The 144,179-nt window shown below is 44.0% G+C and overlaps 1 protein-coding gene and 1 pseudogene across 4 annotated transcripts; both read right to left on the bottom strand.

The window, feature by feature from the left end:
* Positions 1–35,693: 35,693 nt before the first annotated feature.
* Positions 35,694–128,285, bottom strand: Cemip2 (cell migration inducing hyaluronidase 2). 4 transcript variants are annotated; one of them, XM_075973674.1, is made up of 24 exons: positions 127,020–127,470; positions 105,948–106,290; positions 101,782–101,922; positions 100,831–101,392; positions 91,937–92,106; positions 88,519–88,707; positions 86,602–86,771; positions 84,029–84,238; positions 83,565–83,770; positions 83,362–83,431; positions 80,291–80,419; positions 77,479–77,567; positions 71,379–71,510; positions 69,393–69,428; positions 68,340–68,495; positions 64,892–65,069; positions 62,119–62,334; positions 57,623–57,831; positions 51,659–51,841; positions 48,920–49,139; positions 45,445–45,543; positions 40,998–41,152; positions 38,112–38,215; positions 35,694–37,756 (listed from the first exon to the last, which is right to left on the bottom strand). In XM_075973674.1, the coding sequence occupies exons 2-24, from the start codon at positions 106,276–106,278 to the stop codon at positions 37,560–37,562; spliced, it is 4,152 nt and encodes a 1,383-aa protein (XP_075829789.1). In that variant the 5' UTR covers positions 106,279–106,290; positions 127,020–127,470; the 3' UTR covers positions 35,694–37,559. The 4 variants fall into 4 exon arrangements, with proteins under 4 accessions (XP_075829789.1, XP_075829791.1, XP_075829793.1 ...); XM_075973676.1 differs by lacking the exon at positions 127,020–127,470 and adding an exon at positions 128,177–128,285 and having other exon boundaries at positions 37,441–37,756; XM_075973678.1 differs by having other exon boundaries at positions 37,441–37,756; positions 48,920–49,118; positions 127,020–127,153.
* LOC142851150 (eukaryotic initiation factor 4A-I-like) lies at positions 52,549–57,494 on the bottom strand (annotated as a pseudogene).
* Positions 128,286–144,179: the final 15,894 nt, after the last annotated feature.

Here is a 144,179-nt window from a genome sequence, read left to right as displayed (position 1 = left end):
CACTTGTGTGTTCCATTAAATGTGTGGATTTATCAATTTCTTAAACTCTGCAAAGTTTTGGCTGCTATATTTTGTGAACATTGCTTTCATCTGCTTTGTTCCCTTTTTTTTTTTTGAGCATCCTGATGAACGCATCCTGGGAGTCCGTCTGCACCTCGTCTTCTCTGCCTTCTACTCTCCATGTTTGCTCCTTTTAGCATTTGCCTCTGCTGTTGCCTTCTTCTCTGTTTTTGCTAAATTCTAACTTAATAGTTCCGAGCACTATTTTGTTTTTGTTTTTTGTTTTTCAAGATAGGGTTTTTCTGTGGCTTTGGAGCCTGTCCTGGAACTAGCTCTTGTAGACCAGGCTGGACTCAAACTCACAGAGATATGCCTGCCTCTGCCTCCCGAGTGCTGGGATTAAAGGCGTGCACCACCACCGCCTGGCACCAAGCACTATTTCTGTCTTTGACTCTGAGTTTGTCCAGAGCATTGTATAGTTTAAACAGTAGTTTAAGATATGAGGAGGCAAATTTCTATGTGTTGGGTATAAAACATGGGACCAGAAGAATCTAGAGACGGTTATATGTTGGTACACTGGGGGAGATGTGGGGAGCCACAGGGCGGTGTGAGAACTTCACAGCTTCACTAGCCTTTACACTGTGTTTGGAAGACGTGCCCTTAGTCTCCAGAAGAAGGAACAGTGATCTGGGGTGCTTGAGAAGAAACAGGAGAAGGTTTGAGGAATGAATACAGAGCTGAGGAACCTGACTTTATTCCAGTTCTTACTTTAGGCTTATGGAGTCTTGTATATAATTCCATAAAGCCTTGGCCATGTCCTCACCAAAGGGCCAGCTGTCAAATTAGATGGCAAGGGAGTCTGGCCTCATAGGTCATGCCCTCTCAATTATAAAGGAGTCAGCAACAAATTATTGTATCCTTTGCAAACCTATAAATAAATAAACCTATATAGCCATCTTAAAGGCATGAAGAGAATTGCCCACCAAAAGAAAAACAAACAAAAAATAACTTTGTCACTGAAATTCATCAGATCCCAAAAGAATTGTGCCCATACCTTGTGGCCCAACTCTTGCAAGCAGCCCTGGGGTGTGTATATTACATGGGGAGGGTTGTATTGAGTTATATAGTTGATTTGTTTGCTATTGTTTTGTTTGTTTGTTTGTTTCAGCTTTTGAACAGGATGACCTACATAGCTCAGGCCAGGGGCCATGGTGTTTCTTTCTTTCTCTCCTCAGTCAGGTTCCAAAGACAATGCAGAAGGACCACTGGACTAGAAGTCAAGATGTATCAGGAACACTTAAGAAATCAGAAAAGGAAAGACAGAGAGAGCAAGATAAAGTCCTGAGTAGATGTGTATTATTGACCATTTGCACAGCCATCTCAAAGAGCCCAATGCCTTAGACTTGTGGGCAAGTCTCCACATCAAACTCAAAAGAAAGGCAAAGCCTTCCTCTGGTCCAAGTATGGATGTTTTGAATGACTGACCTTTAATTTAAGCCAGTGAATGCAAAAACAGTCAATCACAGCTCCCTCCTCTTCCATGACTGCAATTTGAAACTACCCAACAATAGAGACCTCCTACTCAGATTAGCTAACCAATCTCTTTTTCATTCAGCTAATCACACACACACACACACACACACACACACACACACACACACACACACACACCATCCCACCTCTTTGCTCTCCAATATATAGCAAATGAATTGACTATTGAGTTTGGGGGCTGCTGGTGCATCTCCGTCAGCATGAACAGTTGACTCAGTCCCAGATTTTCAGTACATGTGTCTGTGTGTCTGTCCTTTTTTTATTCTTTTGAAGCCCCAGTAAGGTCAAGTCGCAGACTATGTGCTGCTAGAAATCAAACCCAAAGGCTTATGTGTACCAGGCAAAACCCTCAAGCACCAGCTCCATCCCTAGGTCCCAAAAAAACAGATTTATAGTGCTTCTTCGCACAAACACAATCTGGCAAGAGCCTTTGATTTGTTCTCAAAGCCCCTGAAGGATAAAGAATGATGTTGAATTATAGTTTCTAGTTACATGTATAAGATGGGCAGTTATTATCCGATTTTAGTAAGCAAAAGACTAAGCAAAATGAAAATGAACAAATCCTCTTAAATCCACCAGAGAAACGAGGTCACAGAGTGAACCGCAGCCTCTGACATGGAAGATACAGATGGCGGATTGCAGAGAATAACACTTTACAAGAAGGTAAATCTGTCAACAGCAGCTTCCAAGGGAAAGAATAGGAAACCCTAAAATGTAGTTGGCAGGCTGCTTTGATGTAGACATGTCCGGGAGTTAAGATTTCTACAGGGACCCATCCATGTGGCAACATGGTTGTGCTTTTGTGAGTTTTCCCTCCAGGAACAATTTCTCTGCAAAGGAACTATTTTGAAACATGCAAGAGTTTTCTGGTCTGCTCAAGTATTGCCTATAAGATATGATGTGGACTGGGGATGTGGCTCAACAGGTAAATGACTTGCCGCACAGTGGGAAGGCCCAAGTTCAACTCTCCAGAGCCAACATAAAAGCAAAGTTTAAAGATTTCACAAATCTTCACCTTGTAAAATGACACAAACAACAAAAAAAGGATAGTGAGAAATGCATAGGAGACAGTGACATTGTAGAATAGTGGGAAATGCACAGGAGACGGTGACATTGTAGAATAGTGGGAAATGCACAGGAGATGGTGACATTATAGAATAGTGGGAAATGCACAGGAGATGGTGACATTGTAGAATAGTGGGAAATGCACAGGAGACGGTGACATTGTAGAATAGTGGGAAATGCACAGGAGGCAGTGACATTGTAGAATAGTGGGAAATGCACAGGAGACAGTGACATTGTAGAATAGTGGGAAATGCACAGGAGATGGTGACATTGTAGAATAGTGGGAAATGCACAGGAGACGGTGACATTGTAGAATAGTGAGAAATGCACAGGAGACGGTGACATTGTAGAATAGTGGGAAATGCACAGGAGACAGTGACATTGTAGAATAGTGGGAAATGCACAGGAGACGGTGACATTATAGAATAGTGGGAAATGCACAGGAGGCGGTGACATTGTAGAATAGTGGGAAATGCACAGGAGACAGTGACATTGTAGAATAATGGGAAATGCACAGGAGACAGTGACATTGTAGAATAGTGGGAAATGCACAGGAGGCAGTGACATTGTAGAATAGTGGGAAATGCACAGGAGGCGGTGACATTGTAGAATAGTGGGAAATGCACAGGAGACGGTGACATTGTAGAATAGTGGGAAATGCACAGGAGACAGTGACATTGTAGAATAGTGGGAAATGCATAGGAGACAGTGACATTGTAGAATAGTGGGAAATGCACAGGAGATGGTGACATTGTAGAATAGTGGGAAATGCACAGGAGACGGTGACATTGTTGAATAGTGGGAAATGCACAGGAGATGGTGACATTGTAGAATAGTGGGAAATGCATAGGAGATGGTGACATTGTAGAATAGTGGGAAATGCACAGGAGATGGTGACATTATAGAATAGTGGGAAATGCACAGGAGATGGTGACATTGTAGAATAGTGGGAAATGCACAGGAGACGGTGACATTGTAGAATAGTGGGAAATGCACAGGAGGCAGTGACATTGTAGAACCCTCACACAAAGGGAAAAATCCTCACAAAGGGAAAACTTCTCAAAGCCACATAGAGGAAGACGAATTTCTGTTAGCAAGCGCTCATTAGACAAACAACAGACTTCACATCTGCCCCAGATGCCAGAGCACAGCAAAGTCATCTCTCCAAGCTGCTGACAGAAAGTCACTGCAAACCCTGAGCTCTGAACCCAGATAACAATACAAACGTCAAGACTATAGGAAGACTGTTTCAAAGGAGCATAAGCAAAACTCATTCCTTTTAATGAGAGAACCAGCAACAGATAACCAAGGATTGGGAAGCCAAACAACAAATCAAGAGACTAATGGTCCCAAATGTGGTTATGTTTAATTCACCATTGACACATTCCTTTCCCTTTCTCCTTATAGACAATAAAATATTCTCACTGAGTACATCAAAGAAGGTAGAGTTCTGTCAGGCCAGAAACTGGGATCTAGGCTCATAGCTAAAGTAGGGCTGTGTGGTGAGGTACAAGCCTTGCTCTCCCATTAGCCCATGTCCCGCCAGGGATTTGGAATCAGGAGGACAGTCCCTTGTTGCCTGTTGTGCCTGGACAGGGCATAGGCAACATTCAGCATTCCTGCCACAGCTGGCAAATTTAGCTCAGGTTCTCAGGTGCCTTCTAGGACTGCCATGTGTGACCACAAGCTTAGGCAGGTATAGCCACATCTATTTCTTTATTACCTCTGGTTTTTTTTATTATTTTAAACCTTGTAATCACAAAATTAGGAGAATTTCTGTACCCTCTCCTCTGTTAAAGCCATTTATCCATATAGGCTCCTTGGCTCAAGGGCCAATTAGCCTGTAGACGTTTTGGCTAAGGGTGCTGATTGTGGGAGGTATAGCCCCTCAAACTTTCCTGTCTCCTGCCTCTCCTGGCTCCACTGCACAGCATGGATCAGATTCAGCTGCCCACAATCTCAGCAGTAACCTAGGCCATCTCTGGACTGTGCTCTGAGCTCTCTTCTCTCTTCCCACCCACTCAGCAGTGGCAGAGACTGTGGCTAGGTGACCACTGCTTGTCTGAGCAAAGGAGAGGGCATACTTTGGCTCCTCTGAGTCCCAGAGCAGCCAGAAGGTGTGGGGGGGGGAGGGTATAATACTTACAAACTCTAAAATCTCTGCATCTGTTTCTGTTTCACCCCAACTCCTTTGGTTATCAAAATGCATCCAAGCAACTGTACAGATAGAGGAATACTGTTTCCTTGTCTCATATTCACAAATATTATTTTCAAGTTTTACACCTGATTTTTTGCCCCACCTTTCTCTCTCCTTTTTTATTATCTGTTATTATTTATTTCTGAGCACTCATTATTCATGTACTCCTCTCTACGCTGGCTACACTTCTGTGCATTTTGGGAGTCACTTGTTGTCCCCACATGGGGCGCCATTTGTTGGAGATCAGCTTTGACAAAAATATCACTTACCAGTGTGGGGGTATGGGGATCAGAAAAATAGTAAACAAGATGAAGATGCGATTGAAAATAATAAAACCGAAACATAGGAGGGAGTTCCAGTGAATACTGAAATCGCCTGCATTTAATTTTCCATACACTTTTATATGCCAATTATAAAAAGGGGAAGAAGGCAACAAAAGACTTCTTTAACATGATACAAAGGACAGCTCAAATAGCTAATTGCTTCAACACTTTGAGACATCACATCATTAGCATTCTGTTGTTTAGGCAATGAAGCCACCCTAGACCAAGTATCCTGAAGGCAGCCACTCCCCAGGTTAAACCTCCAATTATAAAAGAAAAAGCAGAGTATGCTTGCATATCCTGATCATCTGTCAAAATGGAGTGGATCTAAATATGCAGGCCATCATAATGTCAAAAGAACCAAGTAATCACATCCTGGGTTAGGATGTGTGGCTTTGGTTGTTGTCAACAATTTTGAGCAAGCTAAAACTCTCTGACCTTCAGACAAGGTGGAAATGGGCTCACATTTTTAGGCCTCCACACTCATGTGGGGTCTGTTCATTGGCTAGGAAAGAGGGCTTTGTTTAGGTAGGTAGACACTGAGTAATTCTACAAGAATGCTGCTCAAACTCTAGCATGCTTCAGAGTCTCTGAGGATACAAAAGTATAACCAATGACTAATATGTAAAGGTCTTTCACACACAAAAAAAGTTTTATAGCATGCAAGCATAGATGGGTAATGTAAACAGAGAGACATAAAGTCTGAGAATCAAAGGGAAAAAAAAACAGAAGTTAAGAGCTCTGTAACAGAAACAGAGAATTCTTTTTCTGGACATAGTCTGGGTTTTCGGGACACATCAAGAGTGCTTTTGGATGAGCAGAGAAAAGAGCCTGGAAGAGGTGTGGGAGAGTAGCCAAGGAGTGTGAGATGACCGCAAAGGGTGTAAGATATATAATGAGATTGTAGAAGAATGTTTTCTATTTTAGAGGGATTTCAGTCAACCACAGCAGGGTACTCAGCAACAGCAGCATCTCTGCTCATAATAGTAGGAACCTGAGGCCATGGCAGCCCATATAGCACAGACCTAGAGTCAGAATAAGCAGACCAGAACCTGAAGCAGAGAAAACCTTCAAAGGCCCAGCTCTAGAGACCTAGTTTTAACAAACAGGCCAAACATTCCCAAACAGCCCAATCAGCAGGTGAAATTACCTGGCGCGAGTGAGAAAAAAACACGGAACACGGAATTTATTAGAGGGCGTGCGTACAGGCCTGAGGATGGGTGTGCAGAGAGAGAGAGGGAGATGGCGTGTCCAGCTTTTAAAAGCTGCCTAGTGTAGGTGCACAGGGAGTTGGCATGACTACGCCACACGCTGATGATGCAGATGACTGGCAACTCATGTATGCTGTGCCAAGGGTTTAGCTGAGTCATACATGGATGTAATCATGCATGCACACACATGGGTCATGCAGGGCCCTTTAACATTCAGGCATCTCTGCGCCAGAGGGCCCATCTGCACGTGCTCACCTTTAGAACACAGAAGTGCAGCCTTATCTATGGCTGGATATTTACATTAGGGAAACAAGTATTCAAACACATGAGCCCGTGAGGGGCATTGTAGACTCAAAACCTAACAGATACATAGTAACCATGGAAGATTAACTAGAATACTGTCATTTCCTGTGCAATCTCTTCATGACCAACACTAAGCAGTGTCCTGAAAGTTCCAGCTTTTATGAGCAATATTGACATCCTACACACTATCACTATAAAGTACTTTGAATGAAAGGTAAAGAACTGTTAGAGAACTCACAGCACATATGCCATGGTTCATTGAGGTCAGCACCTGATAGATACTTTTCCCCTGTTTCGTGTGTGGGCCTAATGACCCATCTCAATATAATACGTTTGGCATTTACTTCTAATTTTTTGGAAATAGTGAATGAATAGTGGAAAAAAACTGAATTCTGCTTAGCAACTTTTCTAAAGGTGTTTGTAACTTCCTTCTGTTGAAAACATTAATTCATGAAAGAAAAATGTTAAATTAAATAAATACCCAAAGCATATCAATCCTTGATCCAGACATGATGGCACACATCTATAATCCTTGCACTTGGGAAGGCAAAACAGGAGAATTATGAGTTCAAAGCCAGCCTGGACTACCTAATAAGTCTGAAGCTGGCCAGTGCAAACCAGTGAGGCCCTGTAGATAGTTGATTCCATCTTAGATTCATGTCTGTCTTTCCCCCCACCTTGAAGATGGGTGGGGCAGACAAAGGGGCAACCTGGGCAACTTTCACTGGCCAGGAGGAAAGAGTTAAAACCCAGGAGTAGAACACTGAATGGGAAAGTGGAAGGGAATGTCAACCAGACAGGGGAGGTTGCCTGCTGTGCTGCAACCCTCGGTTCTCAGCAGGCTGCAGGCGCCCAGCTGAGAGAGCTGCCAGTAAATGGTACAGGATGCCCATTACGAACAGTCCTGCACAGAGCAAGTCTGCAGAAAGCAGGTCGCACACAAGTAGCAGGAGCAACACATCTCCCATCTCTGGCAGATGAGGAAGAGCTCCCTGCTTGCAGCTGAAGCAACAGATCTCAAAGGCAAGAACAGAACGGAAGCTCTCAAATGGAGATGAGAGGCCTCTCAAGGCGGGAACAAACACCTTGTCTGGGAAGTAGGAGCGGAGGGACTCTAGGTGAGTTTGCCTGTGTGTGTTGGGTTTGTCTTAAGAAATGACTTGCTTCTCCAAGAACACATAGGAGCTGACTCTGGCCAGACCTAACTGAGGACCCGACTCTGGTTAGACACCTGACTGTGAGATCTTGGCTTCAGGCTTTCCTTCCTGAAGAGGACAGAAAGGCCTGGGGACCAGGCCCTGACCAGACCTGGGAGCTGGCCTAGTGAAATTCCTGCCTGCTTCTTCTTTATACAAAACCAGATGGACCCTGACTGGCTATGTGCGTATTCAAATGAGATATAGAATGGGACCAATCAGGAGGGAGCTGTCAAGCCTCAAGAAGGGAAAGGGAAAAGCCTGCCAACCCTATGCCACCCCACCCCACCCAACCCATCCATCCACCCACCACCTCCAAGTGTGAGAGCAAGTGTTAGAAGGGCAGAAAGAGAAAGGCAAGAAGAACACTGTTTACCCACCCATTCTGGCTCTGCTTGCCACCTGACAGAAATAGCCAGGGTCTCTGCTTGGATCAACATTAGAGTTACCCACCACAGCCTTTAAGGTAGCCAGGAAAAGTTCAGGGATGGGGAGAATGGCAGGGGTGGGGGTGTCTGTACTCTGTCATTGGCTTAAAAATCAAAATTAAATAATATAAATTAACTGATGAAATAATCACAATCAATCTGTATTTTCTATATTTCTTAACATAAGACAAGGCAACTCAAAGAAAAAAAAACACCCTTGAGAAATGTTCTAGATATATGTGAAGAACCAGCATGCCTCCATATTAGATTTTTTTGTTTGTTTGTTTTTCAAGACAGGATTTCTCTGTATAACAGCCCCGGCTGGCCTGGAACTTGCTCTATAGACCAGGCAGGCCTCGAGTTCATAGAGACATGCCTGCCTCACTGGGATTAAAGATATGTGCCACCACCCCTGGTCCTACTTAGGTTTAAAACCCATCTTATAGTAAAGACAAACTAGGTTCATCCTTGTTTATGATTAAACTACTGTTTTTCAAGGATTGGGCTATGCCCCACCTGTAACCCTAACTACAAATGGTTCTGTACTACCTGTATCAGCAATAGCAACCATGTCTGTTTCAAAAAGCTGTTTTATAACCATCTTACAATCTTACCTTTGTTTCAGAAGGTTATATGACCATCTATGACTACCTTGTTATGACTGCCTGTCCTTATGACTGTTTTACACTGGCCTGCCTTTGGGGTCCAAGCAATAGCAGGACATGTCATATGCAGCAGCCAAGATGCCACACTGGCTACTCCCACCTCTAGTCATGAACTCTTCCTATGTGCATGTGCTATTTCCCCTTATAAAAAAGCAAATGCCTTCTCTCCCCACTCTCGCTCTCTCCCTCTCTTCCTTTTGCTAACTCAGAGGCTGCCTCTGAACCCCTCTCTTCCCCCTCCCCAAATGTGAGTGCTGTTGCATGGTGTGACTCTGTGGCACAGGTTGGCTCCAACTTCCCAAGGTACCTTTCACCATTAAATCATTACAATGGCTACCTCATTATGCCCACCTTGTTGCCAAGTCTTTGTTTCAGGAGGTCATTAGGACTCAAGTGTATGCTGAGGCTCTGCTCCTGTAACCCCACTTACTCTGACTGCCAAATTCAACACTGAGAAACCTGCCGTGGGATATTATTACGCGGTGTGAAGGTGGATTGCTGTGATTGGTGTAATAAAAAGCTGCATGGCCAATAGCCAGGCAGGAGAGATAGGCAGAACTTCCGGGGGAGAGAAAGGAAGAGGAGATGAATCAAAGGGCGCAGGAGAGCCATGGAGACACAGGAAGTCGGGCATACACAATGAAAGGTAAAAAGTCACATGGTAAACATAGATTAATAAGAGCAGGTTAACTCAATTTATAAGAGCTGGTGGGACAAGTCTAAGCTAAGGCAGAGCTTTCATAATGAATAATAAGTCTCTGTGTTATGTGTGAGCTGGTGGCCTAAAGAAAAATCTGACTACAGGAACCTCCTACCCCTGAGCTATAAAAGCCTTCTTCATATCCAATGCTGACCTCTTGAACCCTGTCTTAGCAGGAGGAGCCCCACACTCACATATTCAATAGCTTGCTTTAATTAATTGCTTGCTTTGGGTTTGGCCAGGATGATTTGTGTCAGTGATGGTTCTCCTCCTGTCTTTGGGGTTAACAGACGCAAGGCTGCACTGTTCCCCAGAAGGCCAAGGGTCTGGGAGAGTGTGCCTAATGAAGCAATCTTTAGTCCAAGCAACCCTTCTCTGTTGATGTGATTCAAGATGGGATGCATCCTGTTACTTAGAGACTGAGCACATCTCCATATTCAGCTCACCAATCCTCTCGCTGAACTTAAAACCTGGCCAGCCAAAAGGAAAGAGAGATGCTGTTTGTTTGAGAATTGTTTTTTTCTTCTTCAGAGTTTTGTTTTGAAGCCCTGCTGGAAAAGCTTGGTTGAGACCTAGCCAGCCTTTATCCTGCAAAACTTTCCAAACAAAGACTTCAGGGCTTGGGGTTTTTCCCAGGTTCTCTGGATTCCTGTAAACTGCTCGAGCTTTGCTCCCGTTGCCTCAGCTTCCATACCCATGCCTGCTTCCTATGCCAGCACCAACTTTTTAGACCACAGCTTCCTATATCCGCCTCCCAGATACGCGCCCCTCCATACCTAAAAAGAGAGCACAAGAAGCCATCGCTGGATAACGGCTGACAAGCTTAGAAGTAGAAAGGGGGAGCGATTGTCAGGAAAGGGGCACCTAGTCATGTTTACCTTCTCACGCCGAGTTCCACCATGCTCCCTTCTGTAACCCTCATGACTAGGTCTTAGGAGTTTGCTTGTGTCTAACAAAAGAAGCCAGTGAAGGTCCCTAACAGCAAATACCAAGGTCCCCTTATGAAACAGTTAGCATTGTGGCCAGACAGGGTCAAAGACTGTCAACATTCCTCGGGCTTGGCTGTCCTGCTAGCCACAGAATCAGCCTCTGGAACAACCAATAGCGCAAATGTTGCTCATTGCCACAGCCATTTGTTCCTCTTCTGAGAATTCCTATGAAAAGTTTCCTATGAAATAGATCAGAAAAGATAAACAAAGACCTCCCTTTGAGCAAATATCTTCCACTCCCTACCAGATCAGACCAAAAAAAAAAAGCAAAAAAAAAAATGTCCTCAGATTGCACAAACAAAATTTGGTTCTAAGGTTTGCAAGAGCAGAGAGAAGTGGGCAAGCGTTCTTCAATTGGCTCAACTGTCTGATCTTAATGAAAGCAAATTCCTAGGATTCCCCTTCAGCTAGCCTCACAGAGCAAAGCCAGCCCTCACACAAAAGCGCTGGCACAACCGGCCAACAGAGATTGTCACCACGAATAAACATCTGTAGACTTAACTCACCCCAGAGCTCTGGAAAGCAGGAAATCCGGGCATTTGTTATTTCCACAGAACAAACCAACCTTGACACAACAAGAGACAAAAACAAAGCAGAGCAAACTGGAAGGAAGAGAGTGGGTGTGACTGATGGAAGACAGAGGAGAAACAGGACAGGGGGTTGTGTTCAAGAATGTGCAGTGTCAGGAACACACGATTGGCATTTACACCCGCGTCTTCCAAGCAGGAGGTTTTACTTACCAGCAATACGACTGTGCTTGCTTGACCAGGGTCTGATTTTTCCCTTCACACCAGAGAATAATTCCGTGAAGGATAGCTTGTGTGTCACAATACAAATTACACACAGGAGCTGTCCAATCTGGAAGCATGCTATTCTAGAACTAGGTGATTGCCGATCCTCTAGTGTTATTGATCTGTGACCAGGATTTCAGGCATTTCTTTCCCTTCCCTAAAAATTAAGAAGAAGCAGAAACTAGATAACTCAAAGACCTAGAGTAAAGCCAAACATCACTGGTATTAAAACAAAAACAACACCACCAAAAAAAATAATAATAAAATGATTCCTAATGGTATTCTGCTATACTCATAGGTCTCTGCCTTATTCAGGCATTATCAGAGAGGTGTCCTCCAGCAGCAGTTGGGAACAGATGCAGAGACCCACAGCAAGACATTGTACAGAAAGAGAGTCTAAGTTAGAGGCTCCATCTGGTCCCTCCCCTTAGAGCTCAGGGAATCTCATGAAGAGGAGACAAAAAGACTGTGAGTGTCAGGGACTTGGGGGATACCAGGAGACCAAGGCCCTCTGAATCAACTAAGCAAGGCTTATATGAGCTCACAGAGACTGAAGCAGCAAACACAGGGCCTGCATGGGTCTGTACCAGGTCCTCCACGTATATATTATAGCTATTGGTTTAGTATTTTTATGTGACCCCTGACTTTGAGAACAAGTGGGTCTCTGACTCCTTTGCCTGCTCTTGGGACCCTTTCCTCCTGTTGGGTTACCACGTTTAACTTCAACATGAAAGTTTTCGCTTCATTTTATTGTATTATATTTTGCCATATTTGGTTGTTATCTTGTAGAAGCCAGTTCAGTTCTTTTCTAATGAAAGACAGAAAGGGAGTGGACCCGGATGGGAGGGAAGATGAGGAAGAACTGGCAGGAATGGAAGGAGGGGAAACTATAATCGGGATATATTGTATAAAAAAAAGAATCTATTTTGAATTCAAAATAAATATTTTAATAAAAAAATTAAGAAGTTAAACTTGCAGAAATTAAATCAGAAACACACACAACACCCAATAGACAGGAACAGACAGAGAAACTCCCCATGGCACATTGTAGTTAAACACCTACTATCATAACAAAGAACATGTATTGGAGGGAGGCGGTGGTGACGTGGTATGCATTAATCCCAGCAGAGGCAGAAGCAAGTCGATCTCTGTGAGTTCAAGGCCAGGCTAGTCTACAGAGAGAGTTCTAGGACAGTCAAGACCACACAGAGAATCCCTATCTCAAAATAAATAAATAAACAAATAATAAAAAAAACAAATTAAAAAAGTATTGAAAGCTTCAAGAGAAAAACAAAACAAACAAACAAACAAAAAACAAGTGAGATATAAAGGAAAACCCATCAGAGAAACAACTGATTTCTCACTAGAAACTTTAAAAGCCAGAAGGGCCTGTGGCAACGTACTTCATATTCTAAAAGATCATGGGTGCAGCCTAGACTACAATACCCAGAACTCTGTCACAGCAGGTGGAGATAGAAAAATCCCCAGGATATGAAAAGAATTTATGTTCAACAAGCCTTAAAGCAAATGCTGGAAGTAACACTATGGAGTGAAGGGAAGACTAAATATAGTCAACATTGCCACCTGCTCCCTGCCTCGGTCCCAAATTCTCTCCTCTGGGCAAACCCATGCTGTAGGAAGTCCTCCAGCCAGTAGCTTTTAAGTTACCCGCCCACTTGGTCATAGCCTCTTATACTATTTATGCCGATGTAAAGCGTGCATCCTGCCTCTTTTCCGGCTGTGGAATTCGGTTGCTGTTCTCTGTTCCAGCAGAGGATTCTGACTTGTGAGTCTACCCCTCAATAAATAACCCTCTATTATTCTCAACCCTGAGCTAGTGTGGGATTTCTTTTAAGCATTCTTCTTCAAACCCACTCTTACTTCCCCCACAGAACCTGACCAATTGCATTCATACTCCAAGATCCCCTGGTGTCAAAAAGCTTAATTTCCTCTCTAGGAAGCCGGGAAGAACTTCTAGAAGACAGACTTTAAATCCTGCTCCTGTCCTCACTACATACTCAAAACTTTCTTTTCTGTGAAGAAATCACTGTGGGGAGTCTGTATTGGAATCTTCTGACTTCTGTTGGATTTTTGTTCTGTTGACCATCTCGGCAGCATCAGATGTCACTGATGACTCTTCCAGAAGCCCTCTCCCTTCGGACAGCTAAATGTTGGTTTTATTTGGTTTGCTTCTGATAACTCAAGGAAGCTTTTACTTACCTTCCTACTCTTTGCCTTGATTGAGCCATAAGTTTAAAAATGGTCCTCTCCGTGCCCACCTATTTTCTGTTGATTTTGTTTTGCTGTTCATTGTAACCGACACAGACTTACATGTATTTATGAAGGATAATGTGATGTTGTTACATGTACACCGCAGGCAATAATTGAAACATGATATTTAACACACCCATCACATTAGATGTTTATCACTTAGGTTAGAACAAGCCATATCCTCTAGTTTCTTCGAAGTAAACAGCACACTGTTATTAAGTGTGGTATGTACCCTGTTGGGCTACAGAACATTCATGCCTATGCCTTTTATCTGGCTATAATTTTATTTCCATTGACTTACCCTTCATAATCATCCCTGTCCTGCCTTCCCAGACTATGGGGAGTAACCACTAGTCTATCCTACACTTCTCTGAACCCAGCTGTACGATTTGACACAGAAGTGAGATCAGGCAGTCTCAGTTTCTAGTACCTGGTTTATATCATTTTATGTAATGTCTTTCAGACTCATCCATGTCGGTACAAAAGACAGAATGTCATTGCTTTGTGGCTGAGCAATTGTCTTTGACTCATGAATACATGCAGCAAAGTAGTATCCTTATCCACTCATATACTGGTGGCGGATACCTATCTTCATTCCTATCTTGGTGGCAGTAATGAATAGTGCTACAATAAACATAGACATTCAGATACCTTGACATCTGATTTGATTTCCTTTGGATAGATGCTCATAGCGAGACTGCTCGACCACATGCAAGGTCTACTTCTATTGTTTGAGGAAGCTCCTAATGGCCACTGTGAAGTTTAATTCTGGCTAATGGAAATCCACCTCTGCTGATGTAATAAGCCAATCAAGCTGAATCAATCCAGGTTTATTCTGAGCACAGCATTCTTGGGTGGCCCCAGGGGTAGTTGAGGAGACCATGTGTTTTGTTCTTTGGGGGTGCAGGTTAAATACCCTGTGGGAGTGGTCTTGATTATCTCTGGGGAGGGGTCATCATTTGGCAGGCTTTCTCACGGGTGAAGTCTGGACCAAGGCTACTGGGCAAGGAGTGTGGGGGAGGGAGGGCTTGGGGTACAGTCTCCACCCAAACATTCCAGACTCTTTGGATATATGGATGACAGGGACTGGAGTGAAGCCTTTATCCAAACAGCCATACCAATTTACAGTCCCAGCAATGGCATATAAATAAACCTATTTCTCCATACCCATGCCAGAACTTAATATTTTGGGTCTTCCTTTTGTGCTTGCCATCCTAATTGAGGTGAAATGTGTGGTTTTAATTTCTATATATGATATCCTTTTTACATGTACTTGTTGGCTTGTGTATTCATTTGACATCTACTCAAGCCCTTTGCCTGTGTTTTAATTAAATTATTTGTAGTTTTGTTACTAAATTCCATATATTCTAGACACTAATTACTTGCCAGAGACTTAGTTTGCAAATATTTTTCTCCCATTCTACAAGTTTATTCTACTTTACTCTGTTAATTATTTTCTCCATTATGCAGAAACTTTTTATTTAACATAATCCAATATGTGCGATTTTTTTTCCTGTTGCTGCCTGAGCTTTTGAGTGTTTTCCAGAAGAAGAAGAAGAAGAAGAAGAGGAAGAAGAAGAAGAAGAAGAAGAAGAAGAAGAAGAAGAAGAAGAAGAAGAAGAAGAAGAAGAAGAAATCATGAAGTTTTCCATTTTCTACTGTTTTCAATGTTGTAAATCTTACATTCAAATTATCAATCTACTTATTTCCCTGTATTGTGAGAGATAGAAATTATCAATACAAAATGGAGTTATTGCTTCAAAGAGAATAATGGTAAGTTGTTCTTGAGCCATATGTGAAGGACAACGGCTTCGGAACTGGATTCAGACTGCACCAGAAGAATGTTCCACTATGGAACATGAGATGGTTGCGTAGAGCTTCTTAGTCATATTTCTCCTCCACCTTCTAGCAAAAATCTACTAGAGATTCTATTCATTCCACACAAAAAAATAAGTCATCAATCACGGCCCTGGTGGGGACTGGAAGTAGGTGGGTTACTGAAACTGGGGGAACCGCAGAGGTCTCAGGCACTGTCTGATCACATTCTTAGTTTTTCGCTTGGAGGAAAGCTAGTGGTCTGCAAAGAACTGCTTTTAAAAGCTTTCGTAGCCACAGGATGTTAGTTCAGAAAGGGGTGTGAAATGACAAGCTCATCAGGGGACTAAATATAGCCCAAGATCATTTGGTTCTGTTCTGCAACATAGTAACTTTCCACAAAGAGTTCCTTTGGCCTCGTAAAAGCTCTAACAGGCATGGCTTTTGTTTTTTTCTGGGAAGTGCAGTTTCTAGGACCTACTTTACTTTTGTTTTACAAGTACAGATCCAATTTCCCCTGAAACATTTGTTGAAGAAAATGTCCTTTCTTCAGATTTGATTCTTGGTGCCTCTGTTGAAAACTGATCACATATCAATGGATGAACTGGTTCCTATTTGTTATGCTCAACTCTTTGAGTCTACCTGTAAAGGTCAGAACCACATTGGGTTGGACCTCCATAGCTGTATGATACATTTTCACATCAGGGAGAGTAATTCCCCCAGGTTTAGTTTTGTTCAATACTGCTACTGGGGGAGGGTCCTCTTGTTGCACTTGAATTTTATCATTGCTTTTTTTGTTTGTTTCTATACAGAATGTTATTGGTATTTGGTAAAGATTACATAAAACCTGTAGATCATTTTGGACAGTGTGAACGTTTTAATAATATTTATCCTTCTAATCTATGAGCATAGAAAGAAATCTTTTCATTTAGTCATATCTTCTTTTTTTTTTCTAAGTGTTTCTGTAGGTTTGGTTTGGTTTTTGTACAGGGACACAGAGCCTTGTGCATGCTGGAGTTCTACCAGTGAATTACACCTTGAGCCCTATTTTATGGTTTTCATTGCATTCCAGGAACCAGCCAGAGTAGGGGCATAGGGATTTAGAAATATTAATAAAGAATATGAAGATGCATGAAAAATAATGAAACAGAAAAACATAGAATAGTATCAGGAGGGAGTTCCAGTAAATACTGAAATCGCCCACATTTAATTTCCAATTGCTTAAAACACCCTGATCCCAAGAGATAGGGGTAAAATAAAAAAAAAAAAAATACATGAACGTGATACAAGGAAAATTGAAGGTCACGGGCTACATCCATAGTTAAACATTCTGTTTCTAGAACAAAACAAGTCACACTCACATCCTAGACCAAAACATTCTGTAGGCAAACCACTCCCTGGGCGGAATCCAATGATACCTCCTTAAAGGAACCGGACCCTTAGTCAGATCCTTAGACTTTTGCTAAGACATCTACTTCTTTATTCTTGAAATATAAGGTCTGGCTATTAGCCACACCTGTTAACAATAACCTTGAGAGAAAGCAGAACTCTCTGCTCCGAATCTAGGTGGGACTTTTGTTTGAGGTGGAAACACAATAACCTTGAAGGAATAGACGGAAGTTCCAACTCTCTGACCTTGGGTCAAGGTGGAAATAGGATCACATTTTTGGGCCTCCACAACTGCGGTGATCTTTTACGTTGTTGGTTACATTATTCTCAATTAAAATTTTTGTACCTATTTTAAGTAGGATTGATTTCCTGATTTATTTTCAGATAGCTTTTCTATATACAACAACAACCTGTTTCTAATTCTGTCTATTTCTATGAACATGTAGCATCTGTGTGAGTGCAGATACCCCAGATCCCAAAAGAGAGGTTGGATCCTCTGGAATTAGAGTCACAGGCAATTGTGAGCTGCCTGATGCTGGTACTGGGAACTGATTGAACTCCCATCCTCTAAAAGAGGCACAAGTGTTTCTAATTGCTGAGCTGTCTCTCCAACCCTCAAGAAACAATTGTTATGTATTGACTTTTTATCCCTTACCTTTGAACAACCCATTGAATCCATTTATTAATTTTACCAGGTTTTGGAGTAATCTAAGTTTCTCTGTATCCGTGATCATGTTAGCTATGAATAGGGACAATTTGATACCCTTTTTCATATCTGATGACCTTTATCTTGTCTAAAGGCTCTAGCTGGAACTCTCGGTCCATGCAACATGAAAGTGGCAGCCTTGTTATGTTCCATATCACAGAGGAAAGCTTCAGTGATGTGAAGTACGGGTCTGGCATATGTTGCCTTTATATGTTGAAGTATTTTTTCTTCTATACACAACAAATTGAATTTTTAACGTGAAGGGATGTTACATTTTGTCAAATACTTTTCCTTAGCATATTAAATAAGCATTTAATCATGTTAATAAAATGTATCACATGTTGAAAATCTTTGTATCTTGCATCAATCTCAGATCGCATGGCAAAAGGTTTTTCCAATGTGCTACCAAGCTCAGTTCCCTCACACTTTTTCAATTTTTTGTTCCATTTATTTTGGGAGGGAGGCTTGTGTGTGTGTGTGTCATGGAGTGCCTGTAGAGGTCAGAGGCCAGATTGAAGGAGTTGGTTCTTTCCTACAAATCCATGGCTTCTGGAGATCAAACTCAGTCATCAGGCATGGCAATGAAACCCTACCTGCTGAGTCTTCTTGCTGGCCTAGTGTGCACATATTTGGTTAACGACTTTTCTTGCATCCATGTTAATCAATTATGTAGCCTGTGGCTTTCCCCCTTCCCTTTCTTTCTTTTACTATGTTTTTATCTGGTTTTATAGTCAGGAATAATGCTGGCTTTGTGAAAAATTTTGGAAGGATTTTCTCCTTTTCAGCTTTTGGGTCTAGTTTGAAAAGGTTTATTTCTTTATTTATATTTAAAAGAATTTAGCAGTGATTCTACCAGACTCCAAGCTCTTCTTTATTTGAAGACTTTTTTATTGCTTATTTAATCACTTATCTGTTTATTGGTTGGCAAAGATTTTCTAATTCTTCTCCCTCAGCTTCGACATATTGTATCTATCCATTCCTTCTAGGATTACCAATTAGTTGGCATATATGATAAACCTTAATAATCATTTGTAATTCCTATGGTTTCCATTGTAATTATTTTTCATTTCTGATTTTGGTTCAGTTTTAGTTTACTTTGCTAGAGATTTGGTTCTGCTCATTTTTTGTTTTATTGCCTGTGCTTTTGATCCAACATTTTATATAATCCAGGATGGCCATGAACTCATTACATATTACATTACATACATTACCTAGGATGACCTTGAGCGTCTGAGTCCTATGTCTCTACTTGCAGGGGTTTTGGGAGAGCATGATCATGTCACCATGCCTTATTTCTGTGGTGTCGGGAATCAAACCTAAGGCCTTCTTTACCTTAATTTCCTATGGGCCACATCTGTCTCCTCTCTGTATAGAGGCAGTCCTTTGTTCCTTCAGGACAAACACCCTCTCCTCTTCTCCCTTGTTTGCTTCCCCTTCTCTCTGTCTTCTAGCTCCTGCCTTTGTCTCTTATTCCCTGCCCATCATCCTTCTGGGGCAAATAAATCTCCTTTGTGCTGAGAACTTGGTCTTGGGGTCCTGAGCCGATACTTTCCCTCTCATGTTCTGTCATTATTTTATGATGATAAATGTTAAATCTGTGTTCTCTGTTTTACTTCTCCTTCTGTTCATCATTGTTTCACTTCATTATTTGCTCTGCAATCATTTTCATTCCTACTCAAGAGTGGTCACCATGGCGACACAGCGTGGCATTCAGGGCCTCGGCATCATCTAGAATCTGATGTATGACCCAGCACCTACATGATAATCTTTGCCAGCCACATATCCTCTATCTGTGATATGAACAACCAGCCCCAGGCCCTTGCACACGCTAGGCATGAGCTCTGGGTCATATTCCCCAGCACGTTATAGGATCTAAGCCCAATACCTGCTCTCAGGAATCAAGAAATCTGGGACCCCCAGAAGACCAACCAGCCGCAGATGGACTTTTTCCTTACTATATTCCCGAGATCTAGGACTCTGGGAGCTTCCTCACCAGATGGCAAACGCTGTGGAAAGCCTTTTGGTAAACTTTTCTGGTTCCCATGGAGTTTTTCTCCTCATTATTACTTGGTAGTGGTTCTGTCATATTCTCTAATATGTGCAGATTTTCCTTTGCTCATTCTGAAGTCAGCTCTGGAAAATGTGGGAATATATATTAATGTGAAAAATGTAATAGCTAATAAATCTAAGTCCTAGCCTAAATAAAAGGGTTGTTGAAAAGGGAATGTGATATTTGAGTTCACTGTCTTAATTGACATGTAAATTAATGTAAAAATAAATGAAATAAAAATATTTGAATCACGCTGATTTTCAAATTATGTTAAGATTGAAATTATCTAATTATGCATGAAGTAACTCTTCTATGGGCCAAACCATACCTTGGACTCTGATTAACTCTGACCTGAGACAAATCACTACTGTTTTACAATAAAATTCCTCCTTTATAAAATAGATTGATATGGGTTACACACCGTGATTTCCTTCCAAAGACTTTAGAATGGGAGAGGAAGGAGCGTTGCCAATACAGTGGTGTTGCCAGTGAGACCTCACAGAGTGTCCTCCACTAGCTGGTCAAAGGTGGCAGCAACAGGGTGTCTAGTTAACAATAGGTACACTTTGCCATGTGACGGGACTGGCACTTTACAGTTACGTATTTCCTCCTCAAACCCACTGTAAACACAGGATGTTTACAGTCAGATGCCAATAAGGAACATTCTACTGAATAATAAGCCACCAAAGTCATAAAGAAACAAAATAAACAAGAAATAACCCTAAGAAAATCCAGGCAGATTCTTACCCTTGAGAGGCTCCTAAAAGACAGGAGGAAAGAGTTAGATGTGATATCCTAGATGAAATCTAAGGCTTAGAAGTAAAAGCCATTAAACACAAACAATGGGGCAGCAGCAGGTCTGTCTCAGTAGGCAGAGCGTTTGTCTAGCATGTGTGAGACTCTGTACCTCTAAAACTACCCCAAAATTAATGTCCATTAAAAAAATCATTTAGCAGAGGGGCCAGAGAGATGGCTCAGCAGGAAAAGTGCTTGTCTTGCAAACCTAAGGACCTGAGTTTGATCCCCAGAACCCATGTAAACGTGGAGGGAGAGAACTGACTTCCCAAACTTGTTCTGACCTCCACACAGGTGCTTGTCAGGTGTGCCCACACATGCGTAGTAATAGTGAAATTTAAAAAAAAATTATAGAGGAAATTGTATGAGGTAGCCCCTAATAGAGGTTTTAGCCTCTGAATTGTGAGACATAAAATAATGAATCTCCAAATTAACAAGAATAGAAAGAAATTCTCTCATTAATGATATAAAATTAGGTCATGAGTTCTCAACAGTAAGTATACAATCATAAGTACCTATTATCATTTCACATATATCCATTTCTCACTTTTCAATGCTATGTTTTCTAAATGCACCCACAAGGATGGCACAGGCACAATTTACTCATAGTTACTACAGCATGGCAGTCCATTGTATGAGTACAGCACATTGTGTTTGTGCCGCCCCACATGATGGTTAATTTACAGATGGAAGTTTCTGTCCTACCCAGTCCCAAAGAAACACACAGAGGATTATATTAATTATAAACTGTTTGACCTATTGCTCCAGCTTATTACTAACTAGCTCTTACAACTTAAATTAATCCATAGTTCTTATCTATGTTTAGCAAATATGGCTTGATACCTTTTCTCAGTAAGGCATTCTCATCTTGCTTCCTCTGCATCTGGCTAGTGACTGCATCTCTGCCTTTCCCCTTTCTACAATTCTCCTTGTCTGGTTGCCCCACCTATACCTCCTGCCTGGCTACTAGCCAATCAGTGTTTTATTAAACTAATATGAGTGAAAAATCTTTACAGTATACAAGAGCACTATCCCACAGCAGTGACCATATTCAAATTTTAGAGTTTTTGATGCAGTAATGAATATATCTTCATGTTTGCTTGTTCCCATGAACAAGAACTTCCCACATACAAACATTATTATCATAACACTTAAAAAGTGTATGCATGCATGTATGTTCAATCTCCAGCTTGATGTAAAATAAATAAATAGCTGAGAGATCATGATGATACATGCCTTTAGTTCCAGCAGTCAGATAAATAAATAGCCAGGTGGTGGTGGTGCACACCTTTAATTCCAACAGTCAGGAAGCAGAGGCTGGCAGATCTCTGTATGTTTGAGCCAAGCCTAGTCTACAAAGTGAGTTCCAGGACAACCAGGGCTGTTATACAGATAAACCCTATCTAAAAAGCAGTAGATAGATAGGAAGGAAGGTAGGTAGATAGATAGATGATAGATAGATAGATAGATAGATAGATAGATAGATAGATAGATAGATGATAGATAGATAGATAGATAGATAGATAGATAGATAGATAGATAGATAGATAGATAAAAGATTTTAGCTACCAATTAGACTTTGTTCTCAAAGTATACCAACTCATTTTTAGCTGACACTGTATCCCAGAGTTTCATCTTATATAATCTTTTGAATGCCATCTCATTATATCTATGACTACTAAAATAGTTAAACATTTTATGTGTGTATCCCATTCAGATTTCCTGTATTTTGTGTTATAATGAATATCCCTCCCCCATTTTTTGGTTTTTTTTCTTAATAATCTACCTAACATTTTGTTGTCATTTCTTTTTCAAGACAGAGTTTCTCTGTGTAGCTTTGGCTGTCCTAGAACTCAGTCTGTAGACTAGGCTGGCCTCGAACTCACAGAGATCCATCTGCCTTACCTCCCAAATGCAAGGATTAAAGGCATGTGCTACCAGGACCCAGCTTCTATCTAATTTTTTAAAAAATATTCCTTATATTAATCACTTCCTGGTTGCATTCATAAATGCTTTGCCCAGTTGTGTGGTCTATTGGCTTTCTTTATGAGCTCCTCTGTCAAACAGGTGTATTAAATTTTGCTGTGATTCGAATGCTTGTCCCCTTAAATCTCACTTATTGAAACCTAATCCCAAAAGTGATGATGGTAGGAAGTCCCAGGAGGTGACTAGGACATGAGGGTGGAAGCCTCATGATGAGAGCAGTGTTGTTATCAAAGGAGTCCGAGAGCTGCCCCAGGCCTTCCGTCATGAGAGGATGCAGTTAGAAGCTGCTGTCTATGTATTATAATGTGGACCCTCTCCAGATACTAAATCTATCCATACCTTGAACTCAGACTTCCCAGTCCCAGAACTGTAAAAGACATAAACTTCTCTTCCTCTTATGTCACCCAGCGTATTTTATGTTACAGGAACACGAATGAACTGAAACAGGCTATACTGTCGTAGAACTACCATGCATATACTTGCTTATTTTATCTAAAATTTATTTTTATTTTTTGTATGTTTGTGTGTGTGTCTGTGTGTGGGTATGTTTATGTGAATGCAGTGTCCGTGGAGGGCAAACAGGGCACTGGATCCCTCAAGGCTCCCAATGGTACTGGGAATTGAACTCAGGCCTCCTGCCAGAGCTGTATACTCTCTCAATCTCTGGATCATGTCTTCAGCCCCTCTGATGTGTTTTTGAGGCATTGAGAATATCCTTCTCTGTTTCAATGCCCAATGATATTCTCCTACATTTTCTCCTAAAAGGTTTATAGTTCTACATTTGATCTCTATGAAGGTTATTTTACTTTGTGATTGGAGGTAAGGATTCATTTGTAAGAATCCAATTGTTCTTACATCATTTAATGAATCATTTGTCCTACAGCCATTCATTTGTACCGTCGGCCTTGTTACATCTGACAGGTCCTATGGAGGCTTAAGTTGCTTGTATAAATGCAGATCTATGAGCTTTAATCCAAGATGCTAACACAATCCATCTAGAATAGAGACCATGAATCTATAATATCAGCTATAAACCTGTGGTTCAGGTGGAAATGGTCCATAAAACTTACTTTGAAAAATATAATCCTGGGTCTGTGAGATTGCTCAACAAAATAAACATTTACCATGCAAACATGAAGACCAGAATTCAGATGTGCAGGATTCATGTAAATGCCAGGCAGGCATAGCAGCCTTGACCTCAGCACTCAGGAGGCAGAGATTAGAGACCTGTAGCAAATTAAGGCTGGGTATACAAACTCAAGTGAGGGACCCTGCCTCAGTACATAAGGTGAAGAGTGAGCTATCAACCTCTGGCCTCCATACACATGAGCACACACATGCGCAAGCACACATGCACATGTTCATACCACATACATGGAAGATGCATGGTCCCAGACATTGGTAAATGTGCTGTGTTAAACGTCCAGAGGAAAGTATCCTAGAACACAGAGACTCCTCCCCTTGTCTGGTCTAGCCCATGTGGCCCCTGGCAATTTATCACCCCCTGGGCAACAGCTCATTTCAAGACAATTGGACTCACAAAAATCTAATCAGAGAGGCTAAGCCATCCTTCACTCTAAACTTAGAAGCTTCCACTAAGCAGGTGGGTATATCTGAACAGCTAACTTCAGCACAGTAATTAATTCGCAGGAGACTTGACTCTGCCCTTGAGCAGAACTGTCTCCCACACACAATGTAACACTGCCTCTGTGCTCCTCAACAAGCTAATGACATTGGCACAAGAAACAAATCATCAGACATATGAACAGCACACATACACATGCGCCCATGCACGCACACTCACACACACACACAGACAAGGCGATAATTACAATGGGCAGAATTTGCTTTTGAAAGTCTCCTATCACACTCAGAACAAACTCAGAAATTGGGCCATTAGTCCGTGGGCTCCCACTTTCAAGTTTAAGAGTAAAAATAACAACTACTTAGAAACTGCTTTTGCTAAAAGGCACTGACTCATTTGGACCCACAGGTGACTAAAAGCAAGGTATAATCTTGCCATCCCTGTCTTCATTTTGTATCCCTCTCCTTTGTCTTAAAACTGGGTCAGATTCCTGCTCAGCTCTGAACATAGGTACACTAATCACTCCAGAAGGGCTGGAGTGATGGTTCAGAGGTTAAGAACGCCAGCTGCTTTACAAAAGCTTCTCAGTCTCAGGAGGTCCCATTTATTCAATGATGCCCTTAATGTCTGTGCTGCTGGGGTTATATGTAGGAAGTGGTCTCCTGTGCCCATGTGTTGTAGAGTACTTCCCACTTTCTCTTCTATCAGGTTCAGTGTCTTCGGACTGATATTGAGGCCTTTATTCTGTAAAGCAAAGGACACTGTCACTAAGACAAAAAGGCAACCCACTGACTGGGGGAAGATCTTCACCAACCCCGCAACTGACAAAGGTCTGATCTCCAAAATATATAAAGAACTCAAGAAACTAGACCGTAAAAGGCTAATCAACCCAATTTTAAAATGGGGCACTGAGCTGAACAGAGAATTCTCAACAGAAGAAGTTCAAATGGCCAAACTTAAGACACTTAAGATCATGCTCAACTTCCTTAGCGATCAGGGAAATGCAAACCAAGACAACTTTAAGATACCATCTTACACCTGTCAGAAGGGCTAAAATCAAAAACACCAATGATAGCCTTTGCTGGAGAGGTTGTGGAGAAAGGGGTACACTCATCCATTGCTGGTGGGAATGCAAACTTGTGCAACCACTTTGGAAAGCAGTGTGGCGGTTTCTCAGGAAATTCGGGATCAACCTACCCCTGGACCCAGAAATACCACTCTTGGGAATATACCCAAGAGATGCCCTATCATACAACAAAAGTATATGCTCAACTATGTTCATAGCAGCATTGTTTGTAATAGTCACAACCTGGAAACAACCTAGATGTCCTTCAATGGAAGAATGGATCAAGAAAGTATGGAATATATACATATTAGAGTACTACTCAGCAGTAAAAAACAAGGACTTTGTGAATTTTGCATGCAAATGGATGGAAATAGAAAACACTATCCTGAGTGAGGTAAGCCAGACCCAAAAAGAGGAACATGGGATGTACTCACTCATATTTGGTTTCTAGCCATAAATAAAGGACATTGAGCCTATAATTAGTGATCCTAGAGAAGCTAAATAAGAAGGTGAACCCAAAGAAAAACATATAGGCATCCTCCTGAATATTAACCTTCATCAAGCGATGAAAGGAGACAGAGACAGAGACCTACATTGGAGCACCGGACTGAAATCTCAAGGTCCAAATCAGGAGCAGAAGGAGACGGAGCACGAGCAAGGAACTCAGGACCGCGAGGGGTGCACCCACACACTGAGACAATGGGGATGTTCTATCGGTAACTCACCAAGGCCAGCTGGCCTGGGTCTGAAAAAGCATGGGATAAAACCGGACTCTCTGAACATAGCGGACAATGAGGACTACTGAGAACTCAAGAACAATGGCAATGGGTTTTTGATCCTACTGCACGTACTGGCTTTGTGGGAGCCTAGGCAGTTTGGATGCTCACCTTACTAGACCTGGATGGAGGTGGGTGGTCCTTGGACTTCCCACAGGTCAGGGCACCCTGATTGCTCTTTGGGCTGATGAAGGAGGGGGACTTGGCTGGGGGATGGGGAGGGAAATGGGAGGTGGTGGCGGGGAGGAGGCAGAAATCTTTAATAAATAAACAAATAAATTTCAAAAAAGAAGAAAGAAAAACAAGAGTGGGCTTGGCAGAGGGAATGCTATTAAAATAAATTGGTTACAAATAAAAAAGAAAAAAAAAGAACACCAGCTGCTCTTACAGAGGTCCTATGTCCAATTCCCAGCAACCACAGGGTGGCTCACAACCATCTATTATGAGGTCTGGTGTCCTCTTCTGGTGTGTACATGTTAGCAGAACATTGTATGCATAATAAGTAAATACATTTTTTTTAAAAAAATCACTCCAGGAGCCTTTGTCTGAACTGCTGTTATCTTACTATTTCATGCCTCTTCCAGGCTAAAGGCACGAAGATAAGATTAACTGAGGTATGTTACTGTTACCTGTAGACAGTGTCCTGTCCTAGATATCCAAATGGTACCCACCTTGAATTTCAGGAAGAGCAAATTGTGGCAGACTGGTCACCCTTGTGCTGCAGCAAAGGCCTCCTGCAAACCAGCTTGTTTCTACAAAGCCACCATTTTTTCCAATTACCTTTCAAAACCAGAACTGAGATAATGCTCAACCATGCCACAGCTGGATCAAGCTGGCTTAATTATGCCCCAGCCCCAGCCCAGCTCTATTTTCCTCTATCTAAAACCTAAAGCTCAGGTCAATGAAAAAACTGGCTGAGCCCTGAGTCCTGTGTTGGCTTAAATCCATGCTATTTGTCATTACTTTCAGCTGCCTTTAAGAGTTATTTTTATGTTTAATTATGTGTATGAATGTGTGCCTGTGTAGAGGTGAGTGCCCTTGAGTACAGGTGGCCAGAAGAGGATGTTGGAAGGCCTGCATTCAAAGGCCATATAGGTTCTGGAAACTGAACTTGGGTCCTCTGCAAAAGCAGCAAGTGACTTTAACCTTTTAGCCTTGTGTCTAGCCCCTCTGTTTGCTTTCTTTGAGGGCAAGTGGGACCCAGCATGTTGGAAGAACCTCCCTCTCTCCCAGCGAAAGCCAGAGTCATCCATTGCTCTTTCATGTCCCTCTTTACTCCAATTTTATTCTTGGACTGGGGAGATGTCTCTGGGAAAAGCCCTTGCTGTACAATCATGCCACAGATCAGCGTTTTGATCCCTGGAAGCCATGTCAAACAGGGCGGAGTGAAGCCTACAATTTCAGTGCTTCTGGAATGAGATGGGAGAGAGTTGGGGAATATTATTTTCAGGGGTGTTACTTCTGTTTATGCTGCATTTGATTAACTGTGAAACTGATTCTTTGCCTGTCTAAAACACATGATGGTCCTAATAAAGAGCTGAATGGCCAATAGCAAAGCAGGAGCAAGGATAGGCAGGCAGAGAGTAAAAATAGGAGAACCAAGGAAGAGGGGGAGCAAGAGAACAAGGAGAGGAGAACATCAAGGGCCAGCCAGCCAGCTACACAGCAAGCCTTGGAGAAAGAAGTAAAGGAAGGTATACAGTAACAGAGAAAGATAAAAGCCCAAAGGCAAAAGCCAGGATAACTTAAAAAAAAGCTGGCAAGAAACAAGCCAAGCTAAGGCCGGGCAATCATAACTAAGAATAAGCCTCCATGTGTGATTTGTTTGGGAACAGGTGGCGGAACCCCCAAAAAGCAAAAAGAGCAAAAACAATACACAATAGGAGAGGGTATGGAAGAGATGGGGTAATCCCTGGAATCTTGTAGGCCAACTAGCCTGATATGTATCACAATTTCAAACAACAAAGAGATCCTTTCTCAAACATGATGAAAGAAGACCAATTGAAAGCTGTCTTCTGACCTCTACCCCAGTTCCCTCTCTCCCTCCCTCCCCCCCCCCCCACACACACACAGAGAGAGAGAGAGAGAGAGAGAGAGAGAGAGAGAGAGAGAGAGAGATATGGGGGGGGGGGAGAAAGAGAGAGAGAGAGAATGTGAAAGTCCCAATGTTATTATCCATTAATCAGATCTCCAACTGACTAACTTTTGTGTTTCCCAATAATCATGTGTCTTCTACAAAGAGTTAGTGGACCAAATAAGAGTAAATAATCTTGTGTCATTTTCATCAAATAAGACACAACCTATGTATTGAAAAGATGACTTAGAAAATGACTACCTAATATAGCCAATAAATTATCCAGAGATGTGGGATTCAACACATTTTTAATCGAGATAAAACCAACTCGTTTTAAGGGGTTTACAAGAGCTAGAAATTAGAGATTAGTTAAACAACCCCTCCTCTGAAATCATTCAGATCCTCTCCGTATGGGTAAACTCCCCAATACCCTGAGTCCCATCTTGTTTGTGTGACATCTCCCCACTTGGATCCTTACCCCTCCATGTGTTTCCAACATGGAACTGCAACACAAAAAAGTTATCATTACCAAATCTCTTCCTTTTAGCTATTGAAAAAAAGGTGACTTACAGAAATACAAGGCACTGCAAACCAAGAGCATTTCCAGAAACAGGTCAGGGTGAGTATGCTTTCTTGTGGCTAAATCCCTGGGCTCAAATCCAAAAGGACTGTATGCTGCAGAGCCTGACAGTGGCTTTTATCTGTTCTGTGTTCTTGGACAGTTACCTAAACCGGGAAAATCGGCTATCATCTACACCATGCCTGCTCAACTCATGGACCCCTTTCAAACCCAAGTGCTCACATCCTGTTGCTGGTCTTGACTGAATTACTCAGTGACTCATTTTCCAGGCTGTGGCCCTTCCAGGTTTATAATTCTCCCCACACTTAGATGGCTGCACTTTTGCATTTAGGTCAATCTGTGGGCGGGCAAATTGCCTTACAAATCAACCAGATTAGATAATTAAAGCGTTCAGGTACGCGTTCCTTTTAGCACTGTAGGTATTGTGGGCAGATATTTAAGTGGAATTACTGCTCAAATGAGAATGTATTGGGACATAGCACCCGTTTCTGAATTAGTTGAGCAAGGACTAAAAATCCCCAAGTGGTAACCAGGGAACTCATAAACATGATGGGGAGTTAGAAAAGAGGTCTGGGAATTCAGTCTTGCCAATAACACACACATACACATGAACATACACATACACACACATATACACACACACACACACACACACACACACACACACACAACCACCACCACTTCTTGAAACCTTGAGGAGAGAGCAAGAAGTGTTGATATGAAGTGACCATGAAGAAATGGACAGGAACACAGGCAGGTCTGTTACCAACAGCATTCCTTCCCGAGTCTGCAATCTAGTTTCAGCTTAGTACATAAAGCGTAACTCAAAACCATTATGCTGAATGCTAGCGATTCCTCTTCTTGTGTAGGAAGTGACAAAAAGCTGAGATGGTTAGCCAAGAGGTGTTTTCATCCCATTTCTTTATGGCAAAGGAGATTGGAAGAGACAAACTATGTAGCCAGACTCAAGTTGCCCCTCCCGAGACTGGCAAGAGCAGAACGCTCTGCTGCCCAGCCGTAGAACGGGTGCAGTCACATAGTCTCATTGTAGGAGAGTCGTTTCCACATTTCGTAGCTTGGGTTCGTAACATCTGGGTTAGTGAGTTGTGGGGCCCTCAGAACCACCAGCATAAACGTAATCCTCCTGTGGGTGCTGAAACCAGTTCCCCGAACAAGACACTGCCTGCTTCCAGGTGCTGCTGTCCAGACACAAGTAACACCAACGTGGAGGTTCAGCACAGGGCTGCCTCAATGTGGCCCCACTTGTTTTAAAATTGAGGTCCTAATTCCTAGTTGCTATAAAATACTAAAGAATTTACAAGTATCAGTAACTCTGGCATAGATTTTTAAACGACCCAGCAGGTGTTTCAGATTGCCAGCTGCTTGTGGGCCAAGGCCATTCTCACCTAGTGCCTCCTGTGATGACACAAAGTGTTTATAATCCCTGTGATAGTTGAGAAAGCCGAGGGTCAGAAGTAGGATGCTGCTCTCAGCAGCACCACTAAATGCCTTCGCTGGCATCAGATCTTAGTTGCTTCCAAAACATTCATCATAGCTATAGCAAACAGCTACCCAGCATTTCACTGCCTCCATCCCTTAACTTCTAAGGGCTGTCTTCCTTAAACTGACTTCAGAAATGTGTGTGTGTGTGTGTGTACACACATATATTTTTGAAGGATCCAACAAGTTTCTTAAAAGCCTTCTTTACCATCAGAACTTATTTCTCTTTCCAATGCTGGGAGTTACTCATGTTCTTTACCTTCTGAGACACGTTCTCCTTCAGAAGTCATCTTGACCTATGTGCCTCCCTGAGAAAGTAAGCGCTGATGAACTGATGGGAGAAGAGAAGAAGCTGGGTGTGCCCACCCAAGATCCCACCCTTTCCCCCAGTCAAGGATCAATTTCCTTATCCCCAAGTCCATCCAACCACCTCTTGCCAACGTCCTTAAAGCTCATATGTTAAAAGGCATTTGCTTACAAAGCAAATGCTTGTGTTTGGTCGTTCATCTCCCTTAAGACAACACATTTGTATTAACAGAGCTTTGATACATACAAGAGAAATCTCTCTATATCCAGAAACCAAGACACCTGTGCCTGTTATTCTGCATTCTAATCATAGCTAGCTACATATTTTTCTTTTAACTCCTTACAAAACCTAAAAAGAATTGCGAAATCCAAAAGATGCCCGAGATTTCAAAGCAAAGATAACCACAGCCAAAGGAATAATTTTAACGGTGAGAATTTCAGACATCATCAAGGGGCAAGCTGATCATGGGCTTCGTATAAAAGCTTGTCTCAGTCACTGCCACCTACCCTCATGTGCAACAAATCTGGGTGGCAGTAATCAGTCAAAGCAAATTCTGGGGGAGACATGTTTGAAAGAAGAAACCAGAGAACTAGGAATGTCCAGGACTCTCAATGTAGGCGGATGTGTTTCCACTGTACAAAGTGTGGGGAAGAAACGGGAGGCTTACTAGGTGCTATAGGGTTTTCAAATTGCAGCCTTCTTAAGCAGCACCTGGAGAGCCTATGATGCAATTTCATGGCCTGCTCCACCTGCTGGGGACACCAGTGGAGTGAGGGAAGGGCAGATCCTGAGCTTTCAAGTGCCTCCTGAGACTGTTGTAGGTCTTTTTTTTTTTTCCTTACTACTTTTTAAGTTCTCTAAATGTTGACAAAGAACAAAACAAGGAAACTGGCCAGTGGGCTCTGCTCCAAGATCAAGGCTCAGCAAATTTTCCAGGAAAGAGTTTAATAGTAGGAATCTAGGGGCCCTGTGGGCGAAAACCTCCTTCAACATTACCAAGTCACCACACAATGAGCCGGAGCCGGAGCCGGAGCCGGAGCTGATATGACAACGAATGAGCTCGGCGGACGGGGTTCCTCCAGGTCTACCTTATTTACAGACACGGAAATACCATTTGCATGTAATTTTCACACAGTAAAAGGCCTTCCTTTTCATAACATACCTAAAACCAAAAGCCATTCTTAGCTCTCAGCAGAGCCACAGAACACCAGAACTCATTCCTTTATCAACAATGTATTAAATATTTCACAGTGAAGAGTTTGAATACATTCACTGGAATAAATGATGAACTTCAAGTGATCCACCCACCCAACAAACTGTGAGTAACATCTTGCCTCTTGTAAGCAAGGATCCAGGATGGGCGCTCGAGGACGTTTTCCATGGTTGAAAAGGGTTCGGGTCTAGATCGGCAGTTAGAGCATTTGCCTAGTATGTATAAGGCCCTGTATTCAACCCCCAGTACTAGGGGGACGGGGAGGATAAGATATGGTAAGAGGGAAACAGAAGGGAGAGGGAGAGAAAGCAGGAAAAGGGAGAGACAGGGAGGAAAAGAAAGGTGGGAAGCGGCAAAGAGAACACAGACTAGCTCCGCCCCAGAGAGTCTACTCCCGTTTGTAGGCTAGGTCATCAGCATGTCAGAGGAACAGAAATGATACAATAATCTGTTACCCTATTAAAGCTCTTCACTCTGGAATTCTTTGGGTTATTAAACATAACTAAATAAGTACCTGAAACCTCGGTAAGAATTCCAGAGGCCTGGCTTGTACAAGGCCCTAAACAAAGCTGGGTGTTGGAACTTCCAGTATCTCCAGCACTCAAAAGGCTGAGGAGCAAAGATCTCCTTGAGCAAGAGGCTAAGCTGAGCTACATAGGCAGGTTTAACTTAAAACAGTAAATAAAAGAACTGCGGGGGATGAACTCCAGTTCTGCAGAACTGAGCTAATAAGTATTCTCCAGTGGGATCCGAACACTTGTCTGTCGGAAGGGAATGTGCCCTGGGGTTAAGTGCATACCTCCCTGAGGAAGGCCTTTCACTGGGCTGAATGAAAACTCAATTAGCAGGAGCACTCAACCCTTCCCCATCTCGTGCATGCCCTCCCCTCCTCCACACCAAGTAACCTGCTCTACGCTAATGGCGTAAAGCTATAAGAAGGGCGTGGTGAAGCTGGAAAACAGAGGAGTCCTGAGCCTGTCTCCACCCCAGCAGCTTGGGAGTTATCACCCAAGAGGCCGTGCACCGGCCTTTCATCTTTTCAGACAGTCTTCACCTTTCAAAATAATCTTTGCAGCACGGGCTCAGGTGGACCCTCTGTCAAAGGCATAAAACAACCACCGGTTGACATCTGGAAGCCGCCGGGCTTCTCCTCAGTCAGCTGGTTTGTGGAGAGCCTCATTTCTGGAACTCAGGAAAGGCCCTCGCTTGATCGAAAATCTCCACCAAATTGTCAACCACCTTAGAACACAATTTCTCTGCACAAGAAGAGCACAGGGAAGCCTCAGCGGCGGTTTGCGTGACTAATAAGCAAAGGCTATCGCTACAGACTGAAAAGGACTTCTAAAAACGTCTTTCACATCCGCACCCCACCTGCGGCAATTCCGTTCAGACGAGGACTAGCCAGCCTGGGTCCTTAAGACTCTGGCTGGCAAGTAGACAGCAGTGGGCCCACCCGGCCCTTTGAGGCGCTGGGCAGATGAACCTCATTATGATAAACAAATACGTGGTGGAGAAATGAGAGGGAAAGAGAAGCGGAATAGTAGCAGAATGGTTCGTGCACCGTGGGAAGACACGGGAAGAAATGAAGGCGGCGAGGGGTGGGCAGATTTTGGAAGCCTGCTTGCCACCCATGTTGCTGTCTGGGCCAACCTGTTGCCAGGGGTCATGTCTGGGTCCCTGATTCTACAGTAACCAGGGTCCATGTTGATGTCCATGGCTCCTGTCACCACTGAGGGCCATGAGGATGCCCAGGGTCAGGTTAGCCACCTGAGTCCAGGTTGGCGTTCGAGGGACAGGATGCATGCAGATCTGAGTGACCGGCACTGCTACTCAATGTCATGGTGACGTCGGGGCCAGAGTTGCAGCTGAGGGCCACATCAGGGTCCATGGCTTTACTGCAGCCAGGGTCTGGGCTGATGTTTGAGGTTCATTACTGTACCGCCCGCCTGTACTCCGTGACAGCACTACTCCTGTATCACGGCTTCTGCACTACAGGACCATTCACAAGCCGGGCAAGGGCCTGGAGATTTAAACACACAAAGACACACAGACAGAGACACGGGTCATCCTTGAAACAGGAATGCCCCCTTTATTGTGTCCAGGGGCAGCTTATATAGGGATCCTTAACTGACAGTCAAGCCCCAGCCAAACCCACCAGAAATCACTCCCCTGCCATCAGGAACTCCTGAGGGTCTCGTGCTCCGAGCAGCTGCAAGCGTAACACGTTGTTTACAAGAAATTCCAAATCTGGGGGTTCACAGCTCCCAACACAATACCATGAAGGCTATGTTGGTGTCTGAGGGCTATACTGCTGCTGGGGCCCGTGCCGACCCGAGTGGCCTGCACTGTTACCTGGGGCAGTTATGACATCTAGACCCAGCTGCTCCTGAAAACCATATCTGGCCCTACTGTGGCTGGGGTCTGCTGAAGCCTCAGTCCATATTGCCACCAAAGGTCACACAGAAGCCCCAGGGGTGAGGCTACGACCTGAGGCCTTGGTATTCGGCAGCCTTGTGGTCACCAGAAACAACCTTACCTGAGTGGCCATTGCCCAGGGCCAGGATGTCTTCCGGCCCAAACCGCTACTGAGGGCCATGTCTGAGTCTGTGGTCCACATGCAGCTGGGGTCTGTGCCCCATGTCACCACAGAAGGCCTTAGGAACCATACAATATGAAATCAGAGGGCCATGTTGAGCCAGTCCTGTCTTTTGCTGGCCCTGTATCTCACTGAACACTTCAGCAAGAGAGCTGGCCCCTGCACTCTGGAGAGATGGCCCCACCCCTCACCACGCAGTGCAGATGAATCCAGCTGACTCTGACCCCATGCCTGAGGCAGGTGGCCCCAGTGGCTTAGACTGACCAGCTCAGCTAGCACCCAGGCCCACACCTGGGCAGTGGGTTGTTCCACCCTAGCATCTACCCCACCGAGGACTTGCTGGAGCTTGAAGGTACTCTAGGGAACAATACTCACAGGATCTCCATGACTTGGGGCGACAATAGGGTATTCCTGAGTTCTGGTGAGAATCCAGTGATGATGGCACCAGGAACCCGACAAGGGATTCAATGCAATGAACATTGCTAGTAAGGTGATAGGACCAAGGGGTATATACTACATGACACACTGAGGCCCCCAGTGCCACCAGGATGAATGAAGAGGTGATGGAGAGTCAGGAAAGAAGCAAAGAGGTTGTTGTTATTTTTATTATTGTTTTGGTTGGGGGGGGGAGTTGTTCTTATTTTTGTTTGCTTGCTTACCTTGTTTTGTTTTCTTTGGAGGAGCTTCAGGTGTGAGGGGAGGATATGGGAGGACCGGGAAGTGAGCATAATTGGGGTACATGATGTGAAACTCCCAAAGAATCAATAATTAAAAAAACAAAACAACTTTTAAGCTGGGTGTGGTAATGCACGTCTTCAGTGCCAGCCCTTAGGAGGCAGAAGCAGGTGGACCTCTGAGTTCAAGGCCAGCCTGGCGTACAAGAGAGAGTTCAGGACAGCCAGGGCCATTACACAGAGAAAGCCTGTCTGGAGGAGAAAAAGTCTTTCAAAAAGTACTAACAGTAAAATACTTAGGATTGAGAATCCTGTGACACGGGTATCTCAAAATAACATACAGATACATGCAATTTTTAAAATTATTTATTTAGCTTTATTTTCTGTGCATTGGTGTGAAGGTGTCAAATCCCCTGGAAGCAGTTGTAAGCTGCCATGTAGGTGCTGGGAATCGAACTCAGGTCCTCTGGAAGAGCAGCTCTTAACTGCTGAGCCATCTCTCCAGCCCCGTGTAATTGTTTTTTTAATCACAATGGTTTTACAGATGGAATCTGGGTCATAAGTGTTTCCAATGTGGTTGCAGGGAGCTTAGAAACACCAAAACAAAAACACCTCATGTGCCTCAGCTTGTACCCAAAATCAATGAACTCATTAACTCCAATCTGGGAGGAAGACAGACAGTGGGGCCCAGGCCTGTGAACTTTTTAAGGCTCTCCAGGTGACTCCAACACACAGCTAAGTCCGGGCTCCTCTCATGGAGAAACTTGTTCCCTGACCTTTTAATGCAGTCTTGCAAACCTGTGTGGGCGGTCATCCTTTATTTCCGCCAACACCTTCTTGAAATCTGAGATCTCAACAACTACAGAGATTCACAAATACACACACACAAAATACATGCACATGTATTTTTGTTTATTTAACTTAGGCCCTAATTATTAGTACATAAATCAGAAAAACTGAGTGTCTTGAAACTTGCAACCCTTTCTAAATATTTTTTTTAAAAACCTGAACTCTAAAAAAAAAAGCACACATCAAATATATTTAAGTCATGATATAACACACACATTCCCACACACAATTCAATCACCTGCAGGAACCATTACCCGGTAATATAGCTAATAGGTAAGATCTCGCTGTACAAAAAAAGAAAGAAAAACAAACAAAAACCCACATCTGAAAAAACCCAAACAAACAAATAACCAGACTTTGATTAAGACACGTGCCCTTCCTGTGAGCACTACAGTCGGCATGGTTTGTCACAGCACTTTGAGGTAGCATGTTCTGTCAAGGAACACAAGTCACAGAGACACACAGTACAGGCATCAGCCTCGGCCCTTCACACAGGAAGATGAGCTTGTCTGTATGCATTGCTAGTGGCAGCCCTAAGATGCCTCGCTATTCACCCATGCAACTCCCCGCTGCACTGCAGCATTCCGACGCATCTTCCTTGTCTGCCAGGCCAGCCTCCTTTGCCACATGTGTCCCCCACTGGCTGGAGAAAAGCCCAGTAGGAGGGGCACTGGACATCATGGCGTCCTTTCTTCTTGTGTTTGACAACTACATTCACGAAGAGAGACTCCCGCTTTTAAGGCTATGAAGAGGTTCAATGTTGTCTCCATGATTCTGACCTAAAAAAGCTGTCTCCTTCCTCACTTGGAAACAATGTCTATGGAGAAGCAGTGAGTTCTCTGGGATTTCCTGGTAGAATGATGAGCAGGAAAGCTTTTTAAAAAAAAAAAAAATCCACACACCAAAACACAGGTACAAGACCAAAACCAAGGACAAATTTCTTTTCGCAAGTTAATTTTTGGGGGGAAGAGGGGTTGTTTTAGACAAGTTTCTCTACATAGCCCTGGCTATCCTGGAACTCACTATGTGGACCAGGCTGGCCTCCAACTCCAGAGATCCATTTGCCTCTGGAAAGCTGGGAACAAAGGCATGTGTCACCATACCCAGCTCCCTTTGACAAGTTAAAATGACAGGGGTTTACAGTTTGGGAAGTGGCTTGCTTCTTTTAAGGAAAAGTCAGCTTAGCTCTTCATTTGAAATACAGATATACAGTCAAGACAGGCTAAGGATTAAAGCTGCGAAAAGGTCCACCAACTTCAGACCTGGGTGCAAGTAACCATTTTGTTGTTGTTGTTGTTGTTGTTTGTTTGTTTGTTTTTTTTTTGCTCAATGGTCACAGATCAAAAAGATTTCAAAAGCCCTTTTGTCCCAATATGGTTCACCTTTCAAAGAGTTCAAAGGTGAACCCTCCAAAGCAATTAATAGACAAATGAGTTAAAGAGTACATGTCCAGGCAGGAGGAGCATGTGCTGGGCCTGAGTAGCCACTTAAAGCCCTCTCCGGCTGACCAGAAATGAGCCCCCGGCATCACTGAAGGCCAGCCACTGGAGTCAACTGCACAATGAGCATTAGACTTCAAGTATCAAGGTGCTACAGCAGCCGCTGGGAAGCCCTCCCGCACCCCACTATACAAAAAGGGAAGCGCTGCTGAGCAGCTTATTGGTGCGAGGGGCGAGAGAACTGTTCTCCGAACTCAGCAGCCTCAGGAAGACAAAGGGTTCTTTACCATCTGCGCAATGCCAAGGTGCACGAGCTGGCACTCGAGTTCTTTCTCTCTCTCACTTTTTTTTTTTTCTCAAACAGGAAAATGGTTCTGTTGGGTTAACAGTGTCACCTTAAAATGTCATAAATTAAATAAGTTAGTTCACATTTTTTTTTCTTTCCCAGCACTTAAATTACAGTAAGTTTCTAAAGCACTTTCGAAACCCGCTGTAACAGTTCGAGGTCTCTTCTGTGGACACTGCCGGCCCTGGGACACTCATAGTCCTCCATCTGCAAAGGGACGTACTGCTCGAGCACTCCCAGGCCCTGCTCAGCAGGACTCGTGAACAGCTTAGTCCATGAGGGTTTAAAGTTTCCGCTGAATCCCAAAAATACAATACCGCCTATAAAGAAAGAGAGAGAGAAAAGTTGAAGTATATAGCTACCAGTTCCAGCAAGATAATGAGGGAGGTGGGTCAGAGTTGAGCAACACAAAGATACACACACACACATATGTATTAAATACACAAACACACACACACACGAACACCTCCACTTCCTTACGTCAGCAAGGAATTCTTGCCACCCAAATGACAGGCCATATCCCAACACAGGTCCTCTGACACGGTCCTTTATGAAGAAATTATTTCAACGACACTCAAGGAGAGCTCATGAAATCAGTCTAGCAGACAAGCAGCACCATAAAAATATTTTCACTGCCGCAGCCTAAGGACGTTGTAGGATACTACAAATACAAACCTTTACTATGGAGGTGTGCTGGTTTGACCAATCCCAGAAGTACTAATGAATCAGAGATATTCATCTGCTTGATTTCTCCTCTTGTGCTCAACAGAACGATTGACCTGTGGGTCAAAGTTAGAACGTCAGAACCAATGCCAATCATTCAGCACGGATTTCCTGAGAATCTTTCTGGACTGAAAGCAATGGAAGAACAGTAGACAAAACAAATTTAGAAAGGAAAACAGGCCAGATGCTTTTCATCCCCGGTGACACAAGTCTCAAGTCCCTGCTGCAAAGGGAACCTCTCATGTTCTTAGGAGGAGCAGCAACACAGGGAAACCCAGAGGAATGGTCACCAAGAGTCACGTAGGTGCGAGGGCACACTGGAACCAAGCCTTTCAAGGACTGGTCTATTCTCTAGAGTACTCTATTATTGTATGTGCCATTACCGCTTTATTATAAATGGGTAAACACAAACTTAAAATGTAAACATAAGGGTTGGAGTGCAGATTATTGGTGAGTATTTGTCGGTCTAGGATAGAGAGGCCCTAGACTCACTCTCCAGTATGCTACAATAACAGTGCTACAAATAAAAACATATGTAAGCCATTCTCTATGGTTTAAAAAAAATTTTTTTTTAAATTGTTTGTTTTAGTTGCCGTCTTTAGGGCTGCTGACGTGGCTCGGCAGTTGAGAGCAGTTGCTGTTCCACCAGAGGACTGGAGTTTGATTCCCTACATGATACCTACATGATACGTACATGAAAGCTCACAACCACCTGGGACTCCTGTTCTAATGTACCTGATGCCCTCTTCTGGTCTCTGCAGGCACCAGGCCCAAACATAGACACACAATAGTAAAAATGTACAGTACATCAACACGATGCTCAGAGCAGTTTGTGGATTCCTGCTTTTCTTCCTGGTATAGTTGCTATGGCTCTATGGTTTATTTTAGTATCTAACCAACACGCTGTTTGTATTGGTATAATTTCGTCAAAAAGAGCTCTTCAAAGTAGATTGCAATACCAGCTGCCAAGTACTACAGGAAAGTAAACTGTGAGTTCCCATATATAGAAAGCGTGCTACTTGCATAATCTAATTTAGTTAGGGATATCTTGTAATATTAATTTCCATCCAGAAAAAGAATTCCTCCTTTAACTCTGGCTGCGACCCCTTTAGCGGTGCAGATACTGTCTTCATTCGGGCTTTGACAAGTGCTTACATACTGCACTTGGTTGCAGTCTTCCTAAAGCAGTGGTGATGGGATTCCGAGTTCCTGGAGAGGACTGGCCACAGAAGTCCTGCAGTTCTCAACTTCAACAGGATGAAATTTACCAGGCCAGTCTGGAGAGATCCTTACCAGATGCACTCAGGCATGCATGTCTGACGCATGCATGAACACACGGGTGCATGCATGCATGCAGTCTACCCACAAGCTCTCAAAAGAGACACTGTCAGTTGCACTAGAACTTCATTCTGAAGTTCTGGCTGTCTCACTTTTGCTAAGCAGACCAGGTTGGTCTCAACCTTATATCTTCCTGTCTCTGCTTCCAGGATGCTGAGATTACCATTGCTTCTGACCCCTGCCCTGTAACTTCTCGACCCTGTATTAAATGCAGTATATACTCCTAGCAATCTTAGGGTCCAATGCATACACTTCTGCAAACTAAACACAGTAATATAACCAGCAGACAGCTGGCAAAATAGCTCACTCTAAAAAGTCTCTCTAAGATAGCCCTATTGCTGACCCCCTTAGTCACAGGCTCTGCATACATAAATTCAACAAGTCATTCATCCAATTTATTTGGGAAAAAGCATCAACCAGTGGGTGAAGACGGTACTTGCCATGCAAGCCCGATAACCCAAGTTCAATTCCCAGAACCCACATGGTAAAAAGAAAAGAACTGTAAGATACTCTCTGACCTCTACATGTGCACCCTGGCATGCATGGATCCACATTCCTGTCACATACAAAGGAAACAGTGAAAGACTAGGGGGAACATCTGCATGTATACTGGATACAAACACATGCCTTCCCTTAACACTGTTTCCTAAACAATACAGTGTAACAAGTATTTACAAGGCATTTCCATGGATCTTGCCATTATTCAAAGAGAGAATTTAAAGTATAAAGAAGAACTATGAAGGTTATATGCAAATATTACACCATCTGAAATAAGGTACACAGGCATCTGCAAATTCTGGTATCTGCAGGGGGAACTCAAACCAAACTTCTCTAGATACTGAGGGAAGACTACAGAGAAATGACCTCCTACACACACACACACACACACACACACACACACACACACACACACACACACACACCATGCCCCCCATTCACACACAAACAACATGTAAATGTTACTCCAAAATATTCTAAAGACTTTATGGGACTTATCGGGAGCAGTTCTGCAGGCTACGAGAACATACATCATCAGATCAATGTGAACAGCTAGAAAGTCAGGCCAGCCTCACTCAACAGGAAACTTGGGCTCTTTTCAAAAACAGCTGCACAGAGCAGCAGGATCTTGAGTTCATCACCTGTCCTCAGTCACAGTCCGGTCAATCCCGAAAAAGAAACATTCTCCGGGGCCTCTTTTTTTCCGAGATGAATGAACAATAAAAACCAGACCCTGCTCTTAAAAGAGAGCTGGGACACACAACCACTTAAACAGTTACTCTTTTCCAGATACCAAGTGACCTGAGCGATGACCTCCTGAATCCCGATCACTGTACAATGCTGTGTGAGAGTCCATCAGTGAGACCAGTGGCCACTGAAGAAAAAAACTACCACACAGAGCCTGAAAGGCTCATGGAGTGAATAGAGCTCAGAAGGAAACCTGGCAATGAGGAGTCACATCATAAGGTAGCTTTTCTCTGGTGCAGGGCAAGCTTGACCTACCTTGGAGGGATGCTAGTCTTTAAATACTCTTCCATCTGACTGACATCCGCAGGAAGGAACATCTTTTTTTCCGTCAGCCGGAAGGGAACGCTGCAGGCATCCACAACCAGGAGGAGCACACCCGCACTCCGGAAGGTGAAGTCCGTACCATTCACCTGAGAATACAAAAGTACCTCCAAGTTGCCACCTCCATTTCAGAAACATCCCTAGGATGCTTGAGTTTGGTTAGTTCCTTCTAAGCCCAGGCTTCAGAATGTATCATGTTTGGTTTACTGTCTCCCTGCAATGCCTAAAATGGTACCCATAATCCTGCAGATTTCAGCTTCTTCAACTGTAGGTCATGACTAAAAGGCTTCTTGGATGCACAAACCCAAAAATCCATTAAAAAATAAAACACATAATGCATCTTGGGTATTTCTGGCTGTACTCCGTCGTGTTGCATCTTGTGACTTTACTGGAACCTTGACTCTGCACATCCGACATGTGGGCTTTACACTGTGCACGCTATCAGTCACATAGTCCCAGCAAACGCTGCTTCAGGCATCTCTGCTGAATCAAGGATCCTTTTGTCATTTTGTATTACGTATTTATGTAAGGTGGCATTCTCAGCACTGATGACTACAACATCGAAGTATGGATAAACTCCAAAAAAACACTGAAGATATTCTGCATCTTAAAGTATCAGAGATGCCGTCAAAATTTAATTCCTTTTGTGAAAATGAGCAAACCCAGCCATCTCACTATTCAAATTCGCTTTAATCTTTGACAACAATTAGTAAAATTATGTGCAGACCAAGAATTGTTTTGAAATACATTTCTTTTAGTGTTTGATTTGTGTAGTTATTTTACATATTTATATAGTCGAGGTTTTACAAAAATTCCTCTGTAAAAAGAAGGCTATGAATGGGAAAACGTTAAGAGGTCTTGCTAGAGTCTGCCCCAGGAATTGTTGCCGGCCACATAACATCTAAGGGAGATAGGGCAGCCTCCGGCTAGCTGAACAAGTGACATTGACATGTTCAGACCTCAGCCATGAACACTTGGGGCATCACTGAGACTAGGGCTCTGGAGTCAGCGCTCAGGTGCTGGCACCCATCACATATAACCCGTCAGCATCTAGGTCCGGAATACCAAAGACAATGAATGTCTCCTTCCTCCTCCAGACACAGCTCTCCTCTGACATCGAAATGGCAACGTGGGTCTTTTACTGACACTTAAGTTATGAGGTCCTGAAGCAAGACAGAATGAGGGAAGAGAGGAAATATGGGAAGGGAAAGGAGCCCTCACCCTGGAACCTGGCTGAGAGTCAAGACACGGCAAGGAAACAGCTAAATGAAAACTGCCCACTAAGACAGCACATGTCTTCCTAAGATATCTTAAAGAAGTTAAAGAAAACACGCCACATAGGGTCAGAATGTGTGTGACTGTGAGTTTTACCATGTTAGCACCCTAACAACCCTGAGCCCTAAAAGCGCATCTCACAAAACCACCTTACAGCTTCACTTACAAAGTAAGAAAGCCAACTCGTATGTTTCCTTCCATGCTTACGTTTAATCTTTGAACTCCCCCCGCCCAGTCCCCTTTTGGTTGCTGTCTCTCAGCTCACAATGTGACCTCTCAGGGATCTCTCCAGTACCATACCTCCTACCTGCTGCCATGACGGTCATATTGAAACTGTAAGTGCCAATCAACTCTTCCATCAGTGGCTTTTGTCATGATCTCTTCACAGCAACAGAAAGTAACTACAACGCTCTACTTATTAATAAATCATTAATATTGGCTTCTTGCCCTAAAATTCTTTCTATGGCAGTCAAGGACCCAGCTTTGCTGAGAGGAGGCCCTTGAGGCCTCTGGCAGCCACACTGTCCTACCTCTCCCTACCACTGACTGCATCACTACACTGTTTCACAAAACCTTCCCTAAGTCGCAATCTGTGATCTTGTCAAGAAAAGGAAATGCCAAAGGGTGGTGGGGGGAGGGGGGCAGGAAGGCACATGCTGTAATCTCAGCACCCAGGATTTCTGAGGCAAAGGACCATGACTGCCAGGCTAGCCTGGGCTACTTATGAAAATCTTGGCCAAAAAAAAAAAAAAAAAGAAAAAGAAAAGAAAAGAAAAGAAAAGAAAAGAAAAAGAAAAAGAAAGGAAAGGAAAAAGAAGAGAGATAATGAAATAAAATAACAAAAGGGGAAAGCCAGAATTACCAAATATTAATTTCTCATCAATAAAAAAGAAGACAAAGCAAAAATAACTTCATATTGACCAGACACTGCTGTCTATTAAGAGTAAATCCTATTACACTGACAGTTAACAAGGGCTCGACAGGTTCTCTCTGCTGTGCCAGTCCTTCCTGAAATATTACTTCTAACCCACGGCTTAGCTCATGAGAACTCAAGATGATTTGTTTAGCTATGGTTAAGTTGCTCTAATTGAGGAAATAGTTCTGCAAATTCCTGATGTATTTTTTTCTCTTTTTTAATTGTATGCTATTTATGTGTGTGGGGTGTGTGTGTGTATCTTTCTGTCTGTCTGTCTGTCTGTCTGTCTGTCTCTCTCTCTCTCTCTCTGTGTGTGTGTGTGTGTGTGTGTGTGTGTGTGTGTGTGTGTGTGTGTGTGTATGGGGAGATGTGTGTACTATGGGGTGAGTGTGGAGGTCAGAGAACAATTTACAGGAGTCAGTTTCTTCCTTATACTGGGTCCAAGGGACTGAACTCACGTAGTTAGGCTTTGTGGCAATCACATTTAGCCACTGAGCCACTGTGACTCTCATGTGAAGAAAGAAAGAAAAAGAAAGAAAGAAAGAAAGAAAGAAAGAAAGAAAGAAAGAAAGAAAGAAGAAAGGTAGATATAATCCTCTATTTACAAATGTAAGAATATTTAAATTTCATGAAAGACAAGAAATTCCATGATTCTCAGAAATTCAAACTATGCTTGCAAAAAGCACCTTTCCCTCCCCCTGCCAAAACAAACAAAAAACCATAAGGAAGAGGAAGAAGCTTTCAGAAAGGGCATCATGCCAAGGCCTCAGAAGTGAGTTATGATGTGAAAGTTCTGGAGAAAAGTGTGCCAAAGGAGCCTGCAACCGTTGGTAGAAACCCTGGAAATCAGGGCTCAGTGGTGGCGACAGCAGCCCATGGTGCATACACATCACATGACTGGGCATAAGACTGGGTAAGAAGGCAAATTTCATGGTATGTGTATCTTTCTACCTTAAAACATTGGGGACAGGTGTAAACCTAACTTTGTCCCACATACTTAGATTTGGGATCATCTTACTCATTGCTTTAACACACTGAGTTCCTGCAGAGACCCCAGAAGGCTAGAGGGATGCTGGACATCTGCTAGCAAAGACCTCCTTACACAGAGACCCCCAGACCATCCCGACTTTGGACAGACCACAGTTGAGTTCTAGTTTCTAACTGGGCTAGTAGGCCAAAGTCTAGTGCTGATGCTATGACTTGCATTGTTCCACTGCTTTCTTCACAACCTTCCTTTAAAGAGATGGGGAGCCTTCAAAGAAAAGGCCAAAGGTACTTAGAGGCCATCATTTCCCGTATCTTAAACAGCCTGGGAGTTTATTTTAATTCATAAAACAAGATTAGACATGGTTTTCCATATTTAATAAACATGAGAATTATTCTTTAACTAAAGATACCTTTCCTGCATAATGGTGACTGAAAAGTAATTTAAACAATTTTTTAATATTAGCCTAATATAGCAGTTCTCCACCTTCCTAATACTGTGCCCCTTTAATACAGTTCTTCATGGTGTGGTGATCCTCCATCATAAAATTATTTTGCTGCTTCTTCATAACTCTAATTTTGCACTGTTATGAATTGTAATATAAATATCTGATATGTGACTCCAAAAGGGACACAACCCCCAAGTTGAGAATCACTGGTCTAAGAGTAATAAATAAATAATCCTCTTGAAAAAAATAACCCTAAAACACGGCCATTTAAGGGGCCTTTACACCTTAGCTGTATTCCTGACACAAGTAAATCAAATGGGATAACAAACCCGTGAATGGTCCCAAAAGTAATGCATATCACTAGGACTGACAATCAAAGCAAGAAGCCACAGCAGTGCACAGATATGCAGTGCTCTGCGCTTCGCAAAGACCAAGAAGTGATGCTGTGGTTTGAAATCTGTGCTCCTACAAATTCATAGTCTGAGATTCTAATCCCCAAAGTGATGGTATTAGGAGATAGAACCTTTGAGAAATGAGGGGAAGCCCTGGTAAATGAGACTTTGAAGGTAAACCCGAGACATTACAGGGCACAGAGAGGAGGGGCAGCCTAGGAGCCCCACAGTACTTTACCACAGCCTCCATCTCAGACTTCCTAGCTCTAAAACTGTGAGCAGTAAATTCTGCTTCTATGTTACTTAGTCTATGGCATTCTGTTGCAGCAGCCCCGAAGACTGAGGCAAGGCCAAACTGTACTTACAGAAATAACAGATGGCTCTCCTCGCTGAGTTTCTGCTTTCCCGGGTGACTGGAACCGTACAGGGAGGTAGCTCTTGTGAGGGTCACTGGTAAACACCATCTAGACAAGAACACATTGCATCTTTGAAGACAACTGTATCCATGTCCCATGGGTTTCTCAAAACATATTCAATCATCCCAAGTGGCTATTTCTTTATCTGAACTTTATACACCCACTTCATGACCTGAAATTCTAGATCATGCATGTAATCCACAAAGTGTATGCTTCTTGATTTCTGGAACAATCATGGTTTCAAAGAAGAATCTTGTTAATGAAATCAAAGTGGCTGAGGGTCTGGCTCTTTGGTCCATCACACGCTTACCACACATTCCCACACAATCAAGTCAATAAAACTAACTCAGTAATATGTGCTAAGTGTAAATCTTTGCAAATATGTCATGGAAAAACGGGCACACATCTCTTTAAAGATGATTTCTTTATTGTTTATGTATTTATGCAGTGTGTGTGTTTATATGAGTATGAGCACGTGTTCAGGTGTCCATGGGGGCTCAGAGGGGGATCAGATCCTCTGGAGGAGCTACGGATTATTGTAAACCAAACCACCCTCTATCAGTACTAGGAACCAAACTCCTATCTTCTGCAAAAACAGCGAGCCATCTCTTCGGTCCTGGAACACATTTTTTTTCCCCCCAAGACAGGGTTTCTCTGTAGCTTTGGTGCCTGTCCAGGAACTAGCTCTTGTAGACCAGGCTGGCTTCGAACTCACAGAGATCCGCCTGCCTCTGCCTCCCGAGTGCTGGGATTAAAGACGTGCGCCACCACCGCCCGGCTGGAACACATCTTTTTAAAATATCTTTTTCAGATCCACTATCTTGAACTGAGATTCATCAATCTAGGACCAAGGATTATGGAGGGCTATACTGTTCACTAGCTTCTAGTGTCCTGAACAGGGCCAGGTCTCAGCCCCTCTCCAGTGTCTATCAAGTGCTGCATCAACACAGCCAGTCAATACATACAGGCCCCCATTTCCCTCTGTCCTATCACCCCCAAGAGCCAGGGCAGCCCTCCACTTCCCACAGGTACTCCTGTTCCTTCCTGCCTCTCTGCTTTCTCTGATGCTGCCCTTCCCATCTTCACCTTTCCCTTTCACTGCTCCAGTTTACTCTTGGTCCCTAAAGTCCACCTCTCCGACCAATGTGTCTCAGTCACAATTCAGGCAGATGAACAGCATACAGTCCTTACAAATCACCATCAACAATTCCGTGGAAGAATAATCATCATCATACCAAGCAACATTTGGACGCTGAGTATGTCTTTTGAGTCTTAGTTTGGGGCAGAACTATGTGAATCTTTCTAATTATTCCCAATACACATGTGTTTGGCTCTAAGATATAACAAAAACACTCCTCTCAAGTTTCCAAGTAAACATGACGCTCCCCAAACGCTTCAAATGCTTCGCAGCTGCACAGCCAATCAACTGCACTGTTCCTTCCTTTTTTCTTTGTGAGGTGGGTTTTCTCTACTGTAAACCAGGCTGGCCTCAAACTTGGAAATCCTCTCGCCTCAGCCTCAAGTACTTGAGATTATAGGCACATATCACCACACCTGGCATCAACACTTTTTAAAAATGAATTCTTCTAGATGTTTGAGGGTATAACAACTAAGAATGCTAAAGGTAGGAGAAGAAGCCAAGGACACCAGCGATGATCAAGTTATTTTGAAAAGTTATTGATGTGGGATGTCCTTCTGTATATGTGTTGCTTTTATTGGTTGATGAATAAAGCTGTTTTAGTCAATGACTCCTCAGAGTAAAGGTAGATGGGAAATTTGAACAGAGATATATATAGAGAGAGAGAGTAGGCAGAGTCAAGCAGACACCAGCCAGCTGCAGAGGAAAGAAGACATGTAGAAAATGAGGTAACGCTATGGCCACATGGCAATACATACACTAATAGACGTGGGTTAATTTAAGATCTAAGAGCTAACTAGAAATACACCTGAGCCACTTGCCAAACAGTATTGTAATTAATATAGTTTCTGTGTGATTATTTGGGTCTGGGTGGCCAGGAAATGAAAGTGCAGTCTGTTTATAAGTTAACAAGTTTATTCAGTATTGAAGGACATTATGAACACTGCACTATACCATTCAATGTCTTCCCCAATATTACCTAAAAGTGAAAATATTATATGGGACTGGGAATCTCCGTGGTAGAGTATGCATTGTGGTAGAGTATGTATTTAGAATGTTCAAGGCCCTTCATTCTGGACAAAGCAAGGAAAAGAAAAGAATTTACATGAGCCAGGCAAGAACCCCTATCTAAAAGCATATACCCACATGCAAGCACTCTTCTTGCTCATGGAGTCTGGAGCTTGTTGGTGGCTTTCTGTTTTACTTGAATGGGAAGGCAAAGATCATTAACAAATATGAGAGTGGGGTGGTGACAGTGAATGACACTGCAGAACTGCCAGCAAGGTGTGGTGGCTGAGGCAGGAGGACCTAAACTTCAAAGTGACCTTGAGCTACAGAGACTCAGGTTCAAAACACAATATAAAATAAAATAACAAGGGAAGGGGCTACAAAGTAAATACTTGGAGGGGAAGACAAAGGAAGGGGGTGCAGAGTGGATGCTGGCCCAGGAACACACTGTCAGAACCATCTTTTCCTCCACTTATTTGTTTCTTGGAAGATTAAGCATGTCGCGTGGCCATTCGTTCTGTACTTCTTTTTCACTTGGAACTGGTCTGACTGTCCTTGGAACCCCATTTGTGTGCAGTTCTAGCGGGTTACTTCCACTGCCATGTCTCTTCAAGATAACTGGGATATATTCTGAGCAGGCGCACTTTTACCTCTAACCAAAGTCAGTCTGCATTTTCAATTACAAGAACATATAATAGCATATGCTTCAAAATAGTGACCATACACCTTTAAAATGGGAAATAAGTTTTGACATGAGCTGAAATTTCACACTACTAATAAAACAAAAATTATGGGGCATGGTGGCATATGCCTATAATCCCAGCACCCAAAAGATAGTCAGAATGATCAGGAATAAGGTCAGCCTAAGCTACATAGTAAGTTCATGAAGCTATCCTTCAATTGATGAGACCATGTCTCAAAAAACATTAAGCACATACATACATAAATAAAACACTTTTAGAGCATGTTTAGATATATGAACCCAACGGTAATATTGGAGCAGAATCTTAAACCTAGGAAACAATTTTAACCACACAATAACCTTCCATTTTAAACCATAAAACTCATACTCAAGGTAAATCAACCTAGCCAGCCAATAGACACTTTTGATATAAATGGGGACTGTGTTGCTTCTTATGTGCAACACACTCTAGACAAAATCCAAGAGGGGTCAGCAAGTATTTGTAAAGCTGCATGGTAGGTTCCAAAGCCAAGTACTCCTACTGCCAAGACGAGAAACTGTGGCTTCCCTCCTCAGGTCCCCTCCTCCCTGCTTACCTGGTGGGTGCCACAGCCCTGACAGAGTCCTGTAAGCATGCTCGGCATGCGCTTGACCGCCGAGGGCTTTCTGTAATACTGCGGGTACGCTTTGGCCATGCAGTTGCTGATGTCTTTGGAGTCTGTTGCTGCCTGAATCTTGACTCTTTCGCATCCCTGAGCTGAACAGTAACTGTGACCATCTCTGTGGCTATGGGCTCTGAGATACAGAAACAATAACCTGTAAAGTAGAAACCAAGTCAATTGATGTTCATTCCTCTCAGAAGCATAAAATTTTCCAACTTGATTCATGGCCAAGGGGATAGTTCTCCAATAAACAAACTTTTAAACCTTAAAAGAAAAATAAATTGCAAAGCTAATAAAATGTTTCACTTTCCTCCCTATCCCCACAGTGTCTCAGATCCCTGCCTTAGGGAGCGCTGTGATACTTTGATTCAATCGCCCTGAAAGACATCCAAGTTGATTTCTGGTTTAAATTAGTTCAAGGGGTCATCTGAGAGGAAGGAATTTAGCTTGCCTCAAGAACTTGAAAACTATATTTATATTGAGCTTAGAAATGGAAAATTAATATCAACTATTCCTTTTGTGGTTGCTGCTCATAAATCATTGTGGAGAGAAGGATAATAAAGTAGCAACTGTGGCTTGTTTAACTAAGGTCAAGACAATCAAAGCCTTGGGACACTTTCCAAGAGCACATGGGCCTGGGGTCCATCCTTCTCCATGGGGCCAAAGCCAGTTCTGAACTAAAGTCTCCCTACCAAGATGAAAGGGAAATGTGTGTTCTAAGAAAAGCTGCAGCACTGTCTGCAAACCTAGTGTTTCCAAACCGGAGGAGTCAGGATGCAAAGGGCTTGATTAAAACGTGACTGATTAATTAAGAGTTCACTTTTTTTTTTTTTTTTGGTGTTTTGAGACAGGGTTTCTCTGTGGTTTTGGAGCCTGTCCTGGAACTAGCTCTGTAGACCAGGCTGGTCTCGAACTCACAGAGATCCGCCTGCCTCTGCCTCCCGAGTGCTGGGATTAAAGGTGTGCGCCACCATCACCTGGCTAAGAGTTCACATTTTAAGATGACATCGATGCAAAGTTACAACTGAAAGGTAGCATACAATCTAAGCTGATGATACAAAATTCCCAAAGATAAACAAAAACGTTATAATAAATTGGTTTTACAAAGTAAGAGCCAAGCGAGGTGGTGCATGCCTTTAACTATAGCACATGGGAGACAGGACAGGTAGATGGATCTCTGTGAGCTCAAAGCCTGCCAGGTCTACACAGAGAGACCCCGTCTCCCCCCGCCCCCACAAAAAAAGGTAAGAAAATTGGTGACTGTCCAAAAATCTAGTCATTTTAGTGCAAATACTTAAAAAATAATAGGGGCCTAAATGGGCAAGAGCCTTTTAGTATATAATTTAAATGGTCAAAATGAATAGAATTAAAAAGAAAAAGATCTTCAGAAGCTGGATGTTTTTTAATAACCGAACCGGAAAACAAAGTCCCATCTTTGTACGTGCACAATCACTAATTTGTGACCACTGGAATGTCCTTACAAATTTGGTCGTTCCTTTTATTTTTGTGAAAATTCAACTAAGCGTGTGGAAATTCTGTCGTCATTAAAATAAATGTCCCGTTAGACTGCTTATATTTAATTAGAGGTCGAAACTCGGAGACTCTTAAGCTTACCACACTGGCTGCTGGGTACCGGAGGGCAAGCGAGCTGCTTCGTAAACAGAGGCTAACCAGATAGTTACCAAAGAGCCCCAACTTTCGTCCCCCAAGCAACTCTGCTCCCACTTCTTCCCACTCTGAACCGTTTGTCTTCCCCAAACATGCCATGCCCATGTTAGTCCATGCTTCCATGCATCTGTGCACCGTTTCTTCTCCTGCGCCTCCTCACCCAGCTGTTTCCACCTCCCCGATTGCTCAAGATTAGCTAACGTGCAGCCTCTGCAGGATGTCACCGTCCTCTCAGCTCACCTGTGAGTTACCCACTAAGGCACGCTAACTACACTGCTGTAGACTTACAGCATTTAAGCCTTCCCCTCTCTGATAACTTCAGTGACTGCGAATTTCCTGCCAATATGGAGTCTATCTACGTCTGTATCTTTACGCCCAGACAGCAGCTGGTAAGTTTACGGATAAAGTTGGAGGGAGCATGCTACTTGCTGGAGAGAAGAGGAGAGCAAGCCTACCATAGCCCACAGGCTCAGAGACTGTAACTGGACAAAAGCAGACAAAGCCACCAGGACCCCAGGAGAGCAGGATAAGAATTAAAAAGTGGAAAGACGCAGCCTAGAGAAAGTTGGAAGCAAACACACCACGGTTACACAGTGATGTTCAGAAACTCACGGTCAGCTTGAGAACTAACCTTAAGTTCGAAAGGGGAAATGGACTTCCAATGAAATATAAATAGTATCTCATGTAATTATTACAGAGTTGTTGCCGAAGAACAAACTAATTTCCAATTGGGCCTACTGATGGCTCTTGACAATGATAATCTCTTCCCCTAAATTGCCTTAATAAGTAAATAGCAAATATCTTCACTTGAGTCCTCCTTCCAACAATAATTATTAGTCATCTGAGCTGTGCTCCTAACCTCTAATAGCAACATGCTCAAGTGCCCACACCAACTGCTCTGCTAAAGAGCTGTCACACCCCGTCCGTTCTTAGCTATGCGGAGGAACAGAATTTCATCGTTAAAGCAAAACAGCATTAGTTCTCATCACTGCTTCCGTGAATTACCCTGTGCCAGAGTCAAAATAGAATTTCCTCTCGGACGGCTTCCTCTGCAGCTCCTCCATCGACTGTGCCGGCTCATAGTCTTCCATTCTGGACAGAGAGCCATTCTGCCGCTGCAGGAAGCCGAAGGTGACCTGAAAGCTTGTGTTGGAGGGGTAGCAGAGGCCAACTCGGATCCAGTTGTCCCTTTAGGGAGAGACAGCAGAGAAAGTTCATACCTGAGTTAGCATCTTTAGAATGCTGCAGCACATGGACCTTTTAAGCATGACCTCTCTGTCTTTTGAGACCTGAGCCTGAAACACTTAACTGGTTCCCAAATAGCTTGTATTAATGTATCTAGAACAGAAATATGATCGACCAAAAAAAGAGAATATTTAAATAAATTTAATATTTAAATAGTATATAATTTAAATATTTATATAAATATAAACTTATATATAATATAAACTTATATTTATATAAATATAAAGAGAAAATATAGAAAATTTCAAGAGAAGTTGGAATTTATTTGTGAATTAAAGTTAGACAACATATTCTTCAAACAGATACAGTTCAAGGTGCACAATTAGTTACACTAACGTGAAACAACCAACATCCTGACATCCTGCTTTTCCATCCACCGCACAACTGAGAGGAATGAAGGCACGTGCCATTTATCCATACCACCAGACTACTGTAATGGTCTTCCCGAACATTCTTAGATATGAAATTATTTCTTTAAAAAAAAATATTTTCTTTCTTTTGGCATTTTCTCATGTGACATTTTTATGGTGATGAGATAAAATATAACCTAAACTTTTATCACTTTAATCATTTCCAATTGTAGAATTCAGTGCATTAATTATATCCACAGGGCTCCACTACCACCGTCCTTGCCGAAACCTTTCTCTATCATTCTAAAGAGCCTTAACACACAGCCAGAATTTAAGCCCGGAGGTGGTGGTGGCGCACACCTTTAATCCCAGCACTTGGGAGGCAGAGGCAGGCGGATCTCTGTGAGTTTGAGGCCAGCCTGGTCTACAAGAACTAGTCTCGAAAAATCCAAAAAAAAAAATAGAATTTAATACTACTCATACATTTTACCAAGTAATCTCACTAAGGAAGAAACATGAATGCAGACAAAAAGCTGTAAAAGCAAGGATGCCCTATGAGGTATCGTTTATAACAGCAGAGCACGGTAGAAATCCTCAATGGTCATGACTGTTTGAACAGCTACGGTCCATCCACAGGTCAGAAAGTCTGAGGGTGAAGGGAAAGTGGACTCTAATGTTTATCTGCCTTGCGTTAGTTAGGATTAAGGATTACTCAACTTTCTTTTTGGTTTGTCTGTATTTTCCTTATTATGTTTAATAAGTACAGCATTTAAAGTTTTAAAGTGTTAGCTTCAGAAGTAGTGTGTGACCTCTCTGTAATTACACTAAATTCAGAAAAATTATTCATCTCTTCCTCTGGCCTCTGCCCGTCATGAAATTTTTATGAACTTTTAGCTAATTGGGCAAGGAAAAAATGACTTTATTCCAAGCTTGTGTTGATTTTTGAAACTTCTAGGCTCACTTCTTTTACCCTTCAAAAGTCTCACTTGTCCAGAGCTGAATGAAAGTTTGCGTTGCACTTTACAGCACCTGTGCATCATGTCACTGGAGCATCCCACCTCGAACCCATGATCCAACTCAACAGAACTGGCAGAGCACAGACTCTCTTTGGCATCTCTCCCCACCCTTCCCACTGTTCTTTCCTCAGTGGCTTCTTTGCAACTAACTCCCAGGCTGGGCCTGAAGAAATCATACTAGGAACCAGGACTGAACGTGGGGAGACTGAGTAGGGGGCTGCTGCAGGCATCTGGGCAAAGGTGTTAGGGGCCTAAATCCAGCCATAAACTATGGAGACTGAACTGGAAATATCCGAGTGACATTAAGGAGAGTCTGCTAGCAATGGGATGGAAAGGGAAGGATTAGCATAAGGGATGAGGTGGACATTGGGGCTTGGCGGTATCAGTAGGACACTTGTAAGCTGTAATGTTAGAGAAGAAAATGATGGTTTATTTGCAGAACCCACCAATCTCACATCAAGAATGTCCACCATCGTGAGCACCCAGCCTTGGAAGTGAGCTACTCATCCCCAAACTCCCAGTCCGTTTCAACTGCTTATTAAGCAAAGGCAACAACTCAAAGCTTCATAGCCAATAAGATAAACAAGCTAATCAATATCCAAGTATAGGCTTGAGGAGCTGCAGGGAATCCCAAGAGCTTGACCACAACAAAATCCTAGATTACTTTACCCTGCAGCTTCTACATAATCAACGAACCAACTGCAAATTGAAACTATTCAGAAAAACAAAACAAACTACTATAATTGTTCTGGAAATATAAACTTTCCCCCACCATTGTTCCTTAACAATTTAGTGCAACAACTGCTTACAATGCTTTAACACTGAGAGCAATCTACAGATGATCCAAAAATACAGGAGCATGCATACTTGTGGATCACATGCAAACATCATGTGATGTGGCCATCTATGAAGTTTAATATTTGCAAGGTTTCCTAAAATAAAGCTACCCAAAGACACCAGGCAATGACTCTTGCTCCCCTCCATTCTCGTTTACATTTCTATGCTTTCTCTGATACTCCTTACATTCCTATTCACCAAACCCACCATTCTGAGAACAGGCCCTTTCTCAACTCTGGGCTTTTGAACAAGACTGACAAGTTACAAGATATCACTACCTTTCTGTGTCCTGGCTCAACTCCCCTGAGCAGAGTGCAGAATTAGTGTCCCCATCCTATGTCTACTAAAGAAGACTTGGAAGTTGATGACAATGAGGAGGAGGAGCAGCAAGAGGACGAAGAGGAGGAGGAAACAAATATCTATTTACTTGATAATTTCCCCACCTCTCTAATGTGAGCTCATTCATCTTTATGTCAACTGACAGGCAATAGATGAATAAACTAGTGGGAAATAGAGCCTTGGATTAAACGTGACACTGTGAGGAAAGTCACCTGGATAATTGAGACAGTGTGGTGAGACATTATTAGAGAAATCTCTCTAACATTGTAAGATTCTAAGGGGTTTTTGTGGGGTTTTTTTTGTTTTTTGTTTTTGTTTTTTTGCCTCTAAATGTAACCTTTATCTAAAGAGAGAAAAACAACACAAGACCTACATCCCTTGGCTTCCTTCCTTCCCCATTCCAGCTGTTCTTTCGTCCTCCAGGATTGAACCCTGGCTAGGGCCAGGGAGCAGGACAACCCCTCAAATGGGGTGGGGGCAAGGGGTATCTTTTCAGAGGAACTGTTGTAGAAGTCTCAATGTCCTGAAGTATCTTCTTGTCTTCTGCTGTGACCACGTTAAAAGCCACACCTTTATGGTCAAACTGACCACCACAACCAATTCCGTGGATGTAGTTTGCCCGGCTAATGGAACAGTCATAATTGACAGCTTCTGACCAGTAGATCAGGGGTAATACTCTTCTAGACCAGACCAGAACTCCCTCATGGTCACATCTCATTCCTTTTGGTCCATATCCCCAAACAGTGCAGAAACAGGGAAATCCCAGGCATGCATCCTCTTGGTGAGCCACATTTTCCTACTGGTACTGGTAAAGACTACTGCCTGGGTGGCAGTATCACACAAGCCACAGTGTGTCAAGCTTCCATCCCTCTCATTCCACACTGATGTACACTGGCGGATACCCTCCAGGGTCAATTCTTCCTTCTTGACAAGAATCCACTCCTCTCATTCCACACTGATGTACACTGGCGGATACCCTCCAGGGTCAACTCTTCCTTCTTGACAAGAATCTGAATGGGGTCTCTCAGTGAACTTCTTGGTGACCTCAAGGCACTGCAGCTGACAGTAAAACTACCAGGTACTGCTGAGCTTTTGAAATATATCATAGATATGGTCCTTGAACCCATGGCTTAACGTTTCATCTGCCTTATACAGTACAAACATCTTGATATAGTTGGAGGACAGGTATCTCAGGTTAAGCACATCAAACACCCGGCCAGGGGTCCTCACAATTATATTGGGGAGCTTCCATCTATAGCTTCTGTACCTAAACATGTCACTGGTGCTCCCCAAACAAGCAAGACAAGAGGCACCCATGCAGTCTCTTAGTGCCATAACTATGTTTCGTATCTGCTGAGTCAATTCATGAGTGGATACCAGAAAAGCCCTGAGTGGCTTTTACATGTAATTCAATCTGCTGAAGATTTGATACGGCAAATGTAGCAGTTGTCCCAGTCCCAGAGTGGGCTTGAACAATCACATCAAAACCCCTTGACACAAGGAAGATTGGCTCTCTGCTGGATGGCAGAGGACTTCTCAAAACCAGAGGCATAAATACCACAGAGGAGGTATTCAGAGAGATTCATGTCACCAAATCTCATTCCAGTTACTCTGGATGATGGCTTCAGGCTCCATCCTATCAGGGCCATTGTCTCTGGATGGAGAATCCTGATTCACAGACATGATCCTTAGTGAGACTGGAACTTTTGCTGGACCTCACAGCCAAGTTAAGAATACTCCTTGAGGCCACTTAAGACTTAAGACTGCTACCCTACTGTGTTCTCAGCCTGTCAGATTAACTTGCCTTTAAAAGAACACTGTACCAAACAACCTCACTTGCCTTGGATTTCCTATGTAATCAACTTTTACAAACTAAGTTGTAATTTTAAGTTATGTTCTCTTCTGTGTTCCTGACCCAGAGTATGTTATGGTAATAAATGCTGAAAATAGCAAATAGGTTGAAAGCAACCATATAAAACAAACATCCACCACAGATGCTGGAAGCCACACGGAGACAGGCTGATAAGATTGCCTGCGGCGATGCTTGCAGTACCGTTTGTTACCTGGGACAGTTGGACTCGGACTCGTGAGTCAGTAAAACTTCATTCCTTGTGAAAAGGTTTAAGATTTCTCTAAAGTGCCCACCTTCCTTCCCCATGTGATGCTTTCTGTGCTCTTCAATCGATAGAGTGAAGCCCGAAGCCCTTTGCTAAGGACAGATGCAGACGCAAGGACGGGACAGACAAACAGCATTCAGGCAGGCAGATTTCCGCTCACACAATGGGCAGTTTACAGGGAGGAGGCAGGAAGAAAGAGAAGTGCAGAGCCCAAATCTGGGCTTGAAGCCTACTGGTGGGAAAACGGCTTCGACTGACTTTCCTGAGGGCAACACCAATGCATTCTGGGAACTCAGAGGTTATTATCGGGGCACTGAAAGTGACACAAGACAAGACAGAAGGATACCTCAAGGCAGGAGTGGAAATACCTGTTGTTCATGCCCCAGTATGCCTTCCTCTTGTCCTAGAAGCCATTACCAACTACTCACGCCACTTCCTTTTGTCCAGTCTACGCTTGGACTCAGCATTCCTTCACTCTTGTCAGCTATTGTGACTCACACCACAGTCCTAGCACTTCAAAAGCTGAGGCAGGAGGACTGTCACCATTACTTCAAGGCCAGTGTAGACTACATAGCAAGGTTCTACCATTCCTCTTCCCCACTGGTGGAGGGTGGGGTAGTGAAAAAAGAGAAAAGAAAGCAAGCCAGCCTTTTAATTTAATTTTCCACATGCTTACTCAGAAAACCACATAAAACTGAGGCCAGCATTAGAAAACTGCAATCTCAGCAGACGGCTTCAAAACCTGTCTTCTGAGTTGATGATACGGCTTTGAGTAGAGCTCTTGTTAAGATACTTGAGGTCCTGGATCCAACCCAGCTACCTCAGATAGCAAAAGCAAAGCTGACCCCACTGTGAGGCAGCCTTTCCATACAGGACATCTGATAACAGAGAAAGAGCCGAATCGGTCTGTGTAATCGATTCACACTATCACACTTCCATGCACACAGCCTGCACGGACTGCTTCTCCGCAAGAGTAAAGTGCATGCCGTGGCTTTACGTTAGGCCATCCTTTTCTCTGCGGACTGCCTGCGCAACGGTTTGCAATGACACAAATAAAAACATTACTTGTTGAAGTTCACGAGGTACAAGAAGGTGATACGTGGCGCCGGACCGTTCCAGTGGATGGTGTAGCCCTTCTCCAGCATGACGACGGGCTGGTACTGCGGGGAAATGGCCCTCTGGTTGATGCCCCGAAGCACCATTGGGTGCGATGGGTATTCATCTCGTGTGATGATCATGCTAAGATTCGGAGTGTTCCATGTCTGAACATACACCTTTAAGAAAAAGTGAAGAATTGAAGGGACGTTAATAAAAGATTAAACAGCTCCAAGAACTTACCCAGTACATGTCAAGAGTCTATGCTTTGTAAAGGGATTCTGTGGTAAATGCCAGACCAAATACGCAGTAGTCAAGTGGTCTAAACCATGCTTATTATGATGTAGCCTGCTTGAGCTAGACATGGCTAAAACCAGACCCTCATTCCGCTAGCCAAGATCATCATCAATTCCAACACCACAGGCCAGCTTATTCATCAGAATGAGAACGGCTGTGGCTAGCACAGCTTGTCACAGAAACCAATCAGCCAAGGCAGGGGAAACTGATATGCCCCAGGCAAATCTAAGACTCCCCTCTGATCTAAGGGGTGGTAAATTCATCTCTGAGAGCTTGGGCTTTAGTCTTCCATGATCTCCACTTGCCCAAGAAGTCATTTTTCACCCACTCATAAATAAAAGTTAAAAAGCTCTCTACAGCATCTGGAAAAACATGTTAAGCTTAAATAAACTGGAAAGTCCTGAAGTTTTTCCAGTAGCATCTGAGCCACGTTCCAGGCCAAACTAAAGCCTTCTGCCAAGGCATCCTCCGCAGGACACGCCTCAGAACAATTTCCTAAAATAAATCAATATCCAGCAACATTCTCCAGGAGAACAAAATCATATGCAGAATACTAACACTGTACCCATAATTCACTGGACTCTTCTAGAACTCCGTTCATACTGGCTCCTCCACTTGATGTTCTTGGAGTCAGAATATCTCTCCAATACATCCTCTTGAAGATTTTAATTGTGTACTAACCCCATTTAAAGATGCAAAATAGAAGCAGGAAACTTTGTAAGACTAGCAATTATGTTTCTTTAAATACATTTTGTGTGCGTATGTGTGTGTGCACATGTGTGTTCCTGTGCACACTTTTGTGTATTCTTGTATGTATGCAAGTGTGTGCGCGAATGTGCGCATGGGACTGTGGAGGCCGAAGGATGACTCGGGTGTCATTCCTGCTCAGACACTGGCTACCTCATTCTCTAAGAGGACCTCCCACCGGCGTGGCCTCATCTATTAGGGGCAGGCCAGCCAGCCGCTGGGATCGACTTGCCTCTGCCTTCACAGCAACAGGATTACAAGTGTGCACCACGTTACTGTGCTGTTCCCCAGCTTTTAAATATATATTTATGGGGGCTGGAGAGATGGCTCAGTGGTTAAGAGCATTGCCTGCTCTTCCAAAGGTCCTGAGTTCAATTCCCGGCAACCACATGGTGGCTCACAACCATCTGTAATGAGGTCTGGTGCCCTCTTCTGGCCTGCGGACACACACAGACAGAATATTGTATACATAATAAATAAATAAACATTTAAACAAAAAAAAATATATATATATGTTTATTACAGACATGGCAGACATGATTATTATCGTAAGTGTATTCATACTTAGCATAGACTTTAGAGAGAAACAGACAGACACACCTTCTGCCAGAGGACAAGCTTGTGGGCATAACCATGGGCTCCCAGCATGAGCGCTGTTCTTCCTGAGGGTTTCAACTTTCAAGCCAGTCAGAAGTGGATGGAAATTCCCCCTCAAATACTTATAAGACTAGCATAAATATAATAAATATAATAAAGAATAGCAATTTTGGAAAGCTAGGTGTGGGGGAACACGTCCTTAAGCCTGGCACTGGGAGGCAGGGGCAGGCGGATCTGAGTTAAGACCAGCGTGGTCTACAGAACAAGTTCCAGGACAGCCAGGGCTACTCAGAAAAACTCTGTCTCCAAAAAACAAAAAAAAAAAAAACAAGCAAATAAACAAAAAGAATGACAACTCTATCTTGACATCCTGTACCAAAAATGCACACTATATTACGTCTGAGTGAAAGCAAACAGCTACAGATTCGGGCTTCTGCCCAAATTTTAAATCTTCAGGAAAGAACTTCTAACCAATGGTCCCCGAATTCTCAGAGTCTCCTGGGAAGCATGTACGACTCAAGCGTTCCTTCAGCTACAAACAGAACTAAAATGACTGCCCTGATTCCTAAGGTGGAATGATTAGGTTCATATCTGAAATAGCATTACAAATCCAAAGAGCCAAATGGTGGACTGAGTAAATGAATGAGAATCTGTAGTATTTAATTTTTTTTTTTTTTTTTTTTTTTAGTTTTTTTGAGACAGGGTTTCTCTGTAGCTTTGGAAGTATTTAGTTTAAAAAAAAACTTGGAACTTACGAAAATTACGAGCTATATAATCATATACCACATACTTTACAGATGTATAACATCTTCATTAGTGAGCATTCACCATTTTCAGTCAGTCTGGCACACGGAGACACACACACACAGGTACACATGGTTAGTAAAATAAATAAATAAAAACTGCAGCTACAAAAAGAGTAAGCCGGGTGGTGGTGGTGCACGCCTTTAATCACAGCACTCGGGAGGCAGAGGCAGGAGGATCTCTGTGAGTTCGAGGCCAGCCTGGTCTACAAGAGCTAGTTTCAGGACAGGCTCCAAAGCCACAGAGAAACCCTTTCAAAAAACCAAAGAAAAAGAAAAGAACAAAGGCTCCTTATTTGTCTTTTGTTTTAATTTTAGAGTATCCATATTGACGGGGACATTTAATGTGGAGCTGAGCAAATCTGAATAAGAACAAAATGAGAGCTGGGATCACATTTTAAACCACTCTCTTTTCTTTTTTATTAGCTGTAATTAACTCTCCATCCAACCCTCATCCCCTCTGAAGGACTTGGTGCTCTGACACCACCACCCCCATTCTGTTCAAAGGAATGAAAAATTCCCACAACAAAGAGTTACAGGAAATGCTGTCCAGCCTTGATCCCTCTCAAGCCTTTTGCTTGTCTACAGAGAACAATCTAGACTTCTTTTCTTTTTTCTTTTAATTTAAGAGTAAGATTCTTTTAAGTCATTTCAAAGTCAAAAGAGTAATGATGAATTCTGCTCTAAGGCAACTACTGAAGGCTGAGAAGACGAAAACCACATCAAACTTGGGGTACTTGAGGAAACGCTGAGTGAGAACCCACAAATGCGTACACTTGTGTGTCGCAGGCTGTGAAGCCACAGGAAAACCACACAACAACGAGAGGCCTCTGGCATGGGCCCTCAAAGTCCACTGTGATGTAAAACACCCTTGTCCCTTGTTCTTCCTCCAGTATCCTTCTTTGTGTTCAAATCAGCCCCTTCTTTTGTTCTGTAATCTCCTCTGATTTTTTTTTTTGAGACAGATTCATACTCTGTAGCCCCAGCTAACCACAAAATAGAGATCATTCTTCATTAGCCTCCTGAATGCTGGAATCACAGCCATGTATCCCCACACCTAGCCTGGCCATCTATTATAAAATCCCAGAGGATTCTGTCCTCTTCCTCCAGATTCTGGGTAACTGACGCCTTGGTTCTGTAAGATCTTCCATCACCCCAAATCTCATGGTTAAAACCAGCTTTGTTGCTTACAGCGACTCTTCAAACGGCAAAGGCCAGACCAATGCTAAATGTGTTACAGGACAGCCTCCCGTCCTGTCACTGTCCTCGTTACACACAGCCACAAGATTCCTTCAAATATGCCCACTTCTCATTCCAGCAATAACAAAAGTCCAGGGTTCAAATCCCGTCAGCCTGACTTCAGAGCCTGTGCTCTTCAGCATGCATACTCTGCCAGTGAGCCTCTCGTCAGTTAAAGCACACACTAGCTTAATCATTTCCAAGAAGCATTTCCCCATGTGTCTGTCCATGCTGTCCCTCTGTGTCTCCACAGACTATCGTCACATCACTAGGATTTCCCTGGATTCCTTCTCATCTATGTATTGCCAAACCTCATTCTTTCCTTGAAACACTGGGCTTACTCAGTGACTCACTGCTGTTCTGTCTCAGCGTCAGACTTGGCAGAGAGAAGGACACTGAAAGCAAACGACATACTTGGAGTGTGGTAAGAAAAACCTTAAGAGTCTAGAAACATCAGAGCTAACTATCAGTTTTGGTATGTGCCTACAGTCTCAGCCCACAGGAAGTGAAGACACAGCCGGGAGGATTGCCAGCTCCAAGCCAGCCACGACTTCTCTTGTCCAAGCTCTCCCAACTTTATCTGACTAAGTGCATTTACCTCACCTCCCCTACTTACCCACTTCTCTGATCTAACTGGTTTGGGGGAGCTTTGAGTAAAGTGAACCTCCTTTCCCTTCCATCATCACTTGCTTTTCTCCCCTCCCCCATAAAAACTGTTCTTGGGAAGCCCCCAGTCACCCTGAGGCGTTGCCATCCTCGGCCTGGACTGCCTTCCGGGCCTACCTGGGCATAGGTCCCACTGCAGACCACGGCGTTCCACTTAGTGACATTGATGCAGTTTGGATGGCGGATCAGGTAGTTGTCCATCCTTCCCACATAGGCATCCTTGTATCCCGTCACCGAGCCATCGACGTCATGGAAAATGGAGTTCTTGTCACCGTCCAGCTCACAATCTTCAAACCAGGGGCCAGGCTTCCCAAAGAAGACGTTCAGAGAGACCTGGGCAGAGAAAAACAGACACATCACAGACACTGGCTCCTGCCACTAAGCAGTAGTTGATCTGAGTCCTACAATACAGCAGGCCTGAGCATTTCTAAAGCCTCATGAAGCTCGACTGGGGAGCATTAAATTGCAGCTTTATTTTTATTTTCTGCCCCACACCTTAAGCGATAAAGCTAGGGGAAGAGGAAGTGGAACCAGCCCTGTTTATTTGTAAACTATCATAAAGTCCATGTGTAGCTGGGCACGGTGGCGCACACCTTTAATCCCAGCACTTGAGAGGCAGAGGCAGGCAAATCTCTGTGAGTTTGAGGCCAGTCTACTCTACAAAACAGTTCTAGGAAGGCCTGTTCCAGGTCTACAAAGCTAATTCCAGGAAGAGCTGTTACTCAGTGAAACCCCGCCTCACAAAACAAAAATAAATAAATAATGTCCACACATGAGATTCTGTGCATTCCTCTGTAAGCAAATTAAACCTGAGTTAAACAAAAATCTATTCCAAGTACACCAAAATCATTTTACTTGACTCCAAAGGACTTAGTTACTTAACCAGATGCACAGTCTCACCCAGCAAAAACTCAGTATAGTCCAAAACCAACACACAGTGTTGGTGCTGGCTCAAGATGGCAAGGGCTGCTGAGCGCACTAGAATCTGCCGGGAAACAGCTGCTGTTGCATCTCCTTTGAACGCAAAAGATGCCTGGCTCAGGAGTCCTGTTAAAGCCTTTCCTAGGAGGCTGGGGTTGTAGCTCAGTTGGTGGCACCCTCGCCAGGGTATGCAAGGCACTGGTTTGAATCCCTAGCACAGCAGATGAAAAATGAGATGACACAGACTGTTTACTAAACACAGCATCCTGTTAGAAAGTCGGCTGTGGGTGATAGCACTTCCAGCTCTTAGCTATTTCCCATTAGGAGCCAACGTTTGACAGGGCACACAAAAGCGCTTCTAAATGCGTCTGTGACTCCTCAACCAGGGATGCCTGTGTGTCAGCAGCGCATCTAAATGATAAGAGCCTCGAAGGAGCAGCATTGCTTGGAGTCAGCTGGCGCCAGGTTCTTGGCTACTGTTCCCTTTTCTCATGCATTCGCACACTGTTCCCACAGCATCCCCACCATAGGGAGGATGGAGGAGCCGCTGAGGGAATCACTATGGCTTCTCGTATGCTAAGGCTTGGAAAAACTTATCTTAAGCCCTATTTTAAACCAGGCCACTCCACAATTTATATGGACGTGACAAAAGAACTATATGCTATGTTCCAGTTCTGGCAGGCTGTGGGTCAGAGAGCTGGAGGCTCAGTCTCTCTCATGCCACAATTATGGCATGGTATCGGCAAGATGAAGCAGGCCTGAGGTGCCAAGAAGATTGACCTGTATATTACGGGTAATGGTGAAATTGCTAAGAAAATTATTCTGGGGCAACTGCAACATAAATACAAATTCTAAGTCTTTTTATAGTCTTCTATCTGATCCAGTTTCTACCACATTGCCCCATTATGTCTCTCTATTCTACCTTTTTATACCCCAGTTTCCTACAGTCACAGAGAAGTGACCAGCAGGCAGGACCCAAATCTCTCAGTGGAGACGGTTCTACTGTCCAGTTTACTACTCAGTGCTCCACAATCACACGCCATCTCTTCCTATGAAACTGGACAATCTTCCCATGTCATTACTCTAAGTCGTTATCCTGTTGAAGACGTCACCTACTGTCAAAAACAGCCCAGGTCACACCAGACTTCCGTTCCCACCCCAAACTTAATGGGACTGAGTGTATAAATTAGCATTGTAACTATATACACACTTCTTCCTGTCATTTAGACTCAAGGCATGTCCTATGTTTGGAACTTGTCTGTGGGAACATGTTCTTCCCCTCCCCCACCCCATCTGCACCTTGTCTGTGGGAACATGTTCTTCCCCTCCCCCACCCCATCTGCACCTTGTCTGTGGGTACGTGGTCTTCCCCTCCCCCACCCCATCTACACCTTGTCTGTGGGTACGTGGTCTTCCCCTCCCCCACCCCATCTACACCTTGTCTGTGGGTACGTGGTCTTCCCCTCCCCCACCCCATCTACACCTTGTCTGTGGGTACGTGGTCTTCCCCTCCCCCACCCCATCTACACCTTGTCTGTGGGTACGTGGTCTTCCCCTCCCCTACCCCATCTGCACCTTGTCTGTGGGTACGTGGTCTTCCCCTCCCCTACCCCTTCTGCACCTTGTCTGTGGGTACGTGGTCTTCCCCTCCCCCACCCCATCTGCACCTTGTCTGTGGGTACGTGGTCTTCCCCTCCCCCACCCCATCTGCACCTTGTCTGTGGGTACGTGGTCTTCCCCCCTCCCACCCCATCTGCACCTTGTCTGTGGGTACGTGGTCTTCCCCTCCCCTACCCCTTCTGCACCTTGTTTGTGGGTACGTGGTCTTCCCCCCTCCCACCCCGTCTGCACCTTGTTTGTGGGTACGTGGTCTTCCCCCCTCCCACCCCGTCTGGACCTTGTCTGTGGGTACATGTTCTTCCCCTCCCCCACTCCAGTTCCTGTGATGGAGTTATGAGAACGCACTCACCTGTGGACCAAACTTCACAAGGGAAACATTATTCCTGGGCGTTGTCTGCCAGGAATTCTTCATGAGGAAGCCAATGGCACTGCTGTACCTGTCTGGAGTTGGCATGTACTTCTTGAACGTGCTCTTTGTGAGATGAATGGGCCCATCATAAATCTGAAAACCTCGAATTGGGAATGTCCTAGTAAAATACAAGATATATTTAATAAACGTAGGCCAATCCCCTTCACAGCATTTATGTTTTATGAAGACTGCTAAGTATCTTATAAGTACCAAATAAAATTCCAAGACACAGTGGTAAGCAAGACACAGTCCTAATGAAACAAAAAATACAATATCCTCGGAGAGACCAAAAGTAATGAAATAAAAATAAAGATAACTGCAGATAATTGGTGCTATGGCGACAATTAAGACGCGGTAATAAAATAGACTGGGTGGGGAGACACATGCTGTTTGGGGTGCAACAGAGGTCTCTAAAGAACTTCCCTGAATCAACTTTGCGGTGATGCTTGGTTTAGGGCTGGGGATATAGCTTAGACTGATGTAGTTGTAGAGTGATTACCTAACATGTTCAAGGTCCTGGGTATCATGCAAAACATGAGAAGAAGGGGAAGAGAGGAAAGGGAGCAGAGGAAAATGCTCTGTATGAGCAGAGAAAGCCTTCTGTGAAGCCACAGAACAATGGTTTTTTTTTTAAAAAAAAAAAAAAAAGCAAGATATATAAACAGGTGAGGCAAAGACAGCTGACCTGAGCTTGTGGAGCTCACGGACTTTGGACCAACAGTTAGGAAGCCTGGACAGGATCCAGCACAAGGCACCAGGAAAACCTACAGTCTGTCTGTCCAACTTCCCTGCCTCACCCTGAACCACACCCAGAGAGAACATTCCCAAAATGGGCTGATTCTCGATGCACCATGCATTAGTACGGAAGTGGGGTCTTGAGAACATGACTGCGATTTTCCTCTACCCAGTTTTCCCACAAAAATAATGTAGACAGCTCCAAAGTGAGCCTCAGACCCAGGTACTGGGCTAACAAGCTTTGAAGGATGTTCTACAGTGCTAACTGTTGTTTGAAGAACTCTCATTGTCAATATGGTAGTTCCATAGAAAATTGGGAATCGGTCTAACTCAAGACTCAACTATGCCACTCTTGGCCATACATCCAAAGGACACTCCATTCTACCACAGGGACACTGTTCAACTATGTTTGGTGTGACTTTATTCGTAATAGACAGAATAGACATACCACCTAGATGTCCTTCAACCAGAGTGGATAAAGAGAATGCAGTACATTTACACAATAAAGTTTGTGTGACTCAGAGGTTTAAAAAGAAAATGACATCATGAAATTTGCAGGCAAATGAATGTAACTAGAAAAATAAATCATTCTGAGTGAGGTAACCCAGACCCAGAAAGTCAAACATGGCATGTACTCACTTATAAGTGAATATTAGCTGGTTAAATGATAACCAATCTACAATCCACAGACCCAGAGAGGTTAGGCAGGAGGTTAGACTCAAAGAGGAGAGCTATAGGAGGAGCAAGGATCTCCCTGGGAAAGGAAAATAGAATAGATTCTGAGGGTGATTGGGTCAGATAAGGACCAGAATGGGAGAGATGGGAGGGTGGGGGATGGAGGGAGAGAGTGTGATGAGAGACAGCTGGAATTGGGGAGACTTTGGGAGGTGGTGTGGGAACTTCCTGGAATCTATCAGGGTGACCCCAGTGAGGACTCCTAGTAATGGAGAATATGGAGTCTGATCTTGCCATTTTTTATAGCCAGACAAGGCTTCCAGTGGTAGGACTGGGTTCTATTCCATTAAGTTGTTGACAAAGGAAGTCCTGTGGAGATCCTGAAACAACCCAGGCTGACGCTAGGACAGAACACTGCCCTCCACAAACTGACAGAGGGGTCCCCCTGCCAAGGTTGACTTCAACGCAGCTCAATGAACAGATAGAGGTTGAGCTGGTGAGGACTTGGAGCCTTCTCCTACCTTCTAGTCTCTTTGGCACAAGAAGGGGCCCTGTAGACTGCAGAAAGAGAAACCTAGACACCAAATCAGCCATAAAACCCTCCACCTACAATCTGTCCTGCAGGCAAGATAGCTGGGGCAACTGTGGCAGTGGCCAACAATGTCTGCTTTAACTAGAGGCCCAGTCAACGAGAGGATGTTCATGCTCTATATATACTGCCTGGGTGGTCAGAAACTGAAGACTAGGTAGCCCAGAGACCTAGGGTGGAACTAAACACAAATGGAGAAAAAAAAAATCACTGAAATGATTCCTAATGATATCCTGGTATATTCATCAGTGCCTTGCCTAGCTGTCATCAGAGAGTCTTCCTCTGGCAGCAGATGGGAGCAGGTACAGAGACCCACAGCCAGACAAAGAAGAGTCTAAATTGAAGGTCTCCATCGGGTCTCTCCCCAGAGAGATCGGGGAACCCCGCAGAAGAGGAGGAAAGACTGTAGGAGTCAGAGGGAATGGAGGACACCAGGAGAACACGACCCACTGAATCAACTAAGCAGAGCTCACAGAGACTGAAGGGGCAAGCATGGGGACTGCTTGGGTCTCCAGTTGTCCTCTGCGTGTAGTTATGGCCGCTAGCTTGGTGTTCTTGGGAGACTCCCAACAATGGGAGTGGATGGTGGATGTATCTCTGACTCTTTTCCTCTTATTGGTTCCTTTGTCCAGCCTCGATAGGAGGGCTTTCGCCTTGACCTACTGCATCTTATTTAGTCCTGTCTGGCTGCTGTCTTTTGGAAACCTGCTCTTTTCTGAAGAGGAATCAGAGGGGGAATGGATCTGGGGGACACAGGAGGTGTGGGGGAACTAGGGGGAGGGAAAACTGTTAGAGTGTTTTGTAGGAGAGAAAGATCTATTTTCAATTTCAAAAAGTTCACAAGAAAGAAAAGAGGACTCCGATTGTGCTGCCAGAAAACCCAGCCCGTCCTGCCCCCATCCCTCACCATCTCAGACACATTTAATTACATTGCCTCAGCTGGGTTCTGAGTTGGCTTTGGCATCCACCGAGTTTCATTTTCTAGGGCTCTTTTCAGAGGTAATTTCCCTTTTCCAGTGGCTATTTCTGAAAAACCAGCATCATGAATTGCAGGGAAACTGACCTAATGTCATAGTTTATGGTTTGGCAACTTCTATGTCTCAAGAAGAAGAAAACATCAAGAGAAAAAAAAATCCACTTATATAAGGTCTTATGTAAGGGATAAGAAACAAGAACAGCTCCTTCATAAAACTGCTAAGAAAACCTGTGACATGGGTAATTATTAATGCTCTAAAACCCCATGAAGACAATAGACAATATAACAATGATAATAGTGAGTACTGCTAATAAGACAGGAAAGGAGCCATAATAAGGCAATCTATCCAGGCTTAATGCAGGAACAGGTTCTGTCTCCAGTGTTTCATTCTCCACTGCCAAAGTTCAACTCACCTGTTCCTGGGTAGCGTCCGAGGCTTCTGATCTATTCCTCCTGTACCCATGTACTTGTTTTGGCCACCTTGAGATCCGTAATTCTTACTCTCCCCAACAAAGAGGGATTCCGACACTTCCTGGCTCGAACCTTCATCACTTGGGAAGCTCCCATCACTGGTGAAATGAGGACGGTGCTTAGAGACATTCTTGGGGAACTTTAAACTGCCCCCCAAAGAAGGCAGGCTAACATTTAAAAAGCTAAAGCAAAAAAACTTAACCTAATGCCTTTCTCTAATGTGCATCAGAAACCCTCAGAAATCATCTTTATACTATAAAGATTCCTTTCATCAATTAGTGAGCTAGTTGAAAATTATATATAAAGACGTGGAATTTTAGGCTAGAGGTACAGAGCAGCTGCAGAGTACATCAGAGGCGTGGACCGGTGTGATCCCCAGCACCATGGAAAAACAAAAGCCCATACAGAGACCCATGTGTACACACACACACACACACACACACACACACACACACACACACACGGACAGTGCATCACCAACATGGACCAATTGTGATCCCCTGCACCGTGGAAAAACAAAAACCCACACAGAGACCTATGTATAAAAATACACACACACACACACACGGGAAGTTTAGTTCTCAAAGCTCATTTCTACATTAAAGCAGGTTCTAAGAGGAAAGTTATTATTTTTCATCTTCACCCTGTTTATCTTCCTCTTTCATCCTCTATTTTTAAAGACTTTTAGCCTGAAGATCGAGAGTTTTCTTGCAAATACAATTAACAACTACCCTTCCCTTCTGTGGAATTTCAGCAAAATTGACCTACAACCTTGGCATAAATGCAATTATTCTATTTTTTAAAAAAAGAAAATATGGTTTTTTGGCCCTCTAGTGGTACCAAGAAGAGAGTGATTTTTTTTATTTTTTTTTTTTAGTACTAATAAATTGTAAAGAAAACACCCTACCCCCATCCCAAAACATACAAACAAAAACACTTAGGTTGATTTTATCTTATAGCTTTAAAATAATCAAATGTTTTAAAGCATTACAAACCTGGCAAAGGTCAACCCCTTTCCATTATCTGCAAATCTGTAAAAGGAAACAGATGACAGTACACCTAAGTCATCAGAAAACACGCAAGAGGTAATTCCCTAGTACACCTAAGTCATCAGAAAACACGCAAGAGGTAATTCCCTAGTACACCTAAGTCATCAGAAAACACGCAAGAGGTAATTCCCTAGTACACCTAAATCACCAGGAAACACGGAAGAGGTAATCCCTCAGTGAGTGACCATGAACCCCAGAGTCCTGATGCTCACTCTCCAACCACATGGAAGTTCAAGCTCCCAGTCACCACAGTCTGATTTCAAGGCAAGGTGTCAGGTTCAAATCCAGACTCTGCCAATTGGGTTCTCAACCCCCTCCCTCTATAGTTTAAAATAATAAGTTCTTTCTTATAGGATTCGTGAGAGAATTAAACACTAACTCATTTCAAGTGTTTGAAACATAATAAACATCAGATAAAGGTATCAGTTAAGACATCTGTTTTTAATCATTATTCTTTAGAAAGAATTATATCATGCTATTTGCCTCAAATGTTTTCAATCTAAGACCAAAGCCATCCCTACAGATTTAATACAGTATTAAATTTGGGAGTGAAAACAGTCAGAGATGGTGGAAAAAGACAAGAAACTAATGGTCTAGACTGTTAACATTAAAACTTAATTCACTATGCACCAGGTCTCTCTCAAAATCATGCAAGTGGAAAAAAACAACAACAACAACAAACAATGAACAAAAACAAGTGAGGTGCTTCCTGCCTCCAGTAAGACACAGAAGAGCAGGCGTATTAAACTGGACTTAGAAGACTTTCATCTTCAGTGGATGGCAAGAAGATCAGACAAACTTTAAAGAGTTTCCAAGAACAACAATACAAATAAAATAAAATTAAAATTAAAAACCCCAGAGAATTTCAAAATTTTTATTTAGTTCTTCAACATAAATAGTGTTTGCTATATAAAGCTAAATCCCAGGTTTCTAGTTCACCCACTGAAGCTTTCTCAGGCCACCAGACAAGTTCAGTGCCACAAAATTCCAAAATGACAGGAGTCTAAACACCTGCAGTCTGTGAGCTGTAGTAGTCCAAGTTCATTCTGTGCGGAAGCCCAAAAATGTGAGCCTGTTTCCAGGTGAACAAAGGTCAGAGAGTTGGAACTCACCTCTATTCCTTCAAGGCTATTGTGTTTCTACCTCAAACAAAGGTCCCACCTAGATTTAGAGCAGAGAGTTCTGTTCTCTCAAGGTTACATGTGGCTAATACCAGACCTTGTATTTCAGAAATAGAGAAGTGGTTGTTTCTACTTAGACAAAAGTCTAAGGATCTAACTAAGGTTCCAGTCTCCTTTAAGGAGACAACATTGGATTCCACCCAGGGAGTGGTTTGCCTCGGAATGTTTTGATCTAAAGCATGATTTGTTTTGTTCTAGCAACAGAAATGTATAACTATTGGTGTTGCCTGTGACCTTCAACTGGTCTATTCATTTCCTTGTGTCCTGTTAATGTAGTTTTTTGTCTTGCTCCTACCTTTTGGGGTCAGAGGTATTTTAAGCAATTGGAAATTAAATACGAGTGATTTTCAGTATTCACTAGAACTCCCTCCCAATATTATGTTTTTCTGTCTTATTATTTTTGTGTCTTCGTATTCTTTACTACTATTTCTAAATTCCAATGCCCTTACCCTGGTGAGAGGTATTTTTGTCGAGGCTGGTCCCTGACAATCCTGTGCACTAATAATATTAATAATATAATATATTATATACCTCAGAAACACCTTCATTCTACTCAGTTTAAAAAAAAAGTGGCACTCACTTCTAACAGTACTTGGAAGGAAGATGATCAGGGTCACAGCCCCGGCAGTGAGTTCAAGGCCAGCCTGGAATACAACCTCCCCCACTCCCTGCCCTGTCTTCAAAACAAAAATAAAAATCTTAAAAGTAGCCAGCAGTGTCAGCAGATGTTACCCCTACAGATCATACTCACGCTGAGTTCTGGACAATGATGTCTCCTCCTCTGACCCAGGCACCATTATCGTTGTTTTTAAAAGCAATTAGCCTGTCAATGACAGCAGCAACTCGGGGCTTCTCAGGGTCTGCATCCTGATGAGGCCGGAACCTACAGGGCCAAAAAGTGACATGTGCCAAGGAAATCAGAACTGTCTACGTATACGCACACTAAGGGTCAGGAGGAAAATCAGAACTGTCTATGTATATACATGCTAGGGGTCAGGAGGAAAATCAGAACTGTCTGTATATACATGCTACGGGTCAGGAGGAAAATCAGAACTGTCTATGTATATACACGCTAGGGGTCAGGAGGAAAATCAGAACTGTCTATGTATATACACGCTACGGGTCAGGAGGAAAATCAGAACTGTCTATGTATATACACGCTATGGGTCAGGAGGAAAATCAGAACTGTTTGTATATACACGCTATGGGTCAGAAGGAAAATCAGAACTGTCTGTATATACACACTATGGGTCAGGAGGAAAATCAGAACTGTCTGTATATACACGCTATGGGTCAGGAGGAAAATCAGAACTGTCTGTATATACATGCTATGGGTCAGGAGGAAAATCAGAACTATGTATATATATGACACAGGTCGGGAGGAAAATCAAAACTGTCTATTATACTCACTATGGGTCAAGAGACAGGATGTAGTTTGGGCCAAAATAAACAAATCAAAAAAAAGCTAAGATATAACTTAATTATTTAAAGTTCAAATATAATTACATTTAAGTTTCCAGAAAAAAAATGCTTTCCTATATTCTTAAGGCTTCTGTAAACACATGCACAGAGAAAGGCACAGAGAAAGGCAGCCATATGCAGACCAAGCATTCAGTGTATCTTCATAAAAATTTAAATCACGTGTTACCAACACATGCTCACTGCAAAAACTAATCATAAACTACAACATAAATCTACATGAATTATGTTATTAAATTGTATCCTGTTTAGATGTTTTTAGCTAGAGAGACAAATCTAAATTTGTAGATTCAGTAGGCTTGGAAATTTAGGCTTGAAAATGCCTAAACCTAAAAGACTAACTGAATTTTTTATTAGAAAGACTGCATTTCCTGTTTCCTTCATTCAACAACTTTTACACAGACCTTAATGAGAAAGTCAAAAACTGGTCACATTCAATTCCATGTGCCTACCACATTACAAAGATAGGAGAAAGAATTTTAAAAAAAATGTTTTTAATTGAGTTTCAAAAATCAATTCATTGCGCTGAGTTTTTCAGTCACACAGGAAGGAGGAGCCTTTGCATGAAGCTGCTACTGCATCTGCGGGCCCACACTAGGTGCTGGAACATGGCAACGAGAGACGCATCTTCGTGGAAAGAGAACCCAGCACAGGTGCCTCAGGCCTGTGAGCTCCACATTCTCCACCAACCACTGTACTCTACAGCAGGCAGGTCACTGGGAAGGAGTGAGGCGGGAAAGGGTGGAATAGAGAGGCACGTACGTGCCTTTTACTTAATAAGCAAATGGGAGGGCAGTGAAAGCTGGAAACCAGGAAGCCATGTGATCAGATCCCCACTTCACCCCCACCCCCAATTTCCCTCCCCTCCCAACATATCACAGGATGCCATCTGGTTAATGGATTAATTGTAAGACCACACAGAGGTCCCTTATGTACTTCTGAGAGACACCGGTGGTGAAGAATGGAACAGGAGCATCAGGGATGATGAAGATGACATCCACGGCTGGTGCCCTAACTAGCTCAGACTGACGAGGTAAAGGGCCTCACGCTGGGCCAATAAAACTTTCCTGACATTGGACGATCTGCTGAAAAGCTTTGCCTAAAGTTGTTAAAGGAAGTCCAGCAGCTAGAAGAGCAGGAAGAGAAGGATGCGGTGTCCTAAATGAAGACATCCAGGTACCATAACGCAGCACGCGGTCCCCTGTAACAGCCTCATCATCTTTCCTGACTCCGCCATACAGGCCAGTGGCTGATCATTTGCACCAAAGTGATGCCCCTGATTTCAGCATTTTCATCTGGTATTTAGAAAACAGTTAGGGGCTGGAGTGATGGCTTAGCAGTTAAGAGCACTGTATGTTCTTCCCAGAGGACCTGAGTTCAATTCCCAGCCACCACATGGCAGTTCACAACATCTGTAACTCCAGCCCCGGGGAATCCGAGACCCTCCTTTGGTGCACAAAAGTGGTACAGAGAATATAAACTAATAAAATTTTAATTAAAAAAAAGAAAATAGTTAATCAGCCCTTTTTTCATCATCATGATGGTTAATTTTTTTTAAAGATTTAATTTTATGCATGTGTATGTGTATTTCTGTGTCTCTGTGTATGTACGAACACAAGAGTGCAGGTGCCCACAGAAGTCAGAAGAGAGAGTTGGGTCCCCTGGAGCTGGAGTAACAGGTGGTTGTGAGCTGCCCAGCATAGGTGTTGTGACTGAAACACCTGTCTGTCCTCTCAAGAGCAGCAAGCACGCCGAACAGCTAAGCAATCTCTCCAATCCCCTGACTGTTAATCCTGATGACAACTTGATGGGATTTACAGTCATTATAGAAACACATCTCTAGCCATGACTGCGATGAATTTTCTAGACTGGGTTAACGGAAATAGGACAAACCACTCTAAATGCCGGTTTCATGGTTTGGGGTCCTGGATGGAACAAAGCGGAAACAGAAAGTTGACCACCAGCGTCCCCCCCCCCCCCCCGTCTCTGTCTGCTCAATGACTTGAAGTCGCTGACCAGCTGCCTCACACTACTGCCACTACGCCTTTCCTTCCCCGCCATCATGTCCCTTAAACTGTGAGCAAGCATGGACCCTTCCCCCCTTGAGTTGCTTCCTGGAAAATATTTGGTCACAACAACGACAAAAATAACTAATATAATCACTTCCCCTAGTAGACAAAATTGCCGGGGAGAAAATTGGGATCTTGGGGGTGGGGTGGGATGGGAGTAAGGGGAGATGGGGAAAGAAAAGTGAGAAGGGGAGGATGGGGGGAACTTGGGGAAACAGGAGGATCGGGATAAAGGAAGGTTGGATAGGGGAGCACGGAACCACAATTCTTAGTTAAGGGACCCACTTTAGGGTGGGCAGGAGACTTGACCCTAGAGGGGCTCCCAGGTGCCCAAGCTGAGGTCCCCAGTTAGTTTCTTGGGCAGCTGAGGATAGGGAACCTGAAATGACCCTATCCTATAGCAATACTGACGAATATCTTGCATATCACTATAGAACCTTTATCTGGTGATGGATGGAGATAGAGACAGAGACCCACACTGGAGCACTGGACTGAGCTCCCAAGGTTCCAATGAGGAGCGGAAGGAGGGAGAAGATGAGCAAGGAAGTCAGGACCACGAGGGGTGCACCCACCCACTGAGACAGTGGGGCTGATCTATTGGGAGCTCACCAAGGCCAGCTGGACTGGGTCTGAAAAAGCATGGGATAAAACCGGACTCTCTGAACATGGTGAACAATGAGGGCTGATGAGACGCCAAGGACAATGGCATGGGGTTTTGATCCTACTTCATGTTCTGGCTTTGTGGGAGCCTAGCCGGTTTGGATGTTCACCTTCCTAGACATGGACGGAGAGGGGAGGACCTTGGACTTTCCACAGGGCAGGGAACCCTGACTGCTCTTTGGACTGGAAAGGGAGGGGGAGAGGAGTGGGGGGGGGAGGGGGAGAAGGGGGGAGGAGGGGGAGGGAAATGGGAGGCTTGGAGGAGGCGGAAACTTTTTTTTTCCTTTTCTCAAAAAAAAAAATCACTTCCCCTGATTTAAATGTACTAATTAGTTATGATGCAGTAACTGGCTAAAATGTCTCACCCTGCCCCTTTTAAAAAGTTCTTTATGAAATTCCCCAATTTCAAATGAAGTTCTCTTGGAAGTCCTCATCTTCGGATTCCCATTATTTCCCATCTTGCAGCCATGGAGAAAGACTCATCTGGTAATTAGTGAGTCAGCTTCCCCCTAAGGGACAGACTGAATGTATCTGCTGGATCCTAGGATCATGGCATTGAATTCACAGCCTGACTTATTACTCATTTGTGCTTTGTCATCTTTACTCGTGTCTGAATTGCATGAACACACGTGGGCACAGTCTACACAGCAGTTTACATAATACTCAACACAGACACGGCTGCCAAGCATTTTGTCCTTCTTCTTCTGTAATTAGTTCTTTCCAGGTCAACCTCCCAATGGAGTCTAATCCTCACCAGTGGGCACACATTTGAAGCAGGTTTGAGAACTCGTGGAGTGCAGAGGAAGGACTGCCATCTTCCTAGTATGCCCTTGGCCATACAGGAAACACCTTCTGAAGCCATACCGGGTAACCTAGTTACGATGCCAACAGCGTCTTAAGTCCATTGGCTCCACCATTCATGTGCTGACATATAATCAAACACGTTCGCAGGATACCATGTGCCTCTGCACACACGCGCGAAAGGGTGAGGAACAAACACATGTGGAGGCCAGATGTTCCTGTCTGCTGGTTTCCTCTCTCGCTCTTCGCATTAGTTTTTGAGACAGGGTCTCTCAAAGGACCTGGTGCCTGATGATTCAGCTAGACTGTCTGTCTGTCCACCAATTCCCCAGGCTCCTCTTATCTCTGCCTCCCACAGTGCCTGACTTCTCCGTGGGTGCCGGAGATTGAACTGACATCTCACACTTGTGAAGTGAGCACTGAGCCAGCTGAGCCTCCTCCCTGCAGCCCCGTATAAACTCTTTCAAGGTGGGGAAAGGAGCCAATTGTTTGACAATGTTTCTGGTGGCACCAACTTGGCAAAGCACACCTCACTAAAACTATCAATTATAAAAGACTTTTAAAAAAGCAGGTGTGGCCAGGTTTGGTGGCTCCTGCCTATACATACAGACACTTGGGACCCTGTAAGTTCTAGACCAGAAGGAATTCCATAATGAGACTGTCTCATGCACACACAGGGAAAAAAAAAAAAGCAGGGGGAACTTTTCATATTGCCATAGCAACTTCATCATTCTTTTGGCATCGCCAATATACTGATTAGCTTTTACTGTTTAACCTGATATAAAGTAGTCACCTGGGAAGAAGTAACCTCAACTGAAGAACTTCCTACATCAGACTGGCCTATTGGGCTGTCTGTGGGGCATTTTCCTGATTGCAAAATGGTAATTACACGGTGCTCCCCCTTGGCCTTCTTAGGTGTTCCCTGGTCACTGGTCTCCAAGGTTTCAGCTTTAACTTGACCTTGAGAAATCCTGATAGGTAAGTCACCAAGTGCACTTCCCCCAGTTTTCTCCTGACTCACATCTTAGTAATACATGGCAAGAACCCTGCCTTGCACACTAAGTCAGACTCATCAACCTCCCATGTGTTCCTGCTTTATTCCTTTAACACCCGAGCCAGTCACTATTCTTCCACATGCCTAGCAATCTTTGCAATCTATCCCCCATTCCACCTCATCATCTGGTCAATAAACCTGGAACCTATGTATAAAAAGAGTATGCTCAGGGTCTCCACTGACTAAAGTGTGATGCAGCACACTTTACTTCCACCCGAGATGTTCTATTTACTTTGGCTGGGATGCAGCACACGAGCGAGCCTGCTGCAACACCGACCCACATCCCAAACACATTATGTGGTTACGCGGGAGAATACCACAGCCTGCCAGGAGGGGAACCTGAGTCTACCAGCAAAAACCAGAGCCAACTCAATCACCACATCTGGGGCCATTCCCTTGAAATAAATCCAATGCAATGTTCCATTTGACCACTATCCATGAAGTCCAGATGTTTAGGTTTGGGGGGGGGCGACTTGTTTTTCAGTGACTCAGACTTGTTCCCAATGAGAAACCTTGTTAACCTGTCTTCTGTTTGGATTTCCTCCTGTAATTCCCTCTAACATCAATTTCCACTGTGATAAAGGAGAAAGGAATCAATTTCCCTGGTATTTTGTTAAGATAAAAGCCCACGCTCAGGACTGAGACAACAGAGAGATTTCCCAAAACTCTTACAGGAGCTTTCAGAACTTCCTCTACGTGGGCTGCATCAGAAAGAACACCACGTACTTGAATCTGAACGTTCTGACCGAGAAGACAAGTCTGGGTGTAAACCGAAAAGGCAGCCCTACCTTGCACTGTTATCCAAGCAGAGGTATTCCCTTGGGTCCGAGGCACTGGAGTTGGTTGTTTTGACACCTTTGTCAACAAATAAGCCAGCCTGAAATACACAACGATGGGCTAAAATGAATATAGAGCCTAAGGTACATCCACACGCGTGACAAGGCGTGAAAATATTTTTCAGCTTATGCTATCACCTAAAACTGGAAATGGGGGAGGGGGGTGCAGTGGTGACCCACAAAGCAAAGGTACTGTGAAAAGCAACAGTTTTCCTGGGTACTGTTAGCTTAGTCATTTGCTCATTCAACAGATACTTATTTATTGCACATTTAATGGCATATATGTTAATTAACAAGTAAAATGTATTCCCTGCTGTTACTGATATACAAACAGTCAGGGGCATGCAATTAAAGAAACTGCTGTGCCCAAGGCTATAAACACGAAAACTGGGAAACAGGAGGCATTGGTGGCAAAAAGGCACCAAGATGAAGCTTCCTCAGGGCAGGGAGAGAACTCCAGATGTGTCTCCTCAAGATGATGCTGAAATCCTCAAGATGGGGAGGGACTGACTGAGCAGCACAATGGGCAGGCGGTAAGCATGAAGCAGCTTAAGGTCCCAGAGAAAAATACTCACAGAAGAGTCTGTACCAAGAAAGTCTAGAGAGAAGAGGTAGCATGGGGTATTAGAGGCCAAGTCCTCGATAGGACAGACAAACACGACAAGACAGACAAACAGAGCCATGGGAGGGGAGAGAAAAGATAGGCACATGTCAGGCCATGCACACACACACTCACACCCGCAGATCTAATTCTCTTACAGCTAATGACATAAGTATGTGTTGTCATGGCATATGACACCAAGAATTAATTAGAGATAGTTTTTGTATCATAAATATAATTTTAAAAAACGGTATGCTGAATATGTAAGACAACAGGGATCTTTACAAAAAGCACCAAAACCAACACTACAAACAAACAAACAAACAAAAAACACTGCAACTAAAGATGGTTAAAGGGGGCAGAAGGGAAGAGACCAGACATGAACGAGAGACACTGTCAGTCCTCCAGGAGGAAAATGAAATGACCCGGGTTTGTGGCAAGGGGAGAGTGACAGCACAGGGTAATTGATGAAAATCTGGGGCCAAGAAGGGAAGTTTAGCTACTTTTTTAAAAAATTAGGTCAAACATGGAATCAACTAGTTGTTTAATTCACTGAAATAGACACAAAGAAATAGGGGCAGCATAAAAGAAAGGATTTCCGTTTTGACTGTGTTTCTAACATGTCCATAAAACACTGCAGTGGAACCCAGGAAGCAGCAAATGGACATGGCTGACCCGGACCCAGGAAAAGGTTCAGGAAGCCTCAACAAGCAGAGCCACGGGGGCTGGTCGGAGTGCACACTCGTGGCGAGCAATCCCCACACGGCGGTTTTCTCCTTAGGACTCCAATTCAGTTTCCTTTAGTTATGAAATCGTCTGCATAATCATTCCCAAGTTTAACAAATTAAAACCTAATTGTACGCTCAGATTTAATACTCTCATAATTAAGTGCATACTGTCACGTCATATGACACTAAGAATTAGAGATCATTTTCATATCACAAATGTCATTTTTAAAAATTAAAGATTCACCCCTTTGAAATGCTACTTTCCAAATATTAGCCTTTGTCAGTTACCCATCTCAGGATAGTCACAGCAGCTTGTTTCTTCTCTCAGTTCTCAAGTGATCTAAAGCCTCTCCTAACGCGGTGTCTGAGTATTGTATGTGCACGTGTATGTGGGGTGGTGGGGGAAGTGAATCTGTGCACAAGTAGGAAGGTCAGAGACGAGCATCAGCTGTCCTGTCTATCACTCCTCACTTGATTCTTTGGAGACAGGGTCTCTTGCTGAACCTGGGACAGGGCTGGTAGCTAGCAAGCCCCAGCCACTCTTCTTGTCTCTGGTCGCAGCAGCTCAGGGCTTACAAGCGCACAGCCACACCCAGGTCTTTGTGCAGGTGCTCGGGTCCTAACTCGGGCCCGCATGCTGCACAGCAAGCATCTTATCTGCTAAACCGTCTCTCCAACCCCAACACTCAGATAGGTTTTAAAGGATCCTCTGAGGCTCCCACACGGAAATGTTAACTGTGTTTTGAAGCGAGTCATATCACAGCAGAAGATCTAATGATTGCACGTGCAGTAAAAAGTGACCTGTGAGCAAGAAAAAATTCAAGGATGTTCATCAGGATGGAAGGGAGGAATGAGTGGCAAACACAGAAACTGGGGTTTCTGAATGAAATCACCTGTAGGTGATTTAAATTAAGTGCATGTTCTGAAACAGTATCTCACCATCCACATACTTGGTAGAAGTACTGGCTAAAAGATATTCAACGAACACTGTGGAGAGAAGCAGGGAAGAGAAGCAGGAGTCCTAAGCCCCAGACATGTATCCTCTAACATATACGATCCCAGAAACTTCACAATGAGGATAAGAAGGTGAGGGAGAAGGAAGGCGGGCAGGCAGACGGGTGGGCGGGCAGATGGGCGGACAGGCAGACAGACAGCAAGGGACAAGAGACAAGAGAACTGATCAGCGACTCTATGACAGATTTATACAGATCATATGTGCAAGTGTATGCAGTGTCCTGGAATGATGCGACTAGACTAGTCCTTACCAGATGCTGGCCCTACATTAGGAGTCCCAGGCAGCAGAACCCTGAGCCAAGTGAACATCTGCTCGTCAGAAATGACTCTGTCTGTGCCACTCTGTCACGGCAGCAAGAGGAGGGCCCGACGGCAGCGGTGGATCTGCCCTGTCAGACACACGTCAAAAGCCAGAGCCTACCTTAAAATTTGAGTGCACCCTGTTGTTATAAAATATTCCCAGTGGAGTGAGTTCCGGTTTCTCCAGGAGCTGCAGTCCAGTGGATTCCCCAGTGGGTTCTTTGTGGAATAAATACCATATTCCAGCATCCTACAAATGAAAGGGCAAGGTCATTAAAAACACTGTTTTTAAATTTTGTAAAATGTGATATTTTCACATGCATGGATTACTATGCCTCGCTCATATTCATCCCATCCACTTCTGGCCCTCCTCCAAGCTTCTCTGTTTTTCCCCACAAACAGTTCCCTCTGCTTGGATATTATATACACAGACAGACAGACAGATGACAGACAGACAGACACACACAATCCAGGTTCTTTCTAGGAAGAAAATGTGTGGTATTTATCTTTTTTCCTTGCTCCCTTCCTTGTGCCCTCTCTCTTCGTCCCCCAACAGACACCTTCTTCCTGACCCCCTGCCGTTCCCTCCTTTCGTGTCGCATATACACATACTTGTATTATATTTAGATTCTGAATGAGAGAAAATATACAACACCGTCCTTTCATGACTATAAAGCCTCGGTTTTTATGAAGCCACCATGTGAAACACCCTCATAAACCCTCTGTAACAAATGTTTCCCACTGTTTAAATTCAGAATTGAGTGCAGAAAGGTTGCCCGCATTATATAGCATCCCCAAGCAAATACAATTTTGCTTACACGATTGGACAAAAGACGTAGCTGGCAAATACTCAAATCCAGCTTTCCCATCGTTATAAGTCTAAAATGTTATGCAGACGCAGAGCCCTGCTTGCCTTCTGTATGACCGGGACAGCACAGCCTTTAAGCAATGTGGTTTTCCATGTTTACCTCCAAACCTGATCAATAGATGAGTCATGCCTATTAAACAACTGTCTGCTGGCAGGCACAGCTCACTGGCTTCTTTCAAACAACTCCAATGCCCTTCCTGTTCTCGGGCAAGTTTGTGCCAACGTGGGGGAGAAAACGCCACATGTATGAATCAGGGTGCTGTCTCTCAGTGTGGACCCTGTCTGTTTTACTGAAGGACTACTGGCCCTAACAGCAGATCAGTTTAAAAGTGAGACATGAAAACAGAAATAGAAGTTCTTATTAACTTCATTCCCATTTTTTACATTTTATAACTGAATTAATAATTAGCCCAAAGTGAAGGATAAATTCACACTATGGAATGTTGATAAAGCAGCGTTTTAAAACTTATACAGTATAAAAAGATATTGGTTCAAACTCAGCATGTGTTTATTTAGTACTCACTACGTGGTTACGTGTAATAAGACTATTGTCGAGTAATTCAGAATCTAACGGGGAAGAAAAGGTAACTAAGATATGGCACATGCAGTATCCTGATAGGTGTACTAAGTCCTTCAGGGACACAGAGGAAACACAGAGTGTGGAAAGTATACACACCTACACACCCAACTGACTGCAATGTCAACATTTTTCCATGATCAAAGTTTACAAATGGGTCTTAATAAAACAAACTATCCTGAAAGAACCGTTGGCCACCTCAACATTTTGGATGCAATTCAGACAGCAGAAGAAAACTTAAGGGGGCTGGAGAAAAGGCTTGAGACCATACCCCTGCAAGCAGAGGGCAAAGGCAGCCCTCCCAAGATGCCATGGGTTTGGGGTAGGGGATGGAGAGGCACACAGCAGCGATTTGCTGTTAGGCACTGTCATGTCTAAAGAGGTGATGACAGCTTTGTAAAAGGCAATGGTAAAGTACAATGAAATAAATGGCTTCTCCTACTCTGCGAGAAGAAGGCCCTGACAAATGTTGTCTTTACTGAAGCAGTTTTCCTAAAGAGAAGACAGAAAATTCCAGAATGACCAGAAGAACATGCGTGAGACACATTCGTTATTCTCACTCAAGATCAGGAGGGTGTCTCACAGACTTGCCCCAGGCTTTTGTGGGCTATTTTCAACCGCTCTCCTCTGAGGTCCCAGCTTCTGGCAAAGCTAAAAGGAAGCAGCGTTCTGGCTGCTGACTTAAAGCAGGCAAGGCTGCAGGCTTGCCTCTCGGTCCTAACTTTCCAGTAAGAAACGCTGGGCACAAACCCACACGAGCTCCTCAGGTACTGGACAGAGAACGAAGGAATGGAAATAAGAAATCATCGACTGTCAAAAGACAGTCTTCAAATGTCAGAGTCCTTCAGGTTACATTTCGTGTTTTCAAAACATCACAGATGCAGGTTCAGTGGTTCCACAGTGATGCCTGTATTCTGTTTGCTCAAGGAAACACTCCCGTTAGCTCCCCTCTTTACAGACGCCTCAGAAATTATTTTACACATTCCCAGCCCTTTTAACATGTTGAACAACTATGATGCATACATACGGATATTTACATGTTGCCAAATGTTCACAGACCTACATCCTAACTTTCAGCCAGTTACAATCTTGATAGTTTCGTTAAAAATTCATTTGTATAAATCAGTAATTTTGAATTACACTCAACTGTAAGGATAAATTAGCCTGTGTTTACCAATGGGACAATCTCTATCTTTAAAAATAATGTTTTTTTTCTCATAGAAATTGTTTTCCTGTGTGTATATAAACCTATCTGTTTGTCTTAAACAATAGTAGCTGAGGTTTTAGCTGCTTTATCACAATGTCCCTAAAAAAAACTAGCCCTTGCACTTACCAAAAAGATGCATTCCTTGACCAGAATGACAGAGTAGTCTACACACTGTCTCATTCCAATAAGAACAATGGAAGGCCTCCCTTTGTCATGAGCACCAGAGCTGGAAGTGATGTGTTGCTTGTCCACCAGAGACAAAAACACGAGAAACCAGAAAGACCACATAGAGCACACTGTGAATCCCTCCTGGAGATGGCGCACTCCTAAACCAGCTCGCCTGTGTTCTTTCATTGGTCTTCTGTCTAGACAGAAGCTCCTAACTGGCAAGGATTTAGAGAAACGAGAATCACCTCGGTCAGCTCACTCTCAATTAGACAAGAAGCACCAGAAGACCGTATGACGCTTTCACCACAAACATCACTCTCACGGAAGCCAGCGCAGTCAAAGCATGAAGACAGCCAAAACGGTGTCATTTACCTGTGAGCCTGCAGCTGCGTTACTGATCAGATGGTTGTTGGGGTGGGCAATCCAGAAAGTTGAAACGGCCCTGCGAGGCATTGTGCAAGGTGACGGAAACATTCTTCACCAAAACCCTACCCCTTAAAATCTCCCCAGCAAGAGTTCCCCCAAAAGTCAAAGGGCTTGACCACCACCCAACTCCCTGTCCAGTAATTACTCACATACAGTCCGTGGTAGGCACAGGCACATAGTTTCCAAACACCCCGTCACGCATGATGGTGCACATGGAACTGTTCCTGTCCGTGGGGAGGAGAGTTCCTGGCTTGGTAAGAAGCCCCAGGTTATGGAACAAAATGTTTCTCTGTTCCACACCATCTTCCAAAAAGAAGCAATGACCTAGTGTGTCGAATCCAATGGTGTCTTTGATCTGCAGAAATATAGGTGCATAATGTCACTGGACACAGACTGCTTGGGGCTTCCGTAGAAAGTGATCATATAAGACAATTGAGGTCATGTCAGGAAAGACTAGGCTTCTACAGATGGAAAGACAGATTCTTCAGTAGGAACAGGTGGAAGCACAGCCTGTGGTCAAAAGCTTACTTGTATAAAATGGAGGCGTCGTGAGAGTAAGGAGAGCTAACATTTCAATAACTGGTCCACGTCAGCACAATGCGAGGCTACTTACTAGCAAGCCATTGGTCCCATGCACAGTGATGCACCTTGAAAAGCTGTGGTGAATAGACAGGCCATCCACAGACGCTGGATGTCTGTACCCTCCTTTAGAGTCTACGTCTCCGCACAGGTGAAAATGGACAGGATAGCGCCCCAGGTGCTGCTGGCCCATGTGTTTCATCTCCACATAAGAAAGATGGACTGAAGTAAAATTCTTCTCTATCTACAAGGCAAAACATTCCGAATCAAGTGGAATCCTTTCAGGACAGGAAAGAAGGAACAAGCATGCGTATATAGTATGTAAACAGAAGATGTCTACGGAGGAAATATCTTACAACATTTTGGGGGGTTGGGGAGATGGATCAGTTGGTAGAATGTCTGCTATGCAACCGTAAGGGCTTGAGTCCAGTCTCCAGCCCCAGGTAAAGAGACAAGGAAGGGAGGTAAATGTCTGTGATTCCAGTACGGGGGAGGCAGATGAAGGCAGTTTCAGGGGGCTTGTTGACTGCCAGTCTAATTGGTGAGTCCTAGGTCCCAGTTAGACTCTGTCTCAAAATCAAAGTGGATAACTCCTGAGGAACAACCCTCAAGAATGACTTCTGGCTTCCACATACAGGCAGCATGCGCGTGCGCAAACACATACACACACATACCCACACCCCCACACAAGCATACACACACCAATAAAATAAAATGAGCACTTTCGTTTTCCTTTTGTGTTTTACCAGAGCCTCACTTAATAACTGAGCACCTTAGGGGCTAGCGATGTAGCTCAGTCGTAGTGTTCAATTGCATTGTGGGAGGCCCCCAGTCGGATTCCCAGTACTGTGAAACGGGAAAGCAATAGTCAATGCTTCTTTGTGCAGACTCATGTTTCAAAGAGCCATGGGACTGACTTCTAATCAGAAATAAGGAAAAATGAAACAAGGAAAATCACGCACTGCTCTCTGGGGATGGGGGCGGGACAGGGTAGGACAGGGAGCTGTAGGGTGGGGCTGGGTTTGTTTTATTCCTCAGGCATTGCTATGTAGCCCTGGCTGGCCTGGTTGGTACTCAGTATGTAGCTCAGGCTGGCCTCATCATCACCTTTAGAGGAATCCTCCTACCTCAGCCTAGCAAGCCCTGGGATGATAGGTGCACACCACTGTACCTACCTGCGTATTTTGTTCAAATGCACGTAAGACTCAACAGTGTCAGCAAGGCTACACATGATGAAGCCACAGCTGAACTAAAGAGGTCAGAACCTGAAGATGCACTCACTTTGCTCCCATAACCACAGACGAGAAAAAGATCAAAATTCTAACTGTGCTATACGGCGGCCACTAAGTGGACACTGCTTTTCATCTTGATGCCAAGGTAATTATTAAATCAGATCAGAGGCTGTCTATGTGGGTCATTCAGAGTCTTACTCCCTTTCATCTCTCTGTCCTCCACCACAGCTTCTTATCTACTGCATAGCTACTTATTTCTAACTCCTTACCAGTGTTTAGTTGGAAAAGCTCTCTTTCCCCTATGGGGAAATCTCCCCTGTGATGCAGAGCTGGAATACTCTCAATATCTTCAAGTCCTGGGTTTCTCAAACACATCATTGAAAATAAAGCAGTAACGCTGCATCGGCATTTCTGAAGCCAGAGATTCAGAAGCAGAGCCAATAATCAAAGGCCACCCGACCCAGAAAGAGAGCTCAGACACTCGTAGCCAGATGTGGATCAGACCCCAAAACTGGCCACACAGAATACCGTCTGCCATAAGGTAACGGCTTGTTTTTCTCCAGAATAAAAATCTGCACACAGTAATTTTTATGGAACCAGAGTTTGATTGTGCATATTAGTACTGTCGACCCCTTGGTAATATCAGCTTTTTCAGAAGCCAGGAGATTCTGAGAAATTGCAGACATGGATACCAAGGTCATCATGGTGTTCTCTGTGAGACTGTGTTATTCATGATGTCTAAAGTTAACAATTCTTCATAGAATAATTCTTAATGGATAAGCTACAGCCCAGGCTACCTAAAGGCACAATGTTCTTCATGTGTGTGTGCATGTGTGTGTGTTTAAGACAGGGTCTTACACAGCCCACTACATTAGCCAAAACTAGCCTTGAACATCTTGATGTTCTTGATTCAGCTTCTCAAGTTCTGGGATTACAGGTGGATACAACCACACCTTGCCCTCTTTTAGGTTTGTTTGGTTTTGTTTTTAAACATTTTCTAGTATTTAAAAAAAGAATTACAATGTCTTTTCTTTTTTTTAATATTTATTTATTATGTATACAATATTCTGTTGGCGTGTATGCCTGAAGGCCAGAAGAAGGCACCAGACCTCATTACAGATGGCTGTGAGCCACCATGTGGTTGCTGGGAATTGAACTCAGGACCTTTGGAAGAGCAGGCAATGCTCTTAACTGCTGAGCCATCTCTCCAGCCCCCTACAATGTCTTTTCAATATCCATATATGTGAATAACACCACATAACACATATATACATACCCTACCTAATTCCACCACTCAAAAGTTCCTTAGCAATTTAAACATGTCTCAGTACTTAGCTACTAGGCATCACAGAAGGCATCAAATCCTTTGGCCCACCATCACATGTCCTCCAAAGGTGTCAAAATCGAAGAACTGGCACTGATTCTCGGCATAGCAGGAGGCCTCCATTTCTCCTTGGATCACAACGTTCCGGGTGAGAATTCCAACCTCAGCTCTCATGTCTATCCCGTCTATGATCTCACCGACATGCAGGAACTGCGGGGTCTCTGGTGATACAGAGGAAGGAAGGATAATGTCAGAACAAAGAAAAGAAGATGAGAAGCCATCCAGAAAAGCATGCTCCCTCATCTGACAATCTCAACACATTATCCAACACCTCAAGATGACAGACTCCCAGAGGCAGGGATCTTACAGACTGTCAATCCACTGCCCGCCCAAAGCCGGAACTCCTGCTGCTGCCCTCAGCCCCAGGCATGGCCAGAGAGCTTGCTTCACCATCTCTAGCTCAGTCCTGCCGTGGTTAGCACTAAAGGCATGGGACTGGCCTAACACCTTCTCCCTAGGTCTAGCCACCTGATGACTATAGGAAGAACCAAATGCCAGGGAATCTGAGGAATGAAGGCATTTGCAGCTCCTATTACGGGATGTCACACTGTGCTCCCATCTCACACTGTGAGCCAGCATCTGCACACTAGCCAGCGCCCCCCCCCCTTTTTTTCCTCCTGCTTACTGTCTTTGAAATAGCTACCTTTCCCAGAAGTTGATAAGCAATTTCAAAGAAGTTTAGTTTCTCTCTCTGATGTTTTTCTATTAAACTCAGGAAGGAGTATGGGACTTTCCCCAGATAGTAATGATGGATAATATCACTGTAACACGGGAGTTTCCTTTTTATTTCTGTGTGCCTGATGTTATCAAAAAAGGGAAAAGCTGAATAAAACATAAAGGGGAAAAAATGCCAACTCTAAACTAAGAATTCTACTTAACATTCTACTTACTCTTTTTTCTAAAGCACAAAGTTTCATACTTCAACGTGCTTTACTCAAAAACAAGCATGTACTTCTTGAAGGGTGTCTGTAGCTTTTGCTCTGTGGCATCATGGTAAAGTCGTGAGTGCAGAGATAAGAAAGCAATGAAAGGAAACAGCGTGCTCAAACCCAAAAGGGAAACGAGGACCAAGGCCTTTGGGCAGGCCCAGCGAGCAGAGGCAGGAGTGGGGATGAGGGCCTGGCACACGGCAGCCGTTCATGGTGCTCACAGCTCACAGTGCACCTCGTAATCTGCTCTCTTCCAAAAGATGCACTATTCACAATCACAGCAGGAGAGGAAAGTCTCATCAAATTATCTTATCCGGTTCTATTTTAAACATGACTAACAATCTCTTTTCTTTTTTAGTCAAGCAAGTAGGAATTCAAAGAATACTTTCTTTACTTAAGACAAGCTGATATTAACACCAGGTAGTGGTGGTACACACCTTTAATCCTGGTGCTCGAGAGTCAGAGGCAGGAGATTCTCTGTGAGTTAGAGGCCAGTTTGGTCTACAAAGCAACAGTCCTAGTCTTTTTGGCAGGCAGGTGTACACAGAGAAACCCTGTCAAGAAAGAAAGGAAGGGAGGGAGGGAGAGAGGGAGGGAGGGAGGGAGGGAGGGAGGGAGGGAGGGAGGGAGGGAGGGAGGGAGGGAAAAAGAAAGAAAGAAAGAAAGAAACTAAAAATCAATTCCTTGTTAGTCAGGTTTACTAATATCTGACAGTAAAATAAATAGTAAGAAACCAGGATGGACTTCAGAACACCAGTCTGCCCAGTGCTCATCCTTGCCTTTAATAAGGAAAGGGAGACAGAGGAGCACCAATCACCTGCTCCGTCACACCCGTGGTGGGAACACTGCCTGCAAGGGCAGCTTTCTGTGTGCCACCCTCTGGAATCTCGCGTTGGGTACGCTTACCACTAAGCCCTTGAGCAGGAACCAAAGACCAAGGAAAGAGTGTGTTTCCAAAGTCAAGTGAGGAATCTGGTACCTTTAACTTTGACCTGAAAACGGCTGCACTCGGAACACGGGAGAAGAGTGAACTCCTCTGCTTGGTACATGGAATAGTCGGTGCTGGCAACCATGATTCGGTCTCCGGCTTCCCAGCTGCTGACATCGTCCAGCAGGTGAAGCTTCACTCCATCTGCAATCTCCACCCGGAAACCCGAGAGAGAGATTCCTACACAAACAAACAGGCATCAGGAGAAGTGTTTTCCAACGTACCTAAGGCCCAGCAGTACTACTTTTGGGTATATACCCAAAGGATTCTCAATCGAACCACAAGGACATGTGCTCAACTATGATCATAGCAGCATTGTTTGTCCCAGCCAGAACCTGGAAACAACCTAAATGCCCCTCGACTGAAAAATAGATAAGGAAAATGTGGTACATTTACACAATGGAGTACTACACAGCAGAGAAAAATAATTCCATCTTTTGTCCAAGATACTATACTAAATAAATAACTTTTGATTTGAAAAGTCATTAGAATTTATTTCTCTTTTAAAAAAAATAAAAGTCAGAAAGGACTTGGGAACACTTCAGTGTTTGATAATTTCTCACTTTTTCCAGGCTGAGGAAAAAGCCCTGCCCACAACAATCTCCACCTGGCACTCCTCATTGACGTCTAAAAGGAAGAGAGTTTAGTCTCCTGCTTCCTATGGAGAATTTCCACCCCTTCCAGAAAGCAGGAGTCACTGAGGAAGTCAGCCCATGGCAGATGGCAGAAGTTCCCACTTCTAGAAATGAGCAACCAACGTGACGTGGAAATTAAGGTCCCTACACAGGAAGAGCTGACTCAACCCCTGCTGTAGTCATCTCCAGCCTGGAACTTTCCTGTAGACTGGGCTATTGCACACACACAGGACCAAACTCCAGCTAGGCACTCTGGAGGCTGGGACAGGGCTGGGTCCAGCTTCTCCACCCAGCGTAGGTATCACTTCTGCTCTTAAACCTACGTGGCTCAGAAGCAGTATGTGAAGAGTTCTTGTCATACGTCAGAGATTCCATTTATTTAATTTTTTTAAACATTTTATTTATATGTATTTTTATTTTATGTGTATGGATATTTTGACCGCATGTATGGCTGTGTACCACATGCATGTCATGTCTACACGCGCCAGAAGAGAGCATGTCAGATTCTCTGGAACTGGCTTTACAGACAGTTGTAAATTGCCATCTTCGGGAGCCAGGAACTGAGCACGGGTCTTCTGGAAGAGCACGGTTCTTTTAACCACTGAGCCATCTCTCTACCCCCCCTCCTCCCCCGATTTATTTGCTTTAAAGCAAAGCAGTGTGTTTAATGACAATCATACAAAGGATTTTATTATGACCCAAGTCATATCTGTGGCAGCATCAGCATGTATTCAGTGCCGACATGTACTATGTTAAAACTTCATGTGTGATACATACGGCATCCTTATCCTGTGTTTGTCTTCTCATCCTCATTCTTCAAATGAGAAGACTGGGCTTTAGGAAATGAATCCCATGTCAATGATCAAAAGGAAGCAAGAGAACCCGGATGGGATCCCGGACATTCTATCAACAACTGTCCAAATTAATGAAAGATTGGTTTGGTTCACTGATGAGCAAACCTGGGTAACTGCAGATACAATAAGCATCTCTTAATTTTGCTCAGCTCACATTCATTTCATATCACACTTGCTTGGAAAAGGCAGGGATTATTAAAAAAGAAAGACAGGCAGGAGCCAATCCACAACTAATGTGGAAGAAAAAAAAACCTGAAGCAAATGGGTAAATTAAAGAAATCTCAAAAATCAGACAGCCCCTAAATCCCCAGTGCTAACTAAGCTTTAGTTGAACAAATCACAGCAGCCTGGGCCACACAATGAGTGGCAAACAATGGGCCATGGAGGGAGAGTCTGTTTAAAGAAAAACCAAGTTTTCAGGATTACAATAAAACGTTTATCTGAGATTACTGACTTTTTCCTGGTGCATTCCTAAAGCATGAGGTTCTAAAGACCATGGCAGTGCAGAAGCAGACTCAGGCTGGCCAGAGGATCAGGTTCAAGGCTTTTGTCACTATTGGGGGCTACAATGGCCATCATGTTGGTCTTAGTATTATTTAGTACTCCAAGGTGGTAGCCACTGCCATCCGAGGAGCCATCATATTGACCAAGCTTTCTATGGTCCCTGTGCAGAGAGGCTACTGGGCAACAAGACTGGCAAGTCCCACACTTTCATGCCAAGTGGCAGGCCGCTGTGGCTCTGTGTTGGTACAACTCATGCCTGCCCCCCAGAGGCACCAGCATTGTCTCTGCTCCAGTGCCCAAGAAGCTACTGATGATGGCCAGTATTGATGACTGCTACACATCAGCCAAGGGCTGCACTTTACCTGGGCAACTTTGCCAAGGCCACCTTTGATGCAATCTCTAAAACCTACAGCTACCTGACCCCTGACCTCTGGAAAGAGACTGTGTTCACCAGGTCTCCTTATCAGGAGCATCTTATGAAAACCCACACCAGGGTCTCTGTTCAGAGGACCCAGGTTCCAGCTGTGGCTACCACATAAAGGTTTTTATACAAGAAAAGTTAAGTGAATTAAGTCTGTTAAAAAATAAATAAAAATAAAATTGAAAATCCTAGAATATTGTGAGCTGGAAAAAAACATTCTAAACAATATGGTTAAAATAATTTTGATACTGCATTGCTCCTTTATTTTCCATTTGCCCATAAGATAAATATTTAGATAAGATTATCAAGAGGTGGGGCACTAAGTAACAGGGCGGGGACTTCCCTCTGCAGGTGGCCAAAGGTAGCATTTACCAGCTCTTCTACATAAAGAGTCTAAGCATATCATCACGTCCAATCACGGTGTACACCAACCAGATTGGCTCCGTTGGTCAAAGCCAAGAAACGAAGCTACTTCTATTACTTGTGTGGCTGTAATAAAAGACCCTGACAACAGCAATGTAAAGAAGGATGGTTTTTCCCTCACAGTCGGAGGGGATACTCCATCACGGTGGGGAACTCAAGGTAGCAGGAGCTTGAAGCAGCGGATCACACTGTGTCCGCCCACAGAGAGAAGAGAGGGACGAACCCTGGGCAGGGAATAGTGCCACCCCCGGTGGGTCAGTCTTCCTGTTTCCATAAACCTTGCAAGATACTTCCTCAACCACCTGCATGCCCAGAGGACAGGGGTCTGTAGAACTCATCAAGCTGATAACCAAGATCAACCACCACAGGACTTAATTAGACAGTATGACTCAAGATCCAGAACACAGTCCAAGGAGGGCTGCCTAACCTAAAATAGATCAGTAGCTAGTCCAGACTTCCTGAGCCTACAAGATCTAAGTTTAGTAGGAAAATCTGCCAAGACAGACAGATGTCTGAACACAGTAATGCCCCACCGCTATCTGTCTCCCAGGGTTCAAACCCCCTCTGCCTACCTTCAATCCATTCACTATAGGCTGTCACGGAGAACTTCTGGCCCTCCAAGGTGTAAAATTCTCCTTGAGCCAGAGCCTTCCCGCCAGTGCTGTGGTTTTCATAGTTCCTCACAGATTCGTTGCAGGAAGAGCTTCCACCATCGATGACGCCAACTAAAGCCCAAGCTTGCCTAGAAGGAAGACAGCAAGCACATCCGGTTATCTGTTAGAGAAACACCCCGAGCCCCGGAGCAGACATGGATAGTGCGGGAGATTGCTTTTCAACATCTGCACTTCATCTCCCACTCTTCCCAGGAGGCTGCAGTTCTTCCAGGCTTTGGCTGAAGCCGCCAACGTCACAGAGGCAAATTCACCTGATTTTCACAAACTTGTTTTTCCAGCTTTGTCACAGGTGAAGCAGTGATGACTATGGCATCGGTTAATCACGGACTTCCTTCCTGGACACCCACAAGCGAGCATGTGTCATTCTAGACATGATCTCTTGCTGTCTCCTAAAAAAGACTGCCACCTGCTCTCCTGTAGTGTTGGGTGCTTGTTTTTGTTTTGGGGACAGGGTCTTGGGTAACCCAGGCTCGCACTGAATTATGTCACTGAGAGAATGATCATGAATCCCAGTCCCCTCTTGCCTCCATGACCAAAGTGCTGGGGCTGCCATCACACCCGCCTTCTCAATTTGTTTTGTTTTTCTTTGGTTGATTTCATGGTATCACTAGAGATAGAGCTCATGACCTAAAAGCTTTAAAAGTTAATGCTGGCGGTCTGGGTACCTGAATGTTCAGGCAGACTAACTCAACACTGAGGTGAACCGTGGCTCTCGAGCCTTAGCAGTAGAACAACCTGAGGAAGGAATCGCTGAATCAGATAGCTGCCCCCACTCTGCAGCCACCACAGCCTGACAGTCAGAGGGTCAGAGAATCTGCACGTCTAGCAAATATCCTAGTGATGCCAAATGATGCTCCTAACCGTAGTCTGAGAACCCTTAGGATCTAGGGAGTAGGCTCAGTCAGCAGAGAAGCTGCTGGAAAAGCAGAAAAACCTAAGTTCAGATTCCCAGCACCTTCTAAAAGGCAGGGTCCAGTGGCACACATGGGTGAGCCTACTCTTACAAAGGCAGACACAGGCAGATCACTATAGCTTCCTGACTAGTTACCCTAGACAAATCTATGGACTTCAGGTTCAGTGGAAGGAAGGTCTTATCTTAAAATATGAAATGGAAAGCAATTGAGGGAGACACTAAAGGTTGTCCAAGGGCCTAATCACACACCCACACCCAGCCCTAATTTAGAGGTCACAGTTTACAGCAGTAATTATCACTCTTTTGTCTTGGGTACTACTCTTTGAAAACATGCTCTAAGACAACCCAGGCATTACCAGTTTTTTAATGTCTGTGCATTTACACAGTTGAGAATCACTAAGTACAAAGTTTCCAAACATCCTTAAAGCCACAGAATTGCTAGCCAACAAATTTCAATTAAAAAAAAAATTACCTGTAGAAAACAAAGTGTTTTTAAAATGTCAAAATGGACTCGCCCCAGCTTGTGTCCAAAGTTTGTCAAAGAAAAAAAAATATAGCAACAAAAGCCAGGAAACTCTTTTTAAGCCTCTTGTTTCAAAACAAAGAAAAATGTGAACTTCATACTTTGAGAAGAAAAATACTAAATGTAATCTATGCCAGACAGATGGCTAGACGCTCAGAGAAAAAGTTCACTAAAGCAAGCCTCCAGCCTTCCACGTCCCACAGCTGCCCCTAAGGATTAGGGGCTGAGAACCAGTCAGAGCTGTTTCTATCCCTTGATACAGCAGAAAGGATCAAACAAAGAGTGTCTCAACTATTATCTCCCAGTAGAGAGGAGAGGAAAAATGTCAGAGGCTCCCTTTCCTGCCCAGAATGGCCTCAGCAACTACCAAACAATGTTCTGTTCTACTAACATTATCTCAAGAGCACTCCCACTTCCTCCTCCATTTGTGGGAAATTTCAATGCGGTAGCACCCAGTCTTCGAGAGGTGCCTGCTTCTGTACACTGGAGGTAATGTCAATACAAGGGAAGCTGGTGTACAACACCGTTCTAACTTCTCCATTAGTTGAGTGGTGATGTGTTAAAGGGCATTTATAAGGCAGTTCAGTAGCAGAAAAAGCAAAGTCAAGACAGTTACCATGGGTGACACAAGATCAGAAGCACTGAGGACCTGGGAGAACAGAAGCTGCCACTGCTGTCACAGCTACACCAGGAAGTATAGCAGGTACTCTGTGCTGTGTAATATTAGTGACCTCTAAATGCTGTGGAACATTTGTTTAATGATGCAAAGATGCGTTGCATTCTTTTATGTTACATTTGTTTAATTTTGTGAAGCTGTGTTTCTTTGCCTGTCTAAAACACCTGACTGGTCTAATAAAGAGGTAACCGGCCAATAGCGAGGCTGGAGAGAGACTATGCGGGGCTGACAGGCAGAGAGAATAAATAGAAGGGGAAATCCTGGGAAGAAGAGATCAAGGGGAAAGAAAAGGAGGAGGACATCAGGGGCTACACAGCAAGCCACGGAGCAAGAAGAAAAGAAATGATGGAGGAAAGTCATTGGTTAAAAAATAAAGGAACTGCCTTGGCCCGTTTTATTGGTTAGAACATAGGTGGGTGGAGTAAACAGAACAGAATGCTGGGAGGAAGAGGACGTGAGCTCAGAGACACCACGCTCCCCTCTCCCTGGCAGACGTGATAGCTCTGCTCTCTGAGGCAGATGGCGATGCAGCCAGCCACCAGGTCAGACATGCTGAATCTTTCCTGGTAAGCGCACCTCGTGGTGCTACATAGATTATTAGAAATGGGTTAAGAGGCTGAAACTAATGGGCCAGGCAGTGTTTGAAAGAATACAGTTTGTGTGTTGTTATTTCTGGTGTAAAGCTAGCCATGCGGGAGCCAGGCGGGACGAAAAGCAGACCCGCAGCTCCCTCAACAAAGAAAGGTATATAGGATAAACCTAAAAGCTCAGAGGTAAAAGGTAGATGGGATAATTTAAGAAAAGCAGGCAAGAGAAAAGCCAAGCTAAGGCTGGGCATTTAAAAGTAAGAATAAGCCAGGCGGTGGTGGCACACGCCTTCAATTGCAGCACTTGGGAGACAGAGACAGGCAGATCTCTGTGAATTTGAAACCACCCTGAGCTGCAGAGCAAGTTCCAGGACAGGCTCCAAAGCTAGAAAACCCGTCTCAAAAACCCAAATAAATAAATAAATAGAAGTAAGAGTAAGCCTCTGTCTGTGACTTATTTGGGAGCTGAGTGCCCCCCCCCCAAAAGAGCAAAAGAAAAGAGAATAAAAAACAAAGCAACTGCAACTCTGATTTGGACCTTCAAGGTCCCCCAAAAGGCCCATGTGTTGAAGGCTTGTTTTCCAGCCTGTGGAGCTATTAGAGTAGCTGGACCTTTAGGAGGCGGTGGGGAGAGGGAGAGAGGCCTTAGGGTGGCCAGCTAAGGGCTGTAGAGGAGTTAAGAGTACTGGCTGTTCTTCTGGAAGACAAATCCTAAGTGACCTGCACTACAGGAAGCAGCTTACAATCTAGCTCCATGGGATCTGACACCTTCTTCATGCCTGTGTGGACACACACATTTACACATGGATCACTGGGGGCATGCCCCAGCAGGGCTTATGGCACTACACACACACACACACTACAAACACATACACTCACACACACTGCAAACACACACAACACACACTCACACATGGATTACTGGGGGCATGCCCCAGCAGGGCTTCTGACACTACACATATATACACACATACCCACACACACTACACACACAAACATATCACTGGGGCATGGCCCAGCAGGGTTTCCGGCAACCCAGGTCCCTCTTCTCACTTTCTATCCTGGGCACCATGGGGTAAGCAGTTTTACCCTTACTGTGATGTTCTCTGCTTTGCCACAGACCTAAAGCCACAGCACCACGTAACCATGGACTGAACTCTCTCAAATTGTGAGTAATCTCTCCTCCTAAGTTAATGGTCTTGAATATTTATTTTGTCATGGTTACTAAATGTATGTACCTTTATCAAGAGTCTGTTTCTCCTCCTGGTCTAACATTATAGGAATGGGCGCATGCGCACATCAGTAGATGGGTAAAGGAAACGTTACAGAAACACATCTTATAAGAGGTCCGAGCTGGAAAGGCATTCTGATATCCACAATAAACTGCAATATATTCATTCAATAGAAAATAAACAATGGTGGAAGCTGGGCATAGTGGCACATGCCTTTAACCCCAGCACTTGGGAGGCAGAGGCAGGTGAATTGCTGTGAGTTAGAGACCAGCCTGGTCTACATAGTGAGTTCCAGGACAGCCAGAGCTACACAATGAGACCCTGTCTCAAGAAAATAAACAAACAATGGTGAAAAAAAGCTCGCCCTATGTGTTGAAATCTGAACAGCGCTCATGAGGTGAGCAAAAATAGCCAAGACACAAACTATTTAGTCTGCTACCATTTCTATGAAGCTCGAAAGAGGACTAACCTAAACCCTGGCGTGCTCCCTAGTTCAGGAGAACACCGTCTTCGGAGAGGAAGGAATGATGGGTGCACAGCAGAGGGGGCAGGAGGACTGTGAGCTGCTGCTGATGTTGTGTTTCTTGGCCTGGATGGCGACTACATAAGGACCGCCTTGTGATCCACCACTAGGCCTCCCATCCCTATTACAGCATTTCTCCATTCGTGTTCTCGGAGGAAACCCTCGGAGGCTTTGCTCACGCTCTCCTGTGTCTAGACCTCCGTTCTTGGCTGCCTATGCAGCACACTGCTCAAATTCCTGCCCCTGCCTCTGGAGCATGCCTATGGCCCATGCTAGCTTTCGGCTGTTGGTTTTCTGTCTTGTGTTTTGACATCACATAAGAACAAGTGAAAAAGAAGCAATTCAAGATGGTAAAAGACCTCTTCCCTTCACTAACATTATCTCCGAGGCTTTCTGTAGATAACACTGTGCCCAAAGGAAATTTCCGCGTGCAGTTTTGAGGCCCTCTCACTTCTGACATTTCCCAGAGTGCCTAAGAACATTCAGTAGAATTACCTATGGGTTGTTTTTTTGTTATCTCCCTTCCTTTCTTCTTTCTTTCCTTCCTTCCTTCCTTCCTTCCTTCCTTCCTTCCTTCCTTCCTTCCTTCCTTCCTTCCTTCCTTCCTTCCTTCCATTAAATGGTGACCCGGTTACTTCCCTCAGCCTCTGATGTGGGAGTGTCATATATCAATCTGTTGATTTCCTTGGTTAAGCAATAAAGAAACTGCTAGGCCCATTGGATAGGCCCACCCTTAGGTGGGTGGAGTAAACAGAACAGAATGCCGGGAGGAAGAGGAAGTGAGGTCAGACTCCACAGCTCTCCTCTCCAGAGCAGACGCCTTCAGAGAGACGCCATGCTACCTGCTCCAGGGAAGACGCACGCTATGAAGCTCCAACCCAGGATGGACTTAGGCTTAGAATCTTCCCGGTAAGCGCACCTAGGGGCGCTACACAGATGATTAGAAATGGGCCAGAGCAGTGTTTAAATGAATACAGTGTCTGTGTAATTATTTCGGGGCATAAGCTAGCCGGGCAGGGCAGGCGGCTGGGGTGTTTGGGGACGCAACCCTGCCGCCGCCCATATTACTACAAATGACGCCCAGACGTGGGGCTAACTAAACCCACTTAAAAAACCTGAGAAGGCTTAAAAATAAGGGAGAGAGAGTTTAACACAGATTTTTGCTGTTTGTTGGTGGCGTGCTGTAGAGAGATTTCCTGATTCAGCGACAGCAGCAGAAAAAAAGCTGCGTTATTTTAAAGCGCGGCTTCCTGGGGCTTTGCCGCCAGTGCAAACTCTGGCTTTATGTTTGTGTTCCCGCTTGGGATCGGAAGGAGAGTGCTCTGAGACGGTGCGATGACTCAGAGCTTCCCGCCTGCTCCTGGGCAGAAGGCAGAATCAGGCTTAGGCAGGCGGAAGAGCATGGCGGATTCCTGCCGCCATACAGAGACGTGTTTTTAGACTGTGCAGTGCTCTGCCTGTCAGATTTGGATGTTACTTGGATGAAAAGAATTTCTGTGCTGCATGCTCAGTCTCAGAATTAAAGTGCTGAGTGCCGCTCCTACCTGGTAGCCCCAGAGCTAGCACAAAATGGTACGTCCTCCATTTTGAAATTTTCCTGACTCAGCTTCAGCTGCAAATCCCTGCAGCTCATTAAGAGGTCCTGCCACGAAACACTTAAATGGTGTTGACGAAAAGCTGAATGCATGCTTTTCGGTTTTCAGCCGTAGCAGGAAAAAGCTGCGCCATTTAAAAATGCCGGCTTTCTGGGCCATCCTGCCAGGGCAAACTCTGACTGTTTGAGGTAGGAGGGCCGGCTACTGAGAGAGGACTTGAGTGTCGTCTGTTGTAGCTTGCTGGCTGGCAGGGACCTTGAAATGCTATAATCATGGCTGCAGCCTGTATATCCGCCATGAGGCTGGAAAGCTAAGGATCCAGCCGTCAAAGCCACTGCTTTAGTCCTACTGATATTGCTTGGTAAATTAAAGACTCATGTGGTCAGAAAAAGAGTCATATACAGTAAAGAGAGATTCAAAGACAGAGAAAATTTCTAAATGGTTTACTGTGTGTTAAAAATATATGCAAGCTGAAAGTTGAAGTTCTTAAAGCAAAAAACAAAAAAAGGAAGAGAGTTGTTGTGTGTACACACCTTTAATCCCAATACTTGGGAGGCAGAGGGAGATAGACCTCTGTGACTTCAAGGTATAGTAGCAAACACCTTTAATCCCAATGCCTGGGAGGCAGAGACAGGCGGATCTCTGAGAGTTCAAAGACAGCCTGGTCAAAGATGTCCGCTCAAAAAGCAAAAAGTTAACCTAGGAATGTCACAGCTTAGATTCTTAAGCGCCTAGTGATTTAAAGGTGCAAATCAAAAGTGCTCCTGGATAGTAAAAAATTGCAGATTCACAATAGGACAGATTCAGACCACTAAATGAGTCACACTGTTGGATGAATGTACGTAGGCTTGGGAGAGAGAAGAAAAAAAATATAGAGAATAAAGTTAATGGTTTAAAAAGAAAAAAGTAAAAGTAAAGTCTTTAAAGAGACAGAGTACAGATAGTTATAGATATAAATAAAAATAAGCCGCGTAAAGATGGAAAATTCACATAGAGTCTGGATTCTTTCTATTATTGTGTTTTCTTTAAAATTTTTGACTGTGAAGGAGCTAAGTACAGAGAGACATTTCATTATATGGGCTGCCAAGTGGAACCAGAACGGATATAAGGGTATTACGATTTCAAAATTTGGATCTAAGGACATGATGCGTTGAAAAGGAGTTTCTTATTTTGTTTTCACAGAGGATGAGACTCTATGGATTTCTTCTATTCCAATTTGGTATGATGGACCACGTCCTCCTGAAGGTTTGCTGTGAACATCTTCAGAAAATTGCTTTGCTCAACTGCCAACTGAGATGAAACTAGCACTCAGGTTATACCATGAAAGACCTAATTAACGACGCCCCCATTCAGCAGGAAGCAGTTTGGAGAGAAAAAACTGCGCCCATATTCCCAAATATAGTTTATAAATGTTCTTTTACATTTAAAGGGGGATATGATATAGGTATGAATAATTTGCATTAGTATAGATTTTGCTTTATTTATAGAGATTTAAGGTCAATTTTGTTATATGTATAAATGTTTCTGATGTAACTTTTACTTGATAACTGTTTCGTTATATGTAATTTTGCTATGTTAAAGTTGAAGCCTTTCTTTTTTGTTTAAACAGAAAAAGGGGAAGTGATGTGGGAGTGTCATATATCAATCTGTTGATTTCCTTGGTTAAGCAATAAAGAAACTGCTAGGCCCATTGGATAGGCCCACCCTTAGGTGGGTGGAGTAAACAGAACAGAATGCCGGGAGGAAGAGGAAGTGAGGTCAGACTCCACAGCTCTCCTCTCCAGAGCAGACGCCTTCAGAGAGACGCCATGCTACCTGCTCCAGGGAAGACGCACGCTATGAAGCTCCAACCCAGGATGGACTTAGGCTTAGAATCTTCCCGGTAAGCGCACCTAGGGGCGCTACACAGATGATTAGAAATGGGCCAGAGCAGTGTTTAAATGAATACAGTGTCTGTGTAATTATTTCGGGGCATAAGCTAGCCGGGCAGGGCAGGCGGCTGGGGTGTTTGGGGACGCAACCCTGCCGCCGCTCCTTATTACTACAAGCCTCCAGACAGCATTAGGAATTCCAGGGTGATGAGTAGAGACTCTTCTAGAGAATTAGTAGAGATAACTTCTGTATAAATAATTAGCTTAGCTCTCCAGCTTTTGGCTGCCTCTCCTGTGCCGGAATGAAGCAAGTGGAATCAAAATAGCAGTAAAGGATTCCAATCAAATTAGCACGCAAAAGATTCCAAAGGAGAAAGAAACAGAAACCTAAGCATGCCTGCTACCCCTCAGGGCTTTGATGACAGGCTTTCTGTGGACCGGTGCCCTAAGCTCTCAGCTGCTCAGGGGTCTCAATTAGCCTAGGCTCCAGCAGCTCCAGCTCCATTATGCTCAGAAGGTAATGGGAAGAGGAGAAGGTAATGGGAAGAGGAAGTCTGTTCAGAAGCAAATTATCTTCACTCTGCCCAGGGTTTTTCAGACCCACATCCCTGTGCTTTCCACTGGCCCTAGAGACAATTCATGGAGGACTTCGTAAACCGAAGCCAAGAATGTTCTGTGTACCACATCTAACAGTTAAATCCGTGGTTCAAACAAGAGGCAACCTGCTGCACCAATAGGAAAGGCCCTTGGGAGTGGCCGTGCAGCCAGCTAAATCAGCAACAGCTGTCTGTGGTTTTCTGCCCACCTTCTCTGCTTTTACAGGATGCAGACTCTACCGCAGGGCTGAGAAGAGAGGAACAAGGTCTACCTACCTGTAGCCCAGCCCTTGGATCAGCTTACTCCCCAACCGGTCCTGGATCATCTGGATTGTTCCCTGTAACAGGCTCTTGACTGCTGAGTCTCCAACAGCAATAGCTACAATCCGACCGGGATCCTGAGCTCTCAAAAATTCCTGAAGTCGCCTGCTCTCATTGTGGTACTCGTGGGTATCAAACTTCTCATTTTCCAAAACTCTGGCTGTGTCTTGGTCAATGACCCTCACATTAAGGCCCCGGGAAAAGTCCTTTTCAAAGGTATAGGAGCCAAAGGGCAAGCCTGAGGAATGCAGAGTCCTTGCCAACATCGTCCATGATGTCCTCCGTGCCCCATGCAACTCCAGTGTCCCGCCAGCCTCCACGCCAATAAACTTTTTGCCAAATGTTGGCATACTTTCACCTTCATCTGATTTGCCATACAAGGTAATTGTCGCTTTGGATCTATAGCGGCATTTTTCTGCTCCAATATGAAGCGCCCCACCATCCTGGATCAGGATGTAACGAGTCCTCAAGGTAACGTTTCTGGATCCGTCTTCAGCATCCCCAAACACAAGCAGTCCTGCAAGGAGCAACACTACTTGAACCTTTGCAACTGTGTCCTAGTTAGCAGATGGGGGTCACTGGGGGTGGTCCAGGAGGGTGACTGGCCCTCTGGTTCCAATCCCAGTTGTTTCCTGGCTGCCACCATGATGTGACCAGCTGCAAGCTCCTTAGAGGAAGAAGCACCGGTCCATGTCTTTCCTGCCATTGTGAACGGCACCCTTTGGAGCTCTGAGTCAAAATAAACCCTCTTAAGACACTCCTGTAAGCACTTAATGCCAGCAATGAGAAAAACTGAGTATCCTTTTGTCTTTTATCTTTCTTTTTTTGGATAAAATTCACTACGGATATTCTGTATGAGGATCACAGAGCACCCATGGGGCCCCCCAGACAGGGACTGTTACCTACCTCCATCCTGAATGACTATAGAATCCACTGTAGCATCTGAGGTCAGGCGGAACATATCTCCCTCCTTGATAACAACATGTTTTGCAGAATCTTGTCCTGGATCCCAGTTCCTGAGACGAGGGTTTTGATCTGGACAATTCTCTATGAAACAAAAACAACACACCCCTGATACAGAACCCAGTCCAACCAAGTACAAGGAAACCACGTGACCAGCCAAGCCCAAGAATTACTGTCATTGAACACAGATTTGCATGGAAAATGCAGGCACTGATCTCCTGCCCCTGGAATGGAAATCCCACCCCTTCCCAAACACAAGAGGTATGAGTTCTTTTCTCCAATATATTAAAAAAACATGTTAGCACAAAATTAAGTCATCACCTGGTTCAGACCAGACTTCACAAGATACAAATAAAGTTCCCCTGACTACCTACTTTGGAAACAACAGTAATTTCTCTTGAACCCACACTGTAATGATGCTTTAGAGAAGAAAATCATAGGCTGGCAATGGAGCTCACTAGCACAGTGCTAGCTTATCATGGCTGAGGTCCTGGATTTGATTCCCATAATCTCAAACAGACAGACGGACAGACAGACTGACTGACTCTCTCTCTCTCTCTCTCTCTCTCTCTCTCTCTCTCTCTCTCAAAATACCTTGACTAATGGAAAGAGATATTGCAGAAATTTCTAACAAGTGTGTTAGATTTCCAAAAGTTCCTTCCTAAACACAGAGATCCAGAGAGTCGGCAGTAACAGCACCTCTTTCCCCACGTGTACACTTTCCCAACGGAACGACAGAAGGCAAGCGGCCAAAACCATGACTTCTCATTTTCAGAGATGAGGAAATTGCAGAGTAGAGAAGCCAACACAAAGATTAGTTAGCAAGCTGAGTGATGTGGAAGTTCCTCCTGAAGAAACGAGGTTCCCGTGCTTGTAAGCTTCCGTTACCAGAATTGTAACTTGCCTCTTGAATAGTAGATAATAAAATGACAGCTGTTTGTGTATGAGATATTTCTAGGGGAAAGAAAAATCATAGCTTCACTTTTCATCAGCTAACAACTCGTGATTTGCTAGAGATCATTTTGTCCACTCTGTAGCAGAAATTATAAATCTTGTAAAGTATAGGTGGGGGCGGGCATATTTCTACAAGTCTATAAACCAGCCTGGGAGAAAAGCCAGCATGTGTGAAATAAATAAATGATAAATAATGTGGTCCTTAATTTAGGTGCAAGTGTCCTCAGGCAAAGGAAGAAAAAGCTGGAGGTACTAAGGCAGCTGTGAAGATTCAGACCCCAAGGGGTGGAACTTAGTACTTAAATAAGAAGAGCATGAAGAGACAAGAATACAAGAAATGTTGGGACTGGGGAATGGAACAATGAACAAGGCTTAAGAGCATGGACCGCTCTCAGAGTTTGGGTCCCAGCACCCACATCTGGTCACAATGGCCTGCAACTACAAGGCCTGTAACTTTCAAGGGATCCAGTGCCCCCTTCTGACCTCTGTGATCAACCCTCATATGTGGCATTCACTCACGCAGATATACATACAAAGCTTCAGTAAAAACAATAAAAATAAACCTATTTTAAAAATATGAGTATCTATGTATATACATCCCACCAACCTAGTCCATTGGTTACTCAGGTCACCTGTGTTTAAACTAAGCAGAGTCAGGAATGAGTGACATGCACTTGAGGACAACAAGAAACACTGTGCCGAGGCTGAAGGCCCCTGTGTGAAAGCAGAGACCACTGGTAAGGAAGAGAGCATTCTAAATTTGCCTTTTGAACCCGAGCATCCCATGTTGTAATCTTCATACGCCATTACTCTGGAGTAAGAGCAAGTAGAATTAAATTAGTCTCACTAACTAGGGCCTTGGCAAATATTCGGTGGGATTATTTTTCTCATACCAGATCTATAATTACTATTTAACTCTTCACATAGTTCATTAAACCATTAAACCGAAGGCAACCCTTGGAGCTGGCAGTGTTGCTCGGTGGTAGAAACGCTTGTTTAGCACAAAGCCTGGAGTTCAGTCCCCAGCCCTACAGAAAATAAAATGACTTTTCTTCAGCCTCCCTATTTTCCTCATAAATCCTAGAGCTGAAATTCTCCAGAGTGTAAGATAAGAAGCAAAGGTCACATGTTACGAGCTACTGCGAAGGAATTCCATCTGTGGAGACCTGAAGCCCACTGTAAGAGTTACACAATTCTTCAGAACGGCTTGCAATCAATTCCTAGACAGCACACTCCATCAAAACTACCACCCCAAAAAAATTCCCGAGTTGTTCCTTCCAGTAACGTATACTTAAATAAGAAAATGTATGAAATCATTAAAAAGCAACTCTGCCAGCCCCCACTCCTAGGCTGGCCCACTTGTGGAGTAAGCACATTTGCAACAGCAAAAGCCACAGTGGAGCTGGCCATAAAACATCTCAGCACCCGAGGTCTCTCCAGCATGGGAGCTCAAGAACACTGACTCGGAGCCACACCTGGAGCCCAGTGTTTTCTAGATAGGCTAAGAGAATACCAAGGAAAGCCACAGATTGCAGCTCTGATTTCCCACTAGTCTGGCTTCCCGCTCCTGATGATTATTTGGAAAATGTGAATCAGAACGTGGTTATTGTGTTTGGAACCGGGAATAGAAAGCCAATACTACATGCAAGGGAAATCAATGTTATAAATTCACAGTGTAGCCAACTGGCTTGGTCATCTCTCTCACTCCCTGTTTATTCTTTTAGAATTGCTGGTAACTTACTTCCCCTCCAGGACCCTAAAATTGGCAAAATCCCTAAAGTACCCCGAAAACCAAAATAAAATAATATTTGTAAGTTTTACAAAGGGCAAAGGGGGCCTCAACTGTTACACTATTATATCCAGTTAAGGAGGTTTCTACTCAGACAAAAATCTGTAGTAGATTTTGTCCAAAAAAACAAAAACAAAACAAAAAAAAAAATGGGATACTTAACTCAGGTTGTAATGGCCTAGCCCTCTATGTCACACTTCAGTGAAGCTGCTGTTTGTTGAAAACATATTGAAGTTGATGGGCAACAAGTTTCTCCAAAACCAATCAAAATAAATTTATTTCCATTAAATATTCTTTCTCTCTCTCTCCCTCTGTGTGTTTGTGTATGTAATGTGTGCATGTGTGTCTGAGGAGTGGGGAGTGGGTAACACACGCATGTGGAGGCAAGAGAGGAGCCCACAGAGTTACTCCTCAGTCAGGCTAGGCTGGCTCCATTCAGTCTCAGTAATCCCCCTGATTCCATCATCCCAGCGCTGGAATTAGAAACACATGCGACCAGATCTAGTTTTAAGATTTTTTTTATTATTATTTATGTGTGTGTGTGTTTGTGAATGGATGTCATGTGCATGCAAGTATACAAAGAAACCGGAAGAACCCTGTTGGAGCCCCTAGAGCTCAACGTGCTTGTGACCAGCTTGTCCCACCGCTCATAGGTTCTGGGAACTAAACTCAGATTCTCACCAACTGAATTATCTCCTCAGCACTAATCATTACATTTCTGACCTGGCTTCTTGAGGAGCAAATTATCATTTAAGAAACTAAAGCTTCCTACATGATATTCAGCTATGAACTGATTAGGTAGGGCTGGACAAATACATCAACTTACATATATAAATATGTTTCTTTTAAGGATATACTTTATAAAAGAGCATTTAAAACTTTTTTTGCACTGTTTACCAAGTCTGTTTCAAAGCACAAAACAATTTCTTTTTTAGTTACTTGTTTGTTTTTTAAATGAAGTCCACTTTTATCACTATATGCTTGCCCAAATAAACTCATTGCAATCCAGAACTCGCAGCTCCCACAAAGTACAGTCCTGCACTCCCACGGGAATTAGCAAAGACTCTGAAGAGCATTTTAAGAGATGCTCCAAGAACAACTTGAGCCCTGAGACACAGTGTAGGGCCAAAAATGCTGAGAAAGCCAAGCCCTCCCATTTACAATTTCCCACAGATTCGTCGAACAACTGCTCCCATTCATAAGATGTCACACCCCACCCTACCCGTGCATCAGGGTGTTAGAGCCAGCCTAAGCAACAAGAGGTTTCTTTTTGTTTTAAAGTATTCTACCTCCACTCCTTAGCTCTTCTTTTGGACCATGCTCTATGTGCACGCTCGCACAATGCCCACGGGCACGCAGTACATACCATCTGGAGCATATTTTGAGGATATTCCCAAAATGACTGCAAGTGCCACAAAAAACGAAAAGCTGGTTATAGCGAAGCAGATGAAGGTGTTCTTGTGTCTCTGCTGCTTTCGGTCCTCCCTCGGCGTCTGCTGCTCCTCCGGGGAGAAGGCAAAAGTTGTTGGGGCTTCTTGGCTGGTGGAGGTCAATTTGGCTGAAGCGTGGTTCTTTGGAGGAGGAGGAGGCCGTAAGGGAACCACCTTCCCAGGAACGTAACCAGGTGAGCGATGGCCGTTTCCGTTCTGAGGTTGCAGGAAAGCAGGGGAGTGTCCCCTGGAGCCAGCGGCATACATGATACCTTGTCACTGTGAAAAGGAAAAGAAGGTTTAAAAGCGTACCCTGTAAGGGCTTTAAAACTTGGTTTTGAGGCAGGGTCCTGTAGACCCGGGCGGGCTAGAACTTAGTATGTTAACCAGGCTAGCCTCAAACAAATCTACAAATAGGCAACCTTATCCCCATTTTGTTCATGAAAAAGCTGAGCCCGACAAAGAGATTCACACCAGTCCAGGCCCTGACTCTAAAGATCAGGCTCTTCACAGTTTATGATGTGAACTCAACAACATGTTAATCTCTGAAATCTTCCATGAATAAGTTCACTCGGCTAATGATACAGGATGATTTTTTTAGGTGGGAAAAACTTACACACACACAAAGGCCCTCCTCTTCGTGTTCATTACTGTTAACACTAAGAACAAATTGTAACTGAAACTGTTAATTTCATAGGGAGAAGGGAGGGAAGAGCCAGCTAGCTCCACCATACAATGTCTTGGTACAGTAACTGTTGATACTGATGTGCTCAACAGCTTCAGAAATATGACACCCAAACTCCTCCATTACATTCTTCCCGGAGCATACCGAGTCACCTGACTTCATCCAATGTCCTCACAACAAATTCCCCATGTCTACTACCAAATAAAGGACAAGAATTTAGTTGTACAGGGACCTCCAGATTGCTCTAAACCATCAACAAACCCATTAAACATAAAATGGCCCACTTAGAAGGGTTTCCAGGAACCAAATGACATGGAAATTAATGGGGAACACAAAGAAAGTCTCATCAGGAATTGATCATGAGTTTACATGAGGCAAAGATCATTCTCCAAGTCGGTGTTTCTGGCAAAATGATGAGATCTATGGGGCTCGATGTGTGAATAAAAATCATTGTTTAGATGAAGCTTAAAGCCATTATTTAGAAGAAGCTTACACTTCAGACAAAGAAAACACACTGGCATCCAAGGTGCTATTGAGGAAACTGCTGTATGTACCAAGCAGCAGACTCAAACAATGAACGCAGCCAAGCAGAGTGTGACCTCCTGCATTAACAAAGAAAGGGACAGAGAGGATGTTCCTGAGTGCCAGGTTCACTGGAGGGGACGCGACTGTCATGATCTGCTGTGAAAGGGGTGGGATCAATGTCCCTTGAGCTTCAGTCTTTCTGCCTCATTGTCTCAGGGTGAGAAGGGCCGGTGCTATTTATCAAGCTGAAGAGCTCTTTCGGGAGATAATGTGCGACACCAGATGTAGCCACAAAAATACAAAAAGCAGTGAGGGGCTCAGGGGATCACCAGTCTTCTGGAAATAACAGAATAACAAGCCATCAATGTCACAAAACGGCAACTTAACATGAAAACTCAGAAGGCAACCGCCATAAATGAATCCTTCAGAATCCATTAGCCCACTGGCTGAAAACGAAAAATGAGCCACCATTCCTGTCCTCAAAAGTAAGCTAGTACTTCCATGATATTTTAGAATAAAAAATGCAAAAAAAAAAATCTTATTTCCAATTCATAAAAATCATTAAAATTATAAAACAGAAACATGTTGCCTTCAGGTTTCATTCCACATTGATGGATTTACTCTAGACATGGTACTATGAGTACAGTACTTTAAAAAATATTGATTGCCACTTAGGGATGTAAATTATTCATGAAAAACGACGTCTCACTAACTCAGGAAGCTGCGGTGCTGAGACTGTCGTGAGGGAAATGATGAGGGTCAGACAAAAGCATTGCAGCCCAAGACACCCATCTCCCAACTCAGTTTTAAATCACTTGTTTGGAAGATTAAGGTATAATTCTCCCAGTAAATACTGCCAAATTGGGTTCAGCCTCCCAAACTCTCAAGAATAGCTACTTAATTCTGAAAATCCTGTAGCGAAGGGCACTGAAGTTTCCTCTGCCATTCCAGCTTCTGTGCGAGATCAGGCCCAGTCTGGGTTTTACTGGGGCCGCCACGCTTCACGGTAACGGTGTGTGCTGGCATCACCCCGTCACTTCTTTCTATTTATTTTTATTTTATGGGCATTGTTCTTATTTTTTGTTCCGTTTTGTTCTTTGCCTGTAGGTATATCTGTGTGAGGGTGTCAGATCTTGGAGTTACAGACAGTTGTTAGGCCCAGGGCCTCTGGAAGAGCATTTAGTGATCTTAAGCGCTGAGCCATCTCTCCAGCCAGCCCTCGTCAGTCACTTTTTAAAGGTCGCTCTTATAGTATAGATTATACAGAAGGGGCTCATCCATGTTTTATTATACTTTGTTTTGTTTGTTTGGTTTGGTTTGGCTGGTTAGTTGCTTGTTTGGTTGGTTTTTCGAGACAGGGTTTCTCTGTGCAGTCCTGGTGTCCTGGAACTAGCTTTGTAGACCTGGCTGGCCTTGAACTCAAAGAGATCCACCCGCCTCTGCCTCGCGAGTGCTAGGATTACACCACAGCCCAGCCTTACTATACAGTTTAAAGGCTACTATGGCTTGGCACAGCCCCTAAAATAAACAAGCCATCTACAATGGGAATACCCAAATCTTTCACGTAGATATCAGAAAAACATTCCACAGTTTTTAAGACATAATTTTTGGGGTTTGATGATATTTCAAAAGACCTTGAAATAATTATCTTATGAGTATTTACTTACCTGGTACCTTAAAAATATTAGCTCAAAAGACTTGATAATAAACAAGTAAATAATTACATTTTTATACTCATAATGCAAGTAAATATTTAAGGCAGATAATTTCTAAGACTATAAAACCTTACTTACAAATGCTGATGTTAGGAAAAGTAGGCATTCAAAGAAGTTTGGAATAGGTAGTATTTTTTTCAACTCTCAGTCTCTCCTCACTTACCCCAATAACCCTAAAACCTCCCTGTTATTTTAATTAAAATATTTTTCTTGAGATACAGACATGTGCCTCAAATAATAGTAAGGCTGGAAGAACAAATACAGTTGATAAGGAGGCATAAATTAATTTATGTGTTATAAGTAAGTCAGTTATCACAAAAAGCAATTATTTTTAATTATCACAATGTTAAGGGCACCATGGGTTTTAACCTAAAAAAAAGGGTGTGGCTTTGAGAGCACTGTTGGGGGAGGTAAACAAAGGCTGCACTGTCTTGGAGATGTGTAAAAACTGTCTGATTTGGTGTTAAGTTTGCGCCCAGAAAATCTGTTTAACTACAGATTTCTCTATTTTTTTCTCTTCCCATCTCTCCTCACTCCACTTTTTCCTCCCTGCCCACCCCCTCCACAGGAATTTCCCATTTAACCTTTCAATATCCACAGGTCATTAAGAAACTTAACTAATCACTGATTGCAGCTGGAAGAAACTAAGAACATTATTTCAAAAGAAAAACAAAAATCAATTCTTGTTTAACTTTTACAAAATACAGCTCTAAGCCACAGTCTGCTGACTGGTGGGTTGAGTCACATCTGCAAGCAGGAATTCTACAAACTAGCTATAATAGGTTCAATCACAGAGTATGAGATGCAGGAGACACGAGGGAAAACAAATGGGAAAACTTCCCTTCCACTTCTTGCTGACAGGAAGAAATGATGAGCCGGATCAGAGTCCGGAGACAGCAGGCGCACACTCAAGTGCTCATTACAGGGTGATGGAGGACACTTGCTCCCAGTCTGTGTCGGTCTCCTAAAACACCCTCCTACCCACTGCAGAGGCTCCCGCTGTCCTTCATCAGACATGCACACACCCAGCCATACAGAACTCAGTAAGAATCCAAATGCCAGGCATATGGTGCACGCCTTTAATCCCAGCACTCAAGAGGCAGAGGCAGGTGGATCTGTGTGAGTCCAAAGCCAGCCTGGTCTACAGCGTGAGATTCAGGACAGCAAAGGCTACAGAGAGAAACACTCTCTCGAGGAAAAAACAAAAAGAATGCAATCCTTTTGCCTTGTTTATACTCTTTCAAGTTCCTCCTTTAATTTGTGTGTGTGTGTGTGTGTGTGTGTATGTGTGTGTGTGTGTGTGTGTGCGCGTGCGCTGGGATTAAGGACATGTGTCACCACTGCCCAGCTCCCACTATAATTTTAAAGAGAACCTATTTCTTTCCTTTTGGTTTTGATTTTGGTACGAGTGCTCTGTGTGTATGCCTGCATGCCATGAGAGGGCATCAGCTCCCATTATAGATGGTTGTGAGCTGCCATGTGGGTGTTAGGAATTGAACTCAGGAATTGAATGGTAGCCAATGCTCTTAACCACTGGGCCATCTCTCCAGTCCCAAGAAAATATATTTTTAAACGGAAACTTTAGGCTTGTAGAAACAACCACGATATCAGCATAATCCAATCAAAGATTTCCTGAGCAACAACAGTCAACTGAGTGGTCAACAATCTTTGTTTCTGAGACTGTCTGCACAACTCTTAAAATTTGGCTAGGCAATCTTTCTCTTCTATTAAGATCTTAGAAAATCTCTACAATGTAATCACTGTTGTGTCTAAAAAGAAGTAAAAGCAAACAACGAAAAGTAAAATATTTCAGAAAAGAGGTATACATAAATTTTAAAAGCAAATAATACATTTTACTATAGTCATCTGAACTTCTGACCCAGTCAAGCTGTTGGCTCCCAGCTGCTTTGAATTTTCAATTAAGATTCTATATTCCCAACTTCCTGTCTTAGAAAGAGGCATGACAAAGAGAACATCAAAGTGACATTCAGATTTGTATGTGGTTTAGATTAAAGGGATAATGTTATGGGGTCTTATTTAATTTTTCTTTACATAGAGATTGTCCCTGCTGCTAAACAATGAGTTCAGGCTTGCACACACAAAACGGCTCAATAAGAAATAAACTCAGGGACTGAAGAGATGGCTCAGAGGTTAAGAGTACTGACTGTTCTTCCAGAGGTCCTGAGTTCAATTACCAACAACCACATGGTGGCTCACAACCATCTATAATGAGATCTGGTGCCCTCTTTTAGTCTACAGGCCACCATGCAAACAGAATGCTCTACACAAAATAAATAAATAAGTAAATCTTTAAAAAAAAAAGAAAGAAAGAAAGAAGAGAAAAAGGAAATAAACTTAGAGCCAGTGATGACGCACGCCTTTAGTCCCAGCGTTCAGTAGGCAGAGAAGGGTGGACCTCTGTGAGTTCAAGGTCAGCCTGGTCTCCAAAGTGAGTTCCAGGACAGACAGGGCTACATACACACACACACACACACACACAGAGAGAGAGAGAGAGAGAGAGAGAGAGAGAGAGAGAGAGAGAGAGAGAGAGAGAGAGAGAGAGACAGAGACAGAGACAGAGAGAAGAAATAAAGAGCACCCAAAAACTTTTTAGAAGCTTTACTTTTTCAAATTTCCAAGTACATACTTAAATGTCATCAAAGTCATAAAAATTGTGTATTTGAACACATATAGATTTCTATGGAACAAAGAGAAGCTGGAAAGGGGTGAGTTTGTGCGTGTGTGAAGTTTAGAAAAATATACATTATACATTGTATTCCTAAAGCATACAATATAAAATATGTTTTTCTAAAATAACCACTGTGAGGAATTCAGCATAGATCCTACGTCTACACATATAAAGGCTACTTGGAAGAAAACAGCAGGTTGAAAAAGCTATGTGCTCTTTCCTCCGAGATCTTAGCTTTAAATGAGCACACCCCCAGAGAACTGCAGGCCCCACGGCCCATATGCACCGCTACGACAGGACACGCACTCCGCCAGGACACTGGCCCTTAGCCCCTGCCATTTCCAGCCCGTCTCAACCCCAAAGTATGTCACAGTCCCTGCAACTGTCTGGCTTTGAAATCTTCGCTGACTTCTACTGCAACTGATTTTAGAGCAATCCTCTTTCACTGTCATGGAGCTCTGTGTTCCCAATCAAGGTTCCAATCAAGGCACGAGGAACAGCTGTGCCCTGATTACAAATCTCCCCATGAACTGGAAGGATAAGGGATTCAGAAGCTAATTACTGTATATTCCCCTATCAGCTTTCTCCACTTGGTCAATATAGACACACAGGATGACCATCACCAAAAGTAAGTACTCAGCAGTATCCACATCCTCTTCCTCACCAACAAAAACGCCTCTAAAATATATGAAGTCTATTAAGATACAGCACAGGGAAAGTATAAGGAATCTTTCAAATATACAATCCTAAAAAGACTAACCACGCTATAAGAAAAGAAACATCAGTGCCACTAAACATTTACATTGGGATAAGTATCTTTACTTAACATTACTTTTCCTGCTCCAAAAATCACTTTTCAATTAAGTTACACTGTCCTAGAAAGCTTCAGTCAGGGTATAGTAAACACCTGAAAAACAAAAATTAGAAATAATGAGAGGCTCCCCTAAAAATAAGCAAACAACTACATACTTACATTTAAAATAGTAAGTGTGCCTCGTGAAATAGCAACTTAGGTACAGTTTCGCTGAGAGTATGTCCTTAGCAAGTTACACTGTAATCATCTGGGCAGATACAGACCCCTCATGGAAAGGATATTTAGAGGCCAGAGAGGTAGCCAAGAGGTCAAGAAAATAGGTTGTTCTTGCAGAGGACCCGGAGTTCAATTCTCAGCATCCATATGGTGGCTCCCAACCATCAATATAACCCCAGTTCCAGGAATAGGATGCCTTCTTCTGACTTCCCTGGGCACCAGGCATGCATGCGGGGCACAGATAACACATGTGAGCAAAACATTCAATAACACAAAATAAGTACATCTTTAAATTTTTTAAAAATATTTACAAATGTCTAAGACCAAAGAGCAGTCAAGTAATACTTTCTAACTGTAAAAGTGACCTTTAAGCATTTTCATTAATTCTTATGCCCCTGTCATTCACATTCTATGAAGAATACATCTGACAATGGGGGCGGGGGGACACGACTGTAAAATGTAAAATGCAAAATGAAATTTTAAAAATTAAAATAAAAAAATCAATAAATAATAAATGTACAGTACTGAAAGACCCTCAGAGAGGACCTTTCCTCTCTGATGAAGACCCCAGAACCAGGACACTCCGAGACCAGGCCACAGGATGCAATTAGCAAGAGGTTTATTGAGTAAACACAGGTACCTGCGGGCAGCAAGTCTTTCGGAGGACTTGCGCGCCTGCCAACTGGAGGACGGGCTTTTTATAGGGAAGAGCAAAAAGCAAGTTTACAGAAGCAAAAGCGTGGTTATCGATCGACCGGAATGAGGCGGGGGCATGAATGGTTTCCCCTCTTAGCATGGGTGTCAGCAAGAAGCAAGTTTACAGAAGCAAAAGCGTGGTTATCGGAATGCGGCGGGGGGCATGAAAGGTTTCCTCTCTCAGCATGGATGCCTGGCAACAGTCATCCTGTTCCTATCTTATAACTAACCTGCTTTGTTGACATCCTATCTTATTGACATCTTGCCTTGCAGTCTTCCTATCTCTATCTCCTGCTCTCTCAGGCACCTGGGATGTTCTTACGGGAGCAGGCTGGCTGCTGATCCGGAGATTTGTTTAAAACAAACAGGACGTTCCCCCGGGAGCATGCTAGCTGCGGGTTTTGAGGAGGGGGTCTGTAGGGTCTTTCATTTCCCCCTTTTTCTTTTGTTAATGAGTTAAATCTTTTACTCAAAGCAATCACAGAACTTCGGTATCTTGTTGTGGTAACATGTGATACTGATGGGTCAGTACTAGGGCCTGAATGACTGACAGCCTGTCTTTTATAAACTGGACCAGGCGGTTTAAGATGCAGGGCCCAAACAGGCGAATCAGAAGGAAGATAATCAAGGGACCCATCAAAGAAGACAATAGAGCTGTAAACCAGGGAGACTTATTAACCCATCCGTCGAACCATCCTTGTTGTGATTCGAACAGCTTTGTCTCTGTCTTAACCTCTCTCTAAGCTTGGTCATGGATCTTCTAACCAATCCAGTATGGTCAGCATAGAAGTAACATTTTCCCCTGAGTGTAGCACAAAGACTCCCTTTCTTTAAAAGCAACAGGTCCAGGCCCCTCCTGTTATGGAGCACCACCTCTGAAAGATTTGCTCAGACAATAGCCATATGAAAACTAGTACAACTGATGGGACAAAATAACTTATACTTTACAGAGCAGTATTGGGAGAAGATGGTAGAACATCTCTAGGGTGTACATAGCTCTTAACAAAATTATCTGAATGAGGCTTGAAAGTAACTACATGGTAGACATTGTGAACCACTGTAGACCCGAGAATAGCACCCAACACTGTGGCAATAATAGTCTATTGACTACAAAGAGCTTAACTCAGCCCTAAGAAACACATGGATGCCTTCTCATAAGAGGCAAGTTCAGTATTATGAATACAAATCTCTTTTGCTGTAGACACCGGGAGTGTTGTTCCTCAACTCCAGAGAATGTGCCGGAGAAGTCAGTTTCGGTCCAGCTGGCACCACATGGCATCTACAGGTTTCCATTGCATCCTGTAGCATCAGCTTTATCCAAATGTACAGGGTTGTGTCCATTGTGAGAACTTTAACAAACAATGAGAGAAAATGCAATACAGAATGACAAATGTTTAAAACAAAACAAAAAGCCCTAAAACCAGAGGACAGCGAATGAGGACATAAATATCTTTTTGAGACTGACTTACTCAGGCTTTACATTTGTAAGTACAGCATTAAAAAAAGTTTTAACATCCCATTGATATCTATTTTATCATATATTAAACCATATCTGTTTATCTTTTGAAAGCCATATCATTTCATAACCCCACAGATTAAAACAAGATTTTCCTGTAGAAAAACAAAACCTATCAAGAGGTAAGGAAGCTTTAGGTGTGTTTGCTTTTTCTCTGAAGTTATCTGCACAAAACGGTCTGATCCGGAAAAATCTCAAACTGTAAAAAAATAATTCCTGTCAATAGGTCCCAGACACACAGTGGAGGAACAGAACAGAATTGCCTTTTGCTTCTGCTGTCTGATATTGTGCTTCAAAAGACCCTAAAGAAAAATGAGCAGAGCCCTGTGGGTTTCTGACTCTAGGAAAGAAGAGCCTTAAAGGTGATATAAGCCCACCTTATAGCGGATGTGCCTGCCCTGTGTAAGCCTTGAGCTCAGGATTTCATCACCAGGGTCAGCCACTGTCAGCGGATACATGAGCAGCAGCTAACTAGCCAGGCAACAGAACTAGTGGCAGCGATTGCCGGGGTGTTTTGAACCCAGGACAGGACAGGAGGGAGGGAGGTCTGTCCAGTCATTTTTGCTGGTCTCCAGGGCCAATTATGTCAATTTGTTCTTTCAGAATCTTATTTATCCTATCTATCTGACCTGAGCTTTGGGGTTGGTAAGCTTAAGTTCCAATTGATCCCCAATGTCTTGGCCACACCCTAACTTACCTGGGCAACAAAGGCAGGTCTATTATGGGACATGATTATCTTGGGCATCCCAAACCTTAGGATGATTTTTTTTTTTTTGATCTTCTTAGCCATTACATTGGATGTCTCAATCTTGGTCAATGTATGATGGCTGTCTTCTTTGGCAAATGTGTGGCCTCCTGGATACCTGCTGTTAGTATAGACGTTCCCTCTGCCATCTGTAGAGCTTGTATCAAAGCCACAAGTTCAGCATTCTGGTCAGGCCGCCATCCCTGAAGGGAGGTTACTGGCCCAGATCATTTGCTTCCTGTCCACCAATGTTGCCCCCGCCTTCCGCTTACCTTCAGTCTTGTGTACCTGCTTAGCTCGGACCGCCAGCCTTGTGCCCCTGGCAAGCTTCGCCCTCATTTTCGGCTCTGCCTGGAACAGCTTAGCCTGCCATTTTGCCATTCGCCTGTCCTTTCTGCAGATGCTGGTAGGATCCATAGTCCATCGACGTCAGCCCAGCACAGGAGCAGTAGTCTGGCACAGGAGGGCACCTGTGGTAGCATGGTGACTGCTGTATCGCAGTCTGACATGGGTGAGGGGAGCAAGACTGTAGAGTGAGCAGTCAGGGCTCATGCAGGCTTTAGAGCAAGCACAGCACCAAGGCAGTTGCTAGGAGGTGAGGATTTCTTCAGCGGTGATGGCAGGGAGAGGTGGTCATCCTGGTGAGGAGGGCGTGGTAGAGGCAGAGGCAGACAAGCAGCCTGCGTCTCCTGCAGAACTGAAAACAGCAGCGAAAGCAAAAGTCCCTCGTTTGGTCAACAAAAGGCTTTGGTCATACATTCAGAAGTGACCAGGGAGGAACGAGTCATTTATTTGTCTTTTTCCCAAATTTCTAGTTCGTACGGTGTCCAGTTTGTATTCTTTACTCAGTTCCAGTGTTCCTCTTCATTTGTCTTTGATCTTCTGTTGCCCAGGCTCCTAATCTGTCTGAGTCCTATCTTTCTTTTGCTTCCCGCCTCTCTCTCTTTCGCTTCCCTTTCTCTGTCCCTCGTTTAACATTTTTTTTTTTGGTCTCTCCAAATTTTACTAGGTATAATCTTGTGACCTATCTACTTGCTGTAACTTTTTCTTATATCTGATGTTGCCTGTCCTATGTAGGCCATGGCTACTGCTGTCTGCTGACCTTCAGAGGTTGGGTAAAATGCCTGTAAACTTTTATTAATCATTTAAGGAGCATAGATTTTAACTGGCCCCTCGAGAACCTCTCTTACCTTGGCCGAATTAGTGGGGTGCCTTGCAGCCCCCCCCCTGAGATTTGCCATGAGCCCAGCATTTTGACTGTCAGTTTCTCCCTTTAAGAATTAATTAGACATTATCATGTAGAAGAATGAAGATAGATCCATATTTATCTCTATGCACAAAACTGAAATCCAAACAAATTAAAGACCTTAACATAAAACCAACAATATTGAACTTTTTATAGAAGGAAAAAATGTTTAAAATTCATTTTCAAACACAGCCTCAGTGGCATAGACATTGAGAGAAACAATCAATAAATAAGATTTTTAAAACTGAGACGCTTTTTGTATAGCAAAGGATATAATCAACGGAATGTAATATCAACCTGTAGAATGGGGAGGTATCATGAGACATATAAGGAACTTAGGAACTTAATCCTCACAAAAACAAATATTTCAGTACAATTATGTCACAGACCAAAACTGTAAATTCTCAACAAATGAACTTGAAATGACTGAAAGATATTTAAAATTTGCTTAAATATAACATCCTTAATCATCAGGGAAATGCAAATTAAACAATTCTGAGATTTTATCTTATTCCTGTAAAACTGACCAAGATTAAAAATATCATTTGACAATTTATGCTTACAGCTACTTTGAACATTAGCATGGTGGATTTTCAGAATTAGATAACATATTACCTTAAAACTTAGCGACATCCTTTATATTATCATTGACAGAATCTGAAAACAACCCAAAATGCACCTTTTTTATATTAATAATAAATGAGAATCTTTGCCATGTTTTTTTTTTTAAATAGCCATAAACATTATAAAGAGTCAAAAGGGCCATTTTAACTCAACCTCATCATTCAGTAACACCCCCTTTGCCATCGTAGTGGGGTGAGAGGCTTTAGCAGATCTTTGCCTTGTGGGGCAACTCGGGGCCCCCACCTTATCACAAGTATTGTGAGCAGACAAGTGTTAAATTCAGATCTAAACATGGGCTGGCTTAGAAGCTCAGTTGGGCTGTTCATATGGCCCTGGCCCTGTGCCAGGCCTTTTACAGCAATAGTTCTTGAAGACAGTGTAGTCCTGCATCCATCTAAACAGAGCTGGGAATTTACTTTCCTCTGGACACACTGCATAGTAAGAAATATAGAAACCAACAATCTGTAGGTTTTTTTTTATAAGCATATTATTTTAAAGTGACTTAATTTAATTTTCCCAATTTTTAAACCAGAGGCTTTTACCTGGATGCAGCACATGATGACTGGTATAGAGCATCCCCGGAAGACAGATGTTATCAGGGCTGGTAGGCCCTTTTAATGTCAGCTTACTCCATTACCTGCCACTCCTGAATCCACATTCACCATTTACCAACAGCCACAGGGATATTTACTTGCAATCTCTTGCCCTACTGCCAAAATGGAAAGGTCCAGGTTCTTTAGGGGACCTTTGCTTTTTAATAGGGTATCCGACCCCAGAGAAATAGCCTACTGTAGGTTCCCAGGCTTACTGTGTCCTGTGGGGAGGAATTAGCACCAGCTTGGACCCAACTGGCTGGCATGTGTCTCCACAGGAGGCCTTAGTTCTGTGACCCTGGCGTTAGCACCAGCTACTTCCCCTGGGCAAGGGCCACAGATCTTTGGCACAAGGTTTTACATGGCATTTGCAGATGGGGGCTGCCATTCAATCTCTAGCACCTTATTTTCCAGGGAAAACAAGCCTTCTCCACAGGGAACCCCACTGGGGATCCTCCCAGGACCTGGCTTCAGTCTCAGCTCTGTCCATAGTGAGCTCCTAGTTGTATAGCACAAGCTTCCCATACCCCACCTCAGTACTCACAGCAATCTAGCAGCTTTTCTCTGAATGGGATTCCAGAGGCCCCAGGAGGCATTCCCTCCAGGGAACTTCTGAGGTCAGGATTGGTCCACCATCTGGAAGCCTCAACTCAGTTCCTCTTAGCCCTCACACTGCCAGTAGCAGCTGTGAAGACCTTTGCACTGGCTGTAGGGGGAGGGAACACCTTGGACTGTCTAAGGCAGCCCTCCTCCCCCAGTCCTCCCCTGCGGTGCTGGTGGACTTCAGGTCAGCAAGAGAGGACGTCACTCTCAGCACAGGGATTTCAGGGGGGCCATGACTGCCCCCTTCTCTGACTTGGGCCAGGGTTGCTGCCATGCCCTGCCCTGCGTCCTGCTGAGAAGTTTGCTCAGAGGCTGGTTGCCCGCCTAGGCCTGGCCCCAGGCTGTGCCCGCAGGAGATCACAGCCCTGCTCCCTCCCCCCTTGCAATAGCAAGCAGGGCAGCTCAGCAGCACAGCCTCAGCAAGGCACAGCCTAGAGAAGTAAAGGAGGGGCAGACTGTCAGCGTTCCTTTTGGATTTTCATAGAGTTGGGGTCAAAGAGGTGGTTATTTACTGCCCCATGGTACCAGATTTAGACTCGAGTACAAACAGATATACAAAACAAAGAACATATTAAGCACAAAAATACACAGACAATACAGATGCGCCGGCGCGGATTCGGCGTAATGCCGAATTTCAGACGGAGACAATGGGAGTCCAGACCTCCCTTCTCCAACCAGATCCACGTATCTTTCCGACACGGGTTGAGCCCCGAAGGCTCCAGACGCCCCTGGAACGTCTTCCAAAAGGCTGCGAGGGAAAGTCCGAACTCGTCAGTTCCTTTCTACCTCGCCAGATTCAGAGCACTCAGATCTGAGCGTACAGAGCTTAACAAAGAACACAAATGACACAGACACAGACTAACGAATGGGTGCTGGCCAGCTTACCTCCCGGTGGTGGGTCGGTAGCTCCTGGGTGAAGGTCTTCAATTCCCGGCCCATGCACCAAATGAAAGACCCTCAGAGAGGACCTTTCCTCTCTGATGAAGACCCCAGAACCAGGACACTCCGAGACCAGGCCACAGGATGCAATTAGCAAGAGGTTTATTGAGTAAACACAGGTACCTGCGGGCAGCAAGTCTTTCGGAGGACTTGCGCGCCTGCCAACTGGAGGACGGGCTTTTTATAGGGAAGAGCAAAAAGCAAGTTTACAGAAGCAAAAGCGTGGTTATCGATCGACCGGAATGAGGCGGGGGCATGAATGGTTTCCCCTCTTAGCATGGGTGTCAGCAAGAAGCAAGTTTACAGAAGCAAAAGCGTGGTTATCGGAATGCGGCGGGGGGCATGAAAGGTTTCCTCTCTCAGCATGGATGCCTGGCAACAGTCATCCTGTTCCTATCTTATAACTAACCTGCTTTGTTGACATCCTATCTTATTGACATCTTGCCTTGCAGTCTTCCTATCTCTATCTCCTGCTCTCTCAGGCACCTGGGATGTTCTTACGGGAGCAGGCTGGCTGCTGATCCGGAGATTTGTTTAAAACAAACAGGACGTTCCCCCGGGAGCATGCTAGCTGCGGGTTTTGAGGAGGGGGTCTGTAGGGTCTTTCAGTACAGCCCTGCCCTTTCAACTCTGCTAATCAAATTCATAAGAAGCAGTGGGTGACAACCCTAAGTCCTTCAACAGCTGAAACATGTCCAAGACTGAGGTACACCATCGCCCCAGTGTTAGGAAAAATACTGAATATCTGGGGGGGGGGGGGTTTGAGGCAGCAAAGAATATAGCCAATACCACTTCCCCAAGCAGAAAGAAAAGCAAAAGGGGGCAGAGAACACAAGCCTCTGGGTGGGACTGTGGAGCTGTCAATCATGAATGGCCTCCTTCTAGAATAAGCTCCTGCAATCAAACAAAGAGACCAGACCAAAGCAAACTGGATTCAGCCACTCATGCTCAAAGCCACGTAACCGAACTGTAATTCAAAGAAGGAAAGAAGATCTCAAAACAAAAATTTCCCCTGAAATTGAGGACCTTACAGTAAGAAGGAGCGGACCCTCCCGCTGTGAGGCACAGACAATAGGAACCTGCCTTAGGCAGATGCTAGCCAGTCAGCTTTTACTGACCCTTCTGTTTCATTCTTCCTACCTTACAAAGCCCTCTGTCTGCCAGCCTTTCTACAGAGTGAGAGCTGTCCCCATTCACAAACCCCAAATAAAAGCCAAGCAGATCCACTACTGTTATTGTGTGGTTCCTACTTCTGACAGATCTCAAAGGTTCCCGATCTGAAGAATCGGACAAAGGGGGAGTCATTTGCATCTCGGCCCTTTGCTGTTTCTGTTTATCCCATTACTCTTCTTCAGATTCCCTCCCTCTCGCCCATTCATCCTCTTAAAAAGCCCCTTCCACCCTGTTCCAAGGCTCCTTAGGTCAGTCTCCCCCTTCACCCTTGTTCCCCATTGGCTAGAAAGACAGAGAGGCTTCCAACCTGCTGACAGTGACAGATGGCTGTGCAGAGGCCCACAATGGAGGCTCCCACGCGTCATCTTGCAGCTGACCTTCCAAGGAAAAACCCAAAGCTGGGGTCTGACCTGAAGGAGGCCGATTTAATTAATACAGCAAAGGGCAGGGCTGCCAGTGGCCTGCATTGGCTGGCTGCATTCTCTGCAGACTGCTAGGGACAACTCTTTAAAAGGCTGCCCAATAAGAAAGCGCCAGCAGAAAGTTGTGTCAGTAGAGCTGAAAGGTAGGGGAAAGGCCAAAAGAAGAGGTGTGCTTGACTAATCCATGCAGATGAATCTAAAGGCCATCATCTAGTGACACACTAACACTGAAATGTTAGGACTCACAGAATAAAGACTATGTTCTGGCCTGTTTTGCAAACCAAGGACGATTATCAAAGATGCCCAAACTGAAAAGACCCAGGCTACTCAATCATGGGACTATAACCCAAGTATATTACTGTCTTTCGCCCCAAAAAGAAGCTTTCTAATCAGAGAACACAAGAACAAATTCTAGTTTGTTTGTGTTTGGTTTTCGAGACAGGGATTCTCTCCGTAGCTTGGCTGTCCTGGAAGTCTCTTGAAGTCTTTGGATCCTGAAGGCATGACATCACCTGCAGGTGAGTTCCAAGCCAGACTACAAGTCATGCTTGATCTTCTCCCAGAGCATGTGAAACCTCAGCCAAGCAATGTGGGCATATTCCACCTTGTCAGCAATTGCCCTGGTATTCTCCAAGACTAAACATGCCTGCTGCTGCAGTTGCTCCTCCCATAACCAAGATGGTGGTCCGACTTTGTGCAGCTAAACAAGGGAGGGATGAAAATCTAAGAAGCATGGCCTGCTTAGGTGTCCCAGATTCAATAACAACAGCAACAAAAATGAAAAAGACTAGAAGGTTCCAGGTCAAGATAAGACAATGTGGTAACTGGGCAACTCGGAAAAGTTAGTTACTGGCTGACCTTGGTGAAAATGGCTAGGTAGTCAACAGCCACTAGTAAGTGAGAGGATGCCATAAACCTTGCAGAAAAGGTTTCCCGTCCCCTTCCCTTTCAAGGAACTAGTTCCTCACTGCTAACAGCCTTTATTTCTATTTGATCATGCCATCCGGTGGCTGTGAGTGGTCATGAATGCATTCCCATTGAGCAATTAAAGCCACAACTTTCACTTCACAAGTATAACCTTTTAAGCTTCATGTGGGGGCTTTATAGTCAGTCAAAAAAGTTGGTTTTATTGTAGTGGCCTTTTCAAAAGAAAAGACGCCCACAGTGAATTTTTCTCACTTATACTGAAATGGGATATAGGCATTTTTTTTTCTGCTACTGACTCACACTTGCCAAACTATTCATTCTTTAGGAAAGAGTATTGGAACCAATAGTCAAAACCATTATAATGCTGAAGGCTTCCAGGCTCCAGAATGAAAGCCAATAACTACGGGAAAGCTTCCAAATCAGTAACTGGTTCACTCAAGAGACTCAGTTTCCACACGTGACCAAAAGGACACCTAGTTTGTAGTGCAGTGGAAACTATTCCTTTCTTAGTGGCTTAATAAGAATCGTCTTAAACTGCAATTCTCCAAGAGCGTTTCTACACAGTGCTAAAACTACTGGAATGCACTAAAGACCACCATCTCTCCTCTGCAACTTGTAAGATTCTCATCCATGTGGCTGTGTGACAAGCAGGAGACAGATGTAGAGTTCAAGGTCATCCTTCTTCATATGACAAGTTCAAGGCCAGCCTGAGCTACTTGAGACACTCCCTCAAACAAGCAAACAATACCAAATGTTCTTACTAAATACAACTTTACTTTTGCTTACTGTTCAAACAAAGAAACAGTCTTGGTGCACCTCATGTAAAAAGGTCACCATTTTCTGCCTTGAAAAGACAAATCTGTCTACAGAGGGAACTTCAAAACAGATTTGTCTCATAGATTAAAGGACTAATTTGTAAGGAGACAGTAATTACAGTTTCTGGGTGAGTCTGTTTCACTTTTTTAAAGAAAACATTTTACTAAAGACCCCATGCCTCCTTTATCTATCTGATACAATATTTGCTGGTTCTTGACAAACAGCGTTAAAGGCTCTCAAAATGAGCAAGAGGAAACACACACACACACACACACACACACACACACACACACACTATCCCTAGCATGCTTTTATCCTGTGAGTCAAAAAAAAAGTCTGAATGTTTCCAGGAACTTGCTTCCTAGGAAAAAAAAAAAAGCGCACTTCTACAATATTGCAAATTTGCATCCTGTTTACAGAAAATGCAAGTAAGCTAACATTTCGACACCGAGTTCCTTATTTATCAAATAACACTGTACTACATGGATAAATAAGAGATGAAAAGACATGAATCTACCTTTTAAATTAAGTACAATGGGTTTCTAAGCCCAAGTGAAAACTACTTAAACACTAAAATAACTAATTGCCAACAAAGGCAAAATGAACTAAACGAATAACTAGGCGAGGTGGGGAAAATTACTGTCTGGAAATAAGAACAATGGGGTTCTTGTCCCTGCTCAGCCATCAATTTACTACATGACCTTACCAATTAGTGAGCCTCTTGGGTCTCCACTTCCTTGCTTTATCATTAGTTTTAAGACCCCTGGAACCACAGGCCGGGATTCAGCAAGTACAGCAGTGTCTGACGCCCTGACTCCCCTTCACGTCACCCAAAAGAGCCACAATAAGCTTTAAATATCTGAGTCTGGGTTTCCATCAAAAGCAATTTACAAAATGTCAGCTGACCCATCTCCAGAGGAGAACTAAAGCCAGTAGCACCCACAGTTTCAGGTTTCACCCCGACAACAGCAGCTGTTAGGAGAGCACTTAACAGTCTGGTAGAAAATGATACCTCTTTACAGATGGAGAAAATAAGAGTGATTTTCATAGTCTCAGAAACACAGCTGCCCCACCCCCACCCTAGGCATCTGTTGACCTTGTTGAGACAGTGGCTCAGAGAGAGCTGCCTTGGGAGACAAACTCAGACAGGCCCTCTTGAGTGATGCCCTGGACCAGACAGCCCCTCCCTTTCATCAATGCTCACAAGCCAAAGCCAGCAAATTTTTTCGGTGAGTGGGAGGGGCAGACGCCTTGGCAGGGGAGGTACATCACAGGACAGCAGCCAGGCACGAACACCTGCTTCCATTCTGGAAAGAGTAATTAAACAGAAACCTACGGCCGAGGCCAGTTTCATTAAGCCATAATTTTCATTTATTTGTAGCTTGTTTAAAACTACAGAATAAAGTACCATTGGATGGGCAGTGTTAATTCAGTAATTTGCATATCAACTGCAAATTTAATTGACTCCATTATACTCAACAAGCATTTTAAAACTTATCTCATAGATGAAGAAATTTAGGGATTTGCCCAGTGGTAAATTGTTACCAACTGCCAAAGTCTTCTTTTAAAGCAAACCTTGCCTGACTTCCCACCTTCAATTTTGCTGGGTGTAATGACAAGCCAGTAACCCCAGGGCAGTCATGGTGACTGAGCAATGAGAGGCCAGCCTAGGCTATAGGGAGACCCTGTTTCAAAAACATAGACAAAGGTGGCACTTCTCAAGCCAATTTTCAGTCCCTAGTATTTTGTCTGATTTAACAAATAGTTGTTTCAGAAACTGTTCTACTGCCCAGCCTCCAGGAGGCACTTCCTTTGTCCCCCGAAAGCGTAGGCACAGTGGGTCCCCACTCAACGCTGGGGAGATCTTAGTGTTCTTGGTCCCCAGTTACACTCATTTCTTCGGCTTCAGTCTTACTGTCTTCAATGGAAAGCACACAGGAATCTCCTGCCCCTGGCTTCCCCATCTGCAGGCAGCCACTCCTTCACTTCCCTCTCCCACTAACAGAAAGTGCCACAGAGCATGCTGTGAGTCCTTCCAGAATGTCCAGCACATGATGAGCGATTTGTAAGTATCCGGTTAATGGATCCATGGCAGCTGGGGAGACTACTAAACTACTTCAGCGCATTTTATAATGTACAGACATTTAAAAACGTGGGTGTCAAACTATAAATTCAACAGTGATTTTGGTTTTCTCTCTCTGAAATGTGGCTCTGGCTCATCTCTCAATTTCAGAAGCTTGCCTGGAGGCGCACAACTAGTAAGTGGTATCCTTTCAATTTCATAATGGCCCACAAGCCCACTTAGCTTTGCGCCCATTTTCCTGGCAGCTATGAGGAGAGGCATGGCTGTGCCTTCTAGAGTGGAACTGAGGTGTTGCCACACTTCGCTTTTCTGCAATTCTAATGCTTCAGGAAATCCACTAGTGAGAGGTTAGATAAAGAAAGGAGACCGTCCTCAAGCAATTAGCCATGGGACCAGTATTGCACAGAACTTCACAGGAGCCCAACAAAGAATTTATATCCTCATGTCTTGTATACACAAACACGCAGATATACACACTCACCACACTTCTCAGAGAGAGAACAGGTGATGGATCAAATTCACTTCTAACCTTAATTCTCTGTCCTGTAAGGACAAAAAATAAGATAAACAGTAAGGGACAGACTGAATTTAAAGTCAGAAGACAAAGTTCCAGCACCAACCCACCACCTCCTTTGACCATAGTAATTAAGGTGAGCTATTTCAAAGACAGGAGAAGGCACCATGGCAAGCTGTCCTCTCTTTACCAAAAGAACAGCACGCCGGGTGCAGATTCTGCTTTCCCCAGAAATACAAACTTAAAAGAACCCTTCGATAGATAATGAGGGGCACACCAGATTAGGACTCCCTGACAAGTGCTGAAGGCTCCAGCTTCCTTAATCTCTAAGGGTATGTTTAATTTATATGTATGTGGATTTAGAAACCTGTTCCGGCATATATACCTGGTTACAGTGGTTACAGGCCTCCCTCAGCTCGGATGGAACCTCTCTCCCACCTCCTCTCCCTCTTTTTCTTTCTTTCTTTCTTTCTTTCTTTCTTTCTTTCTTTCTTTCTTTTTTTTTTTACTGGTAAGAGCTCTCAAGACATCCGCCCACCTTCAACATGTTCGACCATGCAGCACCACACTTCATCACTGGCACAGGGGAGTCCAAGTCAGTGAGCGGAGCCCAGTGGAAGTTCTTATATATTAGGCACTCTCTTTAACCCCAACTGCTGATGGAAGGAGACGTATATCAAATTCGGCTTCCCTAGCCTTAAGCGGAGGATTTAAGTGAGGTGTTTCCGCTTCAGAGAGAGAGGTCTGGTGACAAACACCAACCCTCACAGGCGAGTCAGGACCTTAGTTTTATTGCTGGGGGGGGGGGGGAAGAGGGGTAGTAAGTAGTACTAAGTACAGCCCCTCAGGGCACTCACAGTGAGAGCCCGGTTCTTTGCCAGGACCTGTGGGGAAGTGTTGGGGGGGGAGGGGGTCCTGTGCTAAAACTGGTCCCCAGCTTTAAAGATGCCCAGATTCTGAAGCCTCGCTTTCCCACAAGGACCAGGGTCACACTAACGCGGGGGACTAGGAGACAAAGCTCCCCCACAAACTTTACAGAAGCGCGCGCGCTCGCGGACGCCCGAGACTCCACAATGCACATTCCACCAATCTTTCACTGCAGTCCGCATCCCCCACGCAGCCTTTCCAGAAAGTTTAGTGCTGTTCACACCGACTTTAAAACAGCCATTGTTACCCTCTCCGGGAACTCAAAGTGAGCGAAAAAGGGATCACGCTCCGTTTCCCAAGGACCCTTTTTCGTGGAAGAAGGTTGAGTCTCCGGGTGCGTGCGGACAACCCCGGCGGGGAGGCGCCGGCGAAGGCGGACACCGGGACCCACGGGGACGTTGTGCTTCTCCGCAAAAAACGCCAGAGCAGGGACGGCCAGGCCTCCAGGATGCTAAGGTGCGCTAGCGGGGTCCGTGCCCTCCAGACCCCGGGGACCGCCAAGGAGGCGGGGCTGGGGACCTGCGACCGGTAGAACCTTACCTTCCCCTCCCCCTCCAGGCGTCGGTCTACTCAGGTGTCTACGCGGTAGCCCGAGGAGCAGGAAAGGAGCTCCCGGTGTCCCCGCGTGCGGATCTCCTCTCCATGGCCAGGAACCCGGGACCCGCCGCCTTTTTGAAGCCAGCGGCAGCCGCAGCCTCCGCCGAAGGAGAAGCAGTGGCGACCGGGGAGTAACGCTCCTCCCTCCGCCTCCGCGGCCACCTCCTCCAGCCAGCCCGGCTTGGCGCTCTGGGATCCTTCCCTCCCGGAGGAAGAGGAGGGGAATCGCCGTCCAGCCGGCGCAAGCCCGTGCGGCCCTGAGACAATAGCGACAGGGCGCGTTCCCGAGCCGCGCAGGTCCCCGGTCGGCGGGCGAAGCGGCTCGCTAGGGTCCCCCTCGGCCGCCACCGGCCACACAAGCGCCGGCTCCGCTGGGCCGAGAGTGCTGCGGATTGGGCAGGGGGCCGGGAGTTTAGGGAGGCGGGGCCTAAGGTGGTAGGTGGGGCTTTGTGGGCGGGATGGAGCCTGCGGAGGCTCCTCCCACCTCAAGCAACACACGAAGGTTCAGCGCCTCCCGCTGCCTCCAGCGGGAAGAGCTCCTGCTGGCACTGCCGGCGGCCAGGGCTACCAAGCAGCGCCCTGGGCTGGACTGCAGACGACTACCTGGGCATTCGCGGAAACCGGCTGGGCTGAACCTGAGTCTGCGCTCCTCAGTAACCTTAGCTGTGCCTGAATCGGTTCCCCGTCGTCTCCTGCTGAATCTGCGGCCCCATCACCTGCAGAAATCTGACCACTCTACTTGGCAGCCATTACCTCCAGGGTTAAGCCGGATCCTCTGCCCTCATCACCCTAGCTGAGTCTAATACTGCTTCCCTGTCACCTCTTGACAAGGCCTATGTGAGCCTACAGTCCCCATCACTCGAAACTGAACCTGCATTTTCTCCTGTCTGGCCACGCTGCTGAACCCCCATTACCAACAGCCTCCCAGCCCCCTGGGTCGATCTCTATTCTCTTCACCCGATACCTCAGTTAGGCATGATCTTTGACCGCTCCCGAATAGAGCTGACTCGGCATCGCATTATTCCCCAGGAAGACCCCGCAAATTCCCCCACAGCCCAAACCTTCTGCTCCTCAAGTCACCGCACCTCGACTGCCCCCACCTGGCCAGCAAGGATCTAGGTTTGTAGCCCTCCCCGCAGAGGCAGCGTGTTCTTGACTTCAGACCGTTCAGTAGAGAGACTGGAGCAGCCCCAGCATTTCACGAAAGGGCCAGAATAAATATACCTAGGTCTGACCACGCCTTCTACTCGCGCTGTTCTGGAGTGGCTGAAACTTGCAGGGTGCGGAGATGAAACACTGAAAGCCACTCCTCAGCCCACCCAACACCAAAATACACTGGCCTGGTTGGTGGCTTAGGTAGCCCTAACATCACCTGGTCCCCTCGCGGAAGTTACTCTTGCAGAGGAAAAGCCTTGCCTGCAGCAAAGGGCGCGACCTGGCTCGATCCGTTTAGACCCACGAGGTCCAGACAGCTGCAAGATTGCCAAATCGGGACAGTCATCATCCTCTATTTAATTCAGAGTTGGAAGTGTTCCCCCTGGGGAACTGTTTCAATGAATACTGTAAGACAGGATTGCTCATTTTTCAGTCTTGCTTTCTTTGTTTGCTTTCTCCACCCTTCTAGTAAAAATTCAACCTTGTAACCATGACACACTAGCAGGCAGGAAGGGGAATACCCTGTTTCCGAGGTTTGGTTCAGGACTTTGTAGAACTGAATCAGTGTTTCCAGACTGGGGCCGATAAGATTCTCCTGCGATCATGGGAAACTTGGATTCCCCCATCAAAGCTCTATGGACAGAGTCAAAGGAGTTTGCAAAATGCAAATTTTGGAACCACTTCTAGAACACATCCACAATTAACTAAAAACCTTGGAAAAATGCAGCTTTCCAAGGAGCAGCTCCACCTACTTCTGAGACATTGCCTAATTCTTACCCATCTGCTATCTCCAGCCCCAGTCCCTTCTGGGGAGAGAAAAAGGACGACTTAAAATAATTACACAGATGATTTTCTTTGCACAAACTGCAGAGGAAGAAGGACATTTTCAGTGGCCTCAAAGTGAGACATTCAGAATTTGAGAGCCCCTGGAGGGGGAGGGGGGCTGCTGAGATATGACTCAGTGGTTAAAAGCACTTTCTTCACTTTCAGAGGACCCAGGTTCGATTCCAGCAACCTACAGGCCAGCTCACAACTGTCTCTAACTCCAGTTCCAGGGGATCCAATGCCCTCTCCTGGCCTCAATGGTAGGTACACAGATAGGCAAGATATACGTGTAGGCAAACTACACACAAAATAAAAATAATTCTTAAAGCAGAGCAGTGGTGGCACACGCCTTTAATTCCAACACTCAGGAGGCAGAGGCAGGTGGATCTCTGTGAGTTCGAGGCCAGCCTGGTCTAAAAGAGCTTGTTCCAGGACAGGCATCAAAACTACAGAGAAACCTTGTCTCAAAAAAACCAAAATAATAATAATAATAATAATAATTCTTAAAAAAGAGAGGCTAGTCTCTCTTTCTCTCTCTCTCACACCCCCCCCACACACACACACATTTCTCTATATATCAAGATTCTAATCCTGTTGTTTTCTGGGTATGGAAATGGCATCTTTGCAGATGTAATTAAGTCGAGGGTCTTGACTGAGAGATTTTTCTGAGTTATGAAGGTGAGCCCCAACTTAATCACACTTATGAGAGGAAGGCAGAGAGAAATTTAAAGCACAGTGGTGTGGAAGGTGTGGAACCAGGGGGCAGTGATGGAAGTGACGCAACCCAGGACTCGGGGAGGAAAGCAGGCACCAGAAGCTGGAAGGATCCAGGAAGAGTTCTCCCTAGGAACTGAATACACTAGTGAAGCTGTATTCAAATGCCAGACCTCTAGAAACACAGTAGTCAATCTGCTGTTTTGATCTATCAGTTGGTGGTAATGCCGTTCTATGGTACCTGCATCCTGACTTGTGCCAAATTTGTTGAAAACGTCTCTCCCCTGGATCTCTACTGAGCATCAGGCCTTTTGCTCAGACTTCAGATATGTTATACAAATTTTCCCAAAAGTTATTACACCAGTTTTGGAAAGGTAACACTGAACCTAGAATGTTTAAATAGTGTTTGCAAGAGTGTTTTCGAATTATGTGGGACAACTAATCCATAGCTAAAACTAACCATCACAGATTCATATAAACCGTCTTACTAGAGGGTTTGTTTTTTTTTTTTATTGTGAAATGCTCTTCCACTATCTGTATTCATTGGCAAACCAAGGGACATGGATGCCTAGAGTTGGGGAGACAGGAATTCTGTGTCTGTTTTCTGCCCAGTTTTCTTGCGAAACTAAAACTAAACTTCCAAACTGAAGTCCATTAACAGTGAGCGGCTGAACATCTTTTTCATAGACTACTATTGGAAATTTTATAAACTTTGTTTTGGATATTCATCTGGAACATGAAAAATCAAAAGAAACTGATAAGAAAGGAAGAACAAGGGACTCGGACTGAGAGCACAGACTCCCCATCAGTAAAAATGACAGTGGGTCCCAGGGAATCAGGCTCTGAGGAAGAGTGGGGCCGGATGTTCTTGAGGCCTGCTCACCACGTGACCTCTGTAAGTGGAAGGGCCGAGAAGCAGGCGACAGGAGAGGGGACACTGTGTGGCAGTGTGCTCTCAATGCCCGCCACCAACCCCACTGGAGGTTTTTGGGTAAGCATGGCCCAGTAGATTGACTGGATCTAAATGGCGAGGTGTTTGGATACTCTCTGGAGCAGCCGTCAAACATGGTCCATCCTGGGAACATCACCCACTTACTTGGTGTCTGATGTCCTCACCAGTATGTTCAAAAGCATCAAGGAGAAAGGGATGTTCAGAGGATGGCCCTCCACCCCGACTCTGCTCGCGACGCTGTCTTCACCATCTCGAGGCAGGATAACTCATTGAGAGTTAAGATCCTTTAGTCAGATTGCCTGGGTTAGAACCCAGGTCCACAGCTCAATACTCTACCTCTGATCAAGATGCCCAACCTCTCCGGGTAGAGTATTTGCATTTTAGAAGCGGCATAGTAATGGTAGCTGGCTGGCAGAGTCATTGTAAGAATTAAACACAGAAACGCTGTAAGCAGCTTAATACGCAGCTCGTAAGTTCCCATCAGTTTGTGCTGCTGGTACCTCTGATCATCTCTTCTTTAGCTCCCCATGCTTAGGCCAAATTGGAGTTTTTAATCATATTACCTTCACCGTGACTTTTTTAGGGGGGCATAGGAAACTGACTGCTCTTGGAACCCAGACCATACCTGAAGGTCATAGATAAATAAAAAACACTACCCTCTGCTGCCTGTCAGGTGGATGGAAATGGAGGTATGCTTGGAAAAAGAGGGAGGACCTTATGCTGAGACAGGGAGCGTTTTGCAGCTTCCAGCTTTAAACCTTTTGATGACAGAACATCCCTTGACTTTCATCTGCTCTCGATGTGGCAGATTTCCTCCAGCCTGTTAAAACCTAGTTCCTGTTCCTTCAGTCTTTCACCCTGTGAGTGTCAGAATGGTCCTTTGAGGGTTGTGTAGACCTGGTCATTCTTGTTCCTGTTAGCACCAGTGAGTGCATGGGTATGGAAATGATTCATGAGAAAGGTGTTGATTTCCCATCCACCCCTTAATTAAGTTGTAGAAGCAGCCCCGCCCCCATCCTCTGGGTGCAGATGACATTACAGAATGTCAGTGTGACCTTTCTCCACCTTAGCTCAACTGTGTGTCTACAAACCATCTTTTTTTATTTATTTTCCCATGTCCAGCCAACTACATTCTCACACTTTATTGATCCTAATGAAGGCTGCATGTTTCCTGTTGAGCTTGCTGGCCATTTGCCTTAACCTGTGATGTAAGCAATCCTGGTGTAATTAAAACTCCTGAGTTCCTTTTCCACAAAAAGAAAAAAAAACATGTATGTACTCTATTTCAAACCTCTAAATTCTGTTTGATTGAAAGGAATTAAATCTCTTCTATCATTCAAAAAAAACAACAACAAAAAAAAACTCAAGATGTTCTACTCTGAGAAAAAGGTAACCTCATACAACATCTTAAAAGATTTCACACAAAGTATTTTGTTGTGGTGGTGGTAGGTGTACATGCGTGCTGTATCAAACGTATCTGGGTGTGTGCACACATGCGCATGTGGAGCCCAGAAGTGGATACTGAGTGTTTTTCTCTATCACTCTCCACTGGTGTTTTTACACAGGACCTTTCACTGAACCTGGAGCTCACTGAGTGGGTAGCTGAGCTGCCGAGCAAGCCCCTGGGATCCCCAAGTCTCTGCCCCCCAGCACTGCTGTGACAGCCACACTACCACACCTGGCCATTTACATGAGAGTTGGGAGCTGAAGTCAGGTTCTCGTTCTGTGCACCAAGCACTTGACCCTACCATGAATCATCTCTCCAACCCCTAAAAAAAACCTTTGTAAGTGACATATTTTCTGAATTTTCTTTTCTTTCTTCTAGTATTTTTCTTTCATGACTTGCATAGCCTCTTTTGTATATGTGGTATTTTTTGCTGGTGGTACCCAGAGCTAAGAATCTGAGAAGGGCATCTCTCGCTGAGTCTCTTCTCACAGTTGAGGACTGGCCCCTGGAAATGGTTATGAGTTGCTCAGGTCACTCAACCTGAATGAAGTTGCTTCTGTAGCTTGATCTGGATTAAGATTTTCTAGCATATGTGCCTAAAATACCTTCAGCTTCACTATTCCTGTGTTGTATGTACTTCGTGACATCTGTAAAGAGAACAAAGACACAAGAACTGGAGAATCTCTTCAATATGCTTATGTACACAGTATACTGAGAGATTTCTAATAAAATGATGGATTTGTATAAGAATAGAGTGTACTTTTTTCATACACACACACACATACACAGACACACACATACATACACACACACATACACACACACATACACACACACACACACACATACACACACACACACACACACATACACACACACACACACACAGCACAAGTGTGGCCCACAAAGGGTCATGTGCCAGTAGCTAGCTGCCCAAGGTGACGATGGGAGAGGTGATGGACCCCATAAAGAGATGAAGCCGAGTGGAGGACCTAGATTAGGTTGGGAAATTAATGCAGTTCTCTCCTGTCCAGATTCTGAGGTTACCTCCTCAAGGGAATGGGTTGTTACAAACTTTAGAGAGACTAGAGCCTCTGAATCTGGAGCTTCCTCCTCCACCAAGCCCTTCATCAGCTTCCAATGCTGTGACCTCCCTCCCTTCTTTAGAAGCTGCCCAGGTGTTTGGTCATAGCAACCCAAAATGGAGTAGCCCAGCACATAAATGTCAGCTTGGAATAATACCAATATCCTGAATCACATGTTGGCGCCTGGATTTTATTTCTTCCTTCCTTCCAGGCACCCAGCGAAGTATAAATCCACTGTCTCGAAAGGTTGGGAACCTTGTGTTCTCTCCGAATAGGAGAATTAGCAGGGAAATGTGTAATTTCCAGTAATGTGTCACTATTAAAATTACCCCAAATTGGTATTATACAAAATGCTCCATATTGCCCAAGTTATTACTGAAAACCAATTTAAATACCAAGGTTATAATAGAGTCCCTCAGCATCCCCAGACCACTGGATGGGAAAAGCGTTCTCTAGGAATTGCAAGCTCACCGTGAATTGGAAAATCATAATTAACAATTTTTTAAGTTACCATTACAGTTAGATTTCACAGTTTTAAAATTATTTTTCTACATTTCAATATGAAAAAAATGAGTACAAAACTATTTTGAAAGACACTGGCCTACTATATGTGGTAACTCCTTACCCAAGGTTCACGTGTATCAAACCATCACACATAAACTTTCAAGATATTGTTTATTTATTTATTTTAGTCTTTCAAGACAGGGTTTTTCTGTGATACAGTCCTGGCTGTCCTAGAATCCATTCTGTAGACCAGGCTGACCTCAAACTGACAGAAATCTGCCTATCTCTGCCTCCCAAGTGCTGGGATTAAAAGCATATAACACCACCACCATCTAGCTTTAATATACACTATTTTTATGTGTCAATTATGCCTCAATAAATCTAGATACAAATTACTTAATATTAACAAAGAAAACTGTCAAAAGTTCCCTATTAAAACAAAAAGAAGGAAGGAAGGAAGGAAGGAAGGAAGGAAGGAAGGAAGGAAGGAAGGAAGGAAGGAATAAAATGCCATTCATGACAAAAGTAAAAAATCTGATTTTATATTATATTTGGATATAAAAATTTGCTATATGCAGCTGGGCATGGTGGCACGTGCCTTTAATTCCTGACTCACGAGGCAGAGACAGGAAGATCTCTGAATTCAAAGCCAGCTTGGTCTACAGAGTGAGTTCCAGGAAAGCCAGAGCTAGAGAGAAACCCTGTCTTGGTGGGGGAGCTACATAATTAATCTAAGGCACTGTCAGAAAACCACTGTTAAAATATATAAGTTGCTTTATAGTGAGGAAAATTTTCTAAACTTTTGTATTGCTGCATTGCTACATCTTTTATAGGTAAGCTACATTCTGCTCAGAACATACAGAGAGAGCTCAGTTATTTCACAATTATTTGCTGTTTGTCCCTTGCTAAACACTGATGGATTCCAGAATAAGGTAAATGGGACCACAAAGTCCCCACATTTTTATAGAGGTTTGTGGTAGTTAGCTTTTGCCTAGTTGACGAAACTAAAGTTACTCACCTGGGAAGAGGGAACCTTACCTCCATTAGCTTAGTCTATAAATATGTCTGAAGCATGATTAATAAAAACTCAGGGTCAGAAACCGCAGAAACCGGGGTTCAACCTGAAGATCCGAAAAGCAAAACAGCCAGCCACTGGCTCTTACCTCAACTGCAGTCTGAAATGGAGATCATGCCTCCAGAAATCTCAAAATGAGACTGTATGTGAGAGCTGTCTCTCCACCACCACCCCCAAACCTCACCCCCATTTTATAATCCTCTCTTGGACTGGGCTTAAAGGTGCATGTCATTGTGGCTACTGGGATTAAAGGTGTGTGTTACCATAACCTAGTCTGTAAGGCCGACCAGTGGGACTGTTTTACTCTCAGATCTTCAGGCAGTCTTTATTTATTAAAATACAATTGAAATGACACTCCAGAGGGCATTTGATTAATGATTGATGTGGGAGGGCCCAGCCCAAGCCTGACCAAATGGAGATCAAGCTGAGCAAGCCATGGAGAGCAAGTAAGCAAGGCTCCTCCATGGTCTCTGCTTCAGTTCCTGCTTCCAGGTTTCTGCCTTGAGTTCCTACCCTGACTTCCGTATAACCTGTAAGACATAATAAAACCTCTCTGCCCCGCTCCCAACTCGCTTCTGGTAAGTGTTTTTCACAGCACCAGGGACAAAGCGTGGCAGGGTCCCTCCGTCTGATGAGCAAACTGGCCTGAGGTCAGCCCAATGGGAGAACTCTTGCCCAGTTTACACAAGGCCCTGGATTCTAGCCCTAGCACTTGGGGTGTTATTAGTTATTTTTGCTATGATAAAACTCCATAACCAAGGAAATTTCTGGAAAGGCGGTTTGTTTTGGCTTATGGTTCCAGAGGGTTAGAGTCCCTTAACAGCAGAAGAACATGCCAGCAGACAGGCAGTAAGTATGTCCGCCAGAGCAGGAAGCTGAAGGCCTACATCCTTTACCACAGTTGTGAACCAGAGAAGAAACTCTAAGCGCCACAGGGATTTTTAATTCCAAAGCCCATCCCCAGTATTGTGCTTCCTCCAGCAAGCCTGGGCCCCTAAACAGCCACACACAGTGCTACTGATTTGGGACCAAGTGTTCAAATATCTGAGACCATGGAGAATAACTGTCATTCAAATAACTACAAACTCTCTAAAGTAAACGAAAACTTTGAGTATTGAGTAAGATGGAAGTCGTATTTGTAAGAAATGACCTGGGGTCTCAAGGAAATGGCCAGGTAAACCAAAGTCTTTCAGCGAGCCAAAAAGTTTTGCTTTTACAGAAGGGTGCACAGCTGTGCTAAACCGAGCAAGCCATCACACCACGTGGGTGTGCCACTAGGGTTTGTTCCTAAACCATGGGGTGTTGCGCCCAATGGTCAGAGCTTAGCCTCACGTTCTTGAACTATCAGCTACTACAGAGCAGCGCGGTTTCTAAGGAGAAATGAAACTCAAGAATGGATTTTGATTTGGAGAAATGCAGACCTTGAAAGAATTTGAATTTCTGCGAAGTAACCTCTTCACAGTTTTTTTTTCTTTTTATGGAGTTTTGTCTTCTTTAACCCTTATATAAGAAAGATGATGCATTTTATTTATGTTTCCCAAATATTGATGGCTCCTGGCATTCACAGTCTTGTGAGCTCTCTTTCCCATCAACTCTGGACTGGACATATGTCTTTCCCTGTCACATACATTCTATAAGGAGAGCACTTGCCCAGAGAGATGGGACGGTAGGAGAAGGAGAAGTTGTGATAATATGGACAGGGAATTATTCTCCCAAAATGCTATAGTTCAGCTGAGATCTAAGGAAATTAATTACCCTGCAGAAGAGAATTTTGACGAGAAAGATAAGCTATGTTGGTGAAAAGGGATGGACTGAGGAGAGTCTGGGGAGCCAGGGAAAGGCCAGCTAAGGACTCTTCTCCCTAACTTCTGTTGGCGCTGCCATCTACCCAGATACCACACTGTATCAAAGGAAGTCATAAACGTACGGTCATTATTCCGGACAGTGTTTCTCTGCATGCATCTGACCAGACAGTCCACAGCTACCGTGTGAACACATCCTGCTAGGGAGAGGAGGAGATAAACCATAGCATCTTTACTCAGTCACTGGACTGAGAGGTCACAGGTGGGGAGAGAGGACCACAGATATGAGAGAGAAGGAGAGACCTAGCTGTCTCATTATTCCAGCAGAGCCTAGTCCTGCCTGCCCTATTGAATAAATTCAGCCATTAAAGTAACCATGCAGGAACACCGCAGCTGAATCCAAGAAAACACGTGACAAACCAGACCCGTAGTTTTCACTTCCTTTCTCTTTAGAATCGGTCTCACTCTGTAGTCTGTAGCCTAAGCTAACCTCAAACTCTCCATCATCCCGCCTCAGCCTCCCACATGCTAAGGTTACATGCGTGAGGTTCCATTCCAAAATCAATGCATGCATCTTAGAGAGAGGTGATCTTGTCTCCCAGAAGGCATCCAGCAACATCTAGAGGCAGTTTTGATTTTTTTTCACGCAAAGGTTTGGGGGTAAAGTACTACTGGCATTTGTGGGTATAGGCCAGGCAAGATCCTAAATATCCCCCAGCCCACAGAATGAGGCAAAGACTCTTCCAAACTCTCAATAATACCTATCATAAGACCTAAACAAAGCAGTTTCCTATAATTTATGAAAAGATCGTTGTCACATAATCCCTCACTGAGGCTATGCCGATGTATTTTACCAAGGACATTAAATGAAAATGCCATAGGTTCCTGTCCCTTCACTGGAGTCACAGAAAAATACTGTAAGTATACAGCATATCCCTACATTTCAATAGAAACAGCTGATACCACGATCTTTAGTAACGAGGCTGGGTGCATTTTCCCACAGGGGATTTAGCTGTAGTTTCTTCATGCTCACTGTCTGTCCCTAACTTTGTTCTCTTCCTCTGTGTTTTTTGTGCAGTACTGAAGATTAAACCCAGGCGAGCACAGCCACTTGATGTCTCCAACCCTTTGTGTTGATTTGCTAAAGCTCCAGATGTGTCCCTTTGTTTATGACTTTAGTTGAAACTATGCTCTGTTTAGCAAACTCACTTAAAGTAGGAAGTAGCTGGAAACCAAACTATACCGAGAAAAGTACACGTAAGTGAAAAAATATGTTTGCATCCTGTAACTTGAACCAGTGAAAGAAACCAACAAATGATGTGTTGGAGGAAAAAAAATACTAATATTTGCTGCCAAAAACTGTATAGCGAGATACAAAGAGCCAGCATGAGCGAGCAGGGGCAGATGGACTACGAACCTCAAAGAGGACACAAGAAAGCCCCCTGTGAGGCCAGGAAGCTGAGGATCTGAGAAATGGGATTTCAAAATGCATGAAACTGCTTAAAAAAATAGTGAGACTTGGCAAAATCATACTCAAGTTTAGTCTCTTGATTTCCCTTTACTTTCTGAGCCCTGTGACCCTTCTCTCTCTTTCAGCCCCACGTATATAAAAATAGCTACCGTCCCATGGCTCAGATTCCATCTTGGCTTTACGGGGGACGAGTTGTGTGACTCTGCAGGAGCTACTTAACCTCCCCACGTCTCCACTTAATGATCTGGAAAATGAGAATAATGATTCTCAACCCACAAAGCAGTGAGTTGGTAATCAACATGACAAAGAGGAGTAAGCAGCTAAAGTCAGCTAATATACGTGTGCACACTAATGCATGAACACGGTTGCTCTGTCTCTAACAAATGGCCTAGTATCTGAATATTTAATCTCCTGCTTGGGGTACCCATCTTCATTTCACAGACAGACTGAAAGTCAGAAAAAGTGAGTGAGACTCATTCTCCTCATCAACTTGAGGTTGCCTGCAATATCAAAGAAACAACTGTCTTTACAAGGTGTGGTGGTTTGAATAAAAATGGCCCCCATAGGTCCATAGGGAGTGGTACTATTAAGAGTTGTGGCCTTGCTGGAGGAAGTATGTCACAGGGGGTGAGCTTTGAGGTTACAAATATTTAAGTCCAATGTCACTGTTCTCCCTCCTGCTTGATGATCCACATATAGAACTCACAGTCACCTTTCCAGCCCTGCTTGCATGTCGCCGTGATTGCATGCTGCCGTGCTTCCCACCATGATGATGATGGACTAAACCTCTGAACTGTAAGCCAGCCCCAGTTAAATGTTTTCCTTCTTAAGAGTTGCTGTGGTCATGGTGTCTCTTCACAGCAATAGAAACCCTAACTAAGACACTGGGAAACCCAAGAGCAAAAGAAGTCTTCGTCACACAGGCAGTTGGAAAAGGATCTTCAAGTATATGAAGACTCATTGTGAAGACCAGAAATTAACCTTGATCTCTGCAGTTGATCACAGAAGTGATCAGCAACAAAGTCAAGGGATGCAGAACTTGGTTCTGTATCATTTCACTTGCTGTGATTTCTACAAACCTCCTTCAGGTCTCATCTCTGATTGGGTGTCTGTTGAACAAATGAAGAAGTCTAAGAAGTCCAAGTTCAAATCTGGACTCATCCATTAACTCATTCTTTCACTTCAGACAAATTTATCAGTTCCTTTATACTTCTGTTTTAACACACGTAAGTCAATAAAATGAATGCAAGTAATTTTCCAAGGGGACAGAACACTATTTATAAAAAAAAAATAAGATACCTACCAGCATATTCCTCGTACTATACTCTGCTCCCTCCCCCAGATCACACAATACCAAAAGCCACATGTGAGAACTGGAGTCATAAATACCTCACTTCAGGACCTAGAGAACCTTCATCTCCGGTGGTGATTTTTGCTGGCTTTTGTTGCATTGGGACCTCACATTCCCACTGAGCTCATGGAACAAAACCTGCAAATAAATAGTGGGCCAGGCCCTGTGTGTGTGTGTGTGTGTGTGTGTGTGTGTGTGTGTGTGTGTGTGTGTGTGTAGAAGTGGATTCTGTTGGTCCACACCCCATCCTTAGGAAGTAGGTATCTGTGAAAGAACTAAGACAGAACAGGTAGTTTATCTCTAGAAAAGCGTGAATTAGCACAAGCAATATGAACCCAGGGAGTCTTGCCCGTTAACCACTTCCTGCACCACAAGAGAAAAAAACAAAACAAAGAAACTTCATGTGAGCTCCAGTGTGAAGAACATTTGACTGTCATAAGGCAGATGTTGATCCAGAGAGCACAGGGATCCCAGTCAAGTGCGGACAGCTGAAGGGATTCAGGCTCAACAGAGAGTATAAAATAGTAAGCTGGACATGGTCTGATGTCAAGGAGGGGAATCCTGCTGGGTAGAGCTCAGACAGAGCCATGAATTGGGGACCATTGGGGTCACCTTGTGACATGGAGCCCTGACGTACTTTCACTTAACACAGGAAATAACCCTGTCACTGACAGTTGTTCACTGTGAGGGATGCTGACGCACAGAGTTGAGGCGGGGGCGGTGGGAGCAGGTGGCGGGAACAGAGGCGGCAGAACTTTGTGCCAACAGGTTGGCTGTTTGGAGCCTGTTCTGTGCCCCAAGCCATGTGTGCAGCAGAGGGAGATGGACTCCCGTAGCCTGTCTTGACGTTTTGGTTGTGAGGTTAGCTTTTAACAGCTGGACCTTCTCTACAACCACCCTTCCCCCAACAACTGCAATATCTACAAATCAGGTTTTTAAAGTTTTAACACCAGGTTCGACGTGGGGTTAATCTTAAGGGGGAAATGGGAAGAAAAGGGTAAAGTGGTCTCAATAGGACTCTTGTTCTCTACTTTAAGAATTATTTAGATGTGGTATTGCACCAGGCTTTTTCTTTTGGGCCACCAGCCAGCTCCCAAATCATGACATGGAGACTTACTATTGGTTTTGAATGCTCAACCTTGCTCAGGCTCTTTTCTGGCTAGCTCTTTTAACTTAAAGTAACCTGTTTCTCTTTACCTACCTTTTGCCTCAGGGCTTATTACCTTTGTTTACTTCTGTATATCTTACATTTACTACTTCATCTGCCTGGTGGCTGCCTGGCTTCTAGCTCCGGGAATCTCCCTCCTTCTCTCCTCTCTTTTTCTTGAGTTCTCCTTTTACTATTCCCTGTCTATTATAGCCCCACCTATCCTCTCTCCTGCCTACCTATTGGCCATTCAGCTTTTTATTAGACCAATCAGGCGCCTTAGGCAGGCAAGGTGAAACAAATGCAACACATCTTTACATAATTAAACTCACATCCTTACATAGTTAAACGAATCCAGCATAAACACATGTAACACACCTTCACGCAGTTAAAGTAATATTCCTCAGCCTAAATAATTGTAACACATCTTTACATAGTTATATTAATATTCTACAGCATAGTGTCTTGTGCTAACTCTCAAATTTCGTGGTTAAGCCTCTTTGCTGAAGAAAAAACAGTAGTGCCAGTTGGCTGTGTGTGTATCAATGAAAAGAATACACACACACACGTCATATACTTTCTGGAACACATGAGAGACTGTCAATATCACTCCACAGTGACAGCAGTAAGGACCCTGATGATAGCTAACACTACCCGTAACTCCACTCAGCTTGTTTTTTTTTTAAAAAAAAATCCTTCATTTTAAAATTAAGTGTGTTTTGGTATAATTAGCCTATGTGTAAAGACTTGCTAACTGTCTCACCCCACTCCAGACTGCCCTTTGTTGAGGTCAGGAAGGAGGGAAGAGAGTGGGAGAGAGCAGCAGAAGTTCTTGGAAGAGCCAAGTTAATATGTGCTTTGCCTCTGGATTCCAACCAGTCGAAGAATGGCACACTTGTGACCAAGTGAGGGTACTTGAACATGGACCAAGAATTAGGTGCCATTCAGGGATCACTGCTAATCTGGTCAGACCTGACCAGGGTGCCATGGTTACAGATGTTCTGATAGCCTTACTTTAAAAACGTTAGCAAAACAGTGAATGAAACATCTGTAGCAATTTGGTGCTGATTGCTAACTCCAGGTTGTGAACAGATGAGTGTTGATTCCGCTTTTCTCTGTGTGAATTTTTCTGTATGTCAAGTTTTCCACATCGAAGTTGTTACAAGTTGCTTCTTTTTCTCTTGAATGCCCTTGTCTGTTTTATTTTGAATTTTTATCTTTTGATTTGCTTTTTTTTAAATAGAAAATTTGGTATATATGAGACACAATCTAAAGCCTGATCTCATATTTGATTGACATTTTAGAGGTGTATCTCTGATACAATTCCAGCATATACACATGGAAATAATATTAAGGCCTTTTTTTTCTTTTCATTCCTTTCTTTGTTTTCCCTCTCTCTCTTATTTTTGCATGACTGAGTGCATACAAGACAAGTACTCTGTGACTTAGATCACTGAGCTACATCTGAGTCATTCCCTTTAATACCTAAAGAGCGCATCTCCTGGGAACAGGGACTTTAGAACACTGCATAACACATCATCAAATTCAGCACACAGTACACATTCAGGCTTCATCAATGGGTTCAGCATTGTCCCCAATCCAGAACTCAGGATCTAACCAAGGGCTGTGTGTCACGCTTGTCGTGTCCCTTCATGCCCTTTAGTCTAGACTAGCTTGTCAGAACTTCTCTGTCTTCTATGACATAAGTGTTAAAGAGCTCAGGCATTGTTTTGAATAATGTCCCTTAGTGTAGGCAGAAAAGCCAGTGACTGTTTATTATTAAGGCTTCTGTCAATTCAACCTTTCTCTTTTGTAAGAACAGCTCTAACTGGTTTATAAGAAAAGAAAAAATGAACGGTTAAACTTGCGAAGTATCCATGAGGAGCATTATCCTCTAGAAGGTTAGGATAAGTTTTGCTAATGAAAAAACTTAATAGAATAAATTTCCCTGACAGAATCAGCTTTAAGCTAGGCAAAAGATAATTAACAGCTAAAATAACTTAGTGTTAAAACAGGCTATCAAAGAACTCTTTGGGGATTTCTAGAAGTTCGAATCTGTTTCTGTTAATTTCACTTATTTTGAACCTTGTAAGATATGAGTATTTTATTTGAGCTATGCAAGATATATTTAGCAAAACCAAGAAAACCATGTTATAACTTACGATATCTGCCATAATTAGATTCTTAGATAGAGGGAAACTTGGAGATTATTCCATTCAACTTTTGGGTTTTTGTTCGTTGGTTGGCTTGTATCAGAAAACAAGACCCATATCTAGACAGCATCGGACAAACTCTCACAGACATCTGTACAAGGCAGCTCACTCGGTACTGTTGGTAGGAGTCTAGAAGACCTCCCACCATCCATACAGATTCTCTGTCATCATCCACTCGTGGTGTAAACTAGTGAGATACCCAGGAGATGTGAAGTGGAAAGTAAGATTCTAAAATAGCACACACAATAGAATCTCACCTTTATGAAAGCAAGTACAGATGGTTATGTGTGGGTGGAGAGCAGAGTTGAGAGATAAATACACCAAATGTCAGTAGCGGTTGCCTCCAAGTAAGACGAGAATTGATTTGGTCTGACTTTTGTGTGTGTGTATGTGGCACTGGGTTGAAACTAGGGCCTCTGAAATGCCAGAGAAGTCAAATACTTCACAGTGAGCTACACATGCAACCAATAACTGAACATTCAATCTGAGTGCAATGAGAATGAGAAATATGAAGCATTTTGGTTTTGTTTGATTGGGTTTTGTTTTGTTGGTTTGAAGTTGTTGTTGCTCTTTTTTTTTCTTCCTTTCCACCCTCCCTACCCCCCCCCCCCAGTTTCACAGTTTTGTTTTGTTTTGTGACAATGTGTAGCTTGGGCTGGCATGGAACTTTATATTTAGCCCATGCTGGTCTCTTGATCCTCCTGCATCAATCGTTTAAATGCCTGTATTATGAGTGTGTGCCACTACGTGAAGCCTGAGGATTTTTTTTATCCATATTATTTCACTAAGCAGGAAATTTCAAGCAGTAGCTGGTCCACTTTCCCTAGTGACTATCGATCACCATCAAAAGTGTGTCTGGCAGTGTTTGAAACTGTTGCTGGAAGCACTATTCCTAACACCCAGGGCCAGCCCTGCACACATAACAGTGAAGCAAGTGAGCTCAACAGAGAATTCAACAGCGGTTCAGGCACCATCAGAGACGTTTTCTCCTGCAGTATATGGGGACAAGAATGAAGACCCACAGCCAGGCCTTAAGTGGAGAGTGAGAGACCTTGGACCACTCAGCCTTAAATGGGATGTCTCTGTTAAATCCCTCCCCCTCAGAGCTCCAGGAATCCTGCAGAAGAGGAGAGCGCATGAGGGGAAGAAGGCCCTCTAAATCAACATGAGCAGAGCTCACATGAACTCACAGAGACTGAAGTAGCATGTTCAGGGTCTGCACAGGTCTGCACCAGGTCCTCTGCCTGTACACAATGACTTCCAGTATAGTGTTTTTGTGAGACTTTTGAGTGTGCAAATAAGGCACTCTTGTGCCTTCTCTTGGGCTTTTTTTTCTTCTATTTGTCATGTCCAACTTCCATG

The sequence above is a fragment of the Microtus pennsylvanicus genome, chromosome 5 (genome assembly GCF_037038515.1).
Source record: "Microtus pennsylvanicus isolate mMicPen1 chromosome 5, mMicPen1.hap1, whole genome shotgun sequence".
Classification (NCBI taxonomy): Eukaryota; Metazoa; Chordata; class Mammalia; order Rodentia; family Cricetidae; genus Microtus; species Microtus pennsylvanicus.
Note: the sequence above shows the minus strand (reverse complement) of the source record. Positions and strands in the feature narration are given on the sequence as shown.

Bases quoted from the DNA above. Each gene is read 5' to 3' on its own strand.
- Cemip2 (XM_075973676.1), bottom strand. From the start codon at position 106,278: ATGTATGCCGCTGGCTCCAGGGGACACTCCCCTGCTTTCCTGCAACCT. The intron at 62,335-64,891 runs GTGAGTGCGTTC...TTCTCTGCCCAG, and splicing joins TTGTGAAGTTTGGTCCACAG to GTCTCTCTGAACGTCTTCTT. The intron at 45,544-48,919 runs GTAAGCAGGGAG...GTTCTTGTCTAG, and splicing joins AGGGCTGTGGCACCCACCAG to ATGGTGTTTACCAGTGACCC.